Raw genomic sequence first — 144,179 nt, forward strand, 5'->3', positions numbered from 1 at the left:
GAGGGAATAGTAGCAAAAAGATTATAAACCCTTTATCTCAGATATTTTGACTATATTTATTCCTTGCTATTTTTTCTAACCCTTTTTCTCTTTGATGAAGGTTCCCTTTCTACAGCAATTTATATCCTAACAATCACTTTCAACTCACCTTCTTTTATTAAAAAAATATTTTGGACTGTTGAACAGATCCCAGTTTAGCATTTACATTGGAAAGTGGGTGGAAAAAAACCTGAAAGGGCCAAATATTGCTGTTGAAAAGGGTTTCTTGACATTTTTAAGGAAGGGGAAGTTTAAAATGTCTATTTTTTTTCCTTCAGCCCTTCCCTCCCCTCACTTTTTACTCCTCACGACTACCTCTCTTTACACCTTGTATCCCCAGGGTGCCTTATCTGTGTCCCTCACATTGATGTTGTCCCACTATTGAGCAGAATATGCATAGGGATTTTTGTGTGTGTTCCAGCTGTGCATTCTTGTAAGTTGGCATAGAACTGTAACATCACCAAAAGTACCCAATCAGAATGCAGTATTGGACAATTGATACCAGATTTGCATTGCATTGTATTTGCATTTTGTCCTGGGTAGTCTTTAGTGGTAGGGTTTTTGTGGAGTCTTGACTAGATTTCAAAGCTGACTTCCCAGGAATAATTATCTCCTGCAATACAACTACCCCCTTACCCCCATCCCCAGCAGGGGGTGGGTGCAGATTGTAAGTCATTGCATCAGCGGGGCGAATTTGGCCCTATACTGCTAATATATGATACATAAGCCAGAAAGAGATGAAATTTGACAAGAACACTAGGGATCCTATTTAGCAGTGAAGCATTCAAGAGTTTTAAAAATATGAAAAGAAAGAAGCCAATTTCTAGAGACAAATTTAGCTTTTACTAGAAACTTTTTTTCCTTTTTGGGGGGGTGGGGGGCGGTGGAGGGGAGGGAATGGAAAAAATGTACCATTTATAGTTTGCTCCTTAAAATCTTTCTGGACCAATTTCATCTTTACCCTTTTTGTCACCTTTAAACTTTGAAATGGAGACTGTCCTCAGCAATGTTAGGGCTCATCTGTCCTTTCGCAAACATCCCAGCAGACTCTGCATGGATCAGCACAAAAGAACCCAAATGTATAGAGTACACAGGCCTTGGCGTGGAGTGAGCTGCCAAAAATTGAACTCTGTGCTCAAGCTTCAAGAGCCCTATAAGTATGTGGTCAAAAGGGGAGGGTGGAATGCATTCCTAATGAAATACATACTTTAAAACTCAAATTAATAGGTTTTTAGTTACACTGTGGTTCAGAGACGAGTAGATGTGGAACAACTGCTTACACAGACATAAAACAGTCTCACTCTCTCTGGGTCCCTTAGGATGCGGTTGGGCAGATGGATACACATATGTGCAGAGGAATCCTCAACAAAAAGCCTAGGAAGAAAGACAAAGGAAAGTACTTATATATCAGAAATGTAATTAAATTCTCAAGTAATGAGGCTGACAGCCTGCCAATGCACATTTGCTGGATATATAATTTATAAGAATCGTATTTTTAAATGTTTTATCAAGGATACCTGGAACACTGGGGAAAATACTTTTTTGCTTTATGTACAAATTGAAATAACTAAATCATAATAAAGAGCAATACAGTACTGATGGAGGAATTTAAATTTTTTAATTTAATTCAGTTTTTATAAATGGTATGGATCTCATTCATTTAACACTAGAGTATTTTAAAAGAAAGCATTTGGGCACATATAATTTTGCAGCCATTCATTGTTCAACAACACGTAATACTGGAGCTTAGGCTCCCCTTAAATATTTCTGCCACAGCACACAACTGGCTTAGACATATTGTTGTTCTTAACATTTTTTAAGTTTGTATTTCATTCTTGTGTGTCTTGTCAATGAAATGATACAGTGTACGTACATATTTCCTATGAGAAGCTGAGAGGATTTTTTAAACTGCCTGAGGGAATTGAAAGTGTCACTATTTTCAGTGATAACTGAGTGTCTGTTTCCTGAGGTGCTTTTGAAAACCTCACCCACCACGCTATTTGCAAGTTGGGTGGCAAATACAAGTAGGAGTTCTATTGCTTTTAATTAGACCTACTAAAATACATTGTACAGAGTCTTTTATCAAAGGACCTCAGCATTCTTTACAAATACTGATTCAGCAGTGTTGCCAACTCTCAAGATTTAGTCTCCAGTCTCCTGATGTTTGGTCTTTTTTTCCTCAGAGCTTCAACTCCTGGAGTCATGTCATTTTGTGAGAATCTCAGCTTTCATTAAAAACAAACTAAAGTTTCTAGCCTTCATGGTTGAAGAGCAAAGCTTGAAAATGTGACCTGAGTGCACCCTAAAGATTCAAAAACCATTGTGTAAGACTGCATATCCCACATTTTAAGTGCAAAGCATCTCTTAGAGGAATATAAAAGGGACTAATACATTGTGGAAGAGAAAGCTGGTTCCAGCCTTAACTATTAAGAGACATATGTATTTTTGGAAGAAAGGTGGTGGTGGGGATTAACCTTTCAATGGACCCACCATCCCACAGGAAAAAGGCCTGGTGATTTTTGTGGGATATTTCCTGCATAAGGGCTGCAGGACTGAGCCCTGGAGATTGTGGTTAGAACATGCAGCGAGTAGTGCAATTGGCAGCCGTGAGTCTGTTCCAATCTTTTATTTATAATTCCTGCTTCATATGTAATCTAGTGTTGAAGGAGAAAATTTTTGTCTCTGTGCCTCTCGAATAACAGTGAGATTGCAAGAAGTGAGTTTGTAAACAATGATAAAGAGAACTATGCTGCTGAGCAACCCCGTTACACTGGATCCTTTTCCAAGCTTTCTGTCTTTGATCCCTAGTCTATAGTTTATTACTTTATCTTACAAGGGATGCACTGATCGTGCAGCACAACAGAACTTTCGCCCAGTGTGTACTAGATGAACTGTAGAGCTATCACATTCGGCTTTCATGTGGTTTCAGTGTGACTGAAGGTCAGTGACAAATAGCGCTTAGAGTGAATACAAAGTTGGTTTTACCAGCTACTGAGTCTACTTGTATACTTCTGATTGCCTTCCATTACCTCATCATGCACTTCTATCAAAGCAGAAGGGCACAGATAATAAGGAGATATTAAAACCATAAATGGCAATGCTATTGATTGTTAAAATTGTAAAGAACACAACATGCCCCAATGATTATTCTATTTTAAAACCATGAGGAAGGTGATTAGTAGAGATGTGCAAAATATTATATCCTAGGTAAAGTACCTACTAGGTTGGACTTAACTCTACCACGTAGATCTGGTTCTTGAGGGCTGCAATGATTACCAAGTACATGATTTTACAAAAATGGAAAAGTAGTCTTATGCCCAGAATAGAGTAGTGGTATTCGGACCTGTCTGAGTTACTAATGAAAGAAAAGCTTATTGACACACAGAAAAATTAAGAAATTTGGGCCCTCCTTTCTTGATACATTTGGATAAAGAATGCAGAGGCAGCTCATATAGTGCCAGACCTCCATTCCACCTGACCTCTCTGCTTTTTCCCTTCCTCTCCTCCCCGTCACACTTGTGCATTCCTTCCTTTATTTGCCTATTGGTATATATCTTTTTTTTTTAATTGTTACCCCCACCCTAACATGTTATGTCTGTGTAATATTGTCTGGTTTTATACTGTCTGGTCTTTCAGTTTTGACAAGTTGTAAAGGTGCACAATTGCATAATTTTATTGGATAACCTGTGAAATGTGCAGTATTTGGTAACATATAAAAGCTATAAGTCATTTATCTTTTTGTATTTTTTACTGTTTCTTTATGAAAATTAAAAAAATCACAAAAAACGACATGCAGTAGTCTGACCAATACTAAAGAAACTATTGCACAGTGCCAGCAGCATCACAAACTACTACTCAGTTTCCAACCTCCCTTCCCTAAACAAGCTAATTTGAAAAGCTAATCTAAAATTAGCCTTTAGTGCCACTGCTCTGCCACCTGGATCTCTCCCAAATAAGCTTCAGACCAGGTTGTGGTATAGAGACAGCACTTGCTTTGGTGGATAACTTCCTCCTGCTCATAGCTAGGAAGCATGCCTATATTTCTCATGTTAGATTTCTCCTCCACCCAACTTCTCCACCAATGCCCTTTCCAGTCCCCCACCAAATTCCATATTATTCTCCAGGACCCTACTACATCTCAAAGCTCTACTAGTATCCCATCCAGCAGTTCTATCACATCCCTCGCCTCCTAGCCGCTCCACATCCAACCCCCAGATTACCACAAGCCCTTCAACAAAGCTTCAGCAACCCTACCTATTACTTCTAACCCAAGATCCATCAGCCTTAGTGCTTCCCATCAGCACCCAGAATCCCGCATCTACATCCCCAGCACCCAGGACCTTGATCAACAAAAGGGGAATCCTATGGTTTTCTGGAAAATTATATTTATACTGCATGAATGAACATTAAGGGTCTTGAAGTGTTCTGGAAAAAGACAAGCTGATGCCACATCTTCCATTTATGAGGCCCTGTTATCAGGACTTTTTGCACAGTTCTCAGATTGGTTGGTAAATAAAGGAGTCTGTGTGCCCAGCGCAGCTGTTATTTTAATTCCAGACTCTGCAAACCTGACTTAATCCCTCCACACATGCAATAGTTCACATTTTAGTTTATTTTTAAATTTGGAAAAGGAACAGTAATAGTAAATTAGCAGTTTTTCTGCTACAAAAGAATTGATGTTGCTGAGCATTTAGGGAAACTTTATTTCACTTTTTATTTAGAACTCCTCAGGTGGGTTGTGTCCCAGTGATCCATATACAAAGGAAACTTCTGTGTATCAATCTTCTCCTGTCCAAGGGGAAGATGAGGACCAGCTGTCTGTGACATCATTCCATTGACTGCTGATTGGAGATTTACCTGTGCGAAGGAGGCAGGCTGAGGGCAGGAGGAGAAAGTTGGGGTGGGGGAGTCATGTATTGTCTCCCCACCAGCCATGTGGGTAATTCCCAATAAATTAATATAGGGTGTACTACTTTTGTTTGTGGAGTGTTCCAGAGTAGGGATGCACTTCTCCCCAGAAACAGTACTGAGGCACAGTGTCTCTCTGTAGATGGCCCTGGCTGCCAGTGAATGCCCCAAGATTCATGTGAACTGGGTATGAAAATAAAATAATTTTCAAACTATGGGTTACCCAGAAATTGGTTGCTTCATCTATTTACTATTCATATTGTATGGCTGGTCCCATAAATCAAATGGTGCTGTTTCTGCTCCCTGGCTGGATGACTGAGACTATTTAAAGTGAATAAGCCAGTAAAGAAGAGCAAACAATGAATAATGCCCATCCAGTATGAATTTTCAGACAAATTATTATTTGTGACAAAATGTATTAAATTTTTCTATTTCATTAATAATTTTGCTAATACCTAGTGCTTGTCAAAATCTACATGACCCCACCAGTAACATTTTAATTGTCCCCTGGCTGTACTGATAATATAGCAAAATGTAGTTCAGGCTCACATTGTGCACTGCCTGAAATACTGGAAATTTTATTGCTGCAAAAGTGGAAATACTTTGCCCATGCAGAAAATAATAAATATTCTGCATGATTTAAACAGCTCTGAACCAGGGACAATGACAAATTCAGTCTAGTTTTTGTGCACAGCAAAATGCATCCCACTTAATGATTACAGCATGTAAAAAGATAAACAAACTACTTCTTCACTATAAGAGGTGGAACCCGCAAAGTATACTGTATAACCAGGAGATCATTAAGCAGCTAGCCAAAGGGTTATTTGTTTCATTTAAAATTAAGAGGAGTCATATGGTCCATCAAAGACATTTAAAAGTTTTCTTTTTTTTTTTTTTGCAACTAAATAACAAAGACATCATCATCATAGTAGCAAGAAATCTTTTCCTGTTTCTTATATTAAACCATCATCTATCCAGTCTAGTAATACTTTTTTGTTTATACTTACAGTGGCTCAGGGACAACAGAGCATAAGCATTAGCATAAGAAATCATTTCAGTAGTCTTCATTTGATTTATAGCTCTTATTGTAGCAAAGATACCTTATCCAAGAAATTAGTATATATAATGTAGATAAGAACAATTTATATACATTTACATTTTCTACTGCAAAATAATAATGTTTTATCAAATGTTAAATATGTTCTTGCCTACATATTGTCTTTATAGGGAACCAAGCTCCTTGTGATGTGACACTGATCATCAAATCCAAGACTATTAAAAAAAAATCTGTAGAAAATTAATTTTACGAAGACCTATGGCATGATCTTCAATTCCATAGTCCAAAAGGAGTTCAAGTCCAGTTCATTGGTCAGACTCCCCAGATTATGGGTGGGGCTGGCAGAGCTTCCTATTAAAGTTTCCTGACATTGCCCATTATAAGATTCTGGTTTCAGTTGCTTATAACTTTTCCAGACTTTAACCACTCAGGCTGAAACTTTCCACTCTGTGTATCTGCCTCAGGCTGAATTTTTCTGGAAAATTTCAGCCAAAACAGTTCAAATCTTTCTGAGAATGAGGCTAGGGAAAAATGTTTTTTCCCCCACGTTAAAAAATTCTGGGGACCTTTTCTTTAAAAAAAGATCTAGCACCACCATGCTTTGGAGCAAGGACTTGAAATTTGGCGGGGGTAGGGGGTTGCCTTTATGCCAGGGATGTGCCTTTTACCATCCCCATGGAAATCCACTCAAATTCGGCCAAGTTATATGCCCTTTAAAAGCTCACACATGCTCAATAAAGACACCTTAGATTTTAGCAGCTAAATTCTCCAAAGAGTCTGTCTTCACACAGCATGCTGCCACCTGGGGTGGAGCAGGACTTTCCCTGCAATTGCAGGTCTGGGCTGCTGTGGGCCATGCTCAGTCCAGGCACCTGAACTGAGAACAGAGAGCCAGTCACCCTTGCTGGGCCTACGCAGCCTGGAGGAGGAAGCTGCCTGATTGGAATACAGAGGAGACAAGAGGCACACCTGCATGTGGAGAAGAGAATAGATTAGGACTAGGAACCTGGGTGTGTACCTGTGCAAAAAATTGAACTGGCACCAGCCAGGGAGGGAGAGGGAAACTGGGAATTGGGATGTGGTGAAGACTGGTACTGTAAATCAGGGAGGGAAATGAGATGGAGAGGAGTGGGAGCCAGTAGATGTGGGGGAGACTTAGATTAGATGAGGAAGTCTGGGACTGGCAGGACAAGAAGACTGGGCCTGAGAACCAGTGGGGTGGTGGGATAGAGGTGAAGTGGGGTGTGACAAGACAGATCTGATGAGGAGCCAGTGTGTGGGATCAATACTGGGACTGGCTGGGCAAAGAGACTTGGACAAGGAGTCAGGTGGTGGGGCACTGAGTTTGGATGAGGCACCCAGGAAATAAGACTGGGACTAGGAGACACTACGATAGAAAAGCAGATTCTAATCAGGCGCATGATATTTTGAAACAATTAGAAAAAGTGATAAATTCAGTTTGTAAAACAAGGGAAATTGGCAATAATGCAAAAATGAAGGGAAGCAGTTCAGGAAATGCTGGTACTGTGGGGAAAAAAATGGCCACTAAAAGAAGGATTGTTATAAATAGAAGGATGGCCAGCATAAAGCATCATAAATGCATAATGAAAGTCCCTCTCCCAGTTCAGGAGTTGAAGGGGCAAAGCTCAGAGGTACAAGGATCAGGCCCACAGTTTTTGAATAGGTAGGGGGCAGTGAAACAATAATAATGGGGATTTAGCTATTGAACGTCTAATAGGATTTATGACTCGCACAAGAACACTAGATACTGACTCAGGAGTCAGACGTTACAATTATTAGACCAGATATGCTAAAAGGGAGTGGGGAATCCTAACTGATCTCAAATGAAGACAGTGACTGAGGAACTTTCACCCATCGGAAAATTGAGTTTGAAAATCTAGATATAGAAAAAGTCTGTCTAGCCAAGCTAGTGGGTGAGCTAATAATAGGTTGGGATTTCATTATGACATACAACTGCTTCATAAATGCGCAGGTATTTACACTCCCAGCTCCTGATGCAGACACAGTCATTGTTTCCTTGTACTCCCACATCAATCTGTCTGTATCCGTCTGTTGTCTCTCATCTCATGCTTAGATTGTAAGATCCTTGGGTCAGGGACTAGAGACTGGTGATTTTTTTGGGGGGAGGGGTGAATAGTAAATTTGATAAATAATACAATTTCCTCCTCAAACTGGGAATTACACCCCTCCAGTTGAAGTGTGGACATATCTAATGGTCAACATGATAGGCAGTGGTCTCAACACATCAGTAGGTACATTTTCTTTTCTTTCTGTCTGGGATTAGTTGGTTAGAGTGTCAGCATTTTGGCTCCAATAGAATGATGGGTGGAGCAAAGATGGGGTGATATTATGAGTTGAGTTAAGCCTCATTGAAACCAGTGGGTACAACAGTCATCCTTCATTATGGATAAATGTAAGAAATGATTAAGCTCCTTTATGGAACCAGGTAACTGAAACAGTAGCAGCCTCCACCCACAACACAGGCACATGTTTGTGGAGGGAGGGAGGGAGACCAGAGAAGTTGGGAGAGATGGCAGGAAAGAAGCACCAGACACAGAAACACTGGCCCTGAAGGTGGCCGGGGGCGGGGGGGGGGGACCCAACACCACCACCACCACTGAGAGAGACCTTTGGGGCTGAGTGCTGGCTAAAAAGGGGCTTGAAGAAGTGAGCAAAGAAACAGTCTCCTGCTGTTGGATTCCTGCTGTGTTCAGGGAGACAGCACATTGTGCATTCTTTATAAATAGACAGGGTTGCATCGAAGATACTTAGCTTCATCATCATTTTATTCTAACAGAAATAACCTGCAGGACCTCGAATTTGGCTACTCCTATTTTGGCTAATAGGGGTAACCATTTTAGGCTATCCTGGTTACCAGGACAGCCAGTTGGTAGTGGTTATGCCAGATCCAGCAGCGAGTTCCAACAGTTGAATGGCAGCCATGGGATGCACCCCATCTCATGTACTGCCTTTGTCCAGTATGCCTGATCAAGGATTGGATAGATGGGAGCAGCCTGCAATAAGCCACGCAATACCCAGGTCACAGTAAAGAGATGTGTGTATAGAACATCTGACACAGAGATCTAGTCCACACTGCACATGGCTAGCTACCACACAGGTAAAGTAGCAAGTAACAGAAAGATTATGGAGTTAGAATATGAAATACATGTATTGCTGGGTCAGCATCTATTTACCAAACTTGTTGGGTCTTGTCTCAAAAGACATTACTCACATTGTAGTACAGTGTCACACACACACACACACACACACACACACACACACACACAAAGGAAATGAGTATGGAGACCACAGAATCATGAATTAAATTAGAAAATAAAAGGTTATTTGTTCAGCACACTGGAGCACCCAGGTTTTTCACAAAGATAGTAGATGAGCACATTAGTGACTGTCACAATTGCGGCCAAATATATTAATACATGAACAAGGACTCGCATGAGATGTGCATAGGAAGAAGCCTTACAAACTTTATAAAAAATAATTGTCTTTCTTTAGATTTTTTGATTCATTCTATAGAATTTAACAGAACTGTATCCTCTTATATCTACAGGATGGTTAAAAAGAACTATTCCAAGGATATTCTCTTGAATTATATTTGCTTCTATGTCATTTGTATAGCACTCTAATGGTTTCATCTCTATTCAATTATATAGGACTTTTCCATTAGGGAGTAACTAATTTAGTTGCATAGCACTGTGGCAAATTGCTGGCACAATTATGATAGGTCCCATGCTTCCTCTTCTTGTGTGTGTGGGGGGGTGGGGGGGGGGGGTTCAGGGCACAGTTTCCTGCCCCTGAACTAGGTTATCTACTATCCCACTAGTAACCCAGAGAAGGGTAGTGGAGAGGGAGGGACCCAGGCCCACCCTCTACTCCAGGTCCCAGCCCAGGGGCCCTAGGGATGGTGGCAAACCACTTGAACTAATGCTTCCTTCCCCTGGGCTACTTCCCCTCCTGCTCTTCAGCATGTGGGGCTTCCTGCCCAATCTCTGCACAAGCCAGGTGTCTCTTTGTCTAGGGTCTGGATCTGGGTCTGGGTCTTCTAGCCAGCCACAGCACTTCTCCAAACTGCACTCTGCTCCAACTCCTTCCCCTGGCTGATTGAAGCAGGGGGTTTTTATCAGATGACTAGCTTCAGGTGCTCTAATTGGCTTCAGGTGTTTTTAATTAATCTATAGATACCTTTCTTCCCTCTACAGGGAATAAGTCTTCTCCTCATCCTGGGACTTACATATCTCTCCTATATCACTCTCCTGCTTTGACAACACTCCTATCCCTGTTATTTCATTAGTTTTCCCCTGGATTTATTTGGTGTCCTGGTCCTGTGGATCCCCCTCTTAGGCTGGGGGGGATCCTTTAGCAGTGGACGGGCTTCGCCCGCCCATTTCCTGGATCCCAATAGGATCACTCTCCTGCTGCCTTTTGGCCATGCTGTATCACAGCACATACAGAACACCACTAGAATTAGAAGCTGAATGCAAATGAGCACACAAGAGATGAAGGGTCATCCCTTCTGACCCTGCCTCCCACATCCCTTCCTCGCACTGTATCTTCTGCTTCCACTGAGTGCATTCTTTTAAGCTTCCTATAGTTGCTTTAATATAGGACCCTGCACACTCCTAAAGGATGCATATCATATGGAGAGCATGCCACAGTGCCATTTATCCATAAATGACATCCCACTTGTGTGTGCAGCAGCCATTTTCACCTGAAAGCACTTCAGTATCCCCAGGCACAGCATGCCAGCATTTTACAATTATAAGGACTACAGTAAATTCTTGCACTCTCTGGTCATTAGAAAGATCTAGAACATTATGATTCTGGAGTAATGGATTGAATTTTTGTCTGATTATGGTACAATTTACATGTTTTGTGCATATTAATGTTGTTCCACACTAAATTCTCCGTTTGCTTCTCTGTATGTGTCTGTAACTGTATGCACCTCAGACTTTCTTTGAACTGTTTCTCATTTACTTATTCAGTCATGTCATACCTCCAGAATTCTTCCTTGTTTCTCTTTCTTCCTAAAGATGAATCTCTCGCTCTGTGATTTGGGCATTTATTAACTCCCTCAGTTTTGCTTGTCTCAGAGACCAGTGAGACACATTGACTTAAACATTATGAGATTTAATCTAGGAGTCACTGAGAAATGTTACAATAGGAATAAGGGGAAGCTGTGTGTTGCCAAATTTGGATCTGAGTTGCATTGGTGGTACTCGGAACATACAATAGAATGTTATTTATTGTATAATTGAGGGTGCATTGTGTGGGATATTTTGGCACTTGATTCCATTAGTTTTGCTGTTTGTTTCATTAGGACATGCTGCATTTGGCTTTTCAGGACTTGGTTTTGGTTCTATTTTTGTTATTACAGCCATGGGCTTTTGAACATGGAACATTATAAAATTAACAGAAATATTATCCCCATAATATGGGAATAATATGGGAATTTCCTTATTTTCCTTATTTTCCTATGTATTTACTCTCCATTCTCAAATATGTTTATAGGCCACCTATTCATTGCCATCCTGGTGGCTCTGAACTAGTTTTTGAAGTCCAGTTCTCATCCCCAGCCTGTAGCCACTTCCTCTGACTGCCACAAGGAATGACTCACGGTCCCTATTGGGTGCTATGTCCAGTCCTCCTTAGGAAGAGAGAGCAAAAGGAGAAAAAATAAGGGATCCTCTGAATTTCAAGAGGGACTTGGATAACTTCCCCCCAAAATCCCACCAACCAAAAAAGGCAATGCTTCTACACGGAAAATAATAATAGCTGCTCTGGGAGTTGCTGCTGGCTCTCCTGGACTCACTGACAACTCTGCAGAGCCATCCCTATAATAGGAGGGGCTTCAAATAAGAATTTAGGTCAAATGCTGAAAAATAATAGGTACATGTTAGAGGCTAAATCCTTGGGCCTATGCCCTAAAATGTATTGTTTTGTTTGTGGTATGTGTGTGTGCAGTGAATTACCTTCCATCCTTTAGCACTGGCAAAACCGAGAATCAGGCCATGTGTTGCTGGTGCTCTGTGGGCGTACTGATGCACTCTTTTAGCCTAGTGTTATACCTCCCAAAAGTGTGAAGCTACAAACAGCTCCCTGCCTTGCCTGCTTCAGGTTGCTGCTGTAGAACCTTTCAGAAAGGCTGGGCCTTTACCAAGGAAAATGGTTTTAAGTTACACTTAGGTTTACAGGGGAGGGAATGATTTCTGTCTCAATACCTGGAGTAAATAGTGCTAGGAAAGAAAATACTCGTTTTTCTGTTGCAACACTGATTGTGACCATGTACAGTGTAGCTGGTTTAACTTATCCCCCTTTGATTTTTTCTCTGTTACACAGTTCCCATACTGTAGCTCCTGGAAATCATTTCAGTCAAAAATTTGCGTCTGTGTAAAAATCTGAGACTTCCTGCAGCTGTGGGATGCAAGCCAGTAGACTGGGGATTCAGGGCTTTCTTGCCAACTCTTATACAGTGCATGGCAGCAGAAAGACCCATAAGATCATCTGAGTTTGATGTGTAGAGTTTCCACTATAGAAATGGAAGCAACATGGTAGTTAAAGCAGGGATGCTAGAACAATTTGTGTAGTGGGGTGCTGAAAGGCATTGAACACAACTGCAAACCCTGTTTATAATGGAAACCACTCAGGCCAGGGGGAGCTGCTGCACCCCCAGGACCCCTAATTCCAGCACCTATGAGTTAAAGATTAGAACAGAAAAACACATACATAAAAGTCAGATAGCTACTCAGGTTGGTTCTATCATACATTGTCTTCTCTCACTAATTTCCATGAGGACAAAAGGGAATCAATATTTATTCCCTGAACCCCACCCCCAGACATGGCAGTTGGCCAACCCCCTCCTCTCTCTGGCATGTCTTGTCTCCTACCCCACCCCTAGCCTGGACCTGGATCACATAAAGAGGCTGAAATAAGAAAGATGGTGTCACACAGCATCTGAACTCCAATTCCACAAGGAAAGAGGGAGATCTGTGCTATACTTATTTAAATAAACTTAATTAAATAAGGCATCCCTTGTTAGGATTTGAAGTCAGCCCTCTCCTGAACAAAGTAGGAGTCAACAGCAGTAGAATCCCACCCAGTGAGGAGGAAAGTCCTTACGAGACTTTTCTTTTACATGTATTTCAGATCCAGAAATTTAAAGCGTACAAAGCCAAGGCTATGTGCCGTTTTCCCCTGGTTGGCATGAGTCGCCCCTGGAGGTGGGTACATGTATTTGACAGGTGCAGAAATGTGTACTACTTTGAAATCTATTTGGAAAATAAATCATTTATTGGACTGGTGTCATGTTCTGCTCTTCATTGTTAGAGCTGCCGCCAGTCCCATACATGCTAGCAGCTTCCAATGCAGCAGCAATTTCAGTGGACTGCCAATTTAAAAATAAAGATAAACTAAAGGTTTGCTTTAATGACTCCTTACAGGGTTATGATTTTAATCTGAGACACTTGGCTTTTTGGGGGAGGAGGATTTGTAAATACTTCTTTCTGTTCACCTTCACATTTATTGGTTTCTTTACGGGAGGGAAATAAGTGAGCTGAAGCAGAATTTGGGGGTAGGGGAGAGGGCAAACCTTACATTCTCTGAGCAGTGGGAGGGGGAGAGGAAAGTGGAAAACTGCCAGTCTCACAATTCAAGACCCAGGCTGCTGACAGGATGCCTCAGGTGGGCCAAGGAATGCATGGTTGGGGACATCTTAGCTGTTTTCAGAAAGGAGCTGCCTAGAATGTGCTGTACAACACAGCATTTGTGACAGGCGATTGGGGCTTGCCCATGCCCTCCAACCAGGAGACCATGCCTTTTTTTTGGCAATGATGCAACTGCAAGCGTAGTATCGAGGCACGAGCCTAGATCTTCTTGAGCATTAGATTTCAACCCTAAGAGGCTCCTTTACTTCATTACAGCACCCAAAAAGCAGAGGGTAGTATTTTGCCTTTGGAGTTCTCTCTTTTGGGTGCTTCCAATTCTGTATCCGATTATTTATCTGCACTTTGAAATGATTAAAGGTAGAGATGGGCCTAAATGTGAATGACAGATTTGAACCCCCTTTGAACTGGGGAAAGTTAGGGCTGTCTCTAATTTAACAACCTGTTTCCAAAATGTGAATTCTGTTAAATAAAGACCCCAAAAGATAACATCTTAGGATGAACAGTCCATCTTAGCCTTCCCCGAGTATTACATTTTGGTATCACCCCAGGCAAGGACAGTGGAGTGGCAACTGTGTGTGAGGTATATGGTAGATTGGTAGCTGATTAGTTTTGTTTAAGAATGGCAGGGAGAATTTAGGCCTCAGCACCTGCATTTCTTTTTAAGTTAATAGAGTTGTAGACCTCCTATGCCAGGTCTGATTTGCTGCCACCCTTCTTAAGGGTTTCCAGTTTCCTTGACAGTGTAGTTTAAATAACTGAGTATAGTGTAAATAACCAAACAAATTCCACAACTAGCTAATAATTTTATACTTTGATTTAAATTTTGTGAGCTCCAGTAAATACATAAATGTACTTTAAGAAAGTGCTTTTGACAGATTTCCTTTAAAAAAAAAAACAACCAAAAAGCTTGCTGTGTTTTCCCAGGTTTGACCAAACCCGAAACAAAAATCTTTCTTGATTAATAAAATAGATAATAAGTCCTGCACTGAAAACAATAACTTACCACCTATGATCTGATTTAAGCAGACTAAGCACCCACATTTACCAAAGTGGAGAAAGAGTAACAGAAGAATAAGGGAAATTTCACACGTTCAGTATTTACCATTTGAGCCCTGCTCCAAGGGTTTGGGCCAAAGTATTTTGGCACAATAGGTTAAATCAGTAATCCATTTTATATTTAGTTACTACTGTAGCTTGTACAAAAATCTCTCAATACACATAATAGAAATCACCCAACTCCCTTACTAAAATGGACATGTATAAGGAAGCATATTTTTTTCCCAGTTGAGCAAGATGCTAGGGACAGTTTTGTTTGTTGTCCAGGTGCTTTCCTTAACATACAGGATTTCTCTGATACTGATAGTTATAGTTATGAGTGTGGGGTGATTCTCAGCTCTCCCAAATCCTCTTTATAGCCTTAGAGGGGATAGACAGGGCCACTACAATACCTAAGAGTAAAAAACCAGACAAATTCTTGGATCAGTAGATTAGAGATAGGTAAAACCCCAAAGCTTTGAAAGATCAATTGAGACAAGGATCTGGGATGAAATCCTGGCCCTATTGAAGACAATGGGACTTTTGCTATCAACTTCAATGGGGACAGGAATTTACCTATGAAGCTGACTTGAATATTTTTGTTTAAAAGTTGGACTTGAAAGCTGCTATGAACATACTTCCTTGTGAGACTTTTATTAGCTCTAGGGGCTAGCTAAGTTGGAAATATGACAGGAATGGTGAAGGTCACAGCAATAATTATTTATATATTATATCAGCATTTTCACTTCCAAAACGGGGGAATATAAAGGCATGGAAAAAATGGAGGCAGGCCAAATCCTTAGTTGATGTAAATCAGCATGCGTTCACTGAAGTCAGTTCAGTATGGACATTAAAACCAACTGAGGATCTGTCCTAAAGAATAAAGGTATAGAAATGAGGAAAAGAAAAATGTGGGTGGGGAAGAAGCCATCATCTCCAAAAATCAAAGAAGAAACTCCAGCAAGTTAATTATTTTTCAAACCTAAGAAAACAAATAGAGGTTTAAGTTTTTAAACAGACCCATTTCACCAATGCAAAGGAGTAAGTGGAAGCTAAAGGCTAGATGTTTGCCAGAGTGAAATGATTTGGTGATCTAAGTCCATTACCTAGTGGTTAGGTGCCTACCCTGCAGGAGCAGTTTTAGGAGGTACTGCAGGACTATGACACCCAGCAAGAGTTATCCCTCCACCCAGCCCAGCACCTTTCAGAAAGAAAGAAAGAAAGAAAGAAAGAAAAGCCCAAATCACCCCCAAAACATTTGGAAATAACATAATGCTTGCAAACCATCACTCTGATTGTGTGTTGTATTCCTTCCCTCTTCCCTGTGTCTGTCTTGTCCATTTAAATTGCCGACTCTTCACAACAAGGGTTGGCTCTTGCTATGTGTTTATACAGGCCCTTACGCAATCATGAAATCCTAGAGTCATAGGGTTAGAAGGGACCGCAAGGATCAGCTGGTCTAACCCCCTGCCAAGGTACAGGATTTTATTTTGTGTCTAAACCATCCAAGGCAGATGGCTCTCCAGCCTCTTTTGGAAAACCTCTAGTGAAGGAGCCTCCACAACTTCCCCAGGCAGTTTGTTCCATTGGCCTACTGTTCTTACAGTTAGGGTGTTTTTCCTGAGATTTAATCTAAATCTGCGGTGCTGTAGTTTGAACCCATTGCCTCTTGTCCTGCCCTATGTGGCAGGAGAGAACAACTTTTCTCTATTGTTTTTATGGCAGCCTTTCAAGTATTTGAAGACTGCTATCGTGTCTCCCCTTAATTTCCTCTTTTATAAACTAAACTTATCCAGTTCCTTCAGCCTTTGCTCATATGGCTTGCATTCCATCCCTTTGATCATCTTTGTCGCTCGCTGCTGGATCCTTTCCAGTTTCTCTACATCCTTACTATACGTTGGTCATCAAAACTGGACACAGTACTCCAGCTGAGGCCTAACCAGCACTGAGTAGTATGGTACTATCCCCTCCTGTGACTTGCGTGCTATGCCTCTGTCAGTACAATCCAGATCTTGACTGGAGCCTCTAGGTGCTCTTGTTACACAAGTAATAATTATCAGTCATTAAAACTGATACATCAGATTGAGGCATCAAGCTCTTTATCTGCATCTCTTCCATGCGATCTTGCAAAAACACAATCACACCTAACTCAAAACTTTCATTACAGTTTTCATTGCTAAGGAATTTTTCTCCCACTCTTTGGTGGATCATTTTGACCCAGACAAAACAATTACAGAAATATGTGAGCTATAAACATTCTTGCCTCTTTCTTCACCCGCGCATTTTAAAAAAACACACAATACTATTTCATTCTGAAAGGTTCATCAGAAGTGAATTCAAAAATAAGTAAACAAAACAAATGATAGATAGATAGATAGATAGATACAACAGTCTGACTGTAGTTTATCTGACCTTCTTTTGTCATGAATTAACATAGCTCTGGAATCTTAAAAGGATCATATCATGTACAATTCCTAAAATAACAAAGATAAAGAATATAGCTATGTGCTGCATTTAACATGGCCTTGAAATTAATTAATGGTCAGCGCTCTTATTTTCTTCATCATTCTTCCCATGAAGGGTAGGTATGGTCCAGATTCTCCATATAGTTATAGACTCTTTGACACACTGAGGTGGCGCAAAAGGCCCATAATCTAGCCACAAATGCCCCACAGAGAATTTTCTGTCAGAAGGGAACTCCCTGCTGGAGCAGCTGCCCAGTAGAGCTCTGTGCCTCCCATGTTGGGATTGGAGGGGTGGTGGCAGAAAGGAATTCTGCTACATCAATCCTCCACTCTGCATAGGGTCTATTAAAGACCTTACACAACAGTTACTTTAAGTGCCAAAGGGAGCAACGCTGGCTCCCTGGCATCACTGTGCCAAGCACATTCCTAACACAGGAGAGAATGTAGCCTCACGCCTTGCTGAAAATGGTGTGCTGTGGAATAAGGCAGGCTACCTTTTCTATGATAAGAAAATGGGACGAAGGTTAAAGCTTACACTAACTAGGCCAGGGACCTGTGGAAAACAGAACCATTTTTCTATTTGCTTGATAGAGAACACAATTTAAAATGTGTTTACAATGCATACCTCTCCTGTGCAACACACCAGTTTCTTGCGTGCCTTTGCATTACCTCTGCTTACTTTACTGACAAAATTAAATGTTTATTGTTATTAGCACTGCAGAGTTGATACAGCTCTTGGACTCCCAGCTGGCCCGAGCTTCCTTGTAACATTCACATGACCACGCTAAGTGCTATGAACTCCATCATGGGCATATTGGATCATGAGACTTTTTTTGGCAAGCATTTGAAAAGAGGAAGGGCTGAGGGATGGAGAACAGATGGTGGTAGTAGTATTGGGATTAGGTTGATGTTATTTACTGACAGTGTCCAAAAGTGCAGGTAGGTTGCATTCTGTATTTTGGAATTTTATTTATATATATTCTTAAGCTTTTGTATTAGCATCTGAGGGATGGGATAGCCACTTACAATCAAATTACAATAAATCAATATTGTTGATTACTGAACATTCATTACAGTGATATAGTGTAGCTTCCTACTAAACTAAGAAACAACTAGTCAAGAACACCTGATTTCTAATCTTGACTCTGCTAATGAACCATTCTTCGATAATTGACTTACCTACCCCGTGCAGTCCCTTTTCCCCATCTCTAAGAATGTGAATAATAATAAATACCTATCTACCTACTTCATGGGGGTGTTGTAAAGACTGCTTGCCTAATGTTTGTGCAGTGTATTCAAAGCTGTGAAATGCAAAGTATGGTTAAGAGACAGAAAGAACATAGGTTAATTTTCCAAAAAGTGGTTGGGCTAGAACTGAAGGCAAATAAAAAAATGATCTTTTGGTTTGTATAAAAACTGATTTGATATGGAAGTTACTAAGATGAGCCATGTGGAAAGCCACAATTGTCATTCTGAAGGTTCATTTTTGGCCTATAACAATAGTTTAAAATATAATGACCCGGGGTGGGAAAAATGAGTGCGCCTCCCAGAATACAATATACTACTGGGTAGTAACTTTACATTTCCCATTGCTGTCATTAAATTCACCTTTCACATGTTTGTTATTTAACTATTATATCTGTTATTTCACAAGATTTTTCTCTGTTGCAGACTAGCTTCTCCTTCTCCCTAATTCTTCAGTAATGGCATAACCCTATCTTTCTGACATCACAGCCTTGTGCCATGGAAATGACTGCAAAGTTCCATATTGAGCATGATGCCTTCACTGCTATAGCAAGAGGAAGCAATACAAGCAATAAGCTTGAAAAGCTTTGTAAAGTAATAAATGTCATTATTAATAATTAAGACCAGAATCATAAAAGTTAGAGATGGAAGAAACCTATTCGGTCATCGGTTACCTGAGAATGTATTGAAATATGTGAAAAATACATACCAAGTTAAATATACATTTTTGTCCACTACTATTTCAAAACATTTACACCTATGTGGCTAAATTAGGCCAGCGTTTCTCAAATGCAGCCACCAGCTGATTTCTTTTTTTGCAGCCATGACAGCCTCCAAAGCATGGGCAGAGATTGTGGGGGGACAAAGCAGCAGCCCCTCTCTGCGGCTCCCAGCTGTTGCTCCTGAATAGCTCTTACCAAGGGCAGCAACATGTAAACACTGTCTTGGTGTTTACACTGGCACTGCCAGCAGAGATCAGTGCCCCTGTGCTGTGCAGCCTCTTCAGCAGCGCCTCTGGAGACACATGGGGCTAGCGTGCCCAGTGCTGCAAGCAGCTCTTGTCAGTGGAGGTGGCTGCTGCATTCAGTCACTGTGGTGCTCCTCTGGGCTTCTCTACTGCTCCACCTGGCTGAGGCATGGGGAGCCAGGGACATCACAGGTGGCTGCTGAGTTCCCAACCCACCGTCCCCAGGGCAGGTTCTCACTGAAGGGCCACGGGAGGCAGGGACAGAGAGACAAGTTTGTCAGCGCGGCCATCAAAAAAATTGGTTGTGAGAACCCCCGAATTAGTCCATGATCCTATAGCTGCATCCAGATAGACGGAGTCCTGTGTTCACACAGAACCCCTTCAGTAGGGTTCAGCACAGGTGTATTGGGGTCTGTCCATGCAGATGTAGTTGCAGGATCAAGGCCTTTATTTGCTGATGCTGTGCACTTGTTAGACAGTAAGGTTGAAAGGAGCCAGAGGAAAGGGAGTTAGTAATGACTGGTTAAATGAAAAGTTGGTATTACTACATGAGAGAACTGAACTACCAAAAAAGAAAAGGAATGGGAACTTGCATGAATTGGCATCTTTGATTAGCAGTCAGTCTTAAAGGATCTAAAGCTCTTTCCAATGGGAGTCAGCAGAGTTAAAGCTGAACTTCAGCATGGTCTGGGTCCGTTTAATACCTGGACAATAAGTAGCAGAAACTCATTCAGCAGTATTGCTTTTTCTCTAGCTAGAAAATAAGTCATAGTATTGAGCCAGGGTAGGAAAAGGGGTGATTTTAGAGAATAGTAAGGTTCTTCTGTCTTAAACTAATAGTTAGGAGAACCTAGTTGGTTCAAACTGCTGATAAGTACTGATGCGAATCTTCATTCTTGCCTTGAACTGATCTCTGAGATTAAAAAGTATCATAAAAATTTCACATCATCTGTGCAGCTCTGAACGTCCTGGTTTTGCCCAAAATGCTGTATTTGTACTGTGCTATAATACTATTGAACTATATAACATAGCTGAAACCATGAAATACCAGAAATCCTAAGGATAGGTTTCAGAGTAGTAGCCATGTTAGTCTGTATCCGCAAAAAGAAAAAGAGGACTTGTGGCATCTTAGAGAATAACAAATTTATTTGAGCATAAGCTTTTGTGAGCTACAGCTCACTTCATCGGATGCATGCAGTGGAAAATACAGTGGGGAGATTTATATACACAGAGAACATGAAATAATGGGTGTTACCATACACACTGTAACCAGAATGATCAGGTAAGGTGAGCTATTACCAGCAGGAGAACAGGGGGGAAAAAAACCTTTTGTAGTGATAATCAAAGTGGGCCATTTCCAGCAGTTGACAAAAATGTCTGACGAACAGTGTGTGTGTATGGGGGAAGGGGGGGGAGAATGAACATGGGGAAATAGTTTTACTTTGTGTAATGACACATCCACTCCCAGTCTTTATTCAAGCCTAAGTTAATTGTATCCAGCTTGCAAATTAATTCCAATTCAGCAGTCTCTCGTTGAAGTCTGTTTTTGACGGTTTTTTGTTGAAGAATTGCCACTTTTAGGTCTGTAATCGAGTGATCAAAGAGATTGAAGTGTTCTCCGACTGGTTTTTGAATGTTATAATTCTTGATGTCTGATTTGCGTCCATTTATTCTTTTACGTAGAGACTGTCCAGTTTGGCCAATGTACGTGGCAGAGAGGCATTGCTGGCACATGATGGCATATATCACATTGGTAGATGTGCAGGTGAATGAGCCTCTGATAGGGTGGCTGATGTGATTAGGCCCTAGGATGGTGTCCCCTGAACAGATATGTGGACACAGTTGGCAACAGGCTTTGTTGCAAGGATAGGTTCCTAGGTTAGTGGCTCTGTTGTGTGGTGTGTGGTTGCTGGTGAGTATTTGCTTCAGAAATCCTAAGAGTTACTTTATGCAAGATTTCCTGACCAAAGGTATTCAGAGTAAGGTTTGGGCAAATTCTGAACCTAGCTGCCAAACATTTTGAGTTCAGTGTTTATTTAGACAAGAGTAGTGTGAAATTTGGGTTGATCTGGTTTCAGTAGTAGACTTTTTAAAATCTATTATGATTGGCCAATTGAGTTTCTTTAGGTATGCCACCCACCTACCTCAATGGGTGGGGAAATTTGATGAGGCCGGTGATGAGTCCCAGCAGCAAGGGTGGGAACACGAGGGATATCAAGTAGCTCCTCCCACATTGGAGTCTCTGGCACCCATTGGCCAGCTGCGGGTATGAGATGCTAATCGGCTGGCTGGCATTCCCCAGGTCCCAGGATTTAACCTGGAGGGGGGAGAGGCCATGTGGACTCTCTTTTGGCTCTATTCCAGCAGAGTTACTCCCAGCTTCCCGCACCAGACCATGTTGTCAAGACGCAAAGGAATTGAACAACTAAGGATTCCAGAGCCCCTCTCCCTAAGGGCACACCTACTCCAATAGTGGGCATTCTCCCTATGCTGGGGGGTAGGGGGTTTGCTAGCAGCATGCAGATAATGAAGCGAGGGATTGCGAATGTTGTCATGGCCCAGGGTCACACCTCCCTGTGACACCCCCCTCAAGGGATACGAGGTGATCTGGAAAAATCAGCGACTCAGGTTAGGCAAGAATGGTACCGTCAGACAAGGGAGTAATGCTTGGGTCACAGGTTTAGGGTAAAATAGATATTCTGCTACAGAATATGGCACAATTAGGGTAGTACACGGACACCCCATCTCCAAGTGGCAGCATCCTACCAAAACTCAGGCTGGAGAAATGACAGCAAATGCTATTAGAGCTTATGTGGGATCTGACCACATATTCAGGAAACATCTGTCTAAAGGGGTTTGAAAAGGGGAATTTGTGGATTATTTACCTTGCTGTTCAGGGAAAAGCAGACAGAGAAAGGGGCAGAAAAGGACAAGAAAGAGGAGGCCAAACCTCGCAGACCTAACTCCTGAGAACCGGTCTGCAGCCTTTTTCATTTATGCTAATATAATTTCCTTGAGGAACTCCAAGAGGTTATCTCCTTCTTCAAGTATGAGGACTTAATAGAGAGGGCTTATGCTTCATATGAGTTATGTCTGCTCTGCAGTTAAACACCCATGGCTGGCCCATGTCAGCTGACTCAGGCTTGTTGGAGCAGGCTACAAGGCTGTTTAATTGCATTGTAGACATTCTGGCTCAAGCTGGATCCCAAACTCTGGAAGATGTCATTGCTGCTGTAGTTAAGTCCAATCTTAGAAGGAGAAGCCCTCTTGTCTGACAGTCTCTTAGATGGTAATAACTGGTGCTTGGGATTCAGTTGGAGCCAGCAGAGGTGGCAATGTCATAGAATCATAGAATATCAGGGTTGGAAGGGACCTCAGGAGGTCATCTAGTCCAACCCCCTGCTCAAAGCAGGACCGATCCCCAATTAAATCATGTCAACTGGGTCCTGGTCTCTCTGCCTCATTCTGGTCAGGAAATCTCTCTGGATCAGGATAGTGAAAGCCTGGGGTCCCATTAAATGGTGGGGGTGGCAGCCAAGATGGTGAAGATCCTTCCAGTAGCCTCTGTCTATTCTATCTGTTCATCTTTTCGTTTTTTCGTACTTTCCCCACAACAACTCTTTCACTTAAGAACCCAAAAAGGGAGTGATAGGTGGACCAGCCCATCTCTTCATTATTTCGTCCACCAATTAGGCCAAATATCTGACATACCAATTTTGGCTCACTAACTTCCAGTTGCACATGTTTTTAACAAGCATAATTTCAACACAGTCCTTGAATCATATCAAGTTGGCCTTTTGTTTAGACTAATTCAGTTATTCTGTCTCCCTTTCATACCTTTTCCCATCACATTTATTATGATAGGTTATTGTAACATCTTATGTGCGTTTACATACTTTTTACAGTTGAGCTCACAATTTGGGTAAATGTGTAGGCCTAATTGTCACAACAAGACACAGAGCTGCACAAAACTTGGCAGCTGTGCTCTGGTAGGTGTGTGCTAGAGGGTGGTATAGCCGTGGTGGGCAACCTGCGGCCCACATGTGGCCCATCAGGGTAATCTGATTGTGAGCCACTAGACATTTTGCTGATGTTGACCACTAGGAGCTGATGGGGGCTGTGCCTGCAGATGGTCAATGTCAGCAAAATGTCTCGTGGCCTGCAATCAGATTACCCTGATGGGCCGCATGGTTGCCCACCATTGGTGTATAGGGTTGCGGGGGTATATGGATACTGGGATGTCTGGGGTAAATGGGTGGGTGCTAGGGTGTGTCTGGGCTCTTGGAATGGTAGGTGCTAGAGACCTCCGGCATAGGGGGGAGATAATAGAAGGTGTCTGAGAATGCTGGGGTGTCTAAAATGGGTGGGTGCTGTCTGGTGATAGTTTGGTCCTGAAAGGACCTTGAGGTTGCTATATAGTTGTTGGGGGGGGGGGGGGGCTGACTGGGGACAGTACTTGTAGAGCTGAAGAATGGAATTGTTTCTTTTCTTTAATTCCTATTATTAATAAGACTCCATATTGTAACTCAAACTCCATTTTGAAATGCTCACTCCATTTTGTAAACCCTGCTGAAACCTTATTAGTTTAGTTTAGATGTGTGAATGAGGTATGCATGGATAATGGAATCAACCTCCAGTCCCAGCCTGTCCAGATAAAGTTAAACGCAAACACCAATGGCTGAAGAGGCAGACAACAGCCCTAACAAAGTGAGAAGAGTCCACCCCAAAAGAAAATAACAAAGGTACAATTGAAACAAGATCAAAGTCAGGTCCCAGGCTGAAAGTCACCTGTCTGCAATTGACGGGTGAACAATCACACTGAACCCAGAGACAGCGTGACATAGCAAGACCTAAAGACTCTTAATTCAAACTGAAGCCTACAAAAAGGATGGGTGAGATGGAAGACTTTGGGTAACATTCTGCTGCCAACATCGAAGGGCATCGGTGTGCACCTGACAGAGACCCAGCCCTTCCTCGTGCCTGGCTTTCCTGGCCAGTTAGCAGCCATGAGCTATGAACCCAAGCTGCGAAATCAAGCCACAAACTCAAGCTACGTTCAGGACTGGTAACTATCCAGCAGCTGCAGAACATTTGATGTGTGTGTGTGTGTGTGTGTGTAGGTATTAGCTATTGGTTATCGATCAAATTGTGTTATCATAATAAACATGGCATCTTGCCTTGTCCCCTGAAACGATCCTGTGTAGCTTTATCTGCATAACATACTGGCCCTCCCCTTCATCTTCGGGCCTCTCCTCCGCTTCCTCCTCCTTGCTCCTCCTTCCTTTTTTTAGATCCAGCAAAAGCAGAGGGGTCACCTGGCAACTGCAGGACTACGCCTTACTCCTGCTGTCAGCAATAACAATTGTTGTATTCATTTAAATGTCTTGCTCATTGTCTTGTATTTTGTTTGCTTGGCTATGCACTTTTTCTTTAAAAATTAATATAGAATCTTAAAAATAAAGACGTCGGAGATCGCCTGAGATCCACATGGCTTAGAGGTGAGAGAGAAATTTGCAGGACAGCCCCGAACTTGATAAGACTTTCCTGAATCCAATGAAATCCTGTGTGTGCATGTGCATGTGAGAGAGAGAAAGAGAAGAGGAACATTAAAAACCTAACCTCCACTTTAGCGGGTGATTTGGATACAAATTTAAACAATATGGTAGATTTCACTAAACTTAAAGTATACTACACTAATCAACAGTATTTATTTATCTGACTTTCTCTACACACATTATAAAACATTTATTAAACCTCAGTTCTTCATGCAGTATAGGAATACTTGTTTGTTATACAGTGAAAATAGATCGGATTCAATATACATCACAATAAAATAATCTTGTTTTCAAAATCCTCTTTTGGTAATTTTGCCTAAGCATTTTTTTTATACTATATGGGACAAAATTTCTGAAATCCCATTTCATTTCTTTTTGAAGTCAAGTTTAAGAATATGGCAACTGTTTTCCTGCCGGGCTCTCCTACTTTTCATGACATCATCACCTTCAACTTGTACATAATGCAGCTGTTTAATTGGTACAGTAGGTGGTCTGTATAGCAGCTCTGTTACTTCAAGAACTTCTTTGGCTTCTTGTGTCATTTATCCCTCTTAAAATCATAATGTTTACTTTGGATCATTTTGCTGGAACTGTTTCTTGGTGCCTGATTGATTTGATGTAAAGATGGACAGGCTGCCAGTGCCACTCAGCCGAGTTTATTAGCAGAACTTTTTCCTCTGAGGTTGGCAGACAGCACTAATTCTAAGTTCTGGTCCAGAAAGTTTCCCTTCTGAGTAACTACTTCAGTGACACGTCGCCTGCTCAATGGAATCCTATTGAGAGCATCAGAATTGGCCTACTCCATACCCAGGCAGTAGAAGATGCAGTTCAATGAGATGTGAAAAGAATGGGAGGACAGTGGAAGAGGGCAGGGGAAATAATGCTGTCTAATCACAGATCAAACATATTGTTTTTCACTCATAATCAGGAATAGATTTATCAGATACTAAGCTGGGGAATTCACAGTGACATCCCTAACATAGCTGGAACTCCAACTCGATTTATTTATTATTATCCTTTGCTTAGTGACAACAACTGTGCTTGACTTGAACTTTAAGCACACAGTAGGGAGGTTGCCAATGTAGGACCATAAGGCTACAAGGTGCTGGGTCCTCTCAACTCCAGTTGATTTCAGTGGGAGTTGAGAGAACCCAGTGCCTTGCAGGCCGTGGTCATCACGTTGTGATTAGGCCCAATGACTATTAAAGATTTCAAATATTTTCCACAAATTGAAAAGTCATAAATATGAAGCTTTGATTCTCACTAATGTTATGGAGTGTGAATCCTGAAACATTTATTTTTAGCTGTGGAATATCTCAGGCCCTGCAAGATTTCTCTCTGTAGCATGAGCTATGTATTCTTAGGCATATCGCCTCAATTTCCTGAAGCCTTCCGTAGCCCTGTTATTACAGGCTGTGAGAAATATACTTTTGAGTGTCGCCACATTAAAATAAGACAGTTAATAGTAGTGATAGAACCTAATGCATTCATGCCTCAAATTCATCCAGTGAATACAAATCCCACTGCTTTTTTCCTAAACAATTCCCTTCAACCACATTTCATCAACAGCACTGGACTTAATTCAGTAGAAAAATTCAGATGTACAAGACTACGTTCATCATGCTCCACAGATATCTTCACTGAACAACTATTCTTGATAAAAACACTCAAAGGCTATTATTTCATTTTATTTTTTACTCAATTACATTAAAGTTGACTTGACATTCTCACTCAAAATCCCTTTATTGACCTCCTTGCACTTACCACATCCAGTTCAAGCTCTTTATCCTCATTTTCATGGTTCTGTACAACCTGGCCTCACCACCCTCTGTCTTGCTTATCTCTGATCCCCTGCTTGTGCACATCCCTCTGCCCAAACAACCTGTTTCTCTGCCACCTTCAGGACCTTTTCCCTCTCCGACCTCAGTGCCTTCTTCCATGGAGTCTTCTGCATTTGGGACCACCTCCTCAACCCTGTCCACCATGCCTCCACCATCTCCTCCTTTAAATCTCTTCTGTAAAATATACTTCTATCAAGTCTACAAAACTCAGTCCTTCCCAATGGGAAGTTTTTACAAACCAGACATCTGACTTCCCTTCCCCATCAATAACAAAAGTCCCAACTAAAATGTTGGCACTAACAAGATAAGCGTCAATATTTCTGAATGTATTTGAACAGTGGAATGTTCAGATCCAGGGCTTTGGTTCAAACCCAACCCTAATTACAGTCGAAGACAAACCACCATGGAAGACTAAAACAATTATAAAATGAGACTCCAGAATGCATCATCAGCTTCTTGGCAATAATGTTATGAAACAAAAGGGGGCACGTTTACGCTTTAGCCACCCACATGTCAATATCTCAGAAATTCCATTATGCCTTTCAGCCATAACAAGTGCTAATTTGTGACACAACTAGCCTTTTACCCAGTATCAGAGAGTATTGCTCAGAGATTAAATTCCAGTGTATTTAAATGCCGGGGTAGGATCAACAGATATGTATCAAGTAGACAGAGTCTCTCCCTTGTCAGCTTTTTATAATTTTTTTTCTGTTCCAAAAACAGGACTCCAGATAAGTCCAAACTCTCCAGAAATAAACGGAGTATTGTCTTTGCTTCAAATTTAAAATCTTTTCCCACCAGTAATATTATAAAATTTTAAAATCATCAACAATTTTCTGGTTTTGTTTTTTCCAGAGTCTCCTTTTCTGAGTTTAAACACCAAAGAGGGAAATAAAATATTAGAGTGGCTCAAGGTGATGTAAATAGAGTAATGGGATGAATGTGAACCAAAGAAAGTTAAGGCTAAATAGCAGGGGGAAGGTCCTAAAAGTGATCTCTAGTAGACTTTGTAATCATCTCCAACGGTAAGTGATAGAAACCCTTTAGTTTAAATAATTTCAAATGAGACTTTGCAAAGCCATTGAGAATATGCTATTGGAAAAAAGCCTGCATTACGGCAGGGGATGGATTAGGGTTAGGGTTAGGTGATACCAAACAGTCACAAAATATTTTTAAAACCCTCCCTGTCTTGGTTATTTCAAGTCAACTGATTAATCTGGCCCTTAATGAAGTATATAAGAAAGTGGATATAAAAGGTAACACACATTTCTAAAGCCAGTCCTTTTTATAAGCCTATTTTTACTTTGTTTCCCAATTTCAACATTGTTAGCTCTATCAGCAGTATTAGTTAGTGAGTAAATCATCAGTTTCAATGGTGCAAAAACATAGAAGAAGATATAGTCCAAGTTTCAAGGAGCTTACATGTTGATAGACTACATATGTAAACTTATTCCTCCTTTTGCCTTTTCATATCCTGCTTGAGAGCTTAATTGAGATTCTAATTTGATAGGACACTGAATTAGAAGTCAGGAGACCTAAATTATATTCTTGGTTGTGCATTGACCTGATGTATGAGCATGGGAAAGTCACTTCCCCTCTCTGTTTGCCTCTTAAAAAAAAATCCTGACATTTTAAGGCATCTAAACCGCTGCACTTCACATTTCTCCTTTCTGGTCCAGCATGCAGTGAATTGGAATCACAGCTTTCTTTAGCCTGGTAAGAAAGGAAGGAAGAAAGGAAGGAAGAGGATTGCTTGTGTTAATACAATCCTTAAGTTATAAAATGTCTTGTATAGCAAGATGGTGAGTTTCCCCATTCCTTCTTGCTCCTGGGTCAAAGCCTGACAACTTTATGTCCCTCCTTCCTTCCTGGAGGTGAAGGAAGTGTCCCGAAAGTTTTTATTTAATATTGTTATTAATTGACATTTGTGTTCCGGTAGCAGTATACTGATAGTGACATCCTAAATGCCTCAACCAGGGCCAAGGCCCTATTGTGCTAGGCACAAATGATGGCCCCTGCCCAGAAGAGATTAAAGCTAAAGACAAGACAAACAGACACGTACAGACAGTACAATTTCTCCCCACTTTCCACTCACATAACAACCAGCTCCCTCTCCTATCTCCACCCGCCAGTCAATTTCCTTCACAGCCCTTATTCCCACTAAGTGCCTTCCTTCCACCTTACCCACTCCAACATTAAAACATGCAGCCTCATTCTAGTTGTAAGAGTTGTGGGGGGGGGGGGAGGGGAAATGCCAAAATTGTCCGACTATGTTTTCAGCCATTTCCACCCTCTCAGGGACTGTGGAGGGAGGATACCTTATTGCTGCTTCCTGCAGGGAAAAGGCAGGGGACCTACATAGTCTTTCCCTGCCGCACCATCCCACTTGTGTTTGGCAGCAGCCTGGCTCCAAACCATGTCCATCCCCCATGGAAGGGGGCCTCTCATATAATGCACTCTGCTTCACAGCTGTGAGGAAGTCAGGCTGTTGGCACAGAACTTTGCCTGTCTTTGGACCAGAAATATCCAGGTGACACCCAAGTTTCTCTGTCAGCTTGTCTTTTTTTTCAGTAAGTTTGCACCTATGACTCCATTGTCAGAAATTTCCTTAGTGCTGTATGGAACTATTCATTCTCCACCAAATATGTGGATTAGATTACATCCCATATTGCAGGTGTGCTAGTTATCTTAACTTGGTTTCCTGACTGCACCAAAATTTCTTCAAAGCCAGACTTTTTAATCTTTCAGGGTAATTGGTTCATCTTGTGACTTGAAGAAAAATGCATGCTTCAGTAAATCTATGGAAACGAAGTGTGTGGGCTCCTGAAACTCCTTGAACCCAGCTGATTCTGCCAAGGCTCTGAAGGAGGCCCTGTGAGGTTTAGGAACTCCAAACTCCACAAAAATGACTATAAAAACCTTGATTTTGTTTAATAAATTTATTTGAGCATAAGCTTTCGTGAGCTACAGCTCACTTCATTGGATGCATCCGATGAAGTGAGCGGTTGCTCACGAAAGCTTATGCTCAGATAAATTGGTTAGTCTCCAAGGTGCCACAAGTACTCCTTTTCTTTTTGCGAATACAGACTAACACGGCTGTTACTCTGAAACTGGATTTTGTTTGTGCAGGTATGTGTGGTAGAGGACTTATAAGATAGGTGTGGAAGTGCTGAGGAACACCTTGACAGTGCATGCCCCAACTACTTAACTCCAGCGTCTATGTGTGTCTAAGAAAGTTTAGGAGGACCTAGGATGGGTACACAGAGTCACTTTTTCAGTCCAAACCCCCTTTACTGCAGGGGTAATTTGGCATCGACTTTAAAATGGGCCCAGGCTTTTGCACCCACAATTTATTATTGGTGTCACACACAACACCTGCTCTATACAAATGATCAGCTATAATAATCATCAGAGAGATGTGCCTGGGTTGAAAAATGTGTATATGTCACATTTTGACACATTGGGGTGTCAAGCTCCAAGGTTACAGCTTGACTCATTTAGAGAGAGGGGGTGAGGGTAACCATAAAAATCAGGCTGACTCTGAGTTTGGAGCTATTGGGGGGAAAGTAGTAGTGAGATCGCAGGCCAAACTTCCTTCTACCACAGCCAACACAGTGTAATTATTGTATATGTTGCTGCATGGCAAGGTCTGCACAACCTGTACACTTAGAGGTATCCCCTTTCTCTCCTTGAGGAAATCTCTTCATAGAGCCTAGCTAACTGCCAAAAATTGCAGTATAATCAGTGTAGAAGGGAGATCTGATGCTATTAAGCAGAGCAGGGGCCACCTTTCCATGCTTTATTCCATGGCAAGTTATTGAAAGCAGAATATCAGAGGAGCCAACTGCAGCATTCATTAACAGGAGGAGGCCAGAGAAGCAAGGAGCTGACAAAACCCTCCTTTTCCAGAAACCAACTCAGCTGCCTGCAGTGAGCAGGCAAGGCCTTCCAATGACCTGCCACAGCAGCAGGTCTCTGAACTGTAGCTGAGCCCATGGAATTTCAAAAGTTTGAAAATACACCAGTTCCCTGGTTTGTTTCCAATGAGATGATCATATAAAATAAAATACCCGAAAAAAGCAGGAAAACGAGAACTGCTTTTATAAAAGCACGTCTGCACTTACGTAATTCACGTGTGTGTGTAGCCTTTGCAGCCTGACATTAAAGCCTCTGCACAAATGGAACAGGAACTTCGTTTTCTGGTTTTATCATCTAATTTAAGAATATGCCGTAAAAATGAAAGGCTAACACCTGGAATCTGATGCATTGAACAGAAGCCCTGTAGAGGAGCGTGCCAGGCATCTTAGGTGGTTCTGATCACAGTTAATGATCTCTGCATACAACTAGGCTCTAAGTTTTAGCAAAGACTGAGCCTTGGAACAAACTTTGAGCAAGATTGCTATGGTTTAGTTTGGTTTTTAATACAATATTTCCGCTAGTCCACATATGGGATGTTACATGACACCATGGGGTAGATTGCTGCCTGGCTTTCCAATAGCTCGAGCAAAATAATGCTAACATTGATATTTTCTATTCTGTATTGCACAACAAAGGGTGAATGGCTTTCAGAGCTGTAGCCCACGACAGCCTATTAGCCATGTATTGCAGATGGACTAATGTGTGGTGAACTGAGTGTTTTCACAGAACTTTTGAATAAAATAAGACGTCAGAGGCTGTATTTTTGCTGATTGAGATTGTGCAGTGAGGATTTTTTTTGCTTTTGATTTAATTTTTTTTTAATCCTTTGTGAGTGGAACTGAGCTGGGGTGGTCAGAATAATAATCAAATACCAAAAAGAAAGCAAATATTAATGATGCAGGACAAAGGATGGGCTAGTGAGAAACTGTGAAGGGAGTTTGCCTACAGAAGTTCACTGAGGAAAATGGTAGGTAGATACAAAACAGCACTATGACAAAGTGATGACCATTTTTGTTAATATTTTTGCCATTTAGTTTAGGGTGAATTTACTATGCCTCCAGAAATGTCACTTTTTTCTGTTATTTAGCACAATGGGTCTTTCCTCGCCAAAAAAAAAAATTACAAAAATATGAATTTTCATATTTCTACTACAAAGCCACTCTCATTCCAAACTGGACACACATGTACATAAAAACATCAAGTTCCTTTATCATAAAAATAGGACAAATTTTATATCACAAATGCAGAAGATTTTTACTCAGAATAAGGTGATTGGCATATCATAGGTAGATATGCCAAAAAATACCAAACTGGTTTGGATGACAAATAGACTTGTTATTTATAGTTTTAGGTTGTAAACTTTAGGTGATAAAACCTTTGTCCTCAGAAACTTTAGATGACAAACATTTGATGTTAAAATTGTAGACAACTTTGACAGCTACTGTGCTGTGCTGTGGGACTCAGACTCCCTCCCCACATTGCCAGTAGCGACTGGTGGCATGCTAGATAGCCACAGGTTCTTCTTACAGACCCCTTTGCTTCCACAGTTCCATGGCTTCATTCTCTGTGCATCCTGGGGATCTATGAGGTTGGCAGACATCACCCCATTCTATCTCAGCACCCATGTGGATCCCTCACCCCTGAACATTGTGTAAGGCAAAGTTTGAAGAGTTTTCTTCCTCTTCTGCAGGTTTATCTATGGGAGAGAAAGATATAGACCTACGAGACTATAGACCAGAGCTTCAGCTGGACAGGGAGCCTCTCAACCTGCCAAGGCCCATTTGTGGGATGCAGTGTATGACAAAGACCCAAAGTGGAGGAGCAAAATAAATAATATAAATAAATAAAATTGTTAATACAGGAAGCTTAATAAACTGTGGGATACTTTTCTGTAGTATAAATATCCCTTCCATAGCCTCACTTTGGTCATTCTTTATTTCTAATGTAAATAATTTTCAGCACTAGCAGTGAAGAGACACTCAGTTTGTGTGGAATATTGGTAATATTTGCACTAAAATGAGTGATGTCCCTCCAAACAAGGGACATTTGAGTGCTGTGGGAGGAAATCAGCATAGCCCCACTGAAGTCAATTTAGCCACACATTTATCCCAGGTGAGGTGTGACCCTATAATGATATGATCCAGCAATGGATTAGAAAAGGTATCTCAAATAACTACTATTCTTACTTAGCAAATCATTTATAAATCACCATATAATGATATTTTTACAAGCTACCTTTTAAAAATGCATCTTTAGTTCTTGAAAAGGACTAGTTACATGTCTTGGATTACTTAGTAGACACAACCCAATGGTTTCCCAAACAACCTTTCTTGTTAAAACAGTTCCAGAATATTGCAAATAAAGAGGACAGAAGTGTGTATTGATAAAATCATTTCCATGCCCACCTTAAATTAATGATAAAACTTGGATCAAATGTGAGGAAAAGGGGCATTTCCTGTTTATGTGTAAATGGAACTTTCATTTATTTTGTAGCTATGCAAAGAAAAGGTAGTGTTTCTCCAAAGGACTTTGTATTTCTGAAAATAAAACACTACTAAAAACTTTTATGAATCACTGTGTTTTAAAAATTAGACAGGACCAAAAACACTAATAAAAATGAGTAAAAATGAGTAAAAATGTCTTCTTTATTATTTAGCCGAAGAAGAAGATGTTTTGCATAAAGTTAAATACAAATAAAGTGGGAGAGAATTTGAACCTCACAATTCAAGAAAAATAGATCAGGGTTTACCAGTGGTATCTGCAGGAGTTAAATTTAAATGATCGCCAAATTTCTCCATTGCATGTTGGAAATATGACAAGCTGCATGCAGGTGGAAAGTATACTGCTTGGAGCTGACCATCCTGCATCATAAGGTAAATACGAGTCACTGCATCACAAGGGAAATACGAGTTACTGCGTTACAAACAATTTGTGAGCTAGGATTACCAAATGACAATAATATTAATTTGCATGTATACAGCACATTCCATCTGAAGATCTCAAAAGACTTTACACACATTAATAATAATAAAAAATAATACCTAGCTCTTATATAGTGTTTTTCATCCATACATCTCAAAGCACTTTATAAGGAAGTCAGTATCATTACCCTCCTTTTAGAGATGGAGAAAGCGATGCACAGAGAGGCAATGCATATGTTCATTCATCCTGTGAGATAATCAAGTATTATTATCTCCACTTAACAGACAAAGAAAACATGGGCGCTGCTGACCAAATTCATGACTTGATGTAAGCAGGTGCAACTCCATTGGCCCTACAGCCCTTCAAATCCAAGGCTAGTGCTCTCTATATATCATCAAGATCCAAATCCTAAATTCACACTCAGCTGGCATAACTGGGCTAGACTGACTGGAGTTCAGGAAGCTTTTTTTCAATTCCTATCAGCCACTGATTTGCTCTGTAACCTGGGGCAAGAGACTGAGTCTTGCTCTGCTGCAGTTCCCATGTGTAAACTGGGGATAATAGCACTTTCCTACCTCAGAGTGTCGTGAGAATAAATACCTGAGTGACTGTAAGGTTTTCACATCCTACATTGATGGGGCATATATAAGGGTCGAGATAGAATAGAGAACTTTAGCCCTCTTGGCTGTAAGTGAGAATGACCTTGTCTCCTCCGATTTAATTAAGAATTTTGGTATCATGTATATTTTAAGGGACGGGCATCACTTTCAATGGGAGAGGGGATATCAGATGACCTGCCTGAGGGAATAAGGATTGTTTTTCCACTTGTGTTTAAATATTCTTGAAGCAATCCAGAAAAGTATAAATTACATCTGTAAATGAAGTAAAAAAATTTGACTCTGTTGAATAAATAATGGGTTCTGGACTGAGTATCTTCAATTTATAATAGATGAAACTTCCTAGGAAGGTAGGTGTGAACTCTGTTGTGATATATTGATGATAAATATTGAATGACGATTACGTGTTGGCTTGATTTTTCTCATTTTTCCCCACTAAAAATCATTCTCTTCTATTTTTATAAGTCCTTTTCTTTTTAGTGTTCCCTTCAGGCTCTTTGCTTGCCTGCTTATCTCAGTGCTAGTTGTTCTCAAAATAAATCATGTGTTGTTTTCCCCTTTGCCTAATCATCTTAAACAATGTTCGATACCTAGCTCTTTAAACACATGAATGAATGATTAGTGTGTTCTAGAATGTTACATGAAAGCATTCTGAGACTGTTGTGTTCCTTTCTAAGAATTATTCTTTATTAATGATAGGAAAATTCTTCTCCACCCTCCCCATCTTGATTGATGTTTGGTGCCTCTTTAAAGACTGCAATAGCAAAGACACTGGACAGACAACTGTGTTCACTACACTGTTAGGAGTTGAGCTCAGTGAGATCCCTGGCCTACAACTGAAATGGAAGCCCTCCGACGACAGAGGTTTTTATGAATAACAGTCCTCAGTTCAGTAAAATATTTCATTTTGTTTTCTTCGAAGATTTTAAAAAAGACATTTGGTCAAAATCAGTCAGGAACTGATGTGACTGCTGATTTCTGCCTCCCACACAAGCCACCTTACTCTTTCTTTATGTCAGTTATGATTTAAAGAGCGGAAAATGACTCACAAAGGGAGTGCTCAGAATGTATCTATTAGAAGTTACTCAGTGAGTACATAATCTAAATGACTATAAACAATTTCCGAGACACAATGTTAACAGCGGTTACTAAGTTTTAAAGTGTGATTTGCAGAATGTGAATCTCCAGTATTTTTAAAGAAATCTCCAGTATTTTTTTAAAGAATTTTTAAAGTATTTTTAAAGAAAAGATGATCTTTTTTGTTTATGGATACTACAGTGATATATACAAGTAGATAGATAGATGTAGATTCGATAATTGGTTGGCTGAAAAGTATACTGTAGCTTAAGCTATAAATGTTTCTAAAGACTTAGTTCTTCTTCACCTAAATGGAGTCACCCATCATGCAGTAGGCTTAAAAAAAAAAACACATGTAAACATAAGGTCAAAATTGAAATGAAACATTTCACAGTTATCTAAATGCAATGTTTGAGCGACCCAAACTTGTCTTTTCTTTCTTTTCTCACCTTCCTCTCCCATCACCATTCCCGCCCCTGTCTTTTTATTTGTGAAAATCTTTGAGATTTCAACTTTTTATCCTGATTTCAGACAGGAATATTTTTCAAAATCTTGACTTGGGGGTGGGGGGGGAGGAAAACCACTTTCCACCCAGATTATTTGTGATTGCAACACGGTGATGCAGCAAATATGAGCACTAGTTCCTGATACACCATACAGTACCCACCCCACTTCACTTAATAAAATAGCAGGCGCTGGCTGGATAGGCAGAGAGAAGCATCCTTGGAGAACAGGGCAGCTCTGGTAGATAAGAACTGCTCTCCTTTTTCTCACTGAAGAAGAAAAGGCATTACAGAAGCCCCATGACAACTAAAAAGTATTGTCTGCATACTGCTCCACAATATACCGTGTACCAACATTGCTGGATTGATTTTATACAGTAAAGCAGAAACTTCTGGATTTTATGAGCTAGATTCTGATATTAGTTGCGCTGGTATGGTCGTCTTCTGAGTCTACTGAAATCAGTGGAGTTCCTTGGGATTTCACGGACAGACAGAATCTGGCCCATAAGGCGTGAGGTTTTCAGGGTTTACATACTTTCTATATGGATGCATTGCAGCATGTAGCTCTTTCTCAGCTATGGAGGACATAAATCCAAAAAATTATGAGACTGAAGGAGAAAAAAGGACAGTTAAGAAAAATGGCACTCACTCGTGCAATAAACCAGCACACATTTAAGCAACTTTTTTTGGAAGGGGGAGACTTCACAAGAACGTATTTCTAACTGTATCTCCATCTGCTGTAAGTTTCACAGCTTTTATTTATTTAATTCAAACTGCCAACCCACCCAATTTCAAGGGAAAAGTTGTACAACTGTTTAGTTTTACACCTCATTTAAGCTAATCTGTGTCGTCACCCACATTGGGGATTTGGCTGTGTAGTACCAGTCACATCCTTGAAAGGTGGGGGCAGTTAGGAACTGCATTTCTTCTGGAAGGGTTTGATGAGAGATTGTAGAGAAGGGTACACACACATTACTTCATCTTCCTAGGATAATCCAGTCTGCTTTGCACTGTGCATGCCAGGCACCCTGTAGGCCAGTATAAGGAGGACAGGAAAGGAGTGGACCATGGCCCCGCCTCCTCTCTTTCCCCTCCCCCCGGCCTTTTGAGGAGCTATCTGACCCTCAGCTTCCCATGTTCCCCTGAGGCTACGGCATTGTCACTGGTTGTTGAGCAGTCTGCTTAGCAGCAGGGAAGACTCCCTTTCTTTTGGTCTTCAGCATACCCACTCAAGGGCCAGAGATAATATGGCCCCAGGTGGTGGGACTCAAGTATCCCACTCTTTGAGCTCATCTCTTATTTAATTATGGGGGGGGGAGAGAGGATTTTTCACCAAAGCAAAAAATCCCATTCCATACAGGCTTACAGTAACAATATTTTTCATTCGTGCCTCAAATTTTTGGAGATATTTGATTTTTTTTTCCATAGGGAAAAAAGGCAAAACATTATGGGAGTTAAGAATATTTATCAACTGGAAGGGATAAAGATGCCACAAGCAGCAGCCAGTTGAAGAATGGTCATATTAGGATACAACTGTTTGGCTCTGCCAAATTTAAAGGGCCAGCTAAAGAAAGGGCATGCTGGGGGGAAAAGTTCTTGTAAGAGGGAAACCTTGCGCTAAGGAGGCGTAGCAGAGACCATGAAAATGCAAAGGACAGTGTTCCTGAGAAATGGTTGTTTCTGCCTGTTGCATATCACCACTTTAACACAGGGAAATTACAGCCTTCATCTTTTTCTTACAGTCTCCCTCCCATTCTTATTTATCACTTTCTAGTTGTCCCTTTCTTTTTCTTGGGTAGCTTTCCCTGAAATGCTTCTGGCTTCATGCAGAGAACAGGTACAACTACAGGGTCTGAATCTATGGAGAAGAACATGGTATAGGAGGGAGGGATGCAAATTTATGAGGCACTGGGGAATCCTTTGAGGAAGATTCTTTACAGAAAGAGTGGACTCCATTTTAAACAAAGTGGAGCCAGATTGCTGGCACAGAAAATAGGGAAGATTTGGGGGATTATTTAAACTAGGTGGTAAGGGAAAGACTGACGGGTTCTGAGAAACATTTAGGTCAGACAAAGACATCTGCTAGGGATGTCAGTAACACGAGAAACTATGCATCTAGCAGTAGAGGAAAGAATTACAACAGCACTGCAGGAAGCAGAAGTTGAAGTCATTGAGGTACAATCCAAAATGATAATGGTGCAGATAAGCATGTTATATTAAGAAAGTACACCCAGGAATAAAGTCTACAAATGTCTATGTGCTAATACAAGAAGATTAAAGGCAAAAATAGCTGAGCTTGAATTCCCAGCAATAGAAAGGACCTCACTAGAACAGATATTTCAAGAGTGAAGTAAGACAATCTAGTTCCCTATGCACACTGTGACATAAGGCCCCATGTGAATCTGCCCCTGTGGCCCCACCCCTCCACTATGATCCCACTCCCACATGCAATACACATTGGAAAGAAACATTTGTATGACTCATATACCTTCCAGGTTTCTAAATTAACTGTATCAACTCAGGAAAGGGCATAATTGTGCATGACGGAATGAAGACGTCTGCTCAGTGTGCAGCTGCAGTCTGGAAAGCAAACAAGAAGTTACAATGTATAAGGGACAGGATGGAAAACAACATGATAAATATTATAATACCATTATATAAATCAATAATACTGTCTCATCTGGAATATTATGTGCTCCAACCCCCCGAAAGTATATTGTGGCAATAAAATGGGTTCAGGTAAAGGTAATAAAATGATTAAGGGCATAGAAAAGTTCTTGTAGGAAGAAAGGAGAAATATAAGGAGGGACATGATAAAAGTTTATAATATATTGAATGGGATAGCAACGGTAGCTTGGAACCATCTGTTCTCTTTGTCTCACAATACAAAAACAAATGGGCAGTCAATTAAATTAAAAGGTGGCAAAATCAAAACTGCTAGGAAATCATTTTTCCAGGCAACGTATAATTAGAGTGTTGAACTCATTACTACAAAATGTCACTGAGGCCAAACATTTGGCAAGATTCAAGGGATTGGACATTTATATAAATAACAAGAATGTCTAGTGCTGCTATAATTAATGCCAATAAACTATGGAAGGGATATTAAACCTCACGTTTCAGGATTTAAACCAATCTCTACCAGTTAGAAATTAGGCGGAGACAATGTTGGGGGCAGATAAAACAAGTACGTTTCAGTCTAGATGATTTATTTCAGATTAAGAAAAACAACAAATTACAGAGTTTCCATGTGAGAGTGAGAGAGTGACTACAGTGAGTGTCCCTGTATCTGTACTGAAATACAAAATGGCAGCTTTCCCCCATCAGCAGGGAGGTGATCTCACTACATACACACACAACACACACACAGAGAATGACAGCATCTCCTTCCAGTTATGTAGCTTTATAAAGAACAAATTGGTTTGGGAAGGAAACAATTCAGAACTGACGTGATAGAGGTATATATTGTTTACCCTCTCTCATAAGGCAAGAAAAAAAGGCCATCCAATGAAAGAAAAAGGTAATACAGTTACAACTGAGAAGAGAAAATATATATTTTATGTCATGCATGATCAAACTGTGGGACTCACTGTTAGAGTTTACTGGGGCCAAGAAGTGGCATTCAAATAAATTAGACACCAACAGGAATAATAAAACTATCTGCAATTATATTAGCTTGCTAAAGTAAACACTCATGCTTCAGGACATAAGCCAACCACTAGCCTTTAATGCATGCAGTTAGGAAGAACATTTCCCCCATAGGCATGTTAATGTATAATTTTTAATCATATGGATTTTACACCTTCCGTTGAAGCATTTGATTTTGGCCCCTGTCAAGAGACAGGATACTGGATCAGATGGCCTTTTGGTTTGAGTGGTTCTGTGCTCCTTTTGTTTCAAGGTCTCCCTTCCTGCTCTACAGGGGTGGTCCCCTCCATATTGTGAACAAATCTCTGCCAAGTTATTACATAGTTATTTATTTTTCAAATGGCTTTGTAGAGCAGATGTTCCCATGTGAGCATTAGCTCTTCTTTTACTTACATTTGCTGTGCAAATTAAACACTGAACCTAACCCGGATCCCATGGAAGTCAATGGCAAAACTCCCACTGAGTTCATCAAGATCAGGATTTGGCTCACTGACTGACATTCTGCTGCCCCAGAATGAAACTAGCAAGCAGTAGACATCGGGGTGCTGGAACAATTTATATAGTGGGGGTGCTGAGAGCCATTGAACCAAACTGTAAACCCTGGATATGAGGGAAACCACTTCAAGTCAGGGGGTGAGGCAGCACCACCATCATCCCTAGTTCCAGCACCTATGGTGGACACAGATGTTAACATTACTTATGCTACTTTTCAGGCTGTTTAACATGAGAGTTCACAGGTCTGACTCTTGCTTTTGTCTTCCTCCTGGATGAAAACCCTTGTAGCTATTTTAACCTGGTGGTGCTGGACAAACCTTTAAAGATTCAGCAGCTCAGTTCAGATAAACGCTCTAAAATTCAGAGGCCTAGCTGAAGCTTATCTAAAATAGCTAAACTGCTACAAAATTGGACTGGAAATCTAGTCACAACTTGCTTTCATGGGATTTTCAGTAGTGATTGGTTTGGTTGGTCCAGAAATAATAACACATGGCACTTACATAGCACTTTTCACCCACAGGTCTCAAAGCACTTTACAACGGAGGGCAAATTTGATCATTCCTGTTCTATATACGGGGCAACTGAGGCCCAGGGACTGTAAGTGATGTGTGACATTGGACAAAACAAATCAGTGGCAGAACCAGAACTCAGGTCTACTCACTGGCCCACTGCTCCGCCCACTGAAGAAACAGTCTGCCTTTGGATCTCTTTCAACACTTCTCTTTCCATTTCCATCTTGAAGAAAGAAGCTCAGAGGCTGCAAAAATTGAATTGCTTTTTTTTTTTCAAACGTTAACCAAATGTTTCTGAACTTCAAGATCCTCAGTTCTAATTTAGCTAGAAGTATGAAGAAAGGTCAGAGTATGTTATTGTTTTATATGAACGCATTAACTGGGAGCAGTACCTTCTATTCAGGCATTTTCATCCCTATTTTCTTCAGAGACCCTGTATTTTTGCCATGCTGTTATTAGACTTTTCCTTTCTCCGAGGCTATGTGCCACAGTATATCAAAAGAAGCCTTTGCCACTGCAGCCCAAACGGCAGTCAAAGCTAGTGATAGATAACTCTCCACAAGCCTGGAGATCGGAATCAGTTCAGATATGCTTTCAAAAGATTTGGGGGGTTTAATCAAAAGATTCTATGGCTTTCTTGTGTGACGTTTCTCGTACTTCAGATCCTATCTAGAAGTGTCACCCAAAAAACCTTTTGTTTCCTATCCCCATTGGAACACCAAATTGGAAAGGCACATGAAAATTAAAGTTGGGGGTGTGCAAGCCTATTCAGAAATTTAAAGAAAGGTTTGGTTCAGGTTCATTTCGCAAAGTGTGCGAAGTTTTGGCATGATGGGTGTTCTTGTTTTCTCTAAAACAATTCACCTGCCCCCATCTCCAAATGATTGCAGCTCATCGTCTGGCAAAGCATTGTTGTGTTGTTTTGAGAATTTTTTCTCATTTTTTGTGCTCATTCCTGAAACCGTTGATTGTGTGGGTAATCTTTATTCACACTAATATATCCCACTGACTTCAATAGTGTGTGTGGGAGTAAGGATTATAGGATCAGCCTATACATCTGTTCAATTACGCTGGCCAAGATCCAGTGCAGAAACCTGTGCATTTGTCTGGCAATGACAAGAAGCAGGAGTGAATTTCTCAATTATAGTGTCAGAAATAAAACAACTTTGGGTGGTTCACCAAGAGATTAAATGGCTCAAGTGGAATTATGGCTCCTGTCAATGAGCCCAGGAAGCCTGCTGTTACATCCTTAAAATATACTCAATGATTTGTAACTAACCAGCAGATCTGTTTGACTATGAAATGATTTTTAACCAAGCAACAGGTTTGTTTAGGTACCAGAGAGTTTCAGGGCATGGTAGCACTTTCTTTCTTTCTTTTTTAAGAAACATTTTTAACTATAAAAAAGGTAAAGAGATTTTTTTTATAAAACCTTTTTACAGTTTATTTCCTATCATTAATTGTTAAAATATAAAAAATGATCTAACTAAATGAAGCAGGATGTTAAATGGTGAATTTTGACTGTGTAAACAAATAAATAATTATTTACAATCTTTGGCAAAACAAAGTGAAGTTTCATTGATCTCATTCTCTCCCTCCTTTTCTCTCTCACAGGCACACACACACTTGCAAAGAAAAAAGGAAAAGAAAAAAGAAAATCTTCATAAATAATTTACATAGAATAGGAAAATTATGGTACAATCTAAATATTAACATCTTCATCCCCACACTGATGTCTTGCTTTCACAAAACCAAACCAAAAAACCCTACACGTCCATCACAATCATTACATTTAATGAAGTCTCCCCACTTTCTCACTGGGACTTGGGGATACAATTTGAAACAACAAAATATGAATTGCAACAAATTCAAAAAACCTCATAAGGAGGATTTTTTAAAGGGTTTGTTCATATGAAGAGACTGTAAAATGTGCAACTGAATTCTTTCTAATGAATATAGCAGTAAAATCTATTTAAAAGGAAAAAAAGAGCTGAGTCAACATTTGGCTCACCATGCCCTATGATAAGGCAAGAGATACTGTATTATTCCCTTAGTAAACCTCATCTGTGATTAAAATTACACCAGCATGAGTTTTTTTTGTGAACAAAGCTCATACATCTTAAACAAAACAAAAAAGTGTTAAATACTTGCATACTATTGTATAACTGAATAACTGTTGTATCTGGTTAGAATAAACACTGGTATCCCTTCAGCATTATTTAAAAAATAAAACAGTTCTATATACAGCAGACATAGGTAACAATACAAAATACTAAAATTAGGATAACAGTATATATATTAAGGTTCCATTTATAAATTCCTCATTATTATTTATTTAATCATGTGCTACTTTAGAGAATGCTGGATTGTCATGACATAAAACCGCATGTTTAAACAAGTGTGTACATTGCTACAACGATAGCTTCATGGTGTGATACGCTTTAACAGATTGTTCTAGCATTATTTGTTAATGTATTACTAATGCACTGTATGACATGCTTTAAAAATAAATTATCAGAGAAGGTAGCAGTATGTGTAATCATGAGAAATATTAACAAAATATTTATAACTGGAACCTTAATTTCTGAATTACCAAATAAGGTAATGGTAGCGTGGCTACCTTTTCATAACTCTAGATCAGGATTCAGTATGTCAAAGTGCTTTTTGCAGCAGAGATGGGAAAGTGATGCAGGTTCAACTTGTTCCAGATGGTCGTGAAATATGTTTATGAAGAGGAAATGCAAAATAAGATGTACACTGGCCAACTGGAAACCATTTTATAAAAGCCACAGTGGATGGCCTTAAGTGCTTAACTGAATTGTTATGCTTTCTTATATTGATGTTTAAGTTCTGGTTCAATTGTATTTGTCCTGATTTATGTCCATACAAATAACATGCATTGTTATTTCTAGTGAGACATTATTAGAAACTAAAAATCTGAAGTTTCAGCAACTTCTAATCTTAAAAGGTATTTTTGAAAGAGTTAGTAAAAGCATCTTTATCAGCTGAAAGATCTTTTTGCATCAAGCCATCTTCATATTATGTGGCCTTCACTTTATTCTCCAATGGCTTCTTCATTATTAGGCTAGATATTGTTGGTGTTGTCCCTTTGTTATTTTACCGAAATTAGGCTCAGAGGTTTTGTGTTACTGAGGTCCAGCCCTGATCGGAGCAAGGGAAGTGTCAACCCTAGGCATAAAAAAGCGTTTTTTACACTTTTTTTCCCCACTTGTTTAAGACAATGGATGATACTCATCCCCTTTTTCTCCATATATATATAAATACATTAAGTAATTACACTTTATATGTAAACGTCATTCCTTTGTAAAAAAACAAACAAACAAGTCTTGCTAAGTTTTCACTCTACAAAAATGTTCTAATGTATCAATCTGCTTTTGCTTCAGTGGTGGGTTGGACGCTCACATTTAGGTCCCATTAGTCCTCGTTTTCAGAAGGCACTTGAGCGTAGGATTGGCTGAGCACTCTTGGCAGCAGGGAGGTACAAAGTCAGTTGAACAGAAGGCTGGAGGAGGAGGAGGTACACAGAAAGAGATGTTGGGAGTACCAGGATGTACTGAGGTGTCTAGGTTGCACAGCATCTACAGTACTTTGCTGGTAATGCAGCAACCATAGCTCAGAAATCTAAAGCAAAAGAGAAACCAATATTAATTGGTGCAGAGGCATATTTGGTTCGGAATCCAGTAAAAATGGAACAAGAGCTTAAATGTGCTACAGTAAAGGGAAGCAGCCTGAGTAATACAAAGATAACTTTTCCTGTTCTGAGTTCATTTTCTTATAAATGTGAAAATATAGTACTATTTAAAACATTGTGGATGGTTTCATTATATTTAAAAAAAATTGGAGAATGCATGAATCACCATATTTGAAGGTTTTTAAGAATAGGTTAGGCAAACACCTGTGAGGAATGGTCTCGTTCTTACTTAGTCCTGCCTTGAGTCCAGGGGCAAGATGACCTATTGAGGTCCCCTCCAGTCCTACACTTCCATAAAATGATAATTGAAAATATCCGCTGAATCCTTAATGCCTCCTTAAAGAAGGGCTATCCATAAATCTGCAAGTGCATGAGTAACCCACTGCTGAATACGTTACAAGTCCTGCTCTGATCAACAGAGGATACGAGTTGTTACTTCTCCCAGCTAGGTAACATCGGCTTTTTAGCTCAAGCTGTAGCAGTTCATACTTTTAGCTCTAGAGATTCCCTGCTTCAGTCCTTGTGTGTCAGACATGAAGGTAACCATCACACATGCAACACGCACTAATGCGCTGGGTATGCACACACAGTTCCAAACAAATATCTCCCTCAGATAATTCCATCTTCTTTTTCCAGGCTGATTGTATTAAGCATGTGTTTGTGGTTATTCAGATTTACATTAAGACTAGTGGGATCCAAGCTATTTTAATGAATCAGTGTCTAAATTATGCTGTGGTCCCTTCCGGCTTTGGAAAGTGTCTTCTGGCTGAAACTTATCAGGACTATTGCTATATGTTATACAGTCATGCCCTGATTGGGAAAGCAGTTAAACACATGGCTTAAGTCTATGTTTCAGGACAGCATGTTGATCAACTCAAAATAAACTCCCTCTTGTTTCATTCATAGTTAAGAATTGATTGAGTTATTTCAGAATGATTGACGGATTAAGGATTCCATTCAACAACTGGAAGATACTTTCTATTTCCATCATTTCTCCCTAGTGCAGTGGTTTTCAAACTTTTTTTCTGGAGACCCAGTTGAAGAAAATTGTTGATGCCAGAGACGCAATGGAGCTGGGGATGAAGGGTTTGCGGTGTAGGGTGTGGGAGGGGCTCAGAGCTGGGGTGGAAGGTAGGGGTGTGGGGGTGAGGGCTACGGGGTGGGGCCGGGAATGAGGGGTTCAGGGTGTGGGAGGGGGCTCTCTGCTGCAGCAGGGGGTTGGGGTGCAGGAAGAGGTCAGGGCTCTGGGCTGCGGGTGCAGGGTCTGCGGTACAGTAGGGGCTCTGGGTTTGCGGGGGGCTCAGGGCTGGAGAAGGGGATTGGGACACGGGCTTACCTTGGGCGGCTCCCAGTCAGCAGCACAACGGGGGTGCAGAGGCAGGCTTCCTGCCTGTCCTGGCATTGAGGACCACGCTGCACCCCGGAAGCAGCCAGCAGCAGGTCTGGCTCCTAGGTGGAGGCACGCAAGCGGCTCTGTGCGGCTCTCGCCTGCAGGCACTGCCCCCCTCAGCTCCCTTTGGCCGTTTGCTGGACAATGGGAATGTGGAGCCGGTGCTTGGGGTGGGGGCAACGCATGGAGCCCAGTGGAACCCCCCGTCTAGGAGCCGGACCTGCAGCTGGCCACTCCTGGGGTGCAGCGCAGTGTCAGAAAAGGTAGGGACTAGCCTGCCTCAGCCAGGCAGCACTACCGGTGGGACTTCTAACGGCCTAGTCAGCAGTGCTGACCAGAGCCACCACAACCCAGAGCCTTACATGCTCTGACCCAGTTCTGGGTCGCGACCCACGGTTTGAAAACCACTGCCCTAGTGCATACATTTTATGTGCACTGGCCTCTTTCAAATAGTTCTGTTTATCTGGGAGACTGAAGTAATTGAGGCATAAGTAAAACTTTCATAATTGCCTAGTTCACTGAAAAACTAACCTCTGCATTCATATTTGAGGTCAGAGAAGTAGACCATTTCTTGAGAGAAGACAAAAAGACCTAATCGTCCACCAGCATAGGTCTTATCATAGATTGGTCCAGAGTCTACCATGACCTGTTTTCCTTCATATACTAAAACTCTGGAAAGAAAGACATATTTTGGGTTAGTATCATGAATCAACAGAACATTCCAAGATTGGACATGTAATAACAGCTGTCAGATGATGATATGATGTTGAATTCTAATGCTAGATGCCATGTAGTACAACTTCATTACATGGGTCATTCCTCTGTTGTACCTCCCCCGAGCCTGGCTGGTAGTCATAGCCCATTTATTGGAAGCCCTGGTGCTGTTCCATGAGTAATTTTATGAACATCATCTGCAAAGAATTTCCCAAATCCTTGTGTTATTACAGCTATGTCTTCTGGACTGTAAAGGAGTGTTACGTTCTTAATGTTGATTAGCCACAAGCCTCTTTATGCTCAGAGGTTAGCTTGAGAAATATACACATAATTTAATTGACTCACAGTAAGTCTGTTACCTCCTCACAAATAAATATACTTTAATGACTATTCAAAAACCTAGCTAATTTTTCTTTTTTCTATTAGAATTCCCAGAAGAATGAAGGAGCTTCATGGACAAGGACCGTAGAACCTGCCACATTAGATTAGGGCAATGGGCCCACTAGAGCAGTATCCTGTCTGATAGTGGCCAGTACCAGCTGCTTCAGAGGAAAGTGCAAGAAACACCATAGTGAGTGCGCAACTGTGAAATAACCTGCCCATAACAGGAGTATCTTTCTATACGTTATTTAGTAAGAATTCAAGATATTTTTATTTAATAATATTTAGTTTATGTAAATACTGAACAGTCCTAATGAAATTGAACACATATGATGTGTGTGTGAGGAGAGAGAGAAGTTATTTAAAATCTAATAAAATGTTCCAAAAATAGACAGACACTCTGCCATGAATGAATCATCAGCACTGGAATTAACAAACAAACCATTAAAAGCCACTACTTCATTCGAAGCGAAAGCTATATTACTAGGAAATTTGTAGGCACTGAAACACTTCTTACTTTATTAATCCTGTTTTAGGCCTGTGAATCAACTGCCACCTGTAGGCAGTATAATCTTTCCAGCCAACATTCTTGGGGTCATGCCACAAGGTACGTACCTACAATAGGAATACAAATGCTTCATTAGAAACAGTTTGTACTAAAGCAACTGGATATCTGATCACAGCTTATTTTCTTTGTATCATCAAACTAAAAATCACTTTAAAATTTAGTGACACTGAACTACATTCCCCCCACACTCTGATCACCTATATTAAGTCACATGAAAATTGCCATCTTCAGTTATACATCAGTTACCCTCAAACAAGTAGATTAATTCATAGATTCATAGAGTTTAAGGCCAGAAGGGACAATTAGATCTTCTAGTTTGACCTCCTGTATATCCCAGGCCATAAAATTTCAACCAGTTACCTCTGTATTGAGCCCAATAACTTGTGTTAAAGAATATCCTCTGCTAAAGAATATCTTTCCAGAAAAATGTGAAGATATTAGAGATGGAGAATCCACCACTTCCCTTGCTAGTTTGTTCCACCCTCAATGTAAAAAAATTATACCTAATTTCTAATTTGAATTTGTCTGGCTTCAACTTCAAGCCATTGGTTCTTGTTAGGCCTCTCTCTGCTAGATTAAAGAATCGTTTAGTGCATAGAATTCCCCCCTCCCCCCCCCACACCCCTTCCCCAGGAAGGTATTAGACACTGTAATCAAGTCACCTCTTAGTCTTCTCTTGGATAAATTAAACAGATTGAGCTTTTTAAGTCTCTCCCTGCAAGGCATTTTATTTATTACTCAAAGCATTTTTTGGCTCTTTACTTCACCCTCTCTAATTTTTTAGTATCCTTTTTAAAATATGGGCACTAGAACTGGATGCAGCATTCCAGAACGGGTCTCACCAATGCTGCATATGGATGTAACCTCCCTCCTCCTACTTGGTATTCCCCTGTTTATACATCCAAGGAGCACATGAGCTCTTTTTGTCACAGCATCACACTAAGAGCTCACGTTCAGTTGCTTGTCCACTCTGAGCCCTACATCTTTTTCAGAATCACTGCTTCCCAGGATACAGTTGCCATTCTGTAGGTATGGCCAAGATTTTGTTTGTAATGTGCCCAGCTTATCCAGTGATCTAGATCACGCTATATGACTGGCATATCTTCATCATTATTTACCTCTCTGGCAAGCTTTGTGTCATCCAAAAATTTTATCAGCAGTAATTTTATATTTATTTCCAGACCACTTGATGAAAATGTTGATAATTGATGAAAAAGTGCAAGGAAGGTAAAGGTGAGTGGAGACCTGGGAATATATTTTATCTTTGAGTTCTGTACATGTTCAGACACACACGCACTCTCACACAACATTCACCCTACAGAACTGATCCTGCTACACTTACCTATGTGAGTAGCTACATTGAAAGAAATGGGACTAATCAGCTGAGTACGGGCTACTGCAAGACTGGCCCAATATTTATTGTACATTGTTTCAGATCTCTGGCACAATAAAACTCTCCAGGAAGGCCCAGACCCTGGAATGAACTGTATGCAGTTGGATCCCTGTGCTTGTGTAGTGCCCCACTGACTTCAATGGACTTCCTTAGGGTCACAAGGACCACCGTGTGAAGTTATTGCAAGATCCGGATCTACATGGGAGTTTGTGGCAAACTTTCTGAACACAGCCACGTTCAGAAATATAAACATCAGATATATGTGATGCCCCAAAGGTGGGCGTTTAAACACCCATCTGAAGAGAATAAAGCCCATGAAGGGCTTTTAGAAGTAGTGTAACAACAATACTATCTCCAACCTGGAAGAATGACCTGTACTCCTTGTCCTTTGATTTTGCAGGTTCTTTTTAACTACTTTGCATATTCTCTTTTATCTACATATATTTTGCATTACTGTGAAAACAGTACAAATAAATCAGAACAAAACCACCTAAAGAGACTGGCAATTTTACCCAAAAATTAAAATAACATTGAAAAGTTATTTTCCTACTCTTATTGGCATAATGAGCCTCAATGTCCTTTTTTAATTGGTAACCGTTTTTTGTGTCAGCCCCCTTTTTACAATATTGGTCATTCATCAATGGTATGAAGACTTGATTCTCTTACCTGTCCAGGTGTGTTTCCAGTGTGCCAGAGAGCATTTCTCAAGTGCTCACCAGTGCCAGTCGTAGAGTTCACTACTTTGAGTGATACCCCTGAATAACCATAAGCCCTGGTGGGCTTGTCCTCCCAGTAGGTCTGTGTGACTTGCTTCCACATCAGGACATAAAATCGACTGCTGGACTGATAACCAAACACAAACCCGGCATAATCGTCATCACGGTCTGTGTTAACGTAGAATGTGCCACTGAAGTCAACAGAGGTGAACTCATCAAAACCTGATAGGGGATTAAATGTGCAAGATATTCAGTTCCTCCATGTGTTGCAAATTCAGAATGCTTGAAAGCAGACTGTTATACCATTTCTGTTGCTTTGGGCTTTCTAGTTTGTTTGGTGTGGGGGTCTTTTTGTGGGGGGGGGGAAGGTTGAGAGAGAGAGTGAGAGAGAGAGAATGAACTCATATGTACTGTTTATATAGTACTTATATATCTGTTCTGTCTCATTCCTTAAACCGGGATGAGGATAAGATGATATCATCCTCTCTTTGTACCTTTGTTCCTGAGTACTCTTTGCATTTCTCTGTCCCTTTCCCTTTTGTAATACCACTGTTACAGAAACAACATGACTTGATAGCCCTTTTAAACAAAAAACTAAGATTTATAGTGTCTTACATTAGGATCCCTTACTGTACCAATTGGGAGCAAGGAGGAAGCATTTGGCAGGAAGAAAAACTAATGTGCTGTATGTTTGCAAGCCTGCCTCAGTCCTGATTTATTCAGATCAGTGAAACAGCTATGTTCCCTCTTACCTATCAGAATTAACTCTATAAAAATGCATGTGGGGGTTATTGTAGATAGGTCTAACATATAGCAGCTGACATTCCAAAATGAAATGGAATCAAGTAGCTCAACAGGCTTTTCTCTCATATGCAACCTCAATACAGAATGCTTTTTCTTCATCAGCTGAGCAGAGAGTTGTGCTAACAGCAACAGGAAAAAACTCTGACAGGTATATACACGCAGGTACTCTCAGACACTCAGGATATATACTCCCATTTGAGTAAATGAACCAATCCATGCTATGTTGGGCTTCTATATGAAAAGAGAAACAAGACTATGCAGTTGTTTGATGTGCTACACCAAGTATAATAGAAGTGTGGTCTAGGAGCTTGAACACTCAGGTCACTATGAAAAATTCAAAGTCCTAATCCCAGCTCCGACAGTGACTCTGTATTTTAATCCCTCTGTCTCATTTTCCCTATCGGTAAAATGGGAATAATTATACTTACCTACCTAATGGGGTGTTGAAGAGAGTGCTGTAGCTAAAGTAAAGTGCTTTGAAGATAAACAGCACTATATCTATCCTAAGGTCTGGGGCTGTGTATTATTCTGTATGTGTTTCAGCCAGCACTGTTCCAAAGAATCCAGATAATTCTTTTCTCTTTTGATACTCACCTACTGCTATGCCAGGATCAGAGTTGGCAGTCTGCACCAGTTCTTTACCCTGGTGGCGAATAACCCAGTTGGGGTCAATTTGAGCTGTTCCCTTTGGATCCAGGGGGACCATCTGGAATTTTCTGAAGTCAGTTTCACTGATGTCAATATTTTCGGGGCACACGTCATAAATATCTGGGACACTGTCATTGTCAAAATCGTCTTTGCAGATATCACCTCTGCCATCACCTACAAGCAGAACACATACACAGGCAAAAATTGTTAGCATTGTGTACCTCTCTCCTTCTCTATTTATATAAGTCAACAGCTGTTCACATAGGAATTACTACACTGGAAGAGACCAGTAGCCTATGTAGTGTGCCATCCTGCCACCAACAAGGACTTGTTGCAGACGCAAAATGCAGATGCAGACGTAAAATGTCTTTAGTGCACTTGATCACCATTGTATTCCTCAAGCACAGGCTTTCCGATGGAAAGAAGGAGAAAGAACCTTAGGAAACAAATCAAAGACTTTCTGCAGTTCAGCTTGGTGGGAAAATGGTTCCACATTCCACTGTCTGACAGCCAAGTAGAACTCCAAATTCTGACCAGCTGTGCACTCCTGCACTTGTTTATCTTAACATTTAAGATAAAAAACTATGCATTTCCAACTTTATTCCCTTTGCCAATATCAAAGAAGCAATTCTTGAATCTATATGAGGATTTTAATTATTCAGTGCATATGTTGCTGAAGTTCCCAGTGGTCCTGACTGCTGACAGAGTTGATTTTGTTTCAAACGATATTGAAAGCATTTGTCCAACAAGCCATGTCGTCCACAAACTCTATCCACATCTGCAACTTAAAATTGTGTGGCTCACATGAACATCTTTTGGTTTTAGTTATAGTCTGGCTTTTGCCAAAGTTGAACAAGATTTATTCTGCCGTTGATGATGATGATGATGAGCAAGTCAACCTGTACTATTGGTTCTGTGGGATAGTCTTCACAGAAGTGCATTCACACACACACTGGCCTAGACCTCCATAGCCCGGCTGAGCTGTGCTTGGCACAAGACCAGGAGGAGCAAAAGCTGGCTTTAATGGAACTATACTGCCCAAATCCCCAGATCACCCTTGGACTACAGAGGTCCTGATAGAAGTTAGAGCAGCCCAAGGGCTATAGGGCCACTACAGAGATTGGCAGGGCACAGACTTGTGTAAGTCATTCCCTCTTTATCCTAGCCATGGCCCTTTACACCAGGATACTGGGAGGAGAGGAGGTGTGGGAACTGCTATCACTGTTCTATATCACCCAAGGACTTCCCAGTGCAGATAGAATCCTCAGGGGGCTATAACTACCAGCTATACAGCGCAAAGTAACCAGAGCAGCAATCGAGAACTGGTCCACTGTAAATGTATCCTCACTATGAACATATGAACTAAATTTTGCTTTCAGTTACACCAGCATCAATGTGGAAGAACTCCAGCAATTTCATATACACTCGTGTAACTAGGAAATATCTCATATGTATTTATTTTGTGGGTCATTACTCATAGATATATCAAAAGTATATCTCAGTTTTTATCCTAAAGGATCACAAATTGTATTATATAACATGTATATATGTTTCATATGTTATATATATATATATATATATATATATATATATATATATAGGTAGCACGTCATTAACCACTGAACTGCAACCATTTACATGGTAGAGCATTACACCTATTTAACAGTGACCTAGACTACAGCACAACAATTCAGGAAAAGAAATGAAGAAAAATACTGCATCCATTTATGCAAGTGTATGGTGCACATGATCAACACATACCTAAAGTGCTTCTTCTGTGAAACAATTTTTAGTATAGTTGGTTGAAAAATGGCAAATATTTTCCATACATATTTACAAATAAATGAATATTTTTCATTTGTTTAAAATGTTATGGAATATTTTGATTCTTTCAATAAAAAACTGAAGCTGAATACCAAAATTTTTCAGTTGTGTTGGTTTTCAAAACCCAAAACAGTTTTTTAAATTAAAAAAAAATCTAGTTTAATATTGCATCAAAAATTAACATTTGAAAAGGAAAAAACATTTTCCCAGAAAATGTTTTTTTAATCAAAACTATATTATATGTTTGACAAGTTCTAGTTTGATGCCTTAATACAGTGCTCCAAGTTCAGACATGGCATAAGCAGGAGCAAATTCACTGAGGTCAGTGATATCAGGCCTGTTACCTCAAGTTCAATTTGGTCTGAAATGTCTTATTTCTTTTATCCATGGGAAAAAATATCCTCGGCATTAGTCTATGCATGCATCAGTTCTTCATGTACTTAGAACTGAATCAAACCCACACTACTTGGTTCTTACCATCAGAGTCCTTTTGGTCAGGGTTGAACATGAGCCGACAATTGTCCCTGTCATCAGGAACACCATCATTGTCATCATCGGAATCACATGCATCCCCTTTGCCATCCTTATCATGGTCAGCCTGGTTAGAATTGGGGATGTAGGGGCAGTTATCTTGGTTGTTCTGGTGACCATCTTCATCTATGTCCTCATTGTTGTCACACTGGTCACCAACCAGGTCATTATCTATGTCAGTCTACAGAAAAAAACAGGCATCAACATTAGCATCTTGATTGTTACAAAGCACAAAATTGAGATGACATGTTTCCTTATTCTCTACATTTCTCTTCCAGTAACTTCCTGAAGAGTTCCTATATTGTGGTGACAAATTTCTATGAAGTAGAAATGTAATAAAATTTCAATTTTTTTCACTCTAATATGAGGAATGTTAATGAAGACCTTACTGAAACTCGGGCAAACATTTTCCGACATGGCTCCTAGTTTACGTTTGTTGGTTGGAACCTACTGGTCCTAACTCACAGGTCTGATACATCCCCTTTACACTGCTGAACCTTGGTCAGATCTAGCCCACAGGAAATAACCCTGATGTAAAGGAGTTCTCTGTGCATCATAGGGTATGTCTACACTGCAAATAAAAACCCACAACTAGCCCATGCCAGCTGACTCAGGCTTGCTCAGGGTTTGGGCTAAGGGGCTGTTCAACTGCGATGTAGATGTTTGGGCTTAGGCTGAAGTCCGGGTTCGAGAACCCTCACAGGGCATGGGCCAGCTGAGGAGTTTTAAACGCAGCGCAGACATACCCATAGAGTCATAAAGGTCATGCCAGGGATGTGGCCAAGGTAGGAGGTTTGCCTGGAGTGCCACTGCATTCTGGCAATTTTTGTTGCCACGTAGAGCCCTTGGAGCCATGGAAAGCCAAGTGAAGTTCAAAGCAGACCTAAGGCTGCTCTAACTTGCAGTGGGAGCCAAATTATTCTCCAAATGGCACAGGGAGTGAAAAGGTGGGGTTAAAGACATCTTTGCCCCAATCCCTCAAGCTCTGCACGGAGTGGCACTTAGCCAGACCTGAAAATCAGGGCTGTTGTTTTTCACATATAAGGAAGTTTAATGCCTACATTGAAGAGGAGAGGTTTTTTTATATGTATAAAATGTTAAAGGTCCAAAAGAAGGATGGACAATTCAGATCTAACTTTTCAGTCTTAAAGCCAGCTGTTTGGGGTTTGACTGCAACTGTTATAACAATTTAGAAATCTGGGATGGACACTAGAGTATTCATTAGATACATTGCAGGACAAAAATCTGATGTAATTATTTAATAAAACATAGTGCAATGTGATAAAATTCTTCCCTGGAACATAATTAACATTGCAAGCAAAAAATAGATGCATATATGATATCATGCATTTCAGCTGGCCCGACAGTCCCCCATGAGAGTGTGTTACCTCATATTATTGAAGTCTGTGCAAGCTGTGTAGCTCTCATATGAACTGTCTTGCCCAGACAAGGTTCTTAAGGTATGAGTGGCTGCTATTGGGCTCAATGAAGTTTAGTTATTATAAGCCCTGAGGTGAAGCTAAGTGCAATAACTTTGCATAATTATAAATTCCAAAGCATTCACCTGAACCAAGGCAATATTCATTGTTAGATCATTGAAAACCTGCAAAACTATTTTTCATAATTTTTGCTTTCAGTTCATACCAGAACCTGCAATTTACCACAAATACCATAAAAGAGCTGTTCGTATATTATGTTGCCAACTAGGGCAGTTTTCTTTTCATGTAAAGTGGGTGGATTGCAGGTAGAAGAGAATTATCACTAAACAGAGTGCATCATTGCCATAATGGGCCTTTATGTTTTATGTGGAAATGAAAAATGAGCAAAATACGGCCTTTTCTTTTCCACGCATTGTTATGTTTCTTCTGTGAAGGAAGGGGCATGATTCTCGTACCACAGGTCTGAGTTACTGTCACTGAAATCAATCGCAGTTACTCACGTCCTGTGATAGGAGAAAAGGGCCCCTCCAGTTCAGAAGTGAATTTAGGCTGCATTTTGCACTGGCGGCTTGTGGGACATCAGACTTTTAAAATCACATCATTCAAATTATGCATCCGATGAAGTGAGCTGTAGCTCACGAAAGCTCATGCTCAAATAAATTGGTTAGTCTCTAAGGTGCCACAAGTACTCCTTTTCTTTTTTCAAATTATTCTGTATCCTGTGATAATAAAAGAGCTTCCTGGCCTTTTACCCAACGAGTCTGTACTGTATCTCCCACACCCACACAGAGCAAGCAGCTAGCTAAAGATCATAAAAGGAAGGCAAGATGGTCTAATGGGCAGGGCACTGGACTGAGAGTCAGGAGACCTGGACTCCATTTCTGGTTCTGTTGCTGATCTGAGACCTTGGGTAAGTTAATTAGCCTCTTTGTCACTCTTTCCCCTCCCACCTCTTGTCTATTTAAGCAATACGCTCTCTGAGGCAGGGACTGTCCTTTACTATGTGTCTGTACAGTGCCTAGCTCAATGGGGCCCTGATTTTGGTAGAGGTCTCTATGCTTGACTCTAATGCAAATCATCATCATCATTTAGTTTAGTTCCTTAAACATTTTCTCTCTCTCATTCTCTCCTATTCTGAGGTCAGCATTAATACATGCAGTTAAAAGGTTGCTTTCAGAGTTCCCACTTCAAGAGCAAATCCTCCCACCCATCGCTCCTCACACAAATGGGCTTAGTGTTTACCTGATCAGGATTGTGTACCAATGGACAGTTATCACAATGATCGCCTACTCCATCCCCATCTGTATCTCTCTGGTCAGTGTTGTAAACGTATGGACAGTTATCTCGTTCATTAAAAATGTCTGTGAGGGTAAAAAAATAATGTGACTGAAGCAGATAAGAAATCTAGCATGGCTGGTTCACATACAGTAAGATATACCATTGCAGAGGTCAGGCCCCTACTTAAATTCCATTGAAGCCCTATTTTGAGGGTTAAGTGGCTCTGAAGAGGTTCGTAGCCCTCTGCTGATCCTCTGTCAGAAGTGAGTTTTATTCATGGTACATTTTATTTGCCATTCCATTAAAGCTGCTTCAGTTTTATTGTACTACCACATCACAACAAGAAATGAAAGAGCTACTGAGGAATGGGTGTACAGTAGAACCTCAGAGTTACAAACCCCAGAGTTACGAATGACTGGTCAACCACACACCTCATTTAGAACTGGAAGTACGCAATCAGGCAGCAGCAGAGACTAAAAATTAAAAAAGCAAATACAGTACTGTACTGTGTTAAACGTAAACTACTAAAAAAAAATAAAGGGAAAGTTAAAAAAAAGATTTGACAGGTAAGAAAACTGTTTCTATGCTTGTTTCGTTTAAATTAAGATGATTAAAGGTAGCATTTTTCTTCTGCATAGTAAAGTTTCAAAGCTGTAGTAAGTCAATGTTCAGTTGTAACCTTTTGAAAGAACAACTATAATGTTTTGTTCATATGAACAACCTCCATTCCTGATGTGTTCGTAACTCTGAAGTTCTACTGTAATTTCACACTGTGGGCCAAATCCTGCTTTCCTTACTAATGTAAAAACTCCCAGATATATTTCAATGGAAGTTTTGCTTTTGTAAGGATGCATGAGCTTTGAAGAATTTGGCCTTTTATATTTGTGAACCTAAAGAAAATGTGCATTGCTAAAAAAGTAGGATTTTTTTTTTCATTTTAAATTACTTGGCGTTTTATTGCTTAGAGTTGGAACTACCTCCCCAGAATTTTTGAGTAATGTTCTGCAATAAATACTATATCACAATGGAATTCCTGAGGAATTCTATATAGCAATGCATTGCATGAGTTTATGCTTTAGTGCTAAATGAACTCATCTTAGTATAACATATATATCATTAATTGTACAGCGTTGCCAAATATTCAACAGACACCCTTCCTTCTCATTTTGCAACAAACTGTCCTCTCCTTCCAAAATTGTTGTCATGGTGATAAAAAAAAGTTAAGACAGTGTTGGCACAAGTGCCAGAAGATGACACTATGATCATCTCTTCAATTATATGGCTTCTGGAGCTTTATATAAATGTCAAAATATGGAGCCTCAGCCAAAGATACAGAGTTATGATTTCCATTCATTGCACATGCAGAAATCCCATGAGCTCTAGTAAGAATCTGATGTTGTGAGTGATGGGAGAACTTCAAAAGGTTCAGCAGTTCAATTCAAATAAGCATCCAAAAGTTACATGATTACTGAAGCAAATGCAAGACCAGACATTCTTCTTCTACTTCTAACACTCCTGGGTTTCAACCGTGTTAGAAATGCTTCAAGAACAAGCTTTCTAAAGATATTTCAATATTTTTGCTTCCATTTCTGGCCAGAACCAAGACTAGAGAGGTGTGTACAAATAAGCAAAACTCAGAGGGTGTTTGAGTTTGGATTGGTTTGAGCTTTGTATGATTATCCAGGTCAATTCTGATTTTCCCTGGCCCAGATTAATATCCTCTAGATATTGCCTTAACCGATATCTTTTTTTCTCTAGTATCCAAACAGGAAACAAAAGTAGCATATTGATTGCATCCTGATTATTTTTGAGTCAGGAAGAAATTCTTCCCCTCCTCTGAGGGATATTTGCAAGGGTCTTGGAATGGGGTGGGGAAGTGTGATTTATCTAGAATGTTGGGCAGGGATGATCTATTACATTCACGTGAGTACATTTCACATTATTTTCACATAAGATTTGAGGACTTCAGCAACACAAGCCGAGGTTATGGGCCTATTACAGGAATGGTGGGTGAGATCCTGTGGCCTGCAATGTGCAGGAGGTCAGACAAGAGGATCCTGATGGTCCTTCTGCCCTTAAAGTCTTATGAGTCTATAATCAATGTCCTGTGTTCAATGCAAAGCATGGGGATTGGTGGACCTTGGTCTTCCCATTTTTTCCCTATATTTCTGATTGCAAAATATAAGCTGGAACTGATTTTATCTTACATACAAATGCAACCAGCCCATCCATTTGACCATAAGGCAAAGTATTAGGTCTGGAATAGTAACTAATTCTGAACCAGTTGCTGTCTGGTTTATTGAATAAGAACATACCATCACCATCAATATCCACAGCACATGAGTCACCCTCTCCATTATTATCCGTGTCAATCTGAGCAGGGTTGTGCACATACGGGCAATTATCACATCGGTCACCAACTTCATCCTTGTCATAATCAAACTGACGGGGGTTGAACAGAAGAGGACAATTGTCCTAGCGAGCAGAAGCAAAGGATTTAAGAATATAAATCACAGCTTGGCCTGAGACATTATTTCATGTATCAAGAAGTATTTCCCCACTCTCCCGTCCCTCGTATTCCACTTAGGCAGAAATAAAAGTGAAAATGAAACTAAGACATATAAATTGATGTACAAGTGTACCTTTCACTGATGAGCTTAGCCCTTTCCCTTGTGTTGTTATTTACACCTCTATGAAGCGGGTGCAAAATACTAAGGCAGATTGGTAGGCATATTACACCCATTTTATACAAATGTAAATGACTACCTAATGTGCAAGGCAGTGGAGGATCAGGCCCAACGTACATGTGTAGAGAGGAGACTAGATCTCACAGAACCTTAAGAGAAGTCATTGGAGAATATTTTGCACAATTTTGTTGTTGAGCAAGCATTTCCCATGAAGACAAATTACTGTCTTAATGCAACAGCCAGACTTCACTATTCTGGATGTTCGAGGAAAAGATATAAAGGAAAGGCAAAATATGTCCTAGTTTATCAAATACTGCCATAGGGTAACAAAAAAATAAATGTGCCTGACAGAGAGAAGAATACTCACTTCAGTGTCACCTAACTGGACAATGTAACTGATGGCAATAATTTCTGTAACTGCACATGCAAAATAAATGTTATTGATCAAATGCTTGTTAAACTTTTTTTTTAAAGTTTCCAAATACAGATCCAGAACATGAAGGCACACAGCAAACTATACCTCATTTTCCCCTTTGGTTGTTACGTTCTCCCCAGTGCAGACAGAGCAATCAAATGTCATTTTTGATTTAAACCAGAGGACCAGCTCCTGCTCTAGTCAATATACCAAAACCCTAAGATTATGCCACAGAGCACTCAGCACAGCACAGGATAGGGTGAAGGCTTAAATGGGGCATTAGGTCCTCTTTGCCCTCCTGCAATCCTACTCTGCTCTGCACCAGGCTGTACCCCCCCAAGGGTAACTGAGAGAAGACAGGACAGTTCAAAGCTGCCCTAATGCAACTGAAGATCTGATCCACACAGTCCTTAATTATTTCTTGTAAGGGAGTGTTATGGGGTGCACTCACCCCACACTGGACAGGGAAGGGTTAACTCCTGACTGTGGGCTGAGAAGCCATACCCCCATGTCCCAACTGGGCGTGCTCGAAGTGTAGCACCCCATTATAAGAGGGAGCAGCCCAGCTCAGTCTGGGCTAGCCGCCAGAGAGGAAGGATGCATGCTGCAGTCTCCAGCCCAGGAGCTGCTAGAGCCTCAGACTGTGGGAGCCGGAGACATTGAGTCTCAGGCAGACGCCCAGGCCAGGACTGCAGGAGTCACAGTAGGAACTGCCTGAAAGAGGGTTCCAAAGAGGATGGATCTAGACTGTTCTCAGTGGTAGCAGATGACAGAACAAGGAGTAATGGTCTCAAGTTGCAGTGGGGGAGGTTTACGTTGGATATTAGGAAAAACTTTTTCACTAGGAGGGTGGTGAAACACTGGAATGCGTTACCTAGGGAGGTGGTGGAATCTCCTCCCTTAAAAGTTTTTAAGGTCATGCTTGACAAAGCCCTGGCTGGGATGATTTAGTTGGGGATTGGTCCTGCTTTGAGCAGGGGGTTGGACTAGATGACCTCCTGAGGTCCCTTTCAACCCTGATATTCTATGATTCTAAGTAGCCCAGGGAGGGACTAGTCACTGTCCCTAAAGCAGTCAGCATGTTTTGGGTGGATCCCTGCTGACTAAGTGGCAAGCCTACACCTCACTACCAGGGCCTTGGGCTGAGACCCGGTGGAGCCAATACCATGGCCGCTACCCCCCTGGGCCCAACACTATTGACTCTGGCCTCTAGGTCTCACTTCCCCGAGGTTCAGGGTGTTACTAGGGACTCTGGCCACTAGGCATCACTGCCCTGGGAGCCAGGGTATTGCTAGGGATTCTGGCAACTAGGTCTTACAGCCCAGGTAGTCAGGGGACTGCTGTAGACCCTGACTCCTATGCTACACAGCCCTACAGCAGAGAGCCAATTGGTAGACTTAAACTCTGAGGCCTAGAGGCAGAAGGCGGCTTGAGAGAGAGGGTGCACCCCGCACTGGACAGGGACCGCCCTCCCCCCATCCCATCATATGCATTAAAATGATAAAAGACTTTTTAAAAAAAAAAAAAATCAAACATTAAATAAAATCTCATACTTTGTCATCCTCTACCCCATCATTGTCATCATCTTCATCACAGGCATCACCTTTGCCATCCTTATCAAAGTCTTCCTGTCCAGAATTAGGCAGATGGGGGCAGTTATCCTGTCCAGAAAAATCAGTACATTATTTTTATGTTATGTCACAGGCTCGTAACATAGGCTTGAAGATTATATAGCCCACAAGAGGCTATAAAACACATAGCTGAGGAAATCTGTCACAAGTACGTTTTAAAGACTTTGTGTTTGTTTGTTGCCAAAAATATTAGTTCATCCAGTTTTCATGCTGTAAAATAAATTAAATGAAGTTGCAAATCACATTCCCCAACTTCCTTCTGTTAGAAGGAATGTTTGGAGTGTATGTTAACTGAGAGCATCTGATAGGGAAAACACACACACACACACAGTGTCAGCTCCTTATAGGCAGCTCATGAAGGAACTTTGAAGATTGCAATGTAACGTGGCTGGCTTTGGCTGCCTTTAACCAGAAGAATGAAGATGAAAGCTAAAAGGATGATCTTCAGATGTAATCTGTCATACGGAAAGTTAATGCAACAAAGACATAGACACGGGGTTGTAGTTTGAGACATGTGTGTCCTTTTGCACTGTTAGATTTCCAAGACTTTTGAAAATAAAAGACAAATGTATCCTTTTTTATTTCTCATTGAAGGTCAGAACTGAGGAAAGGGTGATTATTCCAAGTGAACAGTTTTCTGGATTGGGGGAAAAAATAAGTATAGATTTTCAAAAACCGCGGTTCAAGAAAGCAATTACTCTGATTAACATATGGAGGCAAATTCTGCTCTCATTTACACTCATAGAATCCTATTTAATTCAGGGAGGTTGCATGGATGTACCCCAGTGGCATCACAATGGTGCAAAAAAGAGTAGGTCCTTCAGTCGCCAAATCCTGCTATCTCTTACAATAATTACGTGGGCTTTCTAAATTGGAAATATAAATATAAAAATAAAAAAGTGAATCAATGATCAAACATTTTAACTGCTATTTTTAGTGATGGAGAATCCACCATGATCCTTGGTAAATTGTTCCAACGGTTAATTACTCTCACTGTTACAAATTTATGCCTTACCTTGGGTCATCATTCTGCCTTGGGATAAAGAATGGGTGAAAATGTAAAAAGCCACTCGAACCATTGTCTATTTCCTATCCCAAAACATTTTCTGGGGTTATAAATTGTTCTCATTGCTGTTTTCACTTATTTTCACCTTTCCACTTCTGCTAGAAACCAAAACTGGACATGCCAAAGCACTGCAGAAATATTGTTCTTATAGCACATATATTTGTGTCCAGGATCAGCAAAAAAAATGTTGAACTCTCCGGGAAAGATCTATTCTCATGAGGTTTCCAGCCCAAATTTTCAAGCTCAAGAGATTCTGTTCGTCTAGACAAGCTGAGGAAAAAGCATTATAGTTTTTGGATGATTATCAACATCAAAATGAACCTCCAAACTTTTAGGACTCCTTTTTTTGTATATACAGGTGCTCCCGAATGATTGACCCAATCTTAGCCTCCAAAGTATCATATTTATGCTAATGTTTCATTTTTCAGTACAGGAATTCTGGAGGAAAAAAATGTCTATACATGAAAACTTTGAGAGAACCAGAAGTACATTTAAATTCAAAATATTAATTTTATTTAGACAATAAGTTATTTTTCAATCACTTTCACAGGTTAGGAAAAGGATATATATATATATTTTTTTAGAAAATTGCTAAACTAGAATAATTTCTAATGAGTGCTACTGCCTGAGAATATTTTCTGTGTTTTAACTAGACCTTTTTTAATCAAACATTTGTTTCTATAAAATTAATGTATGTCTTACAGAAAGACAAGACTGAACCTTTGGGAACAGTCTCCTCTAAATGTGTTCAACATGTTATGTTCTTAATGAAAGCAGATCTTTTGTGTTGCATCTTGAGTCAACATGTTGCATGTCCTGATGACAGGCGCCAAAAAGAATATATGAACTGCAAAAGCTGAGTTGGCCAGATCTACAATGAGCTGACAGCAGGCAGCGTGAGAAAGTTCAGCATCTGAGACTAGTGTTCAGCAAGGGTCTATCTAATACACCCTTTCTGTTAATAAGGCTTTGGCCCAAATTCATTCCTGGTGTAATGCCATTGACTTCAATTGACTTTTTGCCCTATTTAACATTCTTAGCTCAAACACTGTTAGTCTCTGTGTAAAGTTACTCATTTGTTTACCCATTATGCTAGTTCAGAACTTGACAAGGTTCTTTTGGTTTTATTGCCACTGTCAGAGTGCTAGAAGAGGATGCCATCATTCAAGACAGGTTGGTTGCATTCTCAAGTACATTAAGGACCTATGTTTTTTTAATTTGGGGCAGGAACAGAAATCTAAGAAGGTCACGCTTAGAACTGAAAAAGAGCAATTAAAAGAAAACAGTGCCATCTGTAGGCCTATGCAGCCAATGTCCTTGCATGAAGACTAACTCAGCAAAGTGCTTAAGCACGTGCCTAACTGTAAGCATGTCAATAGTGCAGTGATTTCAGTGGGACTGCTCAAGTGCTTAAAGTTGAGTACATGCTTAAGGACCTTCCAGAGCTGAGGCCAAGTTCACCCATGGCCCCAGACACACCTATCCTAACCATCATCTACCCTTTCTCTACTATCTCAGCAGCCCTGCTCCATCTGCCCTTCAGTCAGCAATACCAGAGCAATTGTAATCCTATTGTCTGTTTTCTTGTTGAGTGAGGTGTGCCAGATCACAAGTGGGGATGGAGTTGCATGGGGCTGCACACTTCTGGCATAACCACCCACAGAATCTGCATTCTGGTGTAGAACATTATTAATATTTGGCTACCAGTACACAAGCTCCTACTGAATTGTGGTGACTGCATGGTTTCAGTCTTCTTAGATAACTCTTTAGAGAAGAGATTTTCATGCAAGTAATGCTTGAGTGATTGTCAAATGATGGTCCACAGAACTCTTTCTAGTGGTCCCCAGAAGACCTCCCAGAACAGAAAAAGAATTCTGCTACAAAGGGGAGGGGACTGACAGTTTGGGAGAAGCAGTGATCCAGGAGTGTCCCTCTTTTTCCTATGAAGTGTTTTACAGAATAGGATCATTGTGTGCCAGTGAAACACAGCATTCCATTAAGGGGTAAGTGAATATACATTCTATACTATCTCATAGAAAGACTGGATACCTTAACAGTTTAAGTCTGCATAGAAACCATCACCAGTTTTATAATGAAAAGTAGTATCCTTAGCTATTAAAAAAAAGAAAATTGGTTGCAACATAATGACTTTTTATTGCCACTTCTTGCTTACCTTCATGCAATGGTAAGTAGCATTGGCAGCACAGACCAGGTTGCTATTGGGCCAACCATCCAGGTCAGAATCTTCACCACAGATGCGTCCATCACCAGCATATCCTGTTCTACATTCACACTTGTACATAGGGTCACTGAAATGGCCGAGGTAGATGCACTCTGCAGATTTGTGGCAGCTGTGTGTCATATCTAGGCATGGATTTTCAGGTTCACACACCTACAAGAACAGATCATCCTCATTCAAACTTAATGACATCAGTAGGAGCTTCTGGGTCCTCAGCACATTTCCAAACCCAGGCCAGATATTTAGATGTCTCAAGCTAGGCACTTTTTAAAAAAAAAAGTTGGTCTAAGCCACACTTTTTTTTTTTTGGTCATTTAATAAAAGCATAAAGCTCACAGGTAAAAATGGACATTACTCAATAAATAAATTGAAACAATTTGTTTGTGGTTTTTTGGAATTACATCTGCATTCCCCTAGGAGCCATTAATTCTCATCATGGACAGGAAAGACTGCACACGGCCATTTCCTTTCGAGTACTGGTCGTCAGGATATAATGGTCTAAGTCTACCAGATGGTGTGTAGTCATTTTCTTCTTAAACCAGAGAGACAAACAAATTGATATTAATATCCTGTCAGCAAATGCGCTGTCACTTTCCTCTTTTCTCTTTTGTTTTTCCTGGTAAGGTTTGAGTGGCTTAATTTTAACAGGGTGTTGTACATTTAGACTTCGCATGTTGGGCTAACTACAGCATGGCCCAAAAAGAAGAGCCTGATGAAGTCTCATGGCAGCTGTTTAAAGAAGTTGCCTTAATTTCCTATGATAACATTCCTCTGTGTCATTTCCTCTCCTTTCCCCCACCCCTCCCCACACACATACATCTTGACCTACTGATATTTAGAAAGTGAGATCTTCAGACAGATGTTTGATGACTTACTTTGGTGCATTTATCAAGATAATCATCCTAGCTCTCCACTGTATTGAATCTTATGTAGTCTTTTACACCTGTGAAAAGGGATTGTAAACTCTGGCTGTAAAAGGCTACCATTCTGGCCTTGTAGCATTTTACACTCATTTTGCGCAGGTAGAAATGACTACACAAGGTGACGAGCAGTGGATAATCAGGCCCAATGCATCATCGTATTAATAGAAAAGTTGCATCCACATTCAGGACCATATTTTTAAAGGGATTTTAGGCACCTACGGAACAGATAGATGCCTAGTGTGATTTTTCAAAAGCAACTTAGCACCTAACTCCCATTGATTTCAACGAGAGTTAGCCACCTACGAGCTTCTGAAAATCCCACTTGGTGTCCATCTATATCTGTAGCTGCTTAAATACATTTGAAAATCTGGCACTTAGCTATTTGAGGCTATATTTGTTTGTTGCCCAAATCTATTAAATATTCTTTCACAATTTCTTTTTTATGGAGAATGCCTAGATAGGTTTCAGTTTCCATCACATTCCTAACCATTGACCTCTCTTCAACATCACTTACTTGCTTTTCTGTCTCGGCAGCCTCCAGGCCCACCCCAAAAGGCTGATTTCCTTTGTAGCGTGGTGGGCAGGGCAGGCAGTGGAACCCTGGATTTGCGTTCACACAGCGATGTACCTGATTCACCTTAAAACAAACATCTGGCACAGCTATACACTATGGAGAAACAAAGAAGCAAAACGAAAGAACCAAGTTAGCCTGTTGTATAATCACCATACAATCTTTATAAATAGCCTCAAGGAAATGTTTCATGTTGATTGACAACTGAAACAACGCATACCTCATCAAGATCCTCACACACTGTTCCATTTCCAAGGTACCCAGCTGGACATGGGCCACATGACCAAGATCCATCAGGGTAACTGTTGCATTCTGCTCCAGGAAAGCAAGGATTTGACAAACACCCATCTGTCAAAACACAAGCAAAAATGTAAATAAGGTTAGTAGTGCAGAAAGTAAAGAACCATAACCATTATTAAAGAAAAAAATTCTCCATTCATTGAAATAGATCTAGATAAAAATGATGGAATGCTGACAATTAAAAATATTTGAATTTTCAACTATATATGAAAGCATTTCCCTTTTGGTTCGTGGATTGCTACAAACAGTTGACTATATCAATAATACACTGAGACCCTGATGCAGGAAAGCTTCTTATTCCGAATAACACTTAACATTCAGCACATGCAAAAAGTTTCACTGAAGTGAATTAGACATAAGCATTTATGTAAGTGCTTTTCTGAAACAGGGACTGAATTAGTGTATTTCATACATGTAGACTCTCTAGTATCAATTAGTGTTCCTATCCATGTGACAGGAGGTAAATAACTAGCAATAACAAAGTTTGCAAGCTACATAGCTCACTGCTGGTCACTCAGTGCATACGCACCAATTGGGCAATCATTCTTGTTGCATATATCATGTTGCTTGACATCTCCCACACATTTCTTTCCTCCATATTGTGGCTCTGGGCTGTTACAGAGACGAGACCTCTCACGGATCCCTCCTCCACAGGTGACAGAGCATGCGGACCATGGAGACCAGGGACCCCATCTGCCATTAACTGAAACATGCAGGACAAAGGGCAAAATTAGTATGAGCAACATACTGTAGACAACATTCAATAACGCCTCCTTCAGATCTCTGACTATAAACAGTTTGTAAATGTACCCAGAGGAAGAAATGAAACTGGACAACTGAAAACTGAGGTTACATTATTTCCAGAAAAATACATGGATTTTTCAGCTATTTTAGTAATTGTTGACAACTCATAACAGCATGCAATGCCTTTTCATATGGTATATTTCCAATTAAAGTGATCAGAAGCAGTTTAGGTTGGCTGATGCATCTGGATTTTCAAAGTTCACTGATGAGATTGTTATTAAAACAACTCCTATTATGGAAACATGGCACTGGAGAACACCAAGCATATGACCTGCATGCCAACTCTGAGCTCTGTGACTTCTTCCATGATAAAGGTGACCTGAGAAGTCATTTTGTTAGTAGCCAATTCTGAACCAGCTGTTTCTAATCAGAATTTACAGCTGCAAAAACCCTCAGCTTCCACTTGGTGCTGAGAATCTTTTGTTTACATTTGGTGATGAAGATCCAGCTCAGTGAAATTAACTGCATTTTGGGATCTCCTTCTATAGATAGCAAATGACCTCAATTTTTTACATTCAAATCCCTTCTTAAGAAAACTACTTCTATCAAAACCTGAAAGTAAGTCTGCTAACTTACATGACATGTTTACAATAAAGTGACATATACACCACCTGCAGATTTCCCTCTCGTTTCGTATTCCAAACTGCACCACCTAGCTAACTCAGGCTATAATGGCCTGATTTTGATTTCATGCACCTTTTATGCTAGTACAACTTTGCTGATTTCAGTATAGTTATTCCAGAATTACATTAGTATAAGAACAGAATCAGGACCTAACTTCCCAGAATAGAGACTGTGTGTTCCCATATGCTTTGTAGAGCACCAAGCACCCTGATGGCTCTCAATAAATAAAAAACACCTGGCACTTATAGTAATTTGGCCTCACAGGGAGAGATGAGTAAATTCATTTTGCCTGTTTTTTAATCCACGCAAATATACAGTGGATTCAGAAGTTCAACTTTCATTTAAACATACTTGGGTTCACATTCCATGATAGACTGGAGAGACTGTGAACAGAGAAAGAGAGAGAGAGAAAAAAAAAACTGTAAAAAATAGGATGAAATTGAGCAGGAAGTGGGCAGAATGAAAAACAAATCTAAACTGACTCTGAGAAAAGAAAGCAATGGAGGAGAAAGATTTTTTTTAAAATATAAATTATGTGTGTATTCTATATATAGGGCATATAATTATGCCAGCTTTAGGGGGATTCTACTTCCATTCCTAATACATAGCACAGGTTTCCCTTTAGACAGAAAACATATTTATCTGTTTGTTATTGTACATTTGAATTATCCTTGGAAAATATGTCTTTAAATTACAGGAAGGAAAGATTCCCAAACTCTAATTTTTTAAACCCAAATAACAATTAAAGAAGCTTGGAAAGCCTCAGGCTACACCATTGTCACCCATCTATTCTTAAAACACCCCTGTGAGCTAAGTAAGCATGATAATAAGTAAACCAAGGCACCGAGAGGCAATGTGACTTGCAAAAGGTTACACAGTGAGTCAGTGGCAAGGGCACAAGTAGACAGACCCCTGGATGTCCGATTTCAATGCCCCTGATCAACCCACAAGACCACACTGATTCTGAACTTTATTTTCTGTATTCAGTGCCACAGTCCCAAAAATCAAAGCAAAGGAACAGAGCCAAGTGACCACATACCATAGGCTTATACTAGTCCATCTCCAAGCTACATGTTAGATCCTGTATCATTATCATTTAGAGCAGTGATTCTCAGCTAGGGGTCCAGGGCCCCCTGGGGGGCTGTGAGCAGGTTTCAGGGGGCTACCAAGCAGGGCCAACATTAGACTCACTGGAGCCCAGGGTAGAAAGCCAAAGCCCCACTGCATGGGGCTGAAGCCCGAGGCCCTGAGCTCCACCATGTGGAGCTCAAGCCGAAGCCTGAACAATGTACTTCATGTGGGCCCCTACGGCATGGGGCCCCAGCCTGCCTGCTACCCCCTAACACCAGCCCTGGTTTTATATGCAGAAAAACAGTTGTTGTGGCACAGGTGGGCCATGGCGTTTTTATAGCATGTTGGGAGGCTTCAGAAAGAAAAAGGTTAAGAACCCCTGATTCAGAGCCTGCTTTCTTGGAAGACACAATGTAGTTCTATTTGACTTTCAATTTGGGTTTAAGCCCTCAAACTTACCTGGACATGGGACTCCTTCACATTCTTTTGTTTCACGGCCACTTCCTTTACAAATTTTCCCACCCATCTGTGGGATGGGGGAATTGCAGAGACGGATGCGAGTGATGTTGCCTATTCCACAGGTCACAGAACAGGAAGACCACGGAGACCAGTGACTCCAGCCACCATCTTGACGTACTGACAGAGAAAAAAAAAACCCACACAACATAAAAAAGTGCTTGTCCCATCTGGGGGCATAATAGCAATTCACTTATGAACCTAGCCCTGCAACAGAGCTTTCCCCATTTTATAATAGGTGTCCCATCCTTTATTACCATCTATTACAAAAGCCAGCATTTGGGTTCAGACATCAGAGACTATCTTACTTATGAAACACAACCATCAACACAGGACTGAAGGGGATGTTAGAGTAGCTCAGTTCAGAGGACAGATATTTTAAAAATAAATGTGTTGTAAGAACATAAGAAAATACTTGTCTTAAACAGGTTTCAGAGTAGCAGCCATGTTAGTCTGTATTCGTAAAAAGAAAAGGAGTACTTGTGGCACCTCAGAGACTAACCAATTTATTTGAGCATAAGCTTTCGTGTGCTACGGCATCCGATGAAGTGAGCTGTAGCTCACGAAAGCTTATGCTCAAATAAATTGGTTAGTCTCTAAGGTGCCACTAGTACTCCTTTTCTTCTTGTCTTAAACAGTTGTTCAGGAGTCATTGAAAGTGATCATGACCAGTGTTCCTTTCGTCTAACTTGTAGGTACAATAAATATAAGATTACTTAGTATTTTACAAAAGTTTTCTATAACCACTTAATGCGGGTATTTTTCCCCCATATCCTAAACACTTCTGTGCTTAAGGACTGTGCTGAGAATCATGGCTCAATGACACACAAGCAATTAGCTGCCCCTGCACAGAAGCCAGTACTGTATATATGCTGACTCAAGGCAAGAGGCCCTACTTGTTAGATCTTTCCTTTCACAGAGCAAAAACTAGACTGGCCAATACACATGCATATTAGATTGACAATAAAGGTGAGGAATAAAGGAACAAAAATATGTCTTGATAACTAGTTTACTAATGCATAAATTAGTATTAAAATATATATAGTTCTGACTATCAAAGCGTGCGTAGGAAATCCAGGCTAGGATTCTTTTTGCTACTTGGTTAGAAAGGGAGAAGCAGAGGGAACATTTATTAGGAGAGAGAGATGTCAGCACTCACTGCGATTGTCACATTTGCCAAGGCTACACGTTCTTGTCTGGATGGATGGGCCTACACAAGTGTTGCTAGTAACATCACATGACCGTCCTCTCTGCTGTGTTCCAGAGCCACATGTCACTGAGCACTCTGTCCACTCAGACCATGGAGACCAACCATCTTCACTGTCTTTGGCTGCAGAAGAAGCAAAAACTGCTTAACACTGTGAATTCCTTTTGTCATACGATTTTTGTTCTCACGTGTCTTTCTGTTAGAACTTATTCTTTGCTATTTAGATCTCTGGTTCTGATTTTTATTTTAATCTATCACAGAAAAGTTAGAGAACTTTATTGAAAAAGAAAACATAGTTCGAGATTGGCCCAACTCAGATCCCTGGATCTGAACACCCTCACATTTTGTAAATTTAGATCTGGGACTGATCTCTGTAATGGGCTGACCCAATCTCTGGTTCCAGACATCCACATACTTTGGGACCCAGATCCAAAAGGTGAGGCTTGGACCCATCTCTGAACACAACATAACCATAAATGTGATTGAGAGCACAATGAAAACATGTGCTGTATATGATCTGAATAGGCAAGAAATCTGAATACGATGCAATAAATATTACACTTCAGAAAACTGAAACTATTAAAAATGTATTGCAATTTTTTTTCTAAAATAGACCTGTCCAGCCCAGAGCAAGATATATTTCCAGAACTATTCTCACTACAAAGGCAAGCCACAAACTGCAGTGCTATCTTGGAAGAATCCTTTTGTTATTCTGTTCCACATAAGTAAAATATTGTAAGATTCAAAACAACTGAAAAAGAAAAGAAATTTGTGAGACTCTTTGCCTTTCCAACAATTATTATACTGAAACACAGGAAATTTCCATTAGTCTCTAGAATCTAAACACATTGTATAGGAGAATGGCAGGCGCACTAATCCACTCTCACTGCAGTCTACTTTAACCAGTTAGTAAGAAAAAGAAAAGAAAAGAAAAGCATACGCAATGAGAAACTGGAATGTGCAGCCAGGGAAAATGCAGTTAAACCTCATTATCCTGATGCTTAAATAATGATTTTTCTTTGGTTGAGCTGGTTTTTAACTCTTCCTTTACCACCCCTTAAATGAAAAGGTTTTTTAAAACTGCCAAACAGGTGGATTTTCCTTTTGTTAAGTACTTACAATGAAAGCAGACAGGACAGCATTCACCTTCAATAAATGATGGATTGGCACAAAACACTGCTGGGCAGGTGATTTGATGGCACACGGTTTTAGAATTCTACAGACAAGGAAAGCAATATATTGGCTTGTGTTTATGTTCAAATACAGGCAAATCTGTATATCCAGAGAAAATTCTACCCCATACATTGAAGAGATTTTGCTTGTCATAATTTTAAAAAACAAAAATATTTTGTTGAATGGAAATATTTTTAAACCAAGCAAGTTACCAGTATAAGTCTGCAGTATTGTCCATTAGAAACTGAGGTCCTAACCCAAAACCCATTGAAGACAATGAGGAGTCTGTTTATTGATTTCAGTGAGATTTCAATCAAGCCCTGAATAAACGTTGAATGCTGGAACAGGACTGAGTAGCCAACCTGGATTCAGTCCACTGTCCATTCTGGAAATAGGGGGACTCCTTCTATAGTCTTACCTCGCAGGTACATTTAGTACAGCTATCCACAACCCAGTTTTCATTATCTGAAAAGGCACGGCCATCCTGCCAGCAGACCGACTGGTTCTTTAGAGTTTTGTTAGGCCCAATCAATTCCCACATAATTTGGTTCTCCTCAGACTGAAAGATTAAACAAATAAATTAATTAAATAACTAAAGTGCCTTAAATCAAAAAACAGAGAAACTGTTGCTCAGTCACCTGACTTTAATTTTATGATTGAAAACTTACACTTTTATACATTCATGTACATTAGCCAAGAAGAAAAACACAAGTCAGTTACTGTACCACAGGGTGCAATTCTTTCAGCTAACATTATGATCATGATTACCTAGTGCTCAATAAAACCTACTGTAAAAGGTGGGGTTTTTTTCCAATGTAATTCATCATCTTCAGAAGGGAAAATAATTCTAATCTCATGACATGCAGTAAATTATTAAAACTTTGTTTAGAAAGTATGAACATGATTCATAACTAAGACTTTAAGTAACTACACACTTCATCATGCTGCAGTGGTGAAAGAAAAAGATAAAACTCACATGCATTCATTTGCGCCTTAGCTATAATATGTGGATATCATAAAGATAAACATATAAATTATGTACACACATGCATAGATATGGACATACAGACATATGGATATATAGTACACATATGGCCAAATTTGACTCGTGATGTTGGGTGCTTTGAATTTTGATTACCAGATCTGAAATATTTTTAAAAGGCCTGATTTTCAGAAAATGTTGTTCTAAACCTGCCCTGTGAAAATCAAGCCCAAGTAAAGTGTCATAGTCAGGCACGCAAAATCATTTGTAGTCACTTTTGAAAATGTAGGATCCCCCTCCCCCAACATCTTTATAGATGTTTAAGCAAAGTGACAGAGGGCGACAGAGAAGACACATTCTATAATTGACGTTTTGTATCTTTTGTTTCTTAAGTCCAGAGATACCTACCACTTTTTGAAGATTATCAACTAAATTGTTAACAACAATACGCAACCCAGTGAGCTCAGTGAACATAGTTCCCAGCTCTTCACAGGAGCGGTCACAGAACTCCATCTTCTTCTCTGTCTTTTCACCAACATACTCCGTGGTGACAGCAGGGTTAAGGTGAAGGATTTCAGTACTCTCATTGATAGTGTTCACTTCAGCTGGTAGAGAGAGAGAGGGGAAAAACAGTTGTGACTACAACAGACTTCTGCTGATTATAGCTTACAGCTGGAATTATAGACTGGCACCTGTAGGTAGGGTTTAACTGCAGCTCTTTTGGAACAGCTTCATGCTAAATTATACCCAAGAATAAAAGAGTGGGGTTGAATGTCAGCTGCTTCCAATTACAGACTTCCCTTTCAAAATTATGAGCCCAGCTCCGTCTCACATAGTCATCATTTCAAGGCACTATTGGCAATGTAAAACACTCATTTATGAAGAAAAGATAATAAAAATATAGAACGTCATAAAAACATACACATTAAGTCCTCTCAAGGCCATGAAAAGTTTTGCATTTTTCATGAGGCGACAAGGACTATCCTTTTCGTTTGGGTCACAGAGACAGGACTCTTCTGCTAATGAGGCCACCACTAAGAGGCCAAGGTGGCTTTTAAGCCACTTCTGTGCTCCCCCAACTTCTTGGCCTTCTTCAGCCCCATGCACATCTCATAGCAGCCTTGTGGCTTGTCTAAATTTAACCGGCTGGTAACAGCTTCTTCGGGTATGTGTACACTGAACCTAAACACCCACAGCTGGCTGGTGTCAGCTGACTTGGGCCCACAGGGTTCAGGCTACGGGGATGTTTAATTGCAGTGTAGACTGTCAGGACCAGGCTAGAACCTGATCTCTGGGATCTGGGACTCCCCCCCCACACACACACACCAAAAAACACTGTGGTCCAGTCAATCCTCTCTCCCCATTGGTACAACCCTCTACATCCAGAGAAGTAGTATAGCCGGCTGCACTGACCAGGATTTCGTCCCAGCTCCAACGCCTAGGAAATGCTGCTAGGATAACTTGGATAGTTTCTCTGCTTGGATAACTTTTCCAGCCCCTTTGTGGCACCAGACCGCTAGTTATCTACTGAATAGCAATAGAATGGTCAGTGTTTCTCCCACACTGACCTGCCAATGTTCTTCAGTAACCACCTGGAAGGACATTACTTAAGGCTGAAAAAGTAATTTAATCTTTGAAGATTATGGGTTCTCTGGTGAGACTGAAAACAAAGATGGAAATTGTGATGTTTGACTATCCACTGGAAGTAAATTCAGAACAACAACAATCCCACATAGGCAACCAGAGAGCTGTCAGAATACAGCAGCTTTCAGTCACTGTCAGCACGTAGCTTTGTCACCCATCACAAATCCCTTAAACCATGCAGCTCCCTTTGGTACAGTGCTGATTAAATGGGCTACCTCTAGCCCAAGACAGATTTCTTCCAATAAACTCTCTTTTCCATGCTCTGTTCTCCTAGGTCACCAACTAGCTAAGAGAGTCCAGATACAACAACTATCACTGGTGGAATAAGTGGAAGACCAGAGAGTGTTCGCTGCCACCTGATAGTTAATGCCACAGCTCACATAGTATCTTAGTGTTTTTTTCAGCTTCACCTTATCGCTGGGTGAAACTTTGGATAAACTCCTTTACTACAAAAACTATGGAGAAAAATAATTAAAGCCAAACACTGCTCTGGCTGAAGTTGGAAGTTTTGTCATTCTCTTCAACAGAAACAGGCAAGGACCCTTAGGGCACATCTACACTGCAACTGCGAGTATGTTTCCCAGCACCGGTAGACCAACACTCACTACTAGTCTAGCTAGTTCACAGAAAATAGGAGTGTAGCTGGGATAACCCGGGTGGCAGCTTGAGCTAGTACAAACCCAGTGAGCATAAGTGGGTTTGTACTCCAGCCGCGAGCCCAGCTGCGCTGCTACTTTTAGTGCACTAGCTAGAGAAGAGCTAGCTCATCCATCTAGCCGAGCCGGGAAGCATGCTCCCGGAGACAGTGTAGATGTACTGTATGGGTCCTTGCCTGTTTCTGTTGAAGAGAATGACAAAACTCTCATTATCTTCAGCTGGAGCAGTATTTGACCCGACTTCTTTTTTTCCTTAGTCTCTGTAATGGCAATTGTTGCAAACAGCTTTGTGTATTTGTGTGACTGAGAGGTTTTGTTTCGCTAGCAAGAAGTTTATTCAAAGTTTCACCCATGAAACCAGGCAAAAACACTAAGACACCAGCTGAGCAGCTACATTTACTAACGGGTGGCAGTGAAAACTCTGTTCTTCTACTTATTCCACCAGTGATAGAGTGTCCTGAGGTCTCTTAGCTAGTGTACCATACCCCTGAGTGTGAGGTCTAAGTAACCCAAGGCTTGGTTATTAAACTGCAATGAAAATTATGGCAGAAAGAAAGGAGACAGCTAAATATCATCACTGAAAATCAACAGCGAAAAATGGCTTTTGGCATAATCCTGCAGTCCTTGTGCAAACAAAATTCCCATTTAAGTCCCCTGGAGTTTTGCCAGTGTGAGGACTATAGAATCAGGCCTTTTTTGTTCCCCCCTCTGAGTAAATGAGGGAACAACATGGTCCAATACTGAATGGAACCGAAGGATATCTTCCAGTTACAGTTTACTTCCCAAATTACTGAAGGTGTTAGGGCCAGACTCTTAGATGTTTAAGTGCAGTGCACTTCTAAGGGCAGGGAGAGTATAAGCAGCTTTTGCAACCTTTCTGCCCACTCAAGCCCTAGTGCTGCCTGAGTCTAGTTCAGGGACCAGTGCAATTTATAGAAGTCTCCAGTCTAGTCTAATGCTATGTACACACTGTAGCTTACGTTGCTATAAGTTACGTTGCTCAGGGGTGTGAATAAGCCACCCCCCCGAATGACGTAAGTTACACCAACCTAAGCACCCGTATGGACAGCACTATGTGGCAGGATTGCTCCTCCCGCTGACACTCACGGGAGCTGGAGTAATTAAGTCGACGGAAGAGCTCTCTCCCACCAGCTTAGAACATCTGCCCTAGCAGTGTTACAACTGCGCAGCTGCATCCGTGCAGCTGAGCTGCTGTAAGCTCTGCAGAGTAGCCATAGCCTAAGTTGCAATGGCTGGTGACAGCCCTCATAGGAGCTGTTACATTGACATGGAAACTCTGGAGTGAACTGTAGGCCCAGCTAAGACCAGGCTATAAATTGGCTCCGGGCACTTCAAATGTCCCCGAAGAAGGCAGAGGTTCTACAGAATGCACTCGATGGTGCATTACGTAGGGATAATTGAACAAAGGCTTGGGAAGAGTTCTGAAGTCACAGTTTAAAAGTTCTCCCTGTGCATAGCAAATTGCTGGAAATCAGCATGACAGAAAACAGCAGAAATAATTCTTCCAAACATTTTGTGGCAAGACGACTCTCTTTCTGCCAAAAGATTTTATTTAATGAAACTAGTTTCTTTAACAAACAATAATGATAATAAACGGGGACTAAAATCCTTCTCTGCACCACTGAGGTCCTTACTCAGTGTCTATTCGCTCCATAAATAGGTAAAGCTCCTTTTGACTTCAAAGGGAGCTTTGTGTGAGTAACAGCTACAGAATGTGGCCCAATATTGATCTCAGCTATATGGAAAGCTTTACTTCCCTGCCTTTCAGTAAAGATTCATTCACCATATTTAGTGTCAATATAGTACCTCAATCTGGTAAGGTGAACCAGAGCCTAACATAGCTTAGAGAGATGATTTGAACACTCTGCCCTTCCTTAAATATTCCAAAGGAGAAATGCATCCAGTGATTGCAATATAGCATATGATCACAAATGCATCAGCACCATTCCTCGCTCTCGGCTCAATAAAGAGCCACACGAGGTGAAAGGAATTTTAAAAAATGCAGCGAGGAGGCTGATTTTATTCTTGGTTACCTCATGGTTTGTGAATACCCTGTGACACAGTCGACTTTGAATTGTTTCCAGTTATCAAATTTTAAAATATTGGTATCTTAGCAACTAGGACAGAAAGAAACTACATATGTGGCACGATGGGCCAGAATCATCTGTGGTGTGACTCCCTTTACCTCAGTTGCCTTTTGATTCCTTGAAATGAATGCCGTTTTCTTACCATGAGGAAACATTAGGCTTCTATGATTCGCCATGTGATACTTTTCAAATCATTAATTTCATACTTGTCAAGTCAATGGAGATTTTTGACTTGACCTGAGCATTTTAAGAACATTATTAAATCTGTAATCTCAACAGAGAGTGCAGTCCTAAACTATGTTAGAAGCATTACATCTATGCTCCCTACTCCCCCCTGGCAATCTGCGAAAGAAGACACCTGGGGATTTCTGGGGAGTCAGCTCTATAGGGCTGGCTTCCTGCTCATTTCTTTAGGGCTAGATGACTCGCTTTGGAAGGTAAAGGTGCTGAAACTGCAAATGTTAATATACAGGTAAAACCGTGCACCTTTTCCCAAACACAACTCTCATTCCTCTGACCTGGCCGTGGGTGGGATTTTATTCTATGTATTTATTTACTTTTTTAAACATGCCTCTCCAAATCTCTGGGCACATGCATAAATCATTTTTTAAAATGCACACAATGCACACATTATAGCGAGGCTCCCCCACCCATCAACCCAATAGCTCCCTCCTGGACCACCTCTCTAGTCAGCCTTCCTCTCAGAAAGGGTTTAAAAATATATAGGCCTTGCCCTGTGCCCTGAAAGTCAACAAATGCAGGCCCCTTTCAGAAAAGCAACAGGAGTAATCCCAGAGTTGAGGGCATTTCATTGACAATGCCTGGCCCCCCTCACATTTAAATCTGGAGTCAATTTGCTCAGGCACCTCAGCTCAGCTGTCATGTAATCAGAGAAGGAGAAAGGAAGGGCAGCCTTCGGTTTCACGCATTGTCCTAAAGCTTGCAGGATCCCAGCCCTGCCACAGACTTTCTTGGGAAAATCATTTAATTGATCTGTGACTCAGTTCTCTTCCTGTAAAAGGGAGATAATCACATTCCCTTTCTCCTACCCTTTGTCTGTCTAGTCTATTTAGATGGGGGCATGGATTCTCTCTTCCTATGTGCTTGTACAGAACCTAGCACAATAGAGACCTGAACCGGGTTGGAGTCCCTAGATGCCACCATAATACAAATAAATAATAATAATAATAAAAGTAGAGGTCTCTAGCTATTAAAGGTTTCATAAATCAAAACTAACTCCTTGAATTGCACCCAGGAAAATAGTGGAAGACATTGCCACACACTCCCAGCAAGAAACTCCTCTCAGTAAGTGGACAGCCGCATCCTGCAGTAGCTGAAGTTCCCTAGAGTTCACTAGAGATAGCCTCCAGTAGTGTACATTGCAGTAATCCAATCTGGAAGTAACACAGGCATGAATAACTGTGGCAACTCATGGTCCAAATTCTAAAGAATAGGTTGCAAGCTAATCAAGTGTAGACAGGACAAAGATTTCTTGGTCACTGCTGCTATCTGAACATCTAGAGGCAACTAAGGATCCAAAAAGACCCAATGCAGATCCATACGTCAGTCACATTTGGTCAATGTTCGGACAGACTAGCATCTGGGGCTTGATCAAGGTGTGTGTTGTTAATTGAAAGTAATTTGTCTTGGCATCAAACCATACCAAGGATTAACTAGTTGTTTTCTTATCTGAAAGTACAGCGATTGTCTAAATAGAGAATAGCCTTATGTGAAACCTAATTTAGATTTGTGCTGAAATAACAAGGTTCTGAAGTATAATCTGAAAGCTTGCTCCATGATGGATTTTCATAGATCCCAGAATGTGTTTTGCAAGAATGTCACAGGTCACAAAGGTTGAGACTATCTTCATGGTAGTTCCACGCAAGAAGCAACAAGAACTTCTAATATACGGCTCCTGGGGTGCAAAGAACAGTCCATGGAAGTAGCAGGGCCATTCTATATTCCTGCCTGCTCAGTGTTCCCATGGACATGCTGGTCCAGTGTCCTACACCTCCTGCCTCTCTCCAGAGTCCAAGTGATTAACAACCATTCCTGCCTCTCTCCAGGCTCCAAGAAAACATCCCTCAACCTTTCTACTTCCCAACCTTCTCAGTTCTCTCAGCTGTATTTTAAATGGTTTTCAAATAAAATGTTAAATTGTCCCCAAACAAGTTTTGAACCTGCCAAACTTGATCAAATACTTCTAGTGTGTAGCATCACCATGCTCAGTTAAAGCCCTAGCCTTGTTCTTTCACAAACCTCCCGTAGAAGGGTGCAATCCAGCCAAGGGGAAGGGCAGGAGCACAAGCCAACCTGGACAGAAACCGTGCTGCTGAGCTTGCAGGCAGCTCCCAGCACATTTGCAGAATTCCCTGCCAGTATCAGTGATAGGTGCTAACCCAGAGGTGCAGCAGAATCAATCACTTTCTGTCACAAATATGGACCAAAAGTTCATAATGGGAAGGTGGCCCTTGTCCATATAATAATAGGCCAGAACACCAATATGTACCTTAAACTGGAAGAGGCACATACAGGCTTGGCCTGAATAGCAATCCCGTGTTCCCTTTCATGTCTTTACTCAACATCAGTTCATTAAGATGATTTGAAATACAGAATGTTACACCCCCATCAATATGTTGCAGTGCATTAAGGAATGCAGCACAGTGTGGCATGTGTTAAACTTGTTAGTCAAGTGAGTAGTATATCACCAATGGCTTTTCTACTGTGGTAATTAAGCTACATGGGCAGCGTCATGAAGCTGCTAACTACAACCACGTGTGTGGCATGTCTCATGTTACTCACATGCATGCCACAAAATGACGTGACTTCACCTCATGTATTTGAATGAGGAATTTCCATTCCATTGTGTTCAATTTAGGGTTGTAAAATAAAAATAAGAACATTATTAATTGGTCTGTTGACCCACCTTCTTCCAGAGAGGGTGAAAAAAACAAATTTGTGTAATGTACCTGATTTGTAACTGTTGTGTTTGTACCCCAAACATAGCTGACGGATATGGTTGGGGGAGGAACACCTGTAGCAAAACAACTCCCTAGTTGACTAAACAACTGCAATTGCTGAAGTGTGCAAGGTATTCCAGCTAAGGTTAGTATCAGCATGCAGTATTGTCATAATTTTCCTTCTACTTTCTCTTTATAGTATGTTTCCATGGGTTTTGGCATGATCCAATCTACTTTTAATGACACTATTTCCCTTCTTAGTAATCTTCCAACACAAATAGAGAAGATCTGGAGATCCGCTCTGTATTGGCACAACAGATCATGCCATTATATCCTCATCTAGGTGGAGAGAGTTCTGTCAGTCCCTTAATTACATCAATTACTCTAGATTTCAGAGCTCTGCCTTGTGGATCAGATGGTTTAATGTGGTCCTTGGTGTCCACATGAGCTTGATATTTACAAAGCTCACTCTTTGCTGGGGAATGACGGAAGTGATGCCTGAACTTTGGCAACCTGGAAGCCAGCCTTCTGCTTTACTCTGAATGCACCATGGCATAGACCAAAACAAGATTTACACTTTCTCATACCTGTCCCTTCACCCACACATGTCCTGCCACTAACAAGGGAGCCATGGATAAAACTGATCACAGGTTTTGATTTGCTCTCTATTCAGAATGGAAACATTAGCAATGAGATGTTTCCCCTCCTACTCCCTCCTCCCTTTTACCATTCAGCAATGGTGGGAAAGGTAGGTATGACTTATGTAGAGTTCTCGCCTAACCCGAGCAAAGGAACCTGTTTAAAAGAAATGTGCCACAATGATCGAATGATAGTAGGCCTTGATGCCTATGCTGCCTAAAGTAAGATACTCAACTATCAAGCCTACAAATGTTTAAAACACCCATCACTACAGTATCTAAGAACTCGATCCACAAGTGGACTTAGGTACCTAGCTGCTACTTTAGGCATCACTGAGGTCCTCAAAACTCCTGCTCAGCTGCCACTAGTTTTGTAGATTGCCAAAGCCCCTAGGCACCTAAATTTCCACCATTACAATTCCCTTGGGGACTGCTCCTTGTTGTTTGCTTTGGCAATGAAACCATTTGCCACAAATATGAAAAAAACAGCCCCTTGGCAAAGGGCATTAAAACGTATTCTGAACTAGGACACAAAATAGCTTTGTATGCTGACAATACCTTGTTGTATTTTCAGGATCCAGAAGCCGCATTAAAATTTATAGAACAATTGACTCCAGAATTTGGGCAGGTATCAGGCTTCAGAATAATCTATAATCAATCTGAAATGTTAGGAATTAATATTCCCAAAAGGGTCAAAACAAACTGTTGTCAGCTACATAAATTTAAACAGGCAAGAAATTGTTAAAATATTTAGGAATAAATATTGTGGAGAAATATAAAAATCTTTTAAGGCAAATTATTCTCCCTGTGGAATACAGTAATAAAAGACTCGGAGGAATGGAACAAATATTAAATTTCTTAGCTAAATAGGTAAAAAATTAATATTCTCATGAGTTACTATTTTTGTTTCAGTGCATCCCTACTGGTATCCCTGCCGTGACATTAAAAACACGGCGAGATACACTATTAAAATGTATATGGAAATGGAAGAGACAAAGGGTGAGTGCTATAGTTCTGTGTAAGCCTACAAAGTGGGGTGGACTAGCGTGCCTCAATTTGGATTATTATCATTATGCATTGAAATAAAAGATGTGATTGATTTGGTTAACAATAGACCATCCAAACACTGGGTAAAATTCAAACAAAACTGGAAGACAAATATAGCTATTCATAGTCATTGTTGGGTTAAAAAGAAATATCACCCGTTCATCCAAACCACCACAGCTTTGGACAATGTTTTTAAATTCCTGTTTTTAAAGTCCTGTCCTCTCCCTTAGCTACTTTCATTAATAATCAGGAATTTATCCTTAGGAAATTTCAAAGTGGCTATTTGTTGTGGGTAACAGCCGATATTACTCAGTTTGGACAGCTGTTTCTAGGTACTGATCTGAATGATACCAACAGATATGTGATGTAAATAATATAAACAGATGGGATTTTCATTATTTACAAGCCAAACATTTTATTGTAAATCTGGACACAGGGCAGCTCTGTCTAGACTTTCAACTATATTTGAGGAGTTGATGCAGGAGCAAGCTGGAACAAAGGTTTAATTTCTAAGATACATACAATTTTGATTGAAAAGGCTGTTCCTGAGAAAACAACCCAGAGGAAAGATGGGAGAGGGACCTGGACAAAGAAATTGATCTGGATGAGCAGGTCTCTGTATGAGAGAGGGGATATACATTTTCAATTTGTGTGGTTCATAAAGAACATTTTAATAAATTATTGCATAAATGGCATTTTGGCTCCAATTAAGAGCCATCAGATTTTTGCTGCTAGGGAGACGCTCTGTTAGAGGGGTTGTGGGGAAAGAGGAACATACTTGCACATATGGTGGTTGTGTCCAGGAATTAGAGAGTTTAGGGAGGAAATTATTTAAAAGATTCTTCTTATGATAAAATGCTGTCTTCCTAGAAATCCCCTGGGCTTCTTACTTAATGTTCCAGTACAGGATCTCTCTTATAAACAGAATGACAATTTCATTTCATTTTTTATTGTTAGCATCAAGACTTTGAATTGCACATTATTGGAAACATCTGACTTCTCCTGTGGAATTAATCAAATATGGAGTGTCTTTGTAGTAGAAAAGTTTCATACCAAGTTCACACACAAGAGAAGTGCCAAAAGAGGATAGGTATTTAGACATTTGGTCACCTTTTTTAGAGTACTCAGTAGAGGAGGTCTCCCCAGCCAGCAAGCCAGAATCTTTAGCCAGGTTCTTTGAATATTAACCTGATCCTTAATAAGTGATGTACGATGTACTATGTTAACGTTTTATCATAACTTTGCCTTAATAAAACGTTTCAAAAATTCCCTAGGTGCATGCAAGGTCAATCAGCTAGGCATCCTAGGAACATATCTAACCCCACACAGTGGCTACAGGAGGAGTTGGTGTCCACTTTATAACTTTTAGCCTAGTGGTTAGAGCACTCACCCAGCATGTGGGTTCAATTCCCACCTCTGCCTGATATGGAATTTGGACTTGGGTCTCTCCCCTCACAACACAATTCTTTAAGCACTAGGTATTCTAGGGCAGGACTTTCTCAGCCTCTCTTGATGGAACTGTTCCACCACGTATAAATAACTAAATATTCATTGGTGTGAGGGGACATCCTTAAGCGGCACAGTTACACTGACATAAGAGCAGGGCAGAGTCTAAGTGCCCCACCGACTCGCCCAAAGCGTCATTCTCACTCACTCTCTGGCCCAATTAATACTTTTTTTGAATCACAACCGACGAAGATTCAGTCACAACACCCTTTCAATAATATCTCCAATAGATTGGGCACCTAACAATTTCACTTCTTTAAAACTTGCCCAAGGTCACACAGTGAGCCAGTCAAATAGTCAGGATTAGAACCCGGACATGTGATTGCTAGGCTGTCTGTACTACAGCAGCACCTGTACAGCTACGCTACTGTAGCGCTTCTGGTGAAGCTGCTCTCAGCTGATAAGAGAGAGCTCTCCTGTCAGCTTAATATCTCCTGCTTCTGGGAGAGGCGGTAGCTATGTCGGCGGGAGACCATAGCACTGTCCACACCGGCACTTATGTCAGTATAACTTATGTCACTCAGAGGTATGCATTATTCACATAAATGACAATGAAGTGTCGACATATCCCCAATCCCTTGCTCTTATCATCGGAGAACATTCCTTCATGGAAGTACATGGATATTTGCACATATACTAAATTTTTTTTTCCAACTTTCAATAACTTTCTCCTTGGTCATTAGCTTTTCCTCAACCTGCACATAAAGAACCAAAATTCTAAATCTGAGCAGCAGGGATAAAAGATCAGAGTATCTGGCAGAAGCAATATTTTGATTATGTCTATTCACTACCTTCATAGCAAAGTTTACAACAATTTGCTTTGCTTGTCACTGCCAAACAATGTTCATTGCCAGCAATTCCAAACCTTCCAGAGACATGTTCTACCTCTGCCCCAATTCACGCTGGCTTCAATGGGAGCTATGCCATGGTTTGAGGTTAATATATGAACCTTGGGCTTCTTCATTTTCAGACTCAATTGAACACTGATAGTGTGAAAAAATATACGTACTTGTCTGGCTCCTCTGACATCCTTTGTTACGCAGAACATCCTCTACTGAAGTATCAAATATTAAATAAATATTTTGAATTAGACCCTGTAATTAAAGAAAACAACTTTCAGATCAATTCAGGATTAAATTTATAGCATTGGGATTTTTGTATGTATTCTCCTCCACCTATCAACCTCCGCAGTCTATTGGCTGGATTTAATCTCACGTAAATACTCAAAAGTAATTTAGGATACAATCCATGAGAAATAAATACTAAAAGTTAACTTCGATAACTTAGTTACGTTATTATTTATTATACTAATGAAGTGCAAAAGGAAGCGTTTTTTTCAGAATGAGTCATGATAAAGTAATATTTGACTAGATTTTCATGCTACTGTCTTGTGAGTTCGAATCTCTATTTCCATACAATTCGTAGCACAGTGGGTTGCAAGACACTGGCTTTTCAACTCTCGAGACAAGAGTTCATGTTTGATTTCAGGTATAAAGAATTGGACGGCTCAACCTATCCCCTAAAGAACTTTGTACAAATCACTAGAGCAGGATAGGAGCTGGATTTTTCATTTTGCAGGAAAATCCACAATTTCAAAATGTTTTCCATTCTGAAATGGAACAAAATAAAAAAATTTGAAATTTTGCTTGAAACAAAATCCCCTCCCCCCCGCTGAAATCTTGGGTCAATCAAACTGTTTCATTCCAATTTTGACTCTGAAAATTTTATTTTATATCAAAGAATTTTTTAAAAATTGAAACAAAGTCACTTAAAATTAGAAAATCAAAAATGTCCTGTTCTGAAAAGGTTGAAATGGAATGTCTCAACCTTGTCTAAATGTTTTTTAACATTTTTCTTTTGAAATGAAATTTCACCAGAATTGACACATTTCCATGAAATGTTTTACTTTCACTGATCCTGTGTTTTCTGTCAGAAAATGTTCTGCTGGAAAATTTTTGACCAGCTCTAAAATTCACTGCAAAATATGGCATGCTTGACACTCTGCTATGGGAAGCCTCACAAATTGGAAAAAGGGTTGTTGGACACTGCATGGGGAAACCTATACAGAGATGGAGTGCATTTTGCCTGGCTCTAGACTGTGCTGTATCAGTCCTTCACTTTCATGAGCACTAAGATTCATATAATTCACCCCAAGCAACCAACTAAAAGACACATTGGAGCAAATTCTGTTCTTTCACCCATGCTTCCCCATTGACTTTGGAGTGCATGTGAAAGCAGAATTGGGCCATTGTCTTCTAATATTAAATGTAGCTAAATTCTTTACCTCACCACTGACCCTAACACTTTCACGTTACCTACCCTGAAATGGTTCTCTCGAATGGACCCCTTTGTCACATACATTCTACTGTTCTCTGCTTTCAGCTGCTCATAGAAAGGCTCCTCCAGGATGAAGCTGTCAATAAGGTCACAACCAACATAGAGGCTGTAGTTCTCTCCTGTTACTTGCACTGTGATGTTCTTCCACTGTGAGTCTGCTAGGTCCACATCTTCCAAGGAAATCACATTCTGGGAGCCATCTGCCCAATAGATAAGGTCCAGGGTATTGGCTCGGCCATTGGAAATAATCTCAAACTGTCTCTGAGAGATGCCAGGGCCCTCTAAAGCAATGATAGTACCTCTGGATTGCCTGTCCTGCCTTAGGGTGGCTGAAAGAATAAAGCCCTCATTTTTCCGGATGAGTTTAAGAATCTGTTTGAATTTCTCTGGGTTAAATGGAGGTATGAAGTCAAATCGGATGAAACGATATGCCGGGACGGTGGGATTTGGACCCCGAAATAATTTTGCTCCAATTGTCTTTCGGTTTATGTTACTGATTTGAAATAAGTCAAACGTAGTCTCATCTTCCTTGTTACCATCTGCAAAAGTCAACAGCATGTAGCAATGTGAATACAAAAATGGGCATAAGGGAAAATAATCGTGCATAGTACACCCAATAATTCTAACAATTTGATAGACACTAGCATGTTTGCTACCTGTCAGGCACAATAAACCCATTACTTCCAACTGCTTGGAAGATAGAAGCACATGTGCTATATTTGGCATGGCACAATAAACAGCATTTCCATCTATTTAGCACTTTCATCTATTTGGCAACTTTATCTGTAAAAAAAATCCTCAGTGAAAGTGAACAAAATTCCATATACATAAACATGCTTATTTTTACAAGGACAGGATTTCAAGCTACCTACTCTAACTCTCAGTGAAGAAGAATCAAATTATGAACACCCACCATGTTACAACAGGTTAGCTCTCAAGAAGAGGGTAGAGTTACACGAGATATGAATTTTGCCCAGGAGGCCACCTGGAAATTAATATCTGGCATTGTGCCATTTTACACCCAGCCTGGATTTGATCCATAGAGATTTTCTTCTCTCTAATTTCTGAGAAAGCAGCTCCCATCCACCCAGTCCATTAAGTCTCATATTACATACACATTACAGAAGGAAATCATTTAGCAATTAAGAATAGGTAAATTTAGGTCAATGCTCAGTAGGGGAAAACTATTTTTATATATTTCTTTTATCAGTAATAGGTAAACGTTACCATCCAAATGTGCCAGTAGTAATAAGACTTATCTTAAAGTTTTTGCAAAAAGAAAAGGAGTACTTGTGGCACCTTAGAGACTAACCAATTTATTTGAGCATAAGCTTTCGTGAGCTACAGTCCCACAAGTACTCCTTTTCTTTTTGCGAATACAGACTAACACGGCTGTTACTCTGAAACCTTAAAGTTTTTGTGTTACTTTGTTCATTTTAATCAGGTTTTCCTTAGATTATGCTCCTACTGGATTGTCTCCAGTGGTTTAGCTGTCTCATTTTTAAAGTCAACATTTAGCTTTGCAAATTACTGTCATTTCTCCTTGCTTTCAAATGCTTCAAGCTTCAGGAAGTTACGAAGTTTAAGGACTTACCCTGAGCATTTGAAGAAGCCCACAAAGTTAGCAAGACAATTAGCCACAACAGCCTGCTCCTCTGTAGCATAACTCCTATGAATAAACAAAAAAATCAGTTAGGAAAATGTTCTTTTTCTATTGTAAAGACCTTCAGATGCCTCATGGACTGTAATGAAAAAAAACTTAGACCAAAAGCAATTCTGTTTATATCCAAACAGCACATATAATATACAATAAAATCTCTAATTCACAGTATTTCTCTTCCTGTTTGTTTGCGGTTTGCTTGTTGGTTCATTTTAAAATGAAACAGGATGTTTGCGATTAAGAGTTCTGCTGCTTCTCCCTTATATGTGGTCATGCTCTTATGTTTATGACATCACAGTTGTGTGCTCTGGACTTGATTTTTGACATCAAATGCAAAGCATGATGATTTCAAGTGAATTCTTAAAAATAAAGATCCTGTATTTACGCACGTCCCTAACAATAAAAAAGGAAAGATATACAGAAAATCTATGCTATGTGAGCAGAATTTTCCTCAAGGTTTTTCCATGAGACATCATCAAGGCTTTACATGACAGGATAGACAGTATACTAGTTGTTCCATCTTAACTCCACTTTGAATCACAACATATACCTGAATTCTTTGCAAGATAATGGAATTTCATGAGTTCTATTCAACTTTTTAACATGCCACTTTAGAAAGTCACACACACAATATTTATCTCAATGCTGACTTTAAGGTAGATAGCAATCCCTTTAGGTATTCCTGTATGGTTACAGAGATGTGTAAGCAGTATATCTGCATTTTCATCTAAACTTGTGTATGTACATGCATGTCTGTTAAACAGAGCAAACCCAGTTTGCCAGCTGTACTGTATAGACACACAAATTTCAAGATACGAGTATGCTACCTTGACACTTTAAAAAATGTCTAACCTACATTTCCAAAAAGCTCAGGGACATTATCTTTTACACAAAGACAAAGTTTCAATATAAAACTATAAGTGTTTGCTGCTCAGGACATTACTACAAAACCACTTATCTGCAAAAAAAAATTTTTTTGGGGGGGTAGCTAAAAATCCTACTTCAAGTACGTTTTGACAAATGCAACACCAGTCATTTACAAATATTTTCTTTTCTATCTAATGTACGTATTATGGTAGATAGGATACAATGAGCAGTAGTATAACAAACGTGTTTACATCCCATTTCTAAATGCTGTTTCTGTAATCGTATTATCTACCTCACTAACCATCACCAGGAAAGATGTCCTATACTCTGTGCAAAAAATTAACCTGTACTGTATGTGCACAAAGCATGAATACTAGTTAACACGAAGTATTTAGGGGACAAAATTCCCAGCTATCATCACAGCGGAAAAAATAGTCGTCCAAAAGAAAGGTGGATTGAATAACAGATGCTCTAATACTGAGCTAAGCAGACCTAAGAGGAGATGGAGGGACAGAGAGACAAGCAGACAGACAAATCCATCACCCACAGCTAATAACAGTTTTCTGCCAATCGCGGCATTTACAGATGTGAAATCTTAAAAGGTGTCCCCCCCCCTTACCCGGCATAAAAGGCTCTGCTGCTGCTCTTTTATCGTTCACGCTCCGAATCAAATCCAAAAAGAAAGAGAGCGGGAGTTATTTGAAAAAGCGAAGTGCAAACTCCAAGCTTCCTCGGGGCTGCAGAATCCGCTGTAGTCTGGCTGAGATTTCTTCCAGTGCCTTGCGAGGAGCTGCTCTCCGCTTTTATATACTCTCCTTCGCATGTACTGCTGTCAATCAGCCACACGAGGAAGCGCTTTTGCATTCATTCCTCCGCAGGAATGACATAATTCCCGTTTCTGACCTGACAATTTGCTCCCGTCTACCTGGAAGGCGATCCCAGCTCCAGCCCCCCAGCGCCATCCCGCCCCGCCCCCTCTCCTGTTTCTACAAGGGACGGTCCTATACTGGGGGCAAGGGAGGAGCAAGACGAAGCAAAAAGGGACGTCACCCTCTTACTTTCCCTAGTCTTCTGGCAGGCCAGGAAGCGCCCTGCATTTCCCTCCTCTCTTGGGAAGAGGAACCCGGCGCCTCCAGCCCTGGCTGTGGCGAGGGTGAACGCGAGGAACGCGGCGGAGGCCAGACGAGGCCACCGCACGGCGCCCTGCCCCCAAGGGCGGCCGAGCCTCTTATCCGGCGTCCTTCGCCTCAACGTCTCGCTTAGCTCAGACCTTCGCCGTGCGCCCGGAAATCGGCCCGGCTCTGCCAAGTCCCCTCGGGTCGCCCCGTGCAAGCACCACATTTCCCGCGCCCCCAGCCAGAACCCCCTTTCTTTTTATGACCCGGAACCTTCGTTTTTAAACACACCGCAAAAGTTGGGGGCCCCCCTTAAGTCGTTTAAAAGGCACCGGCAACCGATCTGGAGAACGGACTGTCTGAAAATAGAAGGCAAGAAAGCCAGAACGGGCGCAACTGAATCGGCCCTGGCCTCCTTGAAAAAAAAAAAAATGGGGGGAGTGGGAGAGGGGAAGGGGTCCTTTCGGGTTGTAAGTCTCTTGAGGGCTGCCCGGCGTTGCATTTGGGTAAGACCTCAGCCCCCTCACACGTGGGAGCCTTTGTTTTCCGGATCGGAGAGAAGAGGAGCGCTCGAAGCTGTGTGTTGCCAGAGAAAACGGGCCGATGGCTAAAGTATTGTATCCAGTATACGACTCTGCTGCCTATATGCAGTGCAACGGGATTGTCCACACACACTTCATAGCGCAAGCTGTGCGCGTTAGACAGCCCTGCCTGGGGGTTATTTAGTACATGCTTATTCATCGGTTGCAGTGCTGTGTAATATTGCATGTAGCCCAGCAGATCTCTCTCTCTCACCCCCCCCCCCCAAATGTATGCACTTTAAAAAAAAAGATAGAAAGAAAGGGAAAGTCGTGTCTGACGTGAAATTCTTTCCCTTCTTCTAGCTACATTGGCTCCTTGGCAGCCGTACTTGCGGAATAAACCTGGCCCTCATTAGCTGGGTCGGTGGATGGCTGGAGGCCCGCCAGCAGCAGCCGCCGCTCTCCAGCTCCAGAGTCAGGCTGTGGATGGGGGTCGAAGAACGGGGGGGCGGCGGGGGGGGGGGAGATATATGTTTCACTCCTGGAAACCCTGGCACGTTCCGGGAAGTTGCACCGCAATGTGACACCAGCGCCGAAACAAAGCCAGGGAAAATACCTCAACGTGCAAACACAGTCATGCTCCCCAGGACATGGGGGGGGGGGGGGGAGCTGCAGGCAGGAAATTCTTCACTTTTCCTCCCCCCACCTCCAGGAACAATTTTTGGTTGATTTTATGAAGCTGAGTACCTTGAATAAAGTGGCGGAGGAATTCACCTTTCCTTTTGCCATTGTTTACCTTTGATGCTGCTGGTGATTGATTGTGATACTTTTCAAGACATTGGATATACAGGAGGAGTCTTCTCCACTGCTGAAGACCATCGAGTCAACAGCCTCCTACGCGATCCACTGTATGTCTGTCCTGTAATGTAAGCCATGGGTTAGTAGAACTCGAGTTAGCAGACCCAGCCTCTACACTCATTTGTAACTCCAGGCTCGGAACTGCTGAACTCTGTGTCCCAACCTGGCACTCCAGGGTCTACACTGCTTTATGGGAGCCTGAATCCAACTCCAGGGTAGCTGCCCTGCTCCTGTTCCCATTTAAGTCAACAACCACCAGTCTCCTATTATCATCATGGAAGCATCATCTGCTTTTTAACGTAACGCACCCCTGCAAGTGGGTCCCGCACAGGAAAGTTAAAATCTGTACACAGATCACCCTTCCTAGGCAACCTACTGTTTTGAAAGACCAACTCAAAGTGGTCTCCAAACATGACTACTATCCTACTCCACTTTGATTAGAAGACCCCATGCTTTAAGCAACAGATTTTTTATTAGACACCTCACCATCCAGGTTAATTCTCAAACAACAAAGTGAATAGTCAGCAGTCTGCAGAACCTTTCATAGGGAACAATATGAACAACATTTTGAAAACCAAGAAGTGGAAGATGGGGTGCCAGGTGGTGGGGTGGCTCCATGACACTGATTCTGCCACTGAGCACCTGAGCCAAAGCCCACTGAAATCAGCTGAAAGATTCCCATTGGCTTCAGTGGGCCTGGGATCAGGTCCAAAGTGGTGTTCAAAATGACGAAATTGGAGAACCACCCGTATGTACCTTTATATAGGAGATACTATGATAGAAGTAAGAACTGGTCAAAATATGGAGAGAAATTATGAAGATGTCATCAGCTATTTTTGTTGAAATTCAATTTCAGTGAAAAAATGTTGAAATTTCAAAATTAAAAATAATCAGGAACAGCTGTGTTTGAAATTAGACCTCAGAGCAAGGATCCCTGCCTTTCTCTTTGCCAGAGAAGCTCCTCCCAGATTGGGCTCCCTCTACTGACCCATGTGAGAAGTGTGAACCAGGGAACTTTCCCCTTTCTTTTTCTCCCAGGGGCCAAGGGGGGAGGGGGAAGAGGGAGAGAAAGCTGCTGTTTTTTGTTTTTTGTTTCCAAATGAAGGACAGACCGAAGCATTGGTTTCAAGTGACTTCAGAGTATCCTTAGTAGCAAATGGGATAACGCAGCCTGTTTGTTGGTACCTGTAGTAACACTGTTTTCAGTAGAAATCTGCAAATGTGTAAAAAAGACATTTTAGTGGGTGGAGAAACAAGGAAATAAATCCAATAAGATTCTTTCTAACCAAGTACCATATAATAAAACCTCCTTTCGATCTCAGTATGCTTTGTAGGACTCAAGGATTAATAAAATCTTCTTTCAAACTGAGCCATTTATATATAGGGTGATGATCATTTATATATAGGGTGATGATTATATATAGGGTGAGATTGGCTCCTGTCTATTCCACAACCTTGCAAATATTCACTATTCATTCTCCACTTGACAACTTCAAAATAGCAAACGCCATCTTCAGCCCAAGAAGCTTCTTCCGGAGAAAAGGGGCTATGCTCCTAACCCTGTGCTGGCTACTCACACGCTCACAAAACCAGGGATTACATCCAAACCTTTTCCATTTGCCTTCTTAAAAGGGTGTCTGTGTTAAACAATTGCTGAGTAAACCGTAAAAGTGTCTAATGCCAATGAGAGGGTTCAAAATAAAATCTACTAACATTTAGAAATATCAGAGATTTAACTGCAGGTCTTATATTAAGGTTTGAAGCAAAACACAAGGAAACCCCAAGGAAACTGTTAACTACTGAACCACAGCAATTCCCCTTTATAACTCTAACTTAAGCAGTAGCCATCTTCTCTCCCTTTCAGTTTTTGTCTATTTCTATTTGTTGTTTTACGTTTGTTTGTTCTGCTTCACCAAGAATTCAAGTGTCTTCATTTTGGATCAGGTGACAATCATGACATTCAGAATGGATTATCTGCAAATCACTGTAAGGTCTATTCTCTTCAGACTGCCAACAAGTGCAACTTGCAAAATCGAAATCAATATCTGCGCCTGCAGCTGGCCAGCATGAATGTGTTGTGTGTGTGAGTATAACTGGGCAAATAAGGGAAGCAATAAATCAGCCCTCAGTGCTGCTCTAGTTCACCCTTTGTTTGTGGTTATTTCTTGGCTGGTTCCAAGAATGGGTAACGCATCTCATCAAGACATGCTCTGAGCAGGTGTAAAAGAGCCTTTTCTATACTAGCTCTCCCACTATTGATCTTAAAGGGCATGAGCTGCCCAGTAGGGTAAACACGAACCTTCTGCACACTGGATGAAATTAATCCAGAGGGTAATACCGCTGACGTCCCGTGTTATTACATCAAGAATGAATCTGGCTCATGGACTTTAATCTTCACCAGATCAAAGGTTATTGAAGTATTGTCTTTGGAGCTGTTGGTCATTTCAGAAAAACAAATGACTGAACTCAAAACACTGGTAACTGGGCACAATTGTATGGCCTGTCAAGTCAGACTAGATGATCTAATGGTCCCATCTGGCTTTAAAAATCTACGAATATATGAAACATCCTCTCCAAATGTTACAGCAATAGCTGAGGATTGATGCTTTAGTGTTACTGCCACATTTCAGATCTAGGGCTTAGGTGTTAAAATGTTTATTTGTTTGGCTTTACAAAATAAGAGCAAATAAACTAGATAAAATGTGGGAGGAGGGGATTGTCAAGCAAGATTTAATTTCCACAATCTAGTGTCAATCTGGGCCACAAAACTAACATATCTGACTACAGAGCAGACTGTGACACAGCTATACAGTTTCTGAATGAGTTTGTGCTGCTATCCAGGAATATTTGAGGGGAGGGGAGGTGTTCTTCAGATGTCCCTCTGCAACTACTCCAGTTAAAAGATGAATGTAGATTTTGGATTACTGGAGTAGATTATTTTACATGATAGGGGTCTTTGCCCTTGATGAGGGTGAAAGTTGTTTTTACCAAAGTGTGGTATATGATTAATTTACCCTCTGGTACAGGAGGAGCAGGTGGAGGCTAAACGTCACAAACCTAAACAGATTTCCATGTTTGTCTTTCTTTGACACATAAGGTGAAGTATTCTATTTCCAACTCTCCCTAAACTATTTCTGGAAGCTAAATGTATCCAGCCGTGAGTTAAAATAGTAATACTGTGAACTTGTATAACACCTTCCAGCAGAGGATCACGATGTGCTTTACAAACATCAGCTAGCATATCCTAACCACACCCTTGTCAGCAAGAAATCATATTACCCCCGTTTTACAAATGAGAAAATTGGGTCAGAGACCGATCAAGGCCTCAATCCAACAAACGCTTAAGCATATAAGTAATGCCGTTGAAGTCAACAAGACTGCTTATGTGCTTAAAATTAAGCATATGCCTGAGGGCTTTGCTGGACCAGGGGGCCTAAAGGCTAGACACAAAGGATTTAGGCACCTAATTGCCACTTTAGGCACCTAAGTCCAAAATCTAGTCTTCAAAACCCGTACTCAGCTGCTGCCTAACTCTGGAGGTGCATAAATCACTTAGGCACCAAGATAATTGTCAGTAAAGTCCCCATGCCTAAATTTCTGCTGGTGGGAATACATAAAGCCACCTAAGTCCTGATACTACCAAACTGCTTGGCAGCCAGCTCATGCCTAAGTCTTGGCTGGATTCATAAATGAGGTGCTCCCCTGCCTCTCTCACCTGTAGAGCCTGAACAAGTAGGCGTTTTCTGAGCCTGTCTAACCCACACACCACCTTATTATGCCATACCCAATAACCTAGCGGCTAGAGCACTCACCGAGAATGTAGGAGACCCAGGTTCCATTCCTTACTCTATCTGCGCAGAAGCAAAGATTAGAACTCAGGTTTCCCCTCTCCCACCTGAATGTCCTAACCACTAGTTTATGCAGTATTCTGCAATGAGTCTCTCTCAGTCTCTCTTGTTGGAGCTGTTCCACTTTGTATAAAATACCTAATGAGCCAGTAAAGCAGAATTGGAACCTGGGTCACCCAGATACGTATGCTAACTACTAGGCTATGGAATCATTCTCACTCTCTCAGGCCCATTGAATAAGTATTTTAAGAGGAGGGCTTTTCACAAGGAAAGGCTGACCCGGCTTAGGCACCTGACTCCAGGATAGATTTTATGGCTGTGACTCTGGAGCAGAGATAGGCAGCACCCTCTGGCCCACAATTAGGTGCCTAACCCCCTTTGAGGCATCACCCATCACTTCAGAATTTCCTACTGGCTAACTTCAACAGTTCTCCACTCAGCTGGCTGGTTTCTGTGAATCCCTTTCTTAGGCACCGAATTCTCCCCATGCATTGTTTAGGGAATTCAGCACTGTGAACTCCACTGGACCTAAATATCAGGTGTTGCAACGTGAATCCTGTCTCCTTTGTGTATTTAGCCATAAGTGACTTGACTAAGACCATGTAATAAGTCACTGGCAGAGCCAGGAACACAGCTCAGAACTAATAATGAATATTTACCCACTAACAAATAGTTAAATATTTTCTTATCCTCTTTGTTGGATTTTTTTGTATTTTTTTTCACCAAGTGTGCACCACAGAACACATCAGGGATGCCAAAAAATGTCAGCATACAATAAGGAATACTCCCCCACTGAGAGAGTTTGCTATGTATATGTGTATTGGAAATGCTCAATGGATCCCACATTGTTGCTGTGGATTCTACAACATATTTTCCATTAGTTTGAGTGGTTTTATTATTCCACTTCATATTTTTATTATACTTTTGCTACATAGTTCCTCACTCTACCATGAAGACAGTGTGCTGTATTCAATTATATCCATTGATGACAGCATCCATCACTATACTGTAGACTTTGAAACGCACAAGACTATCTTCATTGTACAGTATTCAAGCCATAATCTTAATTTTGTTTTCATTTTAGCACTGAGTTGACTTTCTCTATGTCAAATGGAATTTAATCATATTATATTTATGTGTAAAAACCAAACTTATGTCCTTACCAGTTTATACTCAATTCTTACTCTCAGGCAAAACATATTGAGGTAAATTGGAGTTTTACCTGGATAACGACTGAGGACAACTAAGTGAGAACTTCAATACATAGCCCAAGAAGTTGGTCATTTCCACCATGTGCAATAAAAGATACATCATCCACTGGAAACAAAAACCAATAAGAAATGAGATTTGGATAATCTTACTGTGAAAATAGCTTTTGATTACACAGAGGGCAGCACTCCAGGACTTTCAGTGAGATGTAACTGTGTCCACATGGAGCATTACTTCGCAGCAAGCTGGCGTGCTGTAGATTCACATCCTAGTTTGTCACATGGTAACTTGCTGTGTAGCCAAACCCCTAGACTCACTTTGTATGTGTATATATTAAAAAATGAACAGATTACTTACCCATATTACTGTTGAGATAGGATACCCCATCTGTAGGCCTAACTGTACTGCTTGCATTTAGTTATACAGGGACAGATTCTGCAGTGACTTTATATGGGTGCACAGGGGGAGGGAGTTTGAAAGGAGCCTCTCTCTTGCGCACTCCATGGAAGGACCTGTCAGAATTGCAGAGCCTGAGTCCAGGGGAAACAAGGGTACTCCCTCTATGTCCCGCCAGGAATGCACTTAACTCCAGAGGCTCAGCACCCAGTCGCTGCCCTGGCCCACACATTTTGGTGTGCATGCAGGAGGGTGTATTATGCACCCAGAGGAAGTCCTAGGGAAGTGTGGCACTCCACTGTCCCAACAGGTATGGAGCACCCACAAGACAGAGGATTCACATCTCTTTTTAAAAAAATCCAGAGGAACAATTGACTGAAGGGAGGGCAGTACTAACAGAGTGAGAAAAACATTCTAAGAATTGAAATTGTTTCCAAAAAGTGGAAAGACCACAAAAAGCAGTCAAGGGACCTAGTTTTTATCCATATGCACACAACTCCCAGAGAGAGAAAGACAGATAGTAACAGATCACAAAGGATGGGCATAGAGATAAAAGAAGGAAATTCATGAGATGGATATGGGACCCCAAAGAGGAGAAAGGTCTTCATCCAGCTCTGGTTTGATAATGATTACGTGATTAAAGCTGAGCAAATACAAATAATGTGTTTGACTCTAATTGTTTGACTCTTTTTCTGCACCCAGAACATCCACAAACAGATCATAATTTCCTCTAATTTATTCATTACTTGAATGTATTTGCAGTTCTTTTCTTTGTATTGATCACAAACAATCAAAACTGAAGCTCTGTTGCTTAATTCTGAATGGTCAGATAAATCACACGGATCTGTTTCTGTTCCCTGATTGGATGAGCAAGCAAGCCCTCTCAAATACTTGCATGCACAAATTAAAAATTTGGCCTCTGACTATTTTCATGCGTCCAACTTGGTCATTTGCTTTCTGCAAACATTTGTGTAAGGAAACCTCAGTGACACACTGTTTACAAAACACAAAAGCCATGGCAAAGAGTGAAGATGTTTCAAAACTTGAAGAAATATTTGTTGACCATCTTTGCCTTATTCCTCCTGATCTGATGCTGCTGCAACAATTATTTGGTCCTCATGGAAAGCAACCAGAAAGGATTTTAATTTCATTGTAACCTTCTACCTCACTAATTTAGTATAGCAACATGATGAGACATTGGGAAAACTGCAGAAACTAGAAAAACCTCTACAGCTGAGTTGTAAGTAATAAGGAGATAACAGTATCTTAATGACTTTTCCTCAGTGCTTGCTTTCTGAGCCTCCGTTTGTTACAGTTTGACCCTTTTGCTTGCCTGATCTATTATGTTTCTTTGTAAAGCTTCCATTATGACACATATAAGAACTTTACCATTTCTTGTACGCTATTGGCCATGCTTTAACTTTGCAATTGATTCTGCGTTCTACCCCATTCAAGGTCTTACTGACTTCGGATCAGTCAAGACTATCAGGAGACTGCAAAGATGTTTTTTCCCTACATGTATGATTCGCCATGTGTTCTTTTTTTAGATGTTAAGCTGATATACAGTGACACAATACTAGTGACACACTCTTTATTGATATTAATATTCTTGCCCATTTACTCAGTGTTCCACTGGGATTGTATATCATGGCAAATGATGACATTCCTCACTAATGACATCACTTCAATCATCACTCTGCTTTCCTGTTGCACACGCACCAACACTGATGTGCTAAAATGAGAGGGCGGGGGAGGAAGAAATCATATCAAGATGGATGTTAATCTTTTGGGAACAAAACTTTGTATAATAGGCAATTATGTAAGAAAAGGGTGGGATCTATGTTTAGAAAGCATGTGTGTTGAATAAATCCTGGTTTCTGTTTTGTTTCCTTCTTTTCTCAGTTCAGTATGTCACTTGCCTTGAATTTTCATTGATAGGTCATCAAATTAAGAAAGAATGCATTGGGTGTAGGGTAGTGCATGTTTGCATATGGGCATGAAAGCTTATATGGAGGTAGATGTGTGTTTATTCATGTAGCTATTTGGGGCAGGGGTGCATGTTGATGGGCTGGACATGTACTCATGCAAACACATTTGTGTAAGCACGTGTGTGTGTGTAACAGTTTCTGGGTTTGTCTATCGCTATTCCATCTGTTGAATTCAACTGATACACCAGTTTAAAGCAGTTGAAAACCTGATCCAAAGCATCCACTCACTTAAGGCCTAAGAATGTGTAACTTTATTTCTATTCATATTGCTTAATCTTGTACCTCGTTAATCCTTCCATCATCCACCTTTTTCATATATAGTGAGTCCCCCTTGCTAATACCCCTTTAATCTGGTTCTAGAATCATAGAATATCAGGGTTGGAAGGGACCTCAGGAGGTCATCTAGTCCAACCCCCTGCTCAAAAGCAGGACCAATCCCCAATTAAATCATCCCAGCCAGGGCTTTGTCAAGCCTGACCTTAAAAACTTCTAAGGAAGGAGATTCCACCACCTCCCTAGGCAACGCATTCCAGTGTTTCACCACCCTCCTAGTGAAAAAGTTTTTCCTAATATCCAACCTAAACCTCCCCCACTGCAACTTGAGACCATTACTCCTTGTCCTGTCCTCTTCTACCACTCAGAATAGTCTAGAACCATCCTCTCTGGAACCACCTCTCAGGTAGTTGAAAGTAGCTATCAAATCCCCCCTCATTCTTCTCTTCTGCAGACTAAACAATCCCAGTTCCCTCAGCCTCTCCTCATAAGTCATGTGTTCCAGACCCCTAATCATTTTTGTTGCCCTTCGCTGGACTCTTTCCAATTTATCCACATCCTTCTTGTAGTGTGGGGCCCAAAACTGGACACAGTACTCCAGATGAGGCCTCACCAATGTCGAATAGAGGGGGACGATCACGTCCCTCGATCTGCTCGCTATGCCCCTACTTATACATCCCAAAATGCCACTGGCCTTCTTGGCAACAAGGGCACACTGCTGACTCATATCCAGCTTCTCGTCCACTGTCACCCCTAGGTCTTTTTCCGCAGAACTGCTGCCTAGCCATTCGGTCCCTAGTCTGTAGCTGTGCATTCTAGCTCATCCTTCTGCAAAACCCCAAAAACTATTCCTTTAATTTCAAGAGTACCTACTGCTCTCCTCTACCGGACAGAAAGTCTAGGCTAGAGGCACTATGAGTTAAGTGCTCTCCTTTATAAATAAATTTAGATATAGGCCTCTACATGTTTGAACCAGCTTCAATTTTTCATTCCCAGTTGCAGATTCTTCATAGAACAAACTGTGGTTTAAATTGTTATTTGCATTTCTCTCTTTCCTCTCTGCTGTTAGAGATTTAAAGTGCATTTGATAATGTCTCTCCCATAGATCATATGCACGTGGTATGAAAAATTGCAGTAGAGATACTGAATAAGGAAAAGGAAAGGAAAGCATGGCCTGAGCACAGGAAGTGGTAGCTTTCATAGGGGGAAAAACAGAGGCGTTTGGAACTTACTGCAGCCTTGAAGTCAGGAAAAATTAAGCAGAAGTTGGTTTTAATTAACAAGAGAATAGCCAGAATCTGGAAAAAGGGTTAGAGGTTGCTTTCACTTTAAGCGTAACCCTTCTGCCTGTCAGAGTTGGCAGCAACAAGGGACGGGTTCAATATCTAGGGAATCCATTCCAATAACACAATGTAAAACCGGCTCGAGCCCCCACCCTGTGACCTGGGACAAATATATACCACCCCCGCTGGATGCCTCCAAGAGGCAATACTTCCCCTCTCGCAAGCACAGAGTCTGAGTGTGGCAAAAAGCCTTTTAATAACAGAGAGAAACAATGTGGCATTATGTTGGGGAAACACCACCAACAGGATTCATAACAGAACCCATGAGCAAAAACCCACCCCAAGCAAATTGGGTCATGTCCTTTCCCTTTGGTTCTTGAGTCCAGCAACCCAAAATCACCCAAAGTCCCAAAAGTCCAATGACCCAGAAGTCTCTGTCTCTGGTCAGGGCAGCCCCAGAGTTCAAAAGTTTATCTGCAGAGTTTTACCTCCCAACCTGGGTGGAGATCGGGGGGGTGGGGGGAGAAGAGAGGTAAGGGGCACCTTACATGATCTGAAGCTGACTGCCCCACAGCTCCATAGGGCTCCGCTCCACTCCACTCCACTCCACTCCACCAGCTCCGCGTCCCACAAGCAACTCCCACCGGTCCACAAACTGCTCCACTCCACTCCCCACAAGCGGCTCCCACCGTCCTATGAACTGCTCCACCAGCCTATCCACAAGGCACTCCAGCTGTCCCGCAAACTGCTCCACAATATATCTTCAGGCTCCCCCACTACTTAACACAATGCTCAGTGATTTCAGCTTAGTCAGTTTAGCTCTTTGGTGAATTCAGCTTGTAGTAGGGAAGCCTCAGTGCAGGTACACTATTAGCCCAAAGTGAGCTCAGCAGCCTGTAACTAGACTCCTAATGGAATCAAAATTAGCTCTGACATTCCACAGTGGAGAGAGAAGAAAGTGCAATTAGCATGTAAGGCCCTCACCAAGGGGCCCATACCACCAAGTATTAATACTTATCCCCAGTCTTTCTCAATCCACAGAGTTTTGGAACCCATGACCCTTGCCTAGCGAGTGCTACTCAGTTGATGGTGAGTCCCTCCATCATAACAAAAGACCAAGTACAATTCCAAGCACGGTTCCCATAATCAGGGTAATAACAATTTATTCTTCCTGCCCCAATAACAGAGACACTGGGGATCCTACAGCAGCCAAAGTGACCATTTGGGCAGCTATGGCCTCATTCTAGGCGGAGTGGGTGTGCCTATGCAAATGAGATCAGCACCTGAAGTTTTTTTCCACAACTTGCCACACCTCACCACCAGATGTCAGGGTGGAGCTCATCCTGACTCTGCTTACAAGTATCACTCAGTTGATTAGATAGGCGATCAATTCAGTGGAAAGCCAATCAACCAAGTATGTAATTCATCAGTTTAGGAGCTATTTTGGCAGTCAGAGATTCAAGTCAAATGCCCATGACAGAAGTCATGTACTGCAGACATGAAGCCAGGACCTATGAGCTAGTTGAGAAGACCCAGTGCAAGGGAGCTAGACAAAAGTGGAAAAAATGTGTGAGGAGGACAGTAAGAGGCAGATGGCAGGTGTACAGAAAAGCATGTTTACACCATTACATACCATTTTGAATTTTGAGGGATGGTGACTTATTTTTAATGTACCAGCATTTTCTTTTTGTCTATTATTGGGTCTTTATTGCTGCTAGGTCACACCAACTGCACCAGCTGTGATATTGATTGTATTGTGTATAACGGCATATATGCCCCGAAGATTATAGGTACACTTCAAGAAGAGGACAATAAATCAACCAGTGTGTTTTCAAGTTGCTAGCTAAAATCTTGGGTCAGACAAGGAGAGTCTTTCCAAATGATATTCCACTATATGGGCAATGAGCCACAGCATCTGAGCAACAGACCCTATCCCAGCCAATTGGATAACAGCCAGGAAAACAACCCGCTGCACTAATTATCTAGCAGTCAAACAGAGTAACACAACTCAACAGGGAGCCCAGGTCATTCAAGATATATTAAACTGAAAAAGTGAAGAGAGGTTAAGGCTTCAATTAAACAATGACAACAGGATTCCTTTGGAGCACCAAGGTCTTACAAAAATCTTACTATGGTCCACGTATGCAAAAAGACAGAATAACAGGCAGGTCATCCTTCTAAATAAAAGCTGTACATTTTGTTTATGGAAATAGACAGGAATGTATGCACCATTTCTGGCAATCCCATTGATTAATCTATGCAATTACTCTGCCTCTGTCAGCGGGTGCATTCTTCAAGTTTGTTCTTCTTCTGTGGGAACTGCTTGACCTCTTATTTTGACATGAGGGCTTTCTGAACCACTTTTGTCATCTTACAGAGTATTTATGACCATATCTGTGTGAAATTATTGGATCACATTCTCAGGTCAATTCCATTTCATTTGCAACCTTCCTGGAGTTCAAAGGGAGCAGAAAGCTCATACTTCCCCTGCTGGGTATTCTCACAGTGTAGCAGAGTTGGAGGAAAGATGGCAGAGATGGCTTTAACATCAGCCCCTCCCCTTCAGCAGCCTCTTGTCTAGGAGTGTATTGGAGACATGGCTGGAGTCCAGTGTGGTCTAGCAATCCCAAGATGGTATACAGAACAATGGAACATGCCCATAACCTCACCTCTACCAAGGGTGGAGTTACAGGAGGCTATCACAGAGCATAAAATGAGCTGCACTGGCTGGATCAGAGATATGGCCAAGGAAGCTGAGGCTGCAAACATCCCATGCTCCTGACAGCTTCCATCACTGTTCTAGCCACAATTTAAGTGGCTACCACTGCCTACCCTCCCTTAGGGTGAATATGCCCCTTAAGCACCAGGGGCAAGGCTGGTGAAGGGAGATGTAAATTACACCCTCTTGCATGAGCAACAGTGAATCTGGCCCAAGGATTCTTAACTTACTTCATATCATCAACCAAGGTAGCATTGCCCCAGAAACCACAGTTGTTAGTAAGCAGTGGGAGCTTGTAAATGGTCATTTTATGGGGGCAAATAAAAGTTATGGCTGTTTTATTTTTCTGTTTTAGAAACATCTTTGTGATGGTGAGTTAAAGCATTCTAAATCACTATTTAAGGACCCGGAGGAAATTCTCCACCCTTATAACTTATAAGAGGGCTGATCTGAAACCAAAAGTACATGAGAGTGGCTCCATTTGTGTTCTAAAAAGGGAGAGGAGAGTGACAGCTTTTCTTTAATGGGTGGAAGCATGTTGCAGGGTGAATGCAAATCACAGGCATGCAATGAATAAATGGAAACGTGTACAGTTTTTGCAGTCACATGCTTCTAAGAGACACAGCTGGTGATGTAATGTAGCTAAATCCTCACTCACTAATTGGTGTCGGCTAGCCAATGAAAATAAAAGAAATCTGAACATTAGCCAGTGACAGAAAATAATGGATATTTATCCCGATGGAATAAACACATAACCTTGGCACTGACACAAGCATCCAGTGTGCTGTATGTTCACAGTTGTATTTTGTCTAGGACGCCACAAAAAGACACAGTAAAATATGGAACCGATATAGGAGATTGTTTGATCGAGTACTATTGATTCATATAGGCATGCATGTGCATTTAGTGCTCATTAAAGGTGCCAGACTGATGCCCCTGGCAGTTGACATTAACCGTTGCATTCACTGTATAAAGCACAGAAGGGAGGAAAGCCAACTTCTGCATACTGACCTGCCACCAAACCTCAATCTGGATTGGGAGGGGACATTTTTAGGGATAGTTCACGCTCCTTGACAATTAAACCTTTGGCATCAAATGCTAACATGGTGCCAGATCCTTGGTCAGCAGCCAGAAAGCCCACATAACCAGATGAAGTGAGCTGTAGCTCACGAAAGCTTATGCTCAAATAAATTGGTTACTCTCTAAGGTGCCACTAGTCCTCCTTTTCTTTTTGCAGCTACCTGAAGATTCCATGCTGTATGGGGAATCCCCATGTGGCAATGTGGCATACAGCTGGCCCATCATCTCCCACTCTCAGTCCCCAGGACAGGTGGTGTGTCTGGGGAAAATCTGAAGGAGGAATGTGGCCAAGGAGCTAATAAGATCTGGTGATCCCCAGCTGCTGGAACAGCTTCTTGGGGCAACTTGGAACAGGCCTGCAGCTGCTCTAAATTGCACTGGGGACTGAGTCAGACCCAGATTTGGTGGCAGGACTATAAACATGCAGCATTAGTGCAAGCTGAGGACACTTTGCTTTTAGGAACTGGAGTGAGACCACCAAGCTCAATTCACATTTATAGTTTCATAGATTCCAAGGTCAGAAAGGACCATTATGATCACCCAGTCAGACCTTCTGCATAACACAGGTCATAGAATTTCACCCAGCAATTCCTGCATCAAGTCGAATAACTTCTGATTGAGTTGGCCCTGTCTTTGGAATGACATCCAGTCTTCTGATTTGAAGTTTTCAAATGACAGATAATCCACCACACCCCTAGGTAAACTGTCTTAATTGTTAATTACCCTTGCTTGTACACTTTCTTTCCAATCTGAATTTGTCTAGCTTTAGTGCTTAGCCATTACCTCTCGTTATGCCTCTGCTAAATTAAAGACTGCTCTACCATCAGAAATCTTCCTGATTATGATCGAGTCATCTCTTAACCTTCTCTTGGACAAAAGAAATAGATAGATTCGCTTAACTCTCTCACTGTAAAACAGGTTTTCCAGATCTTGAATCATTCTTGTAGCTCTTTACTGAACGCTTTTCAATTTTTTAACATCCTTTTTTAAGTGTGGACACCAGAACTGAACACAGTATTCCAGTAATGATCTCATATGCTATATAGAGAGTTAATAATACCACATCTCTTTTTATACTCTATATTCCCCTGTTTATATATCCAAGAATCATATTAGCTCTCTTAATCACTGCATAGGAGCTCACGTTCAGTTGGTTATCCCATCTTAACCCTTAAATCCTTTTCAGAGCCAGTACTTTCCAGGATAGTCTCCTATTCTGTAAGTGTGACTTATATTCTTAGTTCCTAAATGTATGACCATTCATTTGGCTGAATTACAATACATGTTATTCAAGAAAGCCCAGCTCACCAAACAGTCCAGACCACCTGTAGAACAGTGCTGTCCTTATCATTGCTTACTACTCCACCAATTTGTGTCATCCATGAACTTAACTAACAATTATTTTATATTTTCCTCCACATTTTTGATAAAAACATTAAATAGCATTGGGCCAAGTAAAGACCCTGGTGGGACCACAATAGAAATGATGATGATGCTTCCCAATTTACAATTACTTCTTGAGATCTATGATGAATATGCCATCCAACAACCACCAGACAATAGTACCTCTTATAAATGAAAGAGGAGGATTTTCCAGTTTTTCCAGAAACTCTTAATGACTGTCTTAATTCCATTTTCATAGAACATCTGAAGCTCGGCTCTAGAACTGGCTGAAAATTTTACTTAATTTTTATTGTGATTTTTATAAAAAATAAAAGGAAAAATTGAGAATATTTTCACTAAAAAATTATATCCTATTTTTGACCATCTCTAATCCTCTCTATTACATATGATAATTTATTACTTTCAATAATTCTTACCTCCCTGACAGGGCTATTGTGCTACTTAGTTCATAAATGTGTATAAAATGCTTCTAGATGATCAAGTAAAAACTGTCATAGAAGTAGTCACTTCAGTATTATTAGATCACGTGTGACATGTGACCTTGGGGAATACCAAAAGAAAAACATACACAATCTAAGACAACAGCAACATTCATATAATACATTTAAATGTCAATCATGATTTAATAAAAACTCTCTTCTTCAGCACAAAGTTAAAAGGGCAAAAATTGCCACCAATTTATTTACTACAGGAGAACTGAGAAAATACTTAAAACATTCTCTTTTGAGATGCTAATAAAAATTGTTTTTATACAAGAAAGGTAAAATCCAGCATGCTCTCAGAAGCTGGAAAATTCACCTGTCCAAAAGCTACTGAGGTAGATCTATCAATGCTCCAAATTTATATCAGGAAAAACAAAGATGTGAAGGAATTTTCCATATCTACCTTTAAGGACAGCAGTTTCCAGGGCTTGGAATCTTAACTGAGTATAGGCCTTATGTAAATTAGAATTTGATAACTCATTCAAATACTTCAAAAACATGTGTTGTCTTCCAAGTAGAAAACCAACAGAATAATGAAACTTAGAATAATGAATCATAGGCAGATGTTCTGGTTGGGTAATATCGGTCATTCTCTGTTTAAGTAGTTCATTCCATTGATTAAAAGATATCAACAATAAGTGAGTAATAGAAAAACCCAACTTAGCTATAATAAATTGGAGGGTCTTATACCATGGAAATAAGGAGCACACAGATTGTTCCTCCATATCATGAAGGCAAAGAGGGCAAATCTATAATCTGGAACAGTACAGATATTAGACCGCAATTTAAGAAAAGTAGTACAAGATGTACTACCAACAGAAAAAGCCGCCCACCTTGGCTCGTAAAGACAAGGCAGGGATAGAAGTTGGGAGAATAAAAGGTCTCCTCACAAATTTTTTTGAATGACTTCTAAGGCCAAAATTTGGCTTCTAAATCAAACTTCAGCCCCTTAGAGCACCTGTGACATTCTTTTAGCATTAAAAATTCTTAGCACTGGGGCAACTCTGTTTTCACCATATAAGCAGGTAAAACACAGCACCCCCTGAGCAAAGCTAAAGGCCTTTTGTTTTAAGTTTTTATGATAAAGGGGACCAACAGCCCGAATGACGAAACTTTATCCCTAAATATATAAAAGCAGACACCTGTTCTACAAGGCAGCCTTTTGTCTTCCACTCAATTTGCAGGGGGTTCTTCCCAAAAATCATGAACTTTGTCTTATTATAACTAAAAACTAGCTCTTGAGAAGAAAAATGAGATAATAGTATGGAGGTCTCTTGGCGTTTGTGATCAAACAACCATATCATTGCCATATTTTTACACCGGGATAGATATACCCTTAATTTGTGTCAGAGACACATTATCTTTCTTTAAAATATCCACCACTTCATTAATATATAAATTAAAAAGAAGAGGCACTAGAAGGCTTCCCTGGTGTACTCCCCTAGAAGTAGAGAAAACAGTACATTCTCCACAGACTTTAGATCTTACCCTAGCCATATTGCCCTGATATAGAGCCTCCAAAATAGACAAAAAGTGTAGCTGGATATCCATCCTTCTTAATTTCACCCAAAGTTTGTCTCGGTTAATAGAATCAAATGACATCTTTAGATCTATGAAAGTACCATACAATCTAGTACCCTTAACCACAGTATATTTATAAATCATATAGGATAAAATAAAATAATTATCATTTGTGACTCTACCAGCCCTAAAGCCAGATTCCTCTTCATATAGTAAATTAGCCTCTAAAGCCCATATTTCAAGTTTAGATAGTAAAAATCTGGAAGAAATTTTCCCTGCCACATCTGACAAACTAATAGGTCTGTATAACGTAGGATTCTTTTGGTCCTCTTTTTTAAAAATAGGAGCTATCACACTAGACTTCCAGCCACACAACATCTACCCAGTACGATTGATGGCAGTAAACAATTTAGCCAAGACTGGAGACCCCCAACCAAGATTTCACTGAAAAATTTCAGCAGGGAAATAATCATCCCCTGGGTTTGTTTGTTTTTCGGTCATGGGGCTAAAATAAATGACTAGACTTCCCTGTCCATTACTGAAGGCCAGAATGGTAAATCAAAGAAAGAATTCTTCATTTCATCAACTATGGTAGAATTAGATTTTTTAAAAAACTGATTGAAGGGGAATTATTAAAAACCTAGCCAAAATGTGCTATCCGGGTTTCATTGTTAATATGCAGTTCCTCAACTGGAGTATATCTACCAAGCCACCATCTTTCAAAACATGGGAAAAAAATTTAGTTTTAACTGCTGCTTCGAAATCCTTCCACAAGGAACTAAGACAGTCTTGGGTTTTATAGTATAATACATCTTTATATCTTCTTCTGGTAACTACTAAATTCTGAAGTAAATAAGAAGAGGGATTGTGTTTTACCCTATTAGCTGTGTACACTAGAACAGACTTCTCCACCAAGTCCGCATCACACCAAGTGCACTTATATTTGAAAGCATTTTGGGGATAATTAAAAACAAAATTAATTTGTTTACAGACAAGTGGTTGTAAGATCTTTCCAGCAACTCATATGATTCACAAATTTGAGAGGAATTCTTGGAATTAATAATTAGGTCTCTGAAAAATCTAACATCAGAGTCCTGCAATCTCCGTGAGGACTTGTTCTGAATGGCTGGGGTCCATTTTAGACTTTTACAACCACATTGTTCCAAAGGGATAATTAAGGCATCCTCACCCAGCAGAAATAAAATGCTTTCTCTAAAGGGCACTTCATCCATAATTATAGAGAGAAGTCACTATCTAGCCAAGAAAGTATAGAGAAATCCCTATAGAAGAGCCAATTAATTGTAGAGAATAATATAATACTATCACCATGTAATATAAGTAAAATGCCCTTCTCTATCTCCCTCACTTCTCCCATTTACAGGTATCAGATTAAACTTATCTAATAAAGCCTTTAATTTTTGTCCAGAGATGTTAACCACCTGACCTCTAGAGTTTTGAGGGGCAAGTTAAAAAACCTCCTCGATATTTTTTTTCCCTGATACTTAGTTAGTTGGAGTACCTATTCAACATCAAAGTCTTCCACAATAATGAGTCATGCCATTGGAAATCGAAGTCCTGCCATATCATTTTGCTCGTCCTGGCATACCCACAATGACTCAGAATAAAAAGGGGGTGGATATGAAGGGAAAATAAACATTTAATACTAAAATTGGGAGATCAGGCGAAAAAATTTAAAATATTGCCTGAATGTCCAAACACTTTGGGCGTTCAAGCGTAAGGAAACCAAGGTGCCAAATCTTCCTGATGTACAACTCCTTTTTGACAATTGACTTCCTCCTTAGAGAAATAAGTAAAAACCCGGAATGATTTCAGAGTCAGATAACCATGTGTTAGGTAAAAGAATCAAATCACAAGTTTCCAAACATTTTAAAAAAAACCTCCTCTTATTTTTATACTCAGATAAATTCGAGGATAAAATACATAAATTGTACTTGCAAAAACTCTCCCTGGATGGAAGCAAAGTAATTGGACAATCTAGTCAAATATAAAAAATGGACCCAACTGCCTAACTGTAGGAATTTGATTAATCTCCAAATACCACATTATTCTAATTAGTAATCTGCATGGAGATTGTGAACATAAGGGTGGAGGGGAATCCTCTTGAAATTCTATCTCAAAGCTCCTATAAGAGCACCATTTTGGGGAAGGGGGAATGGTAAAACTGTTTGGCCTAGAATAAGAGATCAGAGGATCAAACATGGGAGACCCAGTTAAATCAATAGTACAAAAAGTTCTAGAATGTATCTGAGAAAGAGTTGATGTAAACCCTAAAATATATTCTCATAAGTTAAATATAAGAACCAGCCTCTTCTTGTAGATGCAAAGAATTATATTTTACATTATTTGAGAATGTGCTGTAGAGTAAGGATATTGCAAGAGTGGTTTCTACTCTAGAGATGAAGCCTTAAATGTTTCAGAGCTTTGGAGCCTTAACTATTTTCTCACATTCCAAATTCTAGAAACTATATGCCAATAAGAAAATTCTACCTCACAACTCTCATGCACATATTGAGAATAAAGGTGCCTTCTGAACTTAATAGTTAAACGGTGACTAACCTTATTAACCAATAACTGGTTTAGATCAATATCTGTAAGGGTCTGTGTGTCTGAATATAGTCTCCTTGAAAATCTAAAAAATCAACACAGGGACCCATTTATGTCAAGTATCAGAGGGCCAAATTTTCAGCTTTTTCCAAGACACACATATTTGAAGAATTTCTAAGGGAGGGGGAATTATTCCTGGAAGTATTTAAATCAACAGACAGGATTTTTGAAACCTCAGAGATCCTGTCTATGGTAAACCAAGAAGAAGAGGAGTCAATTTCTCTTCAGTTAGCTTTAGGAACATTAATAAAGCACTGTATATTCCTACCTTGAGTCAAATTATATATAATTTTAGGTCTTTCTATCTCCAGATTAGATTTAGCTGTGTGTGGGGCTGGAGTGGGGAGGGAATCTAGTTTGCCAGTTAAGCCAATCCTCCCATAATCCACCCAACAGAATTTTAAATTCAAAGAGAGTTCTTAATACTCTAACTCCTCCACAAGAGATTTCAACAAAGATAAAACCAATGAGAACTGGGAATCATAAAAAGGAGAGTCATAGTCCATTGAGTCTGATGATACAGGTTAGTAGATCTTGCTTCTACTATTCATCAGTTCTAAGTCTATAAGAGCCTTAGTCTATAAAGGTACTCAGTCAATAAAGATACTTCCCTCAGACTTCAAAGTAGCAGGAAAATTAGAACTAGTGTGTGCCACACTCCTGGTGGTGAGGAAGAAAGTTTGCTTCTTGAAGAAGTCAGTTAATTGCAATAGATGAGGATACACAGGTCAAGCTGGCAGGAAGCAAACAATCTCTAAGGCAAATGCCTACATACTTCAGGACCTCTCACAACTGGGGGAAGAGTACAATAGACCTCTCAGCCTTCAAATCAGGGCCATCCCGCTATTCCCAGCACAGTGGGAGAAAGAGCTCCTTCCCATCTTCTTCCAGCTTATTCGCCACTCAGCAATCACCACTGTGATATTGCTACTTCCTATGGAGGGGAGAGGGTGAGCTCCTTTCCAAATCAATCAACGCCAACCAACTGTTGATTTAAAAGTTCTACTTAAGCTTCACAAATTCCTGTCAGGGAGGAAAGACTCCACACCAGTCAGGCCTCTGTCCAACATAGATGATACTACCATCTTTCACAGCTCCCAGGGAAGACAGCTCCCCACTAGAACTCTCATCTCCACAGTCTTCACCCCTGCAGCAGACTGAGGCCCACTGCACCCGCCACTTCTTTCAAATCTCCAGACTCTCCAAGGCCACAGAGCAACACTACCACGTAGAGGAAGCTGTTGCTTATTACCTCAGTAGCACAGACTCCCAGCAGCTCCTCCACTGCTCCCCAGCCCAACAGGTTGGGCTGCTCAGACACTGCTCTCCCTGCACCCCCATGGGCAGCTCCTCACTCCGGGTGCTGAGCTCACTGTTAGTGGTTGGGTTCACTTCACTCCCAATGACTCATCCAAGATGCCAGTCTTTCATCACAGAAGTACAAAGCATTGTTGTTATTTGTTATTACCCATATTATCAAGGGGGAGTATGAGGTATTGCAGGCACAGGTCGACTCTGATCTCAGGTCTATATTGGACCTAAATGGATGTAATTGTCTGGGTAAAGATTACTCACTTGAATAAGGATGACAAAACGTGCCCTATATTTTGCTAGCTAATTAGAGATCTCTTGGCATTATTTTACATGAAAACAGATTCAAATTTCCCTGCAAAGCAAGTACTTACTAGAAATTTGGCAAATGAATAGCACATTTGTCAAACAGCACAATTAGTATCTTTGTTCAGCAAGTGAAAAGATTTCCAGTAGCAACTGGAAAATATTTAGCAACCAGATCTTTGTGAGCATGTGTCCCTAACTGCAGGTAAAGGTTAGAAGTAGGGGTGAGACAGAGGTTTACAAGTGTTATGAGAGCATTCCTGGAATTAGACTCAAAGCCTAATTTTACTCCGAGTGAAGTAAATGGCAAACTTCCCATTGGCTACAATGGGAGCAAGATTGGCCCATCCGTTAAATGTCAAAAGTTGATTCAGCCATTTTTCAGACTTTTCTCAGTTCTTTTGGGTCCTAGAGTGGCAGTGGCAGTTGGATGCTCGCCGTGATGGTAAAGGAAAATATCTCATTGTCATCTCAGGGTTCCCAAATTTCCACACCAAGTGAAAGAAAAAAGCTTCATTTCATTGCATGATGCCTGATTTCATAACTGACAGGTACAGTGCTTAGATCACCTTTTTTGATACCTGTAGTAGTAGTAAGTAATAACAGTAATAAATCACCAGCCTAAGTTTTCAAAAGTGATGAGTGATTGTCCATTTTTGGTTGCCTAATTTGAGCCACCTTAAAGGGGCCTAATTAGAGGATAATTAAATTTTCTGTCGGTTTTTGACCACTTAATAGAATTTTTTTTTAAAAAAAAAATTAATATTCCTGCTATAGAATTTTGAAGACTGATTAAAAAAACCTCCATAGATGTTTAGAGTAATTTCTATGGAACCCTTTAGATTTCATCCCTATTAAAATCTCAAAGGACTTTTTCATAAGGATTATCTAAAATTATTGCAAGTATGGCCTTGCTAATTCTGTTAATTTGAATTCGCAGGAGTTAGATCTTGGAGAAATACTTATGATCAGCTGTAATGCAATTATCTTTATATACTGAACATATAGACAGTAAATCTTAATCCCTACCAGAATATCTCCAACTAAGAATCACTTTTAGGTATAGCTATAGCTGTCGCTACAGGTTATACCCACACAAGCAAGCAACATTCACTGACGCCACGTCTTTATAGATAATTCCATAAAAATCCCCTTTTAACATAATATAAAGGTACTATTTGTCTTTTTAAACAGATTAAAACATTATTAAATGCTTAACAGTTGCTTGTTTTCTTTATAGGTTTCCAAATAATTAAATCCTTATTTCCTTTTTTGGAATTAGTCAACAGCCAAGACACTCCTTTTGGGTTTGAGTTTCTAAAATACATTCTATTAGTGTAATTTGGCTGGCTGCATAAACTGGAGTATTTGCACATGTAAATAGTCTCTTAAATGGATAAGCATTCATTTGCCTGTACAATTGTGTGTGAAAATTAGATGTGCAGTTGCTTGCAGGTTTTTGTGTGTGCAACTGTAGAAAAGCAAGCTCTTAACATTTAGAAGAAGAAAATCTAACTGCATGCCAGTTATTTACAATGATTTCTCTCAGGTTACATGTACATGGGATAAATTCATCCACCACCTCTGTGGGTGTGGAAGTCACCTTAAAATGGAAATGGTACAAGCCCACTAGACAAATCAGGGGAGTTGCAGATGGGGGCTCCTTGAATGGTAGCGCATAAGGGTTGATTCAGGGCCATAGCACATTCTGCTATGCAAATCCTTCCAACCCCCCATCATGGAGGGAAGTAGGAGGGTGTGTATACAAATGTGCAGGTTTACTTCAGCCATTTGGTTTAAGGAGATTTTACAGACCTGCTCCATAGACCTGAAGGACACATCATCTTTCACTCTCTCTTTCTCTCAAAGAAATGCATCTGCTCAGTGTGAGTAAGGTTTGTGTGGTTTGGGGGAGACTTGTCTCTGCTGATTGTACTAATGAAAGTGGCTAAGGCTTTGCTTTGCCCTTAGCGTGAATGTCTTTGCTGTACACACCAGATTTCCCACCAAATACTGAATTTGTTCATTTGTTCATTTGTGTCTGATCCTGGAACTAAAACCCAAGCTCTTTAAATTGGTATTAATTGGCAACCAGCAACAATTATTAACCACTAAAGCATCAGGCTACAAGAGTCTATGGAATTAGTTCATAGTTTTAAGCGTCTCCTAAGAGCCAAAGGATTTCCATTCAGCCCACCATCATGGGAGCTGGGTAACTCAAGGTATCATAGTGTGGCCATTGAATTGGAACTGCACATATACCCTGTGAGTTTGATCCCTACCCTTGGGATTCACTTTCAGAGAATGTGTTGTGTGCGTTCCTTGTATTCTTCAGACATTCTCTTTGGAAGTTTTGCCCAGAGACCAAAATTTCTGGTTTAACAGCAAAAATTTAAAGTGCTCAATAATCCACATAATAGATGCTGAATTTATGTTAACAGGCTTGTCAAGGAAATTAGCATTACTTAAATAGAGGGAAGTTGAAAGACCAAATAAGCAGTTGGCATTATGTAATCATCCTGAATAAATGAACAGAGTAGATCAAAGGAAAGCAATTTGCAGAGGCATTTGGTCAAGGTGTTCCTGATACACAGTCCCCCTTATATGAGTTGCTTATTACATTTCCAGATTCTTATAACTCTTTTGGTGCAAAGCCAGGGTCTGGCTGGGGGAGGGTTGAGCAGAGAGGGGAAATGTATAGGGGTGTTGGAGGATGCAGATTCAGGAGTGGAGGGGAATAGGGCAAAGTTAAGGTTGCATTGCAGGGGTGTTATGTACCTGAGCACTGTATGTCCTTCTTTTCAGAGGTTCTGAGTGTAGCTGAAAACATGGAAGGGCACTAGGTACCACCAGGCAACCTAAACTCCGTGTTAAGGTTTTTGGCCAATAAATAAAAAATTCCACATTTATCTCTCTGCCTCAAATCTTCAGCACATAATCTTCAGTAAAGCTTTAATTTTCTGAGGTGTTTCAAGAAAACTGGTTAATTCGTTTCCAAGTTCTAATCAAATGCATATTAGCTGAGAAGTGACATTCTGAGTCACGTGCTTTTTCAGGTCCCTCTAGCTTAAAAACTACAAACTGTGGAAAGTTAAAAGTCAGTAACTAGTGAGAGGGTAGTGGTCTCGCTGGAGTTATGTAACAAATAGTTTAATTACCAGCAAGAAAAAAAATATAGCGTTACTTGTCATAACTGAATTTTGTGTGTCACAGTTGAGGAATTGAAACAATTTTCTCCATCAGCTACTTCCTTTCTTCAGTGTGGTATGCAGAAGCCTTTTAAAATGGATTAGAAGAGGGATATAAAACTGTCCTTTGACATCTGCCACCAGGAATTCTCCCTGCATCCAGAAGCGGGGGATAGTATGGTGCATGGAGGAGCCAGTGAGTTAAGTGGCATATGTGTTGTGTCTGGGATTTTCATAAAAATATAGGCTACTTTGCATAAGACCTACTCATCTGTGTGAAATTTTTCATTTTGGGGGGAAATGGGCCATTTTTCATAAAAGAAAAATTTGTTAAAAGAATTTCAACCCATTCTACTGTTTACCTAACCTGGGAAGCCATGAACCAACTGAACAATTTAATGGAGAGAAGGACCTGCAACAGCAATATCTTCTGTCATGAACAACAGGATTTTCATCAAAGAACCTCGCTGATTTAGGAGTGTAGTAGGGTCCTTGGTGGGATGGGTGGCCGAGTGGTTGGCATCCACTCAGCCGACAGGAAGGGGGGTAGTGGTATGTGAGCCCGGGTCCCCACACTCCACTGGGCCCTGACCTAGGCCCGAGGAGGGTCAGCAGTCTTGACCCCTGGGGAGGGTTGTAGACCGTTTGCATTACCTTCCCTGGGTCACTTCCTACCCAGTCCCAGATAAGGAGAAAGAAAATATGAAAGGGAAACCAAACCATCTGCCCCAACCAGGCTCAGTATACAGTCCTTGGTATCTCAGGGAGGTGTCTCTATTCCTTTCACAGGAGCCTGCAGAGTAGTCTGCACTCCTCACCATCCTCCACTTTCTGAGGTGGGTTGCTCCCTTTTCAACCCCGTCTCCAGTTGGAGCATGCTCTGCAGGGTTGGAGGGGTGGGGCTAGGTGGGCCCAGTATAAAGTCTTTTAACCCCTTCCATCCCAGCGTGGGGTTTGTATACCCCATCACAAGGAGCGCCATTGCTTTCTGGAAGATCCTATTTAAAACATTTTGGGAATTAATGCACAAAAACCCTGCATTTTGTGTCAGTTAAGGTGTCTCTACAACTAACACAAAACCTAAAAAGCAAGGAACTAAAAAGTTAAGGTTACCAACTAAACATACCCTCTACTCCCCCAGCCACACATACATAACAACTGAGAGAACACCACACAACAGAGAATGCACCACAACTTTAATTCTGCCCCGCTGCTTGTCTTCCTTCATCTCTTCCCTAATTCTACCCACACAAACAGAACAGACTAGTGCCCCACCACACACACACACACACACTGTTCATTCTACCCAATTCTATGAAACACACACCCTCAGGTTTGAGGCAGGGGGAGCTGGAAGGCTGGGGTGGAGTTAAAGTTGTGGTGCATTCTCTGTGGTGTGTAGTGCTTATGTTAATGGTCTTCATAGATTCCAAGGACAGAAGGGACCACTGTGACCACCTAGCCTGACCGCCTTTATAACACAGGCTCTAGAACGTCTTTGAAAACATTCCAAGAGCATATCTGTAGATTAATAGATAAGTGAACGATTATGTGCATGTCTCTTGGTGAGGGAGTAGAGGGTGTGGACTGTTACTAGGCTTTTTTCATTTCCTTGCTTTTTAGGCTTTCTGTATACAACAACCTTGACTGACACACAGTGTTTTGTGTATTAATAGAACAGAACCTCCTTCAGTTCCCCTCCTGTCTTTACATTCAAGAATACAGAACGTGTCATTCCTTTAACTCTGTTTGCTTTATCTGTTCACCCTTCCTTTTGTTAGTTATACTTACCAAAGCCCAGATCCTTAAAGGTATTGAGGTGCCTATCTCCCACTGGGTCTAAATACCTTTGAGGATCTGGTCCCAAGTTGCTAGTGCACTTTGTTTGCAAAGAACCCCTCCACCCAACAAAGTAATTTATGACTGGTTGAGCAGTTTCCATGCTGAATATAGGGCTCTGATTGGTTTTGTTATGTTCCCTCCACCTTTGGTCCCAGTTGCCTTTCATTCCATTTCCCCTCCTAGATCCATGTGATATGATGGTGGATCTGGGTAAGTGATTGCAATTTAAGAGCCATGTCTCCTATGAAATAAAATATGTTCTTTCAAACCAACACATCTGCTGCTTCGAGTTTATTTTATTTCTCATTAAACATGTCAGTTTGTGACGTGAGTTGTTTGACTTTTGAGAGGATTCTGCTGCTGGGAAGATGATGATACATAGAAATGACATTCACAAACTTCTCTGCTTTCCCCAGATGAGACTTTTCTCACAATAATGCAAGAGGCTGGGATTCCAGATCTCATTGTCTCTGAAGAAAATAAGAGCTTCCGCTTTACATGACCCAGCACAATGTGTTTCACTTCAGCAAACACTATTTTCTGACAGGAGTGCAGTATCACATCAGTGCAGAATCCCAAAGCCTTAGGGCTCATAGTAGATGGGACTATAAAAAAATCTGTTGGTGAGTGAACTGCAGTTCAATGATTCAATTCACATTATGCTGAAGCTGAACATTGAAATTCAGTTAGGAAGTGACTGATTCTATCTAAACCCTGGACGCTCTCTTAAGGGAAAATAGTTCAGGTTTTTTAAAAACACCTTGACTGTCTTAAAGTTGACAGATACAGGGCTGCCCTCTGTTAGAACAAACGTAAAATATATGAACAAGTCGTACTGGGCAACTCAGAGACTGTTCAGAAAAAGCCAATTGTTGCTCAAGATATGTGCAACTGAAAACTAAAAATAAACATTGAGACCAGGCAGTTAGATGTCTAAATGGACATGTGCACATTTGATTACTGCAGTTGTTTTTTTAAATCACGAGTGCAAGCACATATATTTGCACATGCAAACAATTATGAAAATTTGGACCTTAATAATTCAGATTCTCAGCTGGTGTAAACTGGCATAGTTCTAATTACTTTAGTGGAACTCCCCTGATTTACACTGGGGTGAAGATCTGGCCCACTGTGCTTTTCACAGAAAATAAAGAGATTGTCTTAAGTGCAAAACAGACCACAAGCCTAAAGATGTCATCACAGCAGTGCCGCCGCAGTTTCTATTCTAAAGTTCTTATACAGTATTTTTCATACTACCCTAGCACCTTCCAAAATGTTACTAATGTATAGGAGTGGTCTACAGGGGACCTGATTCTCTGCTTCTTCCTGCCCAGGTTCAAGGAGGCCAGGGTCACAGAGCAAGAGGTAGGCTAGCTGTTGTTCTTCGATGGGCTTGAAGATCAGCCTAAGACTTTGAACAAGGTTGAAGAAGCCCTGGTCTTTAATGTAACTGTATTCTAAATGTTGAGATCCACAGGAGCATATGCACAGACCCAGTAATCACTGCTTTCTAGGGCAGCAGTCCTCAAACTGTGGTGCCCAAACCACTTGCCAGTGCTCTGAGGAGAACTGGCTGCTCAAATGGTGCTACCTCCTCATTTCCAATTCCTTTTACATGTATCTTGGGTCTTCATTACAAAGAATCTGCCTCTGCTAGGGGCTGAACCTACAAAAGGGGAGGCACTGAAGAAGTATAAGGCACCCTCAGGGACTGATGCCTCTAGTGAGAGAAGATTATGCAGGACAGAGGATGACCAGGGCAGAGAGAGAAGCGTATCCATGGGAGAGAGATGGGGAATGTGAGGAGAGAGAAAGTATAAATGGGAAAGGAAAACTGTTCTTCCACCTGACACACACATACACTATGTTTCATTAAAACAGTTAACAATGTGAATACTTTCCCAGTATTTGTCCATGTAAGCTACTCTGGTAGTTACTACAGACCCACGTTAGTAAACTCAGGTCCTGAGCCAGTGACCTCAGGGTCTCCTATGCCTGGTCATCAGACCACGCAGCTAGAGGTGCTCAGCCAGTGACATCACAAGGACCATGATGCCCAGAGTGTGATGGGAGACCGGGAGGGGAGATGGTCTGGCTCTGTATAAACATGTGGTCCATAATATGGAAAATGTTGCACACCCCTGTTCGAGGGGTTGCTGGCTCAGCACCAAGGGCACAGGCACATCCCTAAGACTGAGGATCTACAAGCAATTCTAGAGAGCGGATTTCTTCCTAGCAAAGGAGAGGATGATGGGAGGGGAGGGGCGGGAGAGAGGTACAAGCACGTCAGACAAGTTAAATCATTGGAAGCGAAGAGAACATTAACAAGACAACGAATACAGACTAACACGGCTGTTACTCTGAAACCTGGTATAAGGACAGGAACCCCTTACGGTTGCCAGGATTTCTTTTGCTATGTACTATTCAAGGAAGATATTTCTCTGGCCCATGGGAAAAGAGATGTCATTTGAGAAATACCAGGTGTAAGAAGTCAAATTGCTTTATTTCATTTGTGCAGACTTGGAAAGGAAGTTCTAAATGTCATTCTTTCCATTCAGATTTTTGTTGAATGGAATAAGACCCTCTTTCTCTTACAGGCTCAGCTAAACACACTGCTGAGATCATGTTATTACGCAGAGCTGTTTCTCAACAAAAGCTACTCCACCAATGAGCTGTTCACATTGCTGCCTTAATACCTAACCCAAATGAACCATAAACATCTAATTTTGACTACTTATCACTAATAACCAATGCCTGAACATGATGCTAGTGGACACTGAAAATATCTACTATCAGATGAAATGTCTGAACTGAGATTCTGATCGTATCCTGTTATTACATACTCCATGGTACTGTTTTTAAGAATATGTGTTAACTCTGATGTACTAGCCAATCCAGTTTAGATGCAATTTTCTACCTGCAGCTGCTGCACTCAAAAAAGTTGCTTCCAGTTTCGTATATAATATTGGTTCTTGGCATTCCTGCTTACAGCTGTATACAATCTGTAATATCTGTGCAACCAGAAGAATCTTTTTAAGTGTGCCAACTTAAATTCTCCCTGCAAATTATTATTCAGTATTTTGTTTTTTCTGTAGTAGAGAATATTCTGGAGACCAAGTTTCCCTGGATGACTTGGTACTGAGGTAAGAGATGCCTTTTTCTTCATTTTCTATCACTCTCCCACCCCAGTAGCTATGCTGTAGGATATGTGCTACTCTGGAAATTCTGGACCAAAGTCTTTCCAGTAACACTGGTGTAAATCTGGAGTTATATTAATGAAGAGGAATTTAGTCCTTTTTCACCAGTGAATGAACCAGCTACATCTGGTGGTACACAGAAGCTTATTTTAAGGTAAGATACCCCTTGAACATCAGCATAAAATGCAGGACAGGAGGGGAAAGGAAGTAGATATTGTGCTCTGGGGAAGTATGGTGCAGAGCAAGCACTACAGGGTGTATAGTTCATGCTTTTCCAATCTGTCCACTTTCTCTCCTGGCACCCTTTTCAAATGAGGAATTTGAAAATGTTAAAAACCATGACATGTGACCACTTCTGCAATTCATCGCAAATTCAAAATTGGTTCTGCTTTTACAGGGGTTTTTTACTGATACGGAACTATCTGGAACCAGAAATTGAGGTCATTCTTCAGCAATGCTGTTTTCTTGTTTTGCATGTTGCTTGTAGACAAAATACAATTTGGAGGAAAATGTAATAAAAACACTAACATTTGGTGGCAGTAGAAAATTTCATAAACATTTTCAACACAACCCTAATTCTCATCTGCTCTCCAGCCATGAGAATATTTCCATTAGGTCCATACCACTATTTGCCAACTGGTGGCGGCAAGGGGATTTGTGTGATGTTTCCCTATCCTCTCCCAAGTGTAGTCATTAACAGCTGCACAATGAATAACAAGTGTGTCTAAACACTACCATACTTTGCACAGTGGAAAATGACTATATCAGGACATACCTTTTTATTGCATATGTCTTTAGGTGTATTGGCTGCTTCTAAACCAAATGGTGGTGGTGAGATATTTTTTCCTAGTCGAGGGAGCCTTCCTATGATCCTGTTTTTAGAATATATTTGACTAAGTTTGTTGGCTTTTTAAAATTTCTCATGTTGATAGATCCTGGTTGAATGCTGTAGGGCAAGTGACACGGGTCAACTAAAAGCAGAGCAAGTGGGCCTAGGGTTTCCTGAAATGATGACTCTTCATGGGGCAGATGGGAAAAGGGATCTTACCTTGGTAAATCCCCTTTTTCCTCAGTGAGAAATTCTCGTTTGGCCAGTAGGAAAGGATTGCTCATATTCTGGTTGAATAATGCCACAGCCATTGAGAAGACAAATGACACTCTTCATTATATAACGGAGCATTCCCCAGCTTTGATGTGTAGCATCGAGACCTGCTGGCAATTATTCCTGAGCCTGTGGCATGGTACAGATCTTTGTTTTCACATTAGCCCAGAAAATTAGAACCGCTGTGCCAGTAACCCCAACAAAGTCTGTGCCTTGGCTTCAGTCCTGCCAATGACAGGTGCTGAGCCAGAGACTCCAGAAGTTTGGCCATCAAATAAGCCCAACAAGGTAGATTTGCTGAGGTGTTAAAGTTGACAGTCCCTCCGTTTGCACTTCTGGGAACTACTTACATGGTGCTTTGGGTGAAGGTCCCTCATCTTTGGAACTTGCTTTCTCCCTTTGGTTCAACAGAGCCTGCATTTGCATGCAGATAACACAGTGATGGCACCCATGAAAGAACCTAAATAGACCAACAATCAGAGCATGCTGCAAAGCCAGTCCAGCCTTTCCTAATGGAGTAGGTTAAGTGGGTGTGGACATCAGAGGCCAGAGTTTTATTATGTCACTTTTCTTATTATGTCAGTCTAGAGTAGACTAAACATTAGAGACAGTCACTATATAAATTAGAAAAATAAAAAATATATTAAAATGTATAGGTACCTTACTTATGGAGAAAGTTATGGTTTTATTGTTTACATTGAAAAAAAATAAAATCCACATGCTTAGAAGAAAGCCGCAATAACAGTCAGGTGTTCACCACAGGCAGCCAAACACATGTAAATAAGGACACAAGCAATGTCATGAAGAGGAGAAGCTAATGTTACTTTGGCCACTGCTTCCTTTGCTTACATGGCTACTTACAATTGCTGGTAAATAGAAGGCAGCATGAAATACTTAAGCAATGAGAAAAGCCATAAAAAGAGCAAGTGTGGAAAGCAGAGTTCCTGAAAACACTGCAACATATTTTTAGTTTGGTTAAGAAAATTTTGGAGAGACAAAACAGGCATATTTTTCACAATAACGTGCCTGGGGAAACAATCCTCTTGCACCACACTTTTTCCCCTTCAGAAATCGATTGCTAAAAACAAAAACTAGAACATTCCTCAGTCTGGAGAAAAGTGGTTAACCTTTCTGAGTGTAAATCATCATCTCCCTCCACCCCATTCCCCTCCCCACCGCCTGCCTCCAAGCCAGAGCACCTGCCTTTGCTTTGTCCGGCTCAGGCTGCACATTAAAGCTACTGATTTTTCCCGAAGATGGAATGTGTCTTCCCTTCAAACTGCCCTGCAGTCAGTACTGTGGGTGGAAAATAACCTGAGAAGTACAGGCTCTGTGAATCTCCACAGGGCAAAGTGATTTCCTAAATTACACATTGCAGACTAGTTTTATCGCTTTAAGAATACAAACAAAAACCTCCCTTGGTTACAAAAACAACGAGGAGCAGGGGCAGCTCTACCAATTTTGCCACCCCCAGCAGTCGCCACCGAATTGCCGCCGCGCCCGGAAGAGCGGCGGAGCTGCCGCCGAATTGCCGCCCCAAGCACCTGCTTGGAAAGCTGGTGCCTGGAGTCAGCCCTGACTAGGAGTCCAGTGGCACCTTAAAGACTACCAGATTTACTTGGGCATACGCTTTCATGGGTAAAAAAACCCACTTCTTCAGTGAAAATTACTGATACAAGCATATGAGGAGATTGTGGGAAATCCACAGAAATGGCACTGAATTAACCATACCAATGGCATAAGCAGCTATATGGCAATATATACCACCACCACCACCAAGTAGCTGCCTCTCTCCCTAGCACGGCCACTACTCTCTGAGCTCAGCTCCATGCAACAAAGAGGATGTGAAGAATCGTGGAAGAGTTGAAGAACAGCAACTGTATGCAAAATGTTCCTCTCTGAGAGCTGTGGAACTTACCATGCAAATTGCATCCTAAGTCATTGCTGACCTCTGTGCCTTTACAAACTGTAGAATGTGGGCACATGGCCACGGGCAGGGACAATAGCTATCCTGATGGTGATGGCTATAGTCTGGTCAGACTTTGGCCTATTCTACACCTACAATTTAGGTTGACTTAGCTACATCACTCAGGGCTGTGAAAAACGTCATGCCCTTTGCAGCGTAGTTAGGTTCACTTAACTCCTACAGGTTTCAGAGTAGCAGCTGTGTTAGTCTGTATTCGCAAAAAGAAAAGTTTCAGAGTAACAGCCATGTTAGTCTGTCTTTGCAAAAAGAAAAGGAGTACTTGTGGCACCTTAGAGACTAACCAATTTATTTGAGCATGAGCTTTCGTGAACTACAGCTCACTTCATCAGATCCGATGAAGTGAGCTGTAGCTCACGAAAGCTCATGCTCAAATAAATTGGTTAGTCTCTAAGGTGCCACAAGTACTCCTTTTCTTTTTGCAAAAAGAAAAGGGGTTCCAGGGGTGTGTCTGTGCGGATTTGTTCTTGTGCTTTTTCAGGGAGTTTCTTGAGCAAATGCTGTAGTTTCTTTTGGTAACCCTCAGTGGGATCAGAGGGTAATGGCTTGTAGAAAGTGGTGTTGGAGAGCTGCTGAGCAGCCTCTTGTTCATATTCTGACCTATTCATGATGACAACAGCACCTTCTTTGTCAGCCTCTTTGATTATGATGTCAGAACAAATCCGCACAGACACACCCCTGGAACCCCGACCTGGGGTATTCTATCTGCTACCCAAGATCCATAAACCTGGAAATCCTGGGTGCCCCATCATCTCAGGCATTGGCACCCTGAAAGCAGGATTGTCTGGCTATGTAGACTCCCTCCTCAGGCCCTACGCTACCAGCACTCCCAGCTATCTTTGAGACACCACTGACTTCCTGAGGAAACTACAATCCATCGGTGATCTTCCTGAAAACACCATCCTGGCCACTATGGATGTAGAAGCCCTCTACACCAACATTTCACGCAAAGATGGACTACAAGCCATCAGGAACACTATCCCCGATAATGTCACAGCAAACCTGGTGGCTGACCTTTGTGACTTTGTCCTCACCCATAACTATTTCACATTTGAGGACAATGTATACCTTCAAATCAGCGGCACTGCTATGGGTACCCGCATGGCTCCACAGTATGCCAACATTTTTATGGCTGACTTAGAACAACGCTTCCTCAGCTCTCATCCGCTAACGCCCCTACTCTACTTGTGCTATATTGATGACATCTTCATCATCTGGACCCATGGAAAAGAAGCCCTTGAGGAATTCCACCATGATTTCAACAATTTCTATCCCACCATCAACCTCAGCCTGGACCAGTCCACACAAGACATCCATTTCCTGGACACTACAGTGATAATAAGCGATGGTCACATAAACACCACCCTATACTGGAAACCTACTGACCACTATTCCTACCTACATGCCTCCAGCTTTCACCCTGACCACACCACACGATCCATTGTCTACAGCCAAGCTCTACAATATTACCACATTTGCTCCAACCCCTCAGACAGAGACAAACACCTACAAGATCTCTATCAAGCATTCTTACAACTACAGTACCCACCTGCTGAAGTGAAGAAACAGATTGACAGAGCCAGAAGAGTACCCAGAAGTCACCTACTACAGGACAGGCCTAACAAAGAAAATAACAGAACGCCACTAGTCGTCACCTTCAGCCCCCAACTAAAACCTCTCCAACGCATTATCAAGGATCTACAACCTACCCTGAAGGACGACCCATCACTCTCACAAATCTTGGGAGACAGGCCAGTCCTTGCCTACAGACAGCCCCCCAAACCTGAAACAAATACTCACCAGCAACCACACACCACACAACAGAACCACTAACCCAGGAACCTATCCTTGCAACAAAGCTCGTTGCCAACTGTGCCCACGTATCTATTCAGGTGACACCATCATAGGGCCTAATCACATCAGCCACACTATCAGAGACTCGTTCACCTACACATCTACCAATGTGATATATGCCATCATGTGCCAGCAATGCCCCTCTGCCATGTACATTGGTCAAACTGGACAGTCTCTACATAAAAGAATAAATGGACACAAATCAGATGTCAAGAATTATAACATTCATAAACCAGTCGGGGAACACTTCAATCTCTCTGGTCACTCGATTTCTGATCTCAAAGTGAGTATCCTTCAACAAAAAAACTTTGAAAACAAACTCCAACGAGAGACTGCTGAATTGGAATTAATTTGCAAATTGGATACAATTAACTTAGGCTTGAATAGAGACTGGGAGTGGTTGAGTCATTATACTAAGTGAAACTATTTCCCCTTATTTATTCCTCCCTTCCTCCCCCCACTGTTCCTCAGACGTTCTTGTTAACTCCTGGAAATGTGCTGGAAATGGCCCACCTTGATCATCACTTCAAAAGGTTTTCTCTCCCCCCACCCCACTCTCCTGCTGGTAATAGCTCATCTTAAGTGATCACTTTCCTTACAATGTATATTTTTTCATGGTTTTTTTCATGGTCTGTGTGTATATATAAAATCTCTTCACTGTACTTTCCACTTTATGCATCCGATGAAGTGAGCTGTAGCTCACGAAAGCTTATGCTCAAATAAATTGGTTAGTCTCTAAGGTGCCACAAGTACTCCTTAATCCCTACAGTAGTCGCACCTAGATCGACAAAAGAACTCTTCTGTCAAAGTTCAGCCACGAATCAAGTTGGGCCATTTCCAGCACAAATCCAGGTTTTCTCACCCTCCACCCCCCCCACACACAAACTCACTCTCCAGCGAGAAACTGCTGAATTGGAATTCATTTACAAATTGGATACTATTAATTTAGGCTTAAATAGAGACTGGGAGTGGCTAAGTCATTATGCAAGGTAGCCTATTTCCCCTTGTTTTTTCCTACCCCCCCCCCAGACATTCTGGTTAAACTTGGATTTAAACTTGGAGAGTGGTCAGTTTGGATGAGCTATTGCCAGCAGGAGAGTGAGTTTGTGTGTGTGTGTGTGTGTGTGTCCCCCGAAAAAGAAAAGGGGGGGGGTGAGAAAGCCTGGATTTGTGCTGGACATGGCCCACCTTGATTACCATGCACATTGTAGGGAGAGAGGTCACTTTGGATGAGCTATTACCAGCAGGAGAGTGAGTTTGTGTGTGTATGGGGGTGGGGGGGGTGAGAAAACCTGAATTTGTGCTGGAAATGGCCCACCTTGATTATCATGCACATTGTAGGGAGAGTGGTCACTTTGGATGAGCTATTACCAGCAGGATAGTGAGTTTGTGTGTGTGTGTTTTTGGAGGGGGGTTAGGGGGTGAGAGAACCTGGATTTGTGCAGGAAATGGCCCACCTTGTTTATCATGCACATTGTGTAGAGAGTTGTCACTTTGGATGGGCTATTACCAGCAGGAGAGTGAGTTTGTGTGTGGGAGGGTGGAGGGTGAGAAAACCTGGATTTGTGCTGGAAATGGCCCAACTTGATGATCACTTTAGATAAGCTATTACCAGCAGGACAGTGGGGTGGGAGGAGGTATTGTTTCATGATCTCTGTGTGTATATAATGTCTGCTGCAGTTTCCACGGTATGCATCCAATGAAGTGAGCTGTAGCTCATGAAAGCTCATGCTCGAATAAATTGGTTAGTCTCTAAGGTGCCACAAGTACTCCTTTTCTTCTGTCAAAGTAGCTACCACCTCTTGAGTGGGTGGATTTACTAGAACGATGGAAAAACCCTTTCCATCACTGGAACCAGGACTACAGCTGTGCCACTGTAACGCTTGTTGTGCAGACATACCCTGAGAGCTGTGGGGAAAGACTTTATTATTCCTGCAGCTCTATATGATCCATAAAACTGAGGGCTTGTCTACACAGGAAAATTTAGCTCCCTATGTGGACACACTTATTCCAGAATAGCCATTTTGCTTTAAATCCACAGCCTACCTTATTCGGGGATAACTTCCCCAAGTAGAGACGCCCTGAGGGTCACACCCCCTCCATTCCATTCTGTTGCCAGTCCTGTCTCCCAGAGAGAAAGATATGGTGAAAAATGTCAGGACCTGGGAATCACAGATCTGCTCTTCTCTTTCCTGTTTTTTCATACGATCTCCCCATACATCGCTCTATTGTTTCTTATTTTTTATATTTTGTATTTGTCAAGCTTTACTCACTCTTTAATCTCTGTGTGTGTTAAATATTCCAAGTGGAAACAGAGCTTTGGAAGAACAGCTCTCCCCGTTCCCCCTGTGGTTTTTGATGGATGTTTTTCTTCATTTTTTCCTTATTTCACTTCCTAAAATGTGGCTGTTTAGTCCTGTAGTGCTGCCACATTCCACTCCAGAGATGGCTGCAGGGTGGCAGGACATGGAGCCCACATACCACTTTTTGAAAAATTGTCCCTATTTTCACATGATCTTTCATGTTAATAGGAATACATTCCACAATCTAGTTACATGATTAACTACAGCAACATGGAAGTAGAAAAGTAATGGGTATGGGTTAGTTTAATTAAACCAGATCTTCATACACCCAAATATTTCCTCTCGGGCTCCAGTTCAGCAAAGCACATAAGCACATGCTGACATGTAAATATGTGAGTAAGCCCATTGGTTTCCGCGGGACTACATATGTGCTTAAACTTTAGAATGTGCTTTAGAGCTTTGCTGAAGCAGGGCCTTAATTACTAAGCCATACTGACTGTTATAGCTACTGTATGTCACTTATTAATGTGTATTTTAAAACATAATTCTCTCAATATGCTGCTAACATTCCCTAACGGGTGAGAGGGTAATACATATGCCATTTCCAAACATCTGATGTATGCCCACTAGCCAGATATGATGCTTGAGTTAAAGGAATTTGTTAAGCAAGTTTTTTCCCCTTAAATTATCACGATTTGAAACTTGAAGAGATTTGACATCTCCAGGCATTCATGCATCCAAGTTTGGATAGGCAGCTGCCTCCCAAAAGGGATATTATTTATGTCCCAACACATGCACACCTGGAGTGGAGGGGCTGGGGTCACCAACACTGAATAAAATTTTGATCTGAGAGAAGGAAGGTTTAATTCTTCAGATCTGAAAGGATGTGTAAATACAGAGAAAATTCAGAGTATATTCCCCACACAGAAAACTTTAAGGGAAAGTCAAGGTTACAGGTACATATCGGGGGGTTGAAAGTAGAGCTGGGTGAAATTTTTTCAAAAAATATTCTTTTGTTGTTGAAAAAAACATTTTTCAGGTAACAAAACTATTAGTCAAATTAGGGTCGAATTCAGCAAAAGGTTTTGGTTGAATTTCTTTTTGAGAGAGTCAAAACTTTTCATTTCAACTATTTTGAAACATTTAAATTGAGCTGTTTTGTTTCAAAACATTTCATTTAGAAAATGTTGAAATGTTTTGACTTTTACTTTTGGCCAAGTTAAAAAAAAACAAAAAAAGGCAAAAAACACCCCAAAGGCCAATTCAAAATGAACACTAAAAAAATTCATTGAGTCAAACCAAAACCACAAAAACTAAATTTTGAGTCAACTTCAAATGTTTTAAGTCACCTCAAAATGATTGTGTATGTCTCTGTGTATGTTGTCACTTTCACTAAAAAATTGAGAAACAAAAGACTTTGGTCAAATTGTACCGGAATTTTTTCAGATTGTTTGGTTACGCTCTCCACCCCCCCACCCCCAAACAAAAAAATCCATTATTCACTTGGGTCTAATTGAGAGTTTTAAAAAAAGAAAGTTATAAAACCTGGAAACCCAGAGTTGAGGGCCAGATTCTGATCACCTTCATCGAACTGAGATGCACTTATTCCTCATGTAGTCCCATTGAGTCCATAGACTCATAAATACTAAGGCCAGCAGGGACTATTGTGATTATTTAGCCTGACCTCCTGTATAGCACAGGCCATAGACCTTCCCAAAATAATTCCTAGAACAGATCTTTTAGAAAAACATCCAATCTTGATTTTAAAATGGTCAGTGATGGAGAATTCACCACATAACAATGACCATACATAGCCAGCCAGTCAGGAAACCGCACAGACAGCTGCAGCATCACAGGAGCCAGCAAACAGAGCTGTAAACAGGGGAGTTTGAGTGGGAATTTGTAAGGGGAGTTTGTCTTGTGGTGCTTGTTTGGGGTTTGTGTTTGCTGTGGGTGATGATGTTGTGGTGTGGTCTGTTTCCCAGATTAACAGGGTTTAGGTGGGAAGGCTATGACAGATACAGAGGCAGCAGTGGGAGTGACTCATGTAGTGGAAGACACCATGAAGATGACTGGATGTGGAAGCTGCGGTATGTACATGATCCTGGAGGGGGTACCTGGTAAGAGTTTAGTCTGTGTGAAATGCCGCCTGATAGAGCTGATGGAGGGAAAGATCCAAGGTTTGGAGATGCAGGTGGAAAGTCTGGTTGAGTTTAGAAAGGGTTTCGAGCAGATTATGAAGCAAAGACATGAGGTATCTGAAGGGAAAAGCTCAGACTTGCAGATGGAAGCAGGACTGAGGAATTCTGAGGGGAGTCTGGGTGAGGAAAGTGGTCAGTGGAAACACGTGACTAAAAGAACCAGGCAGAGGAAAAGACGGGCTAGTGAAGGAGAAATAGAGCTCAAGAACAGGTTTGCAGAGTTGGAAAATGAAGAAGGGGCACAGCAGGTGGTCACTGAAGGTGGAAGGGCAAGGAAGAAGAGAAGAGCGGATAGTCCTATAGGAAAAGGGGAAGAGTCAATGGAGACTACACTAAATATGAGCCCCAGGAGGATACAGAATGGGTTGAAGAGGATTAGAAGGGAGAATAGGAATGGAAAGAACTTGCAGCCAGAGGGAGCAGGGGATAGACTGGAGAATAGCACCGTCACCAGGAAAAGGCAGGTCTATGTGATCGGGGACTCTTTACTGAGAAGAATAGACAGGCCTGTAACCAGAGTTGATCCAGAGAATAGAAGGGTATGCTGTCTTCCAGGTGCTAAGATATGGGATGTAGACCTGAGGTTGAAAAGGATCATAAAGGGAGCGGGAAAGAATCCCCTAATTATCCTTCATGTGGGAACAAATGATACGGCTAGATTCTCGCTGGAAATTATTAAGGGAGACTTTATGCTACGCTGGGGAAGACGCTTAAGGAAATCAAGGCTCAGGTGATCTTTACTGGGATTTTGCCTGTTCCTAGAGAAGGGCAACAAAGGTGTGACAAGATTATGACTATCAACAGGTGGCTTAGGCAGTGGTGCTATAAGGAGGGCTTTGGGATGTATCGCCACTGGGAGGCATTCCTGGACAGAGGACAGTTCTCTCGGGATGGACTTCATCTGAGTAGGGAAGGAAATAGACTTTTAGGATTCAGGCTGGCACAACTGATTAAGAGAGCTTTAAACTAGGAATTTGGAGGAGATGGTTGGGAGATGTCCAGGTAATCTCCACACCAGAGAGGGAAGAAAACAAAGTAAGAAAGGATACAGCCGTGGGTAGAAGAATGGACATAAGGAGGAAGGGCAGTGTGGATACCAGTCTAATAGGTCATACTGGCTGTAGAACGTCCGTACCTAATCGGGTAAAGAATGTGAGCGAGGCCAAACAGCAAAAAATAAGATGTTTGTACACCAATGTGCGGAGCCCAGGTAACAAAATGGAGGAACTAGAGCTACTGGTGCAGGAAGTGAAACCAGGTATTATAGGGATAACAGAAACATGGTGGAATAGTAGTCATGACTGGACTACAGCTATTGAAGGGCATGTGCTGTTTAGGAAAGACCGAAATAAAGATAAAGGTGGTGGAGTAGCATTGTATATCAATGATGAGGTAGAATGTAAAGAAATAAGAAGCGGTAGAATGGATAAGACAGAGTCCGTCTGGGCGAAAATTACATTGCGGAAGAAAACTATTAGAGCCTCCCCTGGGATAGTGCTTGGGGTGTGCTATAGACCGCTGGGATCTAATTTGGATATGGATAGAGCCCTTTTTAATGTGTTTAATGAAGTAAATACTAATGGAAACTGCGTGATCATGGGAGACTTTAACTTCCCAGATATAGACTGGAGGACGAGTGCTAGTAATAATGATAAGGCTCAGATTTTCCTAGATACGATAGCTGATGGATTCCTTCATCAAGTAGTTGCTGAATCAACTAGAGGGGATGCCATTTTAGATTTGGTTTTGGTGAGTAGAGAGGACCTCATAGAAGAAATGGTTGTACGGGATAATCTTGGTTTAAGTGATCATGAGCTAATTCAGTTCAAACTGAACAGAAGGATTAACAAAAATAAATCTGCAACTAGGGTTTTTGATTTCAAAAGGGCTGACTTTCAAAAATTAAGGAAATTAGTTAGGGAAGTGGATTGGAGTGAAGAATTTATGGATCTAAAGGCAGAGGCGGCTTGGGATTACTTTAAATCAAAGCTGCAGAAGCTATCAGAACCCTGCATCCCAAGAAAGGGGGAAAAATTCATAGGCAGGAGTTGTAGACCAAGCTGGATGAGCAAGCATCTCAGAGAGGTGATTAAGAAAAAGCAGAAAGCATACAGGGAGTGGAAGATGGGAGGAATCAGCAAGGAAAGCTGCCTTATTGAGGTCAGAACACGTAGGGATAAAGTGAGACAGGCTAAAAGTCAAGTAGAGTTGGACCTTGCAAAGGGAATTAAAACCAATAGTAAAAGGTTCTATAGCCATATAAATAAGAAGAAAACAAAGAAAGAAGAAGTGGGACAACTAAACACTGATGCAGTGGAGATCAAGGATAATCTAGGCATGGCCCAATATCTAAACAAATACTTTGCCTCAGTTTTTAATAAGACTAAAGAGGATCTTAGGGACAATGGTAGCATGACAAATGGGAATGAGGATATGGGGTAGATATTACCATATCTGAGGTAGAAGCGAAACTCGAACAGCTTAATGGGACTAAATCGGGGGGCCCAGATAATCTTCATCCAAGAATATTAAAGGAATTGGCACACAAAATCGCATGCCCATTAGCAAGAATTTTTAATGAATCTGTAAACTCAGGGGTTGTACCGTATGATTGGAGAATTGCCTACATAGTTCCTAGTTTTAAGAAAGGAAAAAAAAGTGATCCGGGTAACTACAGGCCTGTTAGTTTGACATCTGTAGTATGCAAGGTCTTGGAAAAAATTTTGAAGGAGAAAGTAGTTAAGGACATTGAAGTCAATGGTAAATGGGACAAAATACAACATGGTTTTACAAAAGGTAGATCGTGCCAAACCAACCTGATCTCCTTCTTTGAGAAATTAACAGATTTTTTTAGACAAAGGAAACACAGTGGATCTAATTTACCTAGATTTCAGTAAGGCGTTTGATACCGTGCTACATGGGGAATTATTAGTTAAATTGGAAAAGATGGGGATCAATATGAAAATTAAAGGTGGATAAGGAATTGGTTAACAGGGAGACTACAGTGGGTCCTACTGAAAGGTGAACTGTCAGGCTGGAGGGAGGTTACCAGTTGAGTTCCTCAGGGATCAGTTTTGGGACCAATCTTATTTAATCTTTTTTATTACTGACCTCGGCACAAAAAGTGGGAGTGTGCTAATAAAGTTTGCGGATGATACGAAGCTGGGAGGTATTGCCAATTTAGAGAAGGACCGGGATATTATACAGGAGGATCTGGATGACCTTGTAATCTGGAATAATAGTAATAGGATGAAATTTAATAGTGAGAAGTATAAGGTTATGCATTTAGGGATTAATAACAAGAATTTTAGTTATAAGCTGGGGACACATCAATTAGAAGTAACGGAGGAGGAGAAGGACCTTGGAGTATTGGTTGATCACAGGATGACTATGAGCTGCCAATGTGATATGGCCGTGAAAAAAGCTAATGCGGTCTTGGGATGCATCAGGTGAGGTATTTCTAGTAGAGATAAGGAGGTTTTAGTACCGTTATACAAGGCACTGGTGAGACCTCACCTGGAATACTGTGTGCTGTTCTGGTCTCCCATGTTTAAGAGGGATGAATTCAAACTAGAACAGGTACAGAGAAGGGCTACTAGGATGATCCAAGGAATGGAAAACTTGTCTTATGAAAGGAGACTCAAGGAGCTTGGCTTGTTTAGCCAAACTAAAAGAAGGTTGAGGGGAGATATGATTGCTCTCTATAAATATATCAGAGGGATAAATACCAGAGAGGGAGAGGAATTATTTAAACTCAGTACCAATGTGGACACAAGAACAAATGGATATAAACTGGTCCTTGGAAAGTTTAGACTTGAAATTAGACGAAGGTTTCTAACCGTCAGAGGAGTGAAGTTTTGGAATAGCCTTCCAAGGGAAGCAGTGGGGGCAAAAGACCTATCTGGCTTTAAGACTAAACTCAATAAGTTTATGAAGGAGATGGTATGATGGGATAACATGATTTTGGTAATTAATTGATCTTTAAATATTCATGGTAAATAGGGCTAATGACCTGTGATGGGATGTTAGATGGGGTGGGATCTGAGTTACTACAGAAAATTCTTTCCTGGGTATCTGGCTAGTGAATCTTGCCCATATGCTCAGGGTTTAGCTGATTGCCATATTTGGGGTCAGGAAGGAATTTTCCTCCAGGGCAGATTGGAAGAGGCCCTGAAGGTTTTTTGCCTTCCTCTGTAGCATGGGGCATAGGTCACTTGCTGGAAGATTCTCTGCTCCTTGAAGTTTTTAAACCACGATTTGAGGACTTCAAAAGCTCAGACATAGGTGAAAGGTTTTTTGCAGGAGTGGGTGGGTGAGATTCTGTGGCCTGCGTTGTGCAGGAGGTCGGACTAGATGATCATAATGGCCCTTTCTGACCTTAGTATCTATGAATCTATGAATGACCATACATAGTCAGACCAATGGCCCAGCTAGTCCAGTATCCAGTCTTCCAAGAGTGGCCAGGGCAAGGTGCTCAGAGGAAATGAACAGACCAGGGCAATTTATCGAATGATCTATCCTTTGTCATCCAGTCCCAGCTTCTGGCCATTGGAGGGTTAGGGACACCCAGTGCATGGGGTTGCATCCCTAACCATCTAGCTATTGACAGACTTATCCTCCATGAATTTATCTAATTCTTTTTTTAATCTAGTTATGCCTTTGGCTTTCACAACATCCTCTGGCAATGAGTTCCACAGGTTGACTATGCTTTGTGTGAAGAAGTACTTACTTTTGTTTGTATTAAACCTGCTGCCTATTAATTTCATTGGGTAACCCCTGGTTCTTGTGTTATGTGAAGGGATAAATAACTTCCTAATTCACTTTCTCCACAACATTCATGATTTTACAGACCTCTATCATATCTCCTCTTAGTCATCTCTTTACTATGCTGACCAGTCCCAGTTTTTTTAATCTCTCCTCCTATGGAAGCTGTTCCATACCCCTAATCATTTTTGTTGCCCTTCTCTGTACTTTTTCCAATTCTAATATATCTTTTTTGAGATGAGGTGACCAGAACTGCACACAGTATTCAAGGTGTAGACATACCATGGATTTATATAGTGGCATTTTGATATTTTCTTCCTTATTATATATCCCTGTCCTAATGGGACATAACATTCTGTTCGCTTTTTTGGCTGCTGCTGCACATTGAGCAGATGTTTCCAGAGAATTCTTGATTCTTTTGGTAAATTGTTCCAATGGTTAATTACTCTATTAAAAATTCACACCTTAATTCCAGTCTAAATTTGTCTATTTTCAACTTCCAGCCATTAGACTGTGTTATACCTTTCTCTGCCAGATAGCCCATTATCAAGTGTTTATTCTCCATATAGATACTTGTAGACTAATCAAATCCTTAAACCTCTCTTTGTTAAACTAAATAGATTGAACTCCTTGAGTCTATCACAATAAAGCATGTTTTCTAATCCTTTTATCATTCTCTTGGCTCTTCTCTGATCCCTCTCCAGTTTTTCAACATTCTTCTTGAATTGTGGACACCAGAACTGAACGTATTATTCCAGCAACAGTGGCACCAGTGCCAAGTACAGAGGTAAAATAATCTCTCTACTCTGACTCAACATTCCCCTATTTACACAGACAAGAATTGCATTTCAATGAGACCACTCAGGGAGTAAAGTACTCAAAGACTTCATCTACACTGTGAGGTAAGGGTGTGATTTACAACTCCTGTACACATACTCATGCTAGCTCTCTTCTGAGCCAACACACTATAAATTGAACTGTAGCCGCAAGTGTAGCCTGCAAGGTGTGAGAATCCCAGAGCTTGGGCTGCAGCCTGAGCTTGACCACCTACACTACAATTAAACAGCCCTGTGAGCCCAAGCCCTATGAGCCCATATTGGCTGGCATGGGCCAGCTGTAGGTGTCTAATTGCAGTGTAAGCATACCCGAAGATGCAATTCTCTTTTTCCCCTTACACTCCCAACGTTTCATGGCAATTAGGTCAGCACATCACCTTGCTACATAAACACATTATATTACCATACACCAAGGCAAAAATGCTTGCATTGTCTCAAGGAAACTGTAAGAGGCCAGATATTTCTGAGATTCTAAACAGAATCATGGAACTATTACCCACTGGGTCTAGCTTGTACAGTAGAAAGTGAGCCTATAAACAGAGTATGAGTTTTCTTAGACACTTCATCCAGCCCCAACTGACGTGATCCTGGATCTCTCTGATGGTTTGCCCCAGAATGAAGCTATATTGTGCAGCATCACATTTATTTTTATGCTTAATTGCTTGAATGCAACAAAACTTTTCAGGGGTCTCCAAGCAGAATACATGTGTCCTGCTGTTTAATATGTCAGATACACCCATCTCAACATGCTACTAAAATGGAGTGTTTCATTTATGACAGTAGCTATTAACCCTTCCTTCCCTATTCTTAAATATTCCTTTATCCTTTTCATGGGTGGATAGTGAATTGCAACATTTTCTTGATATTTTAGTTCATTTAATGTGTTTTAGTTGTTTTGTGTGAAAAATAATCATCAAAGGCTAATAAATAAAGTCATCAGATTGCAGCCCATCACTCCCTTTGGGATACCAAGAGGGCTGATCTGTGCCCTGCAATCAACTCCATGTGCAGCAGTTTGGTTCTCATCATGGGTGAGCAGACCTGCCCATCTGCCACCATGTTCTTTTAGCCAGCTGCCCATACAGGTGCAAACAAAGGTTTAGAGGTGGCCAAAAATTTGAAAACTTTCTTCATAGTTTGACCAGCGCTAGTGAGGTGAATTACTTTGTTTAAACTTTCACATCCCTTACTGAGCTTTTGGATCCTTGTGATCTAATCTATGCCACCTTCAGAGGGCTCCTCAAGAGGGAACCATATTCACCTGCATTGCTAGGCTGTGATAAGCCATTCAGCTTCATGCACATATGATGGGCCAGAGTTTCCAATGGTGTCTATTGCCATAGCTGCAGACAGCTAGTCTGGTTTACACCAGAAGAAAATCTGGGGTACGATATGCCTTTGCAAATTATTTAAAAAAATAAAAAGTCATCAACATCAGCAGAAAGAATATGAATGTGTAACTGTGAATCCTCCTGGCCACCACAGGAGAGGAAAGGCAGTTAGACTCTGAGTCAGAAAAGCATTTAACCACGTGCTTAACCCCTAAGCAAGTGCTTGCAGTTAAGCATGGGTTTAAGTGCTTTCTTGAATATGGATATTTTCCTGAACCAGGGTCTTGATCATCTTCTTTATGTGTCAGACATGTTATTTTTTACATTTTTATTTCCTGTGGATAATGGGGAACTTTTTATGGGAAGACATTAAAAGGACTCAACAGAAGTTAAAGTTTCTACATTGGAAATTTTGGAGTAACCTGAGAAATTCAAATGCAGTAAATAACTGATAATACTTAGATACCCATACATTTGTAGATTTTAAGGCCAAAGGGGGCCATTACAATAACCTAGTTTGACCTCTTGCAAAACACAGGCCATACATTTTTACGTAGTAGTTCCTGCGCCAAGCACATAACTTGTCCGTAAACAACAGGATATGTTTTATACCTGACAGAGATAGGGTGACCAGACAGCAAATGTGAAAAATCGGGACGGGGATGAGGGGTAATAGGAGTCTATATAAGAAAAAGACCCAAAAATCGTGACTATCCCTATAAAATTGGAACATCTGGTTACCCTAGACAGAGATGGGTTACTACTGAAAAATCTAAGCTAGGCAGAGACCAGTGATATTCATCTGAGACTCCTAGAGGAAATAAGGAGTGAAATGACTGAGTTATTCACAAAGATCCATATTGTAATCTCTCTCTAAATGGAGCAACTATTCCTGGAGAACACAAGCCAGTGAGCTTCTGAGGAGTTAACATTCTTTTAACTCTGATTTTCTTCAGAGAGAGAGTGGAGGATGTTCATCATGTCACAGGATCTGGTCCATAGATTAGGATATCACCAATGAGATGCCTATTTTTTAAGAGCCACAAGTGATCCTGGAAGTTACGGACTGGTGGCAGTCACCTTTGTACCAGGCAACGGTTTGAATCTAATTTAAAACAGAACAGAGTTATACATAGCTAAGTACAGTATAACCATATAGGGTCAAATTCCAAGCAATGAGATATTGAACAAAGGAATACATACTTTCACTGTTCAAATGGATAAAGTTTATGCTTGAAAGTATCCTATTAGAATTTAGTATTTATCAACCCAGAGATCACCCAGAAATTTTTAAATCAACATGGGAACCATAAGAGTTTAACTTTGATATACAGAAATGTGATATATGGTAATATATACCATTATATTAATTATTATTATTATAGTTCTTTGTGGGACTTTTGATTCACTAAGGAATGAATATTGTTTAATCTAATGTTTGTTTTTAGAAGGTGCATTTCTGTGTTATTTAAGAAAAATTACATACACACCTTTTATATATAGAGAGAGATAAAAACACTGTTTCTGTGTAAGAAAATTGTGTCCCTATAACTTTCTTTAAGTTAATAGAACACTAGGAAAAAGTAATCCAGGAGGATATAATTTACTTGGCTTTTCAAAAGCTGCCAATAAAGTCCCACCATAAAAGCACTATAAGAGAAAATAAACTACAAGGCAAGAAATAAGGTTGTGCTGTTGACCATTTTTTAATCCACAAAGTTTACCTGAGATCTAAAGAGAGTCTTGTAGTGAACAGCTTATCCTCCGAAAGGAGCAAGGCAACCCTATCATTGGTGGCCCAGCATGTTTGCTGAATGGCCTTTTATTCTTATAAATGTTCATTTGGTTAAAAATTATTGACATTTCCCCATGACTAACTAGGATTGGTTGGCTTAGTTTTTGCCCGTTTTATGCAATAAATAACTCAATGTGAATCAAAATATTAAACTTGAAAAAAAAATTCTGTTGATTCAGTCTAATGTAACAATGATTAATTCAAGTCGACAGCATCTTAAGGTTACAGTCTTTTCTTTCCCTACCCAAATGTATTTTATGTTGATTGAATCGGGTGTTCTAAGTGCCAGGGAGAGATGCATCTCTTTCACAGACATAGTGTAAGGACTTGGCAAGAACTAGGGACTGCATTTAGTTGCGTGTGGTGGCAAAAGTACATCTAAACTCACTATTTCATTGCGTATCAAAGAAAAAAGATTAATACATTTATAAAGTTTCAGCCCAGAAAGGACCTTTAGATCTAGTCTGACCTCCTGCATATTATAGACCATTAAATCTCTCTCATTTATCCCTGTATTGAGCCCAGTAACTTATGTTTTGCTAAAGCATATTTTCCAGAAAGGCATCCAGTCTTGAAGACACCAAGAGATGGAGAATTCTCCACTTCCCTTATAGTTTGTTCCAATGATTAATCACCCTCTGTTAAAAAATTGTGCCATATTTCTAATTTGAGTTTGTCTGGCTTCTATTTCCAGCCATTAGTTCCTGTTATGCCTTTCTTTGCTAGATTAAAGAGCCCTTTAGTACCCTGTATTTTCTCCCCAAGATGGTACTTACACACTGTAATCAAGTCACCCCCCAATCTTCTTTTTGATAAGCTAAACACATTGGGTTCCTTAAGTCTCTCCCCTCAAGGCATTCTCTCCAGCCCCCAGATAATTTTTGTGGCTCTTTTCTGTAACCTCTCCAATTTTTCAATATCCTTTTTAAAATGTGGACACCAGAAATGGATGCACTATTACAGTATTCGTCTCACCAGTACCATAGACAAAGGCAAAATCACCTCCCTACTCTTACTCATTACTCCCCTGTTTACGTATCCAAGGGTTGCATTAGTCTTTTTGGCCACAGCCTTTTTGGCCATTAGGAGCTCATGTTCAGGTGCATATCCACTTTGACCCCTAGATCCTTTCGAGACTCCCTGCTTTCCAGGATAAAGTGCCCCATTCTGCATTCCTTGCTCCTAGATGCATACCTTTGCATATGGCTGCATTAAAACATATTTTGTTTGACCAGGTCCCGCTTTCCAAGTGGTCCAGATAACTCTGTGGCTACATCTACACTTGGAGCTGGAGGTTTGATTCCCAGATCTAGCAGACATACTTGTAGTGTGCTAAAAATAGTAGCGTAGCTACATGGGCAAGAGCGAGTGACAGTTGGGACTAGGTGTCCCGGGCACAAAACCACCCAGATCCCCACAGGAACGTGGATTAGGCAGCTAGCCTGAGCCACTACTCACTGCTGCCCATGCAATCATGGCTACAGTAGGATATTTAGTGAACTCGTTTGATGAGAGCTGGTGTGAGTATGTCTGCTCGAGCTGGGAATCCCAGCGTATAAGTGTAGACATAGCCTGTATGTGATTTTACATTTCCATCCAGATCATTGAAGAAAATACTGAACAGCCTAGCACTGATCACTAAGGAATGCCACTAGAAACACCTCCCCTCCCTCCCCCTCAATCAATGATGATTCCCCATTGACAACTACTTTTTGGGAAAACAATGAGCAGTAAAACTTCAGTAGGTAGAAATATTTAGCCACAAGGATTAAGTTGGGCGGGATGGCCCAGCTATAGCCAGGAGAGGAATAGTCATTACATGGGCTTGAAGGGGGCTGGTAGTTGGTGAGGAGGCAATGACATTAGCAAAAAGGGAGTATAGTATTGACAATATCCAACCCATCCTGGGTGTTTTAATTTCCTGCTTCTTTCAGGACAGAGTGACAAGTATAATTGAGTCCTAATGCAGAGGTAGGGCAGAGGAGCATGCAGTGAACATGTGTTTTGTCTGCGTGGGAAGTTGGTAACAAATTATCTGAATTATTTTGGTGTGCATTGTGATTTGACTGTCCTGTACACCATGTAACTTCCCTCTCTTCTTTCAAATCTCCCCTCAAAGCCTTCTCCTTTCAACTACCTTTTCTTCACTTATCTCGCCCCCCGCCCCGCCTTGTGTCATGTCAACTCAACTATAGTAAATTTATTTTTTAATAAAGAAACTCACATACTAGGTTTTCAAAAGGAGGTTGGACACAACAAATCCTGCATCTTGGCAGGGGGTTAGCCTAGATGACCCTTGAGGGCCCTTCTAACCTATGGAATGAGGCATTCAGCCCCTCACAGTACTGGGACATTAGATTTTAAGCCTTTGGGCAAAAATCATAGACCAGATTCAGAGATAAAGTTAGAGGGAGTATGGGATGATGTAACCTGTAGCCTCTTCCATCCCTTAGAATGACAGTTTCTAGCTTCCCTTGTTTTCCCTTGGATCCACTGACCTGTTGTGTAACTTGCACCCCACTATACAGCACATCTAAATTTGCCCCACTGTGTTTGTGTGTAAAGTTCCATACACACTCTTGGCATTGCAGAAATAGTACTATTGTATGAAACCTTGGGTTTAGAAATCTTGCAATTTGTTAATCAGGGCACCCCCACCCCACCCCTCAGATTTAGCTGTGTTTCTACTCTGTGCCTATCCTTGGCTAGTCTTGCATCAGTCCCTGATCGGCAAGTTCAGCCCATTTCACCTGGCTATTCACACTACTTCTTCCACCTATTGTTAAAAAACACTTCCTTACCTCCACCCCACCGCCCTAAAAGGAAGCAGCAGCATTATAAAAAAGAAGGCCCTGTATGTCTTTGAGAGCACTTTAATATGTGCATTCTGAGGTATGCATAGCCAAAGGAAATTAGCAAAGGGAATGCCATTTTTCTGCACAAATAAATGATAATTTGATGGGGCTTAGGAACAGTGAAGTGTTGATCACCTATAAAGCACAGTCCATTCACTTTAAATTATTGTGCAGTGTCATTGTCTGGATTAGGTGAGCAAGAATGCAAGGCTGGCTGAACAGATTATTAGTCATGCTGGAAAAAATGCAGCTAATGATTAATATTAACTGAACATTTTAGGAACTTTCTTCGCCATCCTCAGCTTGCTTGAGTTCCAGGAAGTTGAGCAACTTGTGGGCCTAGTATTATTCCTTCAAAAAGTTCCAGGCAGTAGCCATGCTTATAAAGTATTACTAGAAAAGAGGGGAAATACAAATTCATATGAAATATATTCAAATCTTATGATAACAGGGCAGGATGAGAAAATATTCCAAATTTGGTGGGAAAGGGTGGGAGGTATCTTGCCTTTAGGCTTTTAAGATATGAGTAACAATAATTCATGTTCTCTCGTGATAGCTTTAGTCCCCACTTGGGAAAAAACACATTGCATTCCTGTTTTGGGAAGCCTGACTAAGGTCAGGGAAAGCCTCACACACTGGCTTTCATAGATTCAGGCCATGCAGAAGTGAAGCATAGCGTAATGGCTGATCCGAGCATTGGACTGGGACTCTAGAGATTTGGGCTCAATTCCTAGCTCTACCACAGACTTTGTGTGTGACCTTGGGCAAGTAAATTAATGTGTCTGTGCCTTACTTCCACATCTGCTGCTTTTAGGTTGGATATCTTTCTCCCACCTTTTGTCTGTCTTGTCTATTGAGACCGTTAGGCCTTTGGGGCAAGGCCCATCTCTCCCTGTTTGTACAGCACCTAGCACAATGGGGCCGCAGTCTTGATCGGGGACTGTGACAAAGAATAAAGCTCTCCTTCAGTCCCAATATGTAAGTGGTTGCTAGCAGCACTCAGGTTCCCAGCCTATCACATGGCTCATCTGGGGTGGGGCTACACAAGGAAGCTGCTGCAGGTGTGTTACTCAAAGGAAAGGTCATGTTCTCTCCCCTCCCAGCTTTCTATAAGGTTGAAAGGCCTCGGATAGCTGTTACAATGTTGTCTGCAGGATTGCCAGCCCCAAGCATTCAAAAAACACACACCCCCCAAAAAAAAAAAATGAAAGTGGTTTTAAAAAGGCATGAGATTTTTAAAATACATTTTTGGTTCTTTTTATGTTTATATTATCCACGCATCTGATGAAGTGGGTTTTAGCCCATGAAAGCTTATGCCCAAATACATTGGTTAGTCTCTAAGGTGCCACAAGTACTCCTCATTCTTTTTACAATAATGGCAATGTTCTTATCCCAGGTTTATAGCTGTGATGTTGTAGACTGCTGGCTTGTACAAACCAATTAGTTTCTTCTATGGTCCACTGTGAGAGTGAAGTGTCCTTAATGGGCAATCAAGCTTGAATAGTCCATTCACATTGTGCTGGTGAGACTGGACTTAAACACCTGGGTGTTATCCTAGGAACAAACACAATGGTGATACAAGTACATAGCCAATATTCATAACTTCAGATACAAAATGATACATGCATATAAATAGGATAATGATACTTAGCAAATCATAACTTTTCCATTGACACCTTTCATGACATACTTTGAACAAGATCTGTTGCAATTGCCAAACAGTGGCAATATCATTGATATAAATGGTCACATTTGAATCATACAGCACCACACCTGGTCTACACCTAAAAGTTAGATTGAGATAGCTATGTCAGCTAGGGGTGTGAAAAAACACCCCCAAGCGCCATGCCTATGCTGACCTAGCCCCAGAGTAGACACAGCTATGTCAACAGGAGAATGCATCTGTCAATTTAGATACCGTCACTTGGGGAGGTAGTGTTCCTACGCCAACAGAAATTACCCCTTCCATCAGTATACGCTATGACTACACTACAGGGTTATAAGAACCTAGCTACAGGAATCTAGCTATGCTGGTATATTCTCCATGGTGCAGACATACCCATAGGAAAGAAAACTTACTACAGTCTCCGGACTTAGACCTACACGCCAGAGACTATGCCGGCATAAACCTGTAGTGTAGACACAGCCTACAGCAATGGAAAGTTTTCCCCCCATCAGTGTAGGAACACCACCTCTATGAACGAAGTTTGCTTCCATAGATGTAGCTTGCTTCCATCGATATAGATGCATCTACATTGGGGTTTAGGTCGGCACAGCTGTGTTGGTCAGGGATGTGGTTTTTTCACACCTCTTACCAATGTAGCTATGTTGGTCTAACTTTTCTATGTAGATCAACCCTAATTATGAGTAAAAAAGTGAATCTGACTCATCTATTTGCATTCTCCAAATCGAGACATTCAAATAGCAAGCCACCAGCAGTAAAGATGCAAACAACTGTATTACATTGAACAACAAGATTGATATGATACTTTTACTACAAGTAAACATATTCAGCTTTGTCGGAACTGCATTAGTGACCGTGTTTTCTGGGGAAGAAGGGGTAGAAATAACCAAAAGAGGCAATCCAAAAAACCAGTGGGGGCCGACCTTATGTTCCTTGCCACACAGCATGACAGAGTGGGAGATTATTATGTGTAATGCAGCAGTTAGTGCAGAATTAAGTTGCCAAGCCAATAGACAAAGAGATTAATGTTTTCTTAGAACTGGACTCTTCCAGAGATTTCATACAGACAAGAACATTGTGAAATAGTATTCTCTGTCTACTTGTTCCAGTTCTCTGATGCTATTATGGAAGGCCTGTGTAATGATCACAACAGCTCGGAGATTAGTGTTCAAACACCTCTGGAGGCTTTAACTGCCATTGCTTAGGTAACAACAATAAAATTAAAAGTTTTATATTGTATTTGCTAAATGGCTATCGCAGGTCAGTAACAACTAAATAATGAAAACACTGTCAACCACACAAATATCTTTCTTAAATCTAGGCAGAGTGGTGGGGATTGTAATCCAGATTGAGACACTTTATTCATTGTATCGGGGCATGGCTGCAGTCATATCTGTGTGGGAGAATTCCCAAACTTGCATCACTGTAGCAGTAACACATTTTTTAGCATTAGATAAAAATGAATCTTTTCTTCAGCCAAAATAAAAAATAAATATATATCCAAGATCTGTAACGTTTTGGGTCAGACATTTTCTCTACCATCGCATGTTGACAATCAGTATTGGCCTGACTCAAAGGCTACAGAAGTGAGAGTCTTTCCATACCCTTCAACGTGCTTAAGGTCAGAAGCCATCTCTGGTTTCCTGCATTCTGCTTTCTTTGTACATTTCTTTCTCCAGCCCTCCTCCTTGCACTCCTTTTTACATGTTTTACATTCTATATGATCTTTCATTCCTTTCCCTCCCCTCCCTCACCTTTAGGTGAATGTTTTCCTTCATCTTTCTATCCCTCTTTCGAAGGTTATGTTCCAAGAAGTAACTTGTTACAGAACAGATCTGATCCCTGTGTGTGTGTGTTCCAAATCAGATTTGTTTAGTTTACTTACAAATACATGTTTTATGACTCCAATCGAAGCTATCTAGAAGTGTTACTGGCCCATAAGAGCAACGAAGCTATTTTCCAGCAGTAGCCGACTGAGAGATGACTAACTGAAAAGGTCCTTAAATAACTATTTTAAATGCGATCAACCCCCCACCAAAAGCATCACAGGGATTGAAAGAGGGGTGTGTTTGTTCTCCCTCTTCTGCTTCTCTAAAATAGGGATAAAAGTTCCTTTCGCCTCTCCCCACCCGCCCCCCCTTGATCTCTCTTGTCTATTTGGGCCCCAACCCTGCAAATATTTACATACAAAGCGATTCCATTGAATTAAACAAGCTTATCCATGTGCATGAATGCAAGCACACCAACTTATTTGCAGGATTGGGCTCTTAGACTAAGTTCTTTGAGGCAGGGACTCTGTCTTGCTATGTGGCTGTATTATGCCTATCACAATGGGGTCCCAGTCTCTGCTGAGGATTTCAGGTGCTACCATATTACAAAATAATTCTTTTTAAGGGAGAAAATTTCACCCAGAACAGTTCTACAGTTTTGATTAGTGTATGGCATTTGGGAGGATTATTACTTTGAAAAGCACCTTAGGGCTGTGAGTCACTAGGGTGACCAGATATCCCGATTTTATAGGGAAAGTCCAGATATTTGGGGCTTTTTCTTACATAGGAGCCTATTACCCCCCACCCTCTGTCCTGATTTTTTACACTTGCTATCTGGTCACCTGTCACCTTGTTACCAACTGCCTCCAGTGTGAGGGAGTCAAGCCTGTACTATCTGGGTGTTAGCTCCCTAGCACCACCAGCCTGCTCAACTACTCTCCCCTGGGCTATGGCAGCCCTGTGTTTGCCTTGCAGGTTGATAACAGATGCATCCCAGCCCC

General features: G+C 40.9%; 1 protein-coding gene across 1 annotated transcript; it reads right to left on the reverse strand.

Annotated features, from left to right (window-relative positions):
• Positions 1 to 36,329: 36,329 nt before the first annotated feature.
• On the reverse strand, positions 36,330 to 86,671 carry THBS2 (thrombospondin 2). The gene is made up of 21 exons (XM_077812168.1): positions 86,602 to 86,671; positions 84,990 to 85,546; positions 83,680 to 83,764; positions 72,520 to 72,716; positions 71,548 to 71,688; positions 71,076 to 71,172; positions 69,909 to 70,079; positions 68,693 to 68,869; positions 66,264 to 66,437; positions 65,655 to 65,782; positions 65,378 to 65,530; positions 63,875 to 64,093; positions 60,558 to 60,665; positions 58,218 to 58,377; positions 55,867 to 55,985; positions 53,132 to 53,366; positions 50,777 to 51,004; positions 49,329 to 49,600; positions 47,219 to 47,316; positions 46,138 to 46,277; positions 36,330 to 36,424 (listed from the first exon to the last, which is right to left on the reverse strand). The coding sequence occupies exons 1-21, from the start codon at positions 86,669 to 86,671 to the stop codon at positions 36,330 to 36,332; spliced, it is 3,624 nt and encodes a 1,207-aa protein (XP_077668294.1).
• Positions 86,672 to 144,179: the final 57,508 nt, after the last annotated feature.

This window comes from Eretmochelys imbricata, chromosome 3 (genome assembly GCF_965152235.1).
Source record: "Eretmochelys imbricata isolate rEreImb1 chromosome 3, rEreImb1.hap1, whole genome shotgun sequence".
In the NCBI taxonomy this organism is placed as follows: Eukaryota; Metazoa; Chordata; order Testudines; family Cheloniidae; genus Eretmochelys; species Eretmochelys imbricata.

Bases quoted from the DNA above. Each gene is read 5' to 3' on its own strand.
- THBS2 (XM_077812168.1), bottom strand. From the start codon at position 86,671: ATGCTACAGAGGAGCAGGCTGTTGTGGCTAATTGTCTTGCTAACTTTG. The intron at 64,094-65,377 runs GTAAGTGATGTT...CTGTTCTTGTAG, and splicing joins CTGCCGAGACAGAAAAGCAA to GTGTGTGAACCTGAAAATCC. The intron at 51,005-53,131 runs GTAAGAACCAAG...TTCTGCTTGTAG, and splicing joins TGACCAAAAGGACTCTGATG to GTGATGGCAGAGGTGATATC.